Source organism: Sinohyriopsis cumingii, unplaced genomic scaffold (assembly GCF_028554795.1).
Source record: "Sinohyriopsis cumingii isolate HCF-2022 unplaced genomic scaffold, ASM2855479v2 utg001993l, whole genome shotgun sequence".
NCBI lineage: Eukaryota > Metazoa > Mollusca > Bivalvia > Unionida > Unionidae > Sinohyriopsis > Sinohyriopsis cumingii.
Window position 1 is genome coordinate 348,976 of NW_028316098.1, and position 144,179 is coordinate 493,154.

Sequence of the window (144,179 nt, forward strand, 5' to 3'; positions counted from 1 at the left end):
GGCTGATATGACGTAGAGACAGGAGATTCGTCACCAATCTCTAGAACCAATACAAAGAGTAGGATACGTTAGTTAAGAACCAGGGGCTGATAGGACGTAGAGACAGGCAGGGCTGCTTGTCATCACCCTTACTGTTTTCTACATATGAAAAAATGATGATGGTCGAGGCGATGGAAGAAGTAGAGGGAGTAAAATTTGGAGGACAACTGGTGAAGGGTGGAGATTTGCAAATTTCCAAGGTATGGTTACCAGGTCAGAAAATGGATTAAACAAGTGATGAACTCCTTAAACAGGAACTGTAAGCAGTATGATATCGAGATTAATGTGAATAAGACCAAAATCATGGGAGTATGTAGAGGGAAACAAGCTTATCAATATCGCAATTGATGGTGAACAAACAGAACAAGTGAGAAAGTCAGTTATTTGCGATCCCTTATTACAGAAGATGGAAGGTTTTAAAAAAGAGGTGTAAAAAGGAACAGGAATGGCGAAGAAATAATTATTAACATAGAAAATTAATAAAGATTTGAAAAAGGATATTGTTAAAACCCTGGTATGGAGTTTAGCATTATATGGACCAGACACTTTGACTTTTAGGAAGGAAGAAAGAAGGTTAGAAGCTTTTGAAACGTGGATTTGGAGACGCATCGAGAAAGTCAGCTGGAGTGATAGGACAACAAATGAATAGGTACCATGTTTAGTAGGTGAAAAAAGAAGATTGTTGGAAGTAATATTGGAGACGAAGAAAATATGGATAGGACATATCTTGAGAGGTGAAACACATACTTCACCTGGATTTCGGAGAATGAGCTGAACAGTGACAAATAACGGTACTCACCATTTCGTGTAGACTGGCGGCAAAGGACATCATTGCTTCGTAACCAAGAGTAGTAACCAGCCAAAACGTAAACACGGTTTTCGAAAGGATACCCTCTCCAAAATGCATGAGTGCATAGAGAATAAAACATGTTAGTGGTACGTTAACAGCGTACCATTTTGCATTCAGAATATTTATATTTTTGTCCAAAATCTCAATACAGATACGTGTTCAATGCGTTAATGGGTTGTTGTGGTTCTACCTTCAGGACTCTGGTTGTAGCGACTCCTCTCATTCCGTTGTACATCTCTCACTATTTTCATTATATCTAACTGTATTAGAAAGATAGGACAAGATGGAAATATATCGCCAGATAGTAGTAGCCTACATATGAAAATTTATCGCATGGCTCAGTGGCGGAGTGAGTGGGTGGATAGATTGCCCCGGGCAAAAATCATGGGGGGGGGGGGGGGGGGGGACCGGGGCCGAATAAGGAGCTTTTTAATTTTCGTAGCTAAAATGTTCATTGAATCTCAGCTTCACCTTGATATAAAGGACAATTTATCCAATATATATATATATATGTATATAGGTGGGGCGAAGGGACTCACATTCAATAACAGTTCTCGTGCAATGTAGTGGTTCCACTAAAGAACACTGTACCCTCAAACCCTCACACTGTCACTGGCATAACGTCATTTTAATAACATCGTAGATCAAGCTGAGTCATACATTTAAGAAAATTTAAGTCCTCAACGTTACATGGCAAAGAGTCTCTAACTTAAACCTATCAGACACGAAATTCGTGGAACCTGTTGAAAAAGGTATATGCACATTGCTGGCACCCGACTCATGGCATGTAATAGTATTCATTTATAAAATTTCATATTGAATTAACACACGTCTAAGGCACTCTGTGTATTGTATACTCATTAGAACAAATTTTATCTTCTATACATGTCGTCCATATTAGGATGTAACTGTCAAAAGGTTGCTTAAAATTCTGTATTCAGGAATGTATATTTCTTATATAATTATTATTTTGGGAAAGAAAAGGACGTTACGTGGTACATACGATACCAACATATTCAATTCGATAATACTTTCCATACAATTACATCTTAGAATGACGGATAAGCAAGGCTCTGTATCGATTAGTGTCAATATCCTTGCCTATTTTGGGACCTGAATTTTGTTGAAAGCAAACAGTTCTCATGGCTTCATCTAAAAATATCCTGGATGGGATGATATCCAAGTTACATTAAACCAGGAAAAGGCCTGTCAAAACCGAAAAAGATACTGTCGTGCAAAACATTGCCAGTAGCGCATGGAATCCCTATCTCAGAAACGTTATCAAACAAATAAAACTACTTTCGTGCAGACGTTTGGCCTGAAATGAGTTTGGAATAATGCCAACTCCAAACTACTTCCGGCGACATTTCACTACTAAAAAACAAACGCAAACGAATACGATGATGAATGGTTGTATTTGTCATATAGCTTCTGAAGAAAAGCTCGGACAGTCACTAATCTGAACTCTGTCACGCAGATTTTAGTACACAAAGTGACTCTTATTACAAGATAACGTACCTAAAGTAAAAGGAGTACCAGACATGGATAATCTTGTAATATGTGCCCCAAAATATCTTGTACTGCGTTTACATAATCTTTTGAAGATAAATTCTGAGACAGATTGTGGAATTCAATAACTTTACAATTTTCTTGCTTTATTCTCTCAGAAAATTACAAAATTGCAGAATTTGCAAGATGCATCACACTTCGAACAAGATGAACGTGTATGGTCGAAAAAGAACGTAAACTGAAAAATACCAGTAATGTTTTAATTTTAATTCTTTAAGACTGTTTAATACAATGTTCATAACTATGAAACGATGAATGTTACAATGTATAAACGTTTGATGTACTATCTGTTTATGATGCCAGTTATTGTAACATATGCCAAAATATTGTTAATTTTGCCGATATCAAACAGCATTTCCAAGTGCTAAATTTCAGCATTTGTATAGCCTGCCATTATATGTGGAATGGTGATGCATTAGATAAATGGAATATTCGTCAAATGTTCAAGATAATAACACATAAAAATAAACCCTCTGAGATAATGATATATCCATGGGCTTGAAGCCGTTGACCTTCACAAAGCTGGAACTTAGGTCGGGGAATGTAAAATGAGCCTGTGTTCCTGTTAGAAACAAACTATTATGTGTACGTAAGATGCACCAGGAAACGTCACTCTCCACGTCTTAGGGTTGAATACTGGAGTCGTGCGACAGTTACACGGTATAAATCGACCGGAACATAAGTAAGATGCACCAGGAAACGTCACTCTCCACGTCTATGGGTTGAATACTGGAGTCGTGCGACAGTTACACTGTATAAATCGACCGGAACATAAGTAAGATGCACCAGGAAACGTCACTCTCCACGTCCTAGGGCTAAATACTGGAGTCGTGCAACAGTTACACGGTATAAATTGACCGGAACATGATAGCTCTCAAAACTCAAGGAAATTGTTTCCGCTGTTTTTATCCTGTGCTGTACGGAAACTAAAAATATCTTTTTACAAAAATCATCTGAATCGTGTAAATGTTATTGACCTATAATATATCAGTCCAAGGTAAAAATATAGAAAATATATTTAACGTTCATCCTACACCCCTACACCAAACTTTATAACAAATATCATTCTCTTGCCGAAAAATTATCTTTCTCAAGCAAGGCGATGCATGACTCATACACTGTTCGATATTCGTAGCGACACTTGGTACAGAGTTCGAAGCATTATTCGTTAGAAGCTGATTTAAGACGAAGCGTCTAAACGACATTAAAAACAATGTAACATCAGTATACTTCATTTACTGTCATTATTTTGCACTGGAAACTCACTGATATCAAGCTATTTGCTTTATTACAAAGTAATATCATATTCAATGACATAATCAAATGAACACATCGATTAAATCGTATATCGAACTGAAGTGATACATGATTTTGCTAACAAGCATCAGTGTCTTTACATACCTAGTAATGTCCTTCATCAAGAATGCGGCCTTTAAATGTATTTTCAAACGTACAACATGACTTTCTAAGATATCAGCGAAATGTGGGATGAATATATATATATACTTATTTTTTTCTCCGTTAACTTACATTGTCAGATTGTCAGAATCGTGCAGTATTACCCGAGACTGAACTCGCATTCAAATACACATATTGCATTCACGTGTATAGATGAACTACTTTCTACTGTAAACTAGCAATGGACGCATACGCCAGCCCTTTTGATTTGTAAACAAATCATGTACACTCGCGTAGCAAGCGCTTTACGTTGAGGTTGTTTAAATTTGTTTCTGAATGAACTAAAGCAGCTGTTTCGTGGACTGCCACATACCAGCTGCTTTGGCACATTCCGCGTAACCTTTGTCGATACAATGTTTCGGATTTAGGCTAGGTATACAACAGGGCAAGAAAGGGTCCTTATAAATAACATACTAGTGACAAGTCATATACTGTCTTCTTTAGCTGGTGATAAGAATGTCAAAAAAATATACTTAGTTTTGCATCCTAATTTCCTCAAAATGTACTTTCTTAGTTCTGCAAATCCGAATTACATGAGCCACGTCATAGGTTCTCAATCTTGATTACACATGTCGAAATTGTACTGCAATTTCGAGTATAAGTGCAATTACATCCTCCTTACTGCACTCAAAATGAAATAAGCATTAAATTCCATAGCGTCTTTTTGACAGTTGCAATTGAAAGACTTCATATTTTTCCCACATTATAATGTCAAATATTCAATGACAGAAACAGAAACATTTGCAGATATCAACACGCTTCTCCCTCGTTTCTTCAATCCGATGTATTTCATGTGGAATTGTCACATATAAATCAAGTCCATAATCACAGAATTTTCGTAGAATCGAAAAAAATACAAAAATCTATTCATTCCAGATCAAATGGAAAAGTTGTTGCAATGCGCATTCATTCACAATATGTCTCTAAATTTCAAATTTAACTGGACACGCCATTTTCTTTCGAAAGTTATCTAGGCGGAGTTATTTGTGCAGTAATAATGTTGTTGTGTAATGATGAATCTGCGCTTGTGTATTTAGTTTGGAATACGGCATACATTCAGTTACTTTGTTTCTTGTAGTGTATTTTGTTAATATAGTTAAGCATTAGGTAGAATAAAAAAATTAGCATATAATAAAAAGGTTACTGTATTTGTATGGGAAAATATGAACTCGTTTTGTCGGATGGATATACTGCACTCCCAAGGTCGTGCAAAATTTCCAATTGAAAACCTCGTTCATATTTTCCCATGCAAATACAATAACCTATAAAGACACACACACACACACACACACACACACACACACACACATATATCTATATCTATAAAACCTTAATCCTCTAATTGTGTGGCCCACACGTGTTCCAGAAAATCGCGGCTCTCCATTTCCATGATTCGAGGATTTCGAAATATTATGTACTGAATTCTCATTGTACCAGTAAAAGGTGCTATAGTGAGTTCATTTTCAACTCGGATACATGTCTTTGCTTGCTTCTTTAAAAAATCTGGGCCAAATTATATAGTATATATTGTATCCGTGGTGGAAAAAATATCAGACAATTAAATCTGTAATTTATGCAATATACCTTGTCTTTATTCAATATACAAAAAGAATTACCATGGGTGTACAACCTATACATCATAGAAGCTAATTTAATTTTGATTGATTTCATTAAGTTTCTAAACCTGGACCCATAGCAATGTCTATTCCAGTATGAATACATTATGTTGCGAGATGATGGGCATGGATAACTATGGCTAATCTACAACAAAATGCAATAAAATCCATGTTCATATAATACTGGATAATAATACCAAGCTCATAAATGTTTATACTATCAAGTTTTAAGTATCAAGTATTGCTGTTTTTATGATCGAAGATAATACCATATTATATGGGGTGGGGTGGGTGTCATCTAGTTTACAATTTACGATTGACGGTGTTTCGAATGTAATTTATCATCAGGCAGATATTTCCATTATTGCAATTAATCTTTTTTAAAAACAGCTTGCAATTTACTTTATCCATTATTCTCTGAGTGTGGTTGGAAAGGACTACCAGTTGATGGAGCCAAATGAATGGAGGTTTTTCGTTCATGTGGTAGCGAAGCAAAAAATTGATTTAAAATAAAGAACCGGACAAATCAGACTGCTGAAGTCTAAATAAGAAAGAAAACTTTCGTTATTAACTTAAAATACATACAACTTCAAGTAACAGAGTAAACACATTTTGGTACCGCTCCGAAGTATTGCGCTTTTTGGAGAGGGTTAAAATATAAAGGAAAGTTGTTTCCGGAGTTTGCCATTGTAATTCCTTTTTATATAAAATGAATCTGTATATCTTATATAAACCCTCAATTTTCTCTATCCGAACTTCTGGATGATCGGGATTAATTTTGATTTCAAACTATATAGATAGGCCTTACTCTGGTGTGTCTCCCAGAAGATTGCTAGTTCTTGAGAAGTTCATTATTGAAAATCAAGTCGATAACGTTCTTTTTGGTTTTTGTGTGAAATTTTATATCCAATGCTATGCTGAAATATAGAAAATTGAAATTTGTAACAATTATACCTGAGCGATCACCAATAGATGCTACATTTACATTAGTTTTGCCCACGACATCAATATTACTGTACCATTTTATTCATATAAAGATACATTATGATATTTAATAGAGAAAAAAGGTTCTTCAAATATTCAAATGACGTAAAGTTCTACTCCGGAATTTCACACTTTTTGCACGGCAATAAAACTATGAACGAAACGTGTTCCCTTGATTTCCGCCTGTGATAATCCCTTGTATATAAAGAAATATGTGCATCTTAGAGTGTAAAGACTCAACACGTTTCTTTATATGGATATCTAAATGATAGGCAGTAATTCTGATTTCGAAGTACACTAGTATTTTACTCAGCTTTTGTGAGAAAATTCGTTTTCTAACCTTTGAGAACAGGCAAAGATAGTACAACGTGTGCTATTTCAATTTCATTGCCTGATCATACCGGCGCACTCATTTTTATTTGGCTTAATACTAAGAATAGTTTTCCTAATAATAATTGAATAAAAAAATAAATGTGTCCTGGTGCTGAGGAAATAACTGTAGAGAGAGTCCTTCTAATTTTGGGAACAAATATGCATTTTCTGCAACATTGTTTCAGAGAGTGATAGGTTTGGTAGAGAAGGTTTGGAGGATTATGAAAGCATGGAGGCCTAACAATAATTAAGACGCTGCTGAGATGTTAAAACATTGGCTTGCAACGAGTCTTCTTTCGGACAACGCAGCTGAAAGCACTGAGACTCTGTCAGGATGTGATGCCTTATTACGTTACACATTGAGAATATGATATCAAAATATCCCTCTCAGTGCCAGAAAAAAAAGAACACGAAGCCTCGAGAAATATTAAAAGAGGATGTAAAGAAACATCGTAAACAGTTGAAGTCACACGGTTTAACTATGGAGGAAAACAAACTAGAATGTCTTGCAATAACAAGATAAATGACAAATGGCTTATTTTTAAAGAATCAAGTTGGGCTCATAAGATACTGAAGTAGTAGCATCACCTACTTTAGTTTCGTATCTGAATACATTGTAATCGTTGTAAAAGTTTGCATCCTGTTGGCCCTGTGGTATACAGACCACATTTCAGAAATCCAGAGAGAGAGAGAGAGAGAGAGAGAGAGGGGACAGGAGAGAAGAGACGCTAGAACTACTGACGGCTACTCGGAATTATTGCAGAAATTAGAATGAAGCGAAGAAAACCAGTAATTTTGCAACGGTTATTCGGATTACTCTTAGGAGACTAGTGAGGCAGTCACGGAATGGCAGCAGTTTAATAGTTGAATCAACCTATATTATCAGTAACCCTCCCGTTTGTTTGTACCTCCGATCGATTTTTTTAAAAAAGCATTAAGGATATAAAATTGCATACAACTTAGACACTTGTTCATTGATTTTTAATTTCTATAAAGTCCCCAAGGAATTCCTATCACTAATTATTGGCGTTTCGGTGCAAACAGAAGACCCCGATGTAAACAAGCAAACGGCCTACTTGGTGTCTATTTCTGTTTTCTAGAATAGTCTATTTCAGTAACAACTGTGTCGTCTGCGTCCATTACTGGTTTTAAAATTTCTAAAGCAAATGGAACAAGGAAATAGGAGAAACTATTGAGTACAGTTGTTCAAAGAGATGTAAATCCAAAATTTATGGAATTATTGAGAGTTTCAAAGACGATAAACTACATCACATGTGTTCCTTGAAAATATAGACTGCTCAAGCGAATATAGTGACCGCGTTGATAAAGAAACTCCCGTTAGGTTCGAAACGCCAACAAGTTGACCTTTCTGAAAAAAAATATGGTACATCACAAATAAAGTTTCAAGATTTTGTGGCGATTGTAAACAAAGCCAGTTTTAATAACGTGCAAATGTGAGTTCGGTTGAGATTTAAAAAAAATTTAATTACGCAATGTATTCGTGTTCATTTTTTTACAGATATGTAAAGGCGGCAGTTTAGCAGAATCATGTATGTAGTAATGCGATCTTGTAATTAGTTAGATCATAATGAGTTGTCAGCATCAGAAACTTCGAGTAAGTACGAGACACGAAGCATCAACTCATCATCGGGATTTTCTGATGCAGTCAGCAAGACGTGATCCAGCAATCAAGATCGAAGTATTATGATAACAATATCTCTGATATATGACAATCAATTTTTAGATAATTGAATTAAATCACCATAATTAATTGAAAAACAAAAGAAATTACGTACTGTTTTAATGTTGTTAATACGAATTTCGTTCTTTATCATTAACCAAATTATTTAATGATCAACAGATTTATGCATAAATATCGCAGTTTAAATAAAGCGCGTGAACAGGTCTCATTTTCCCTACGATCACTGTTTGAAACACGAATTCTAAGATGCGTAGAAGCAGCAGGCCCATTATACGTGATTTACATTGATCGTGAAGTTCTCAAAGTTTGCGTCTGAAGATTTCAACAGCTTAACGAATCTGAAAGTTTCTTTCCGATGTCAGGCTAAAAGAGGTCTGAAAATCTCCGATGGGGATTTGGAGTGAGAAAGACAATATTAGTTTGACAGTTATTTTCAAGTGGATTGGAAGAGTTGTTTAAAACTTGACTGGAAACATTGTTGGAACTCGATGATACCAGTTTCTTGCAGAGAATGTTACTGTTTTCCATTTTAGACTCTGGTCTCCAGGTGACTGAGTGCCCCAATGCACATGCCTTTACATATCACTCTCACATCTCGCCTCTGTCCACACAAGTTCGAGTCTCAGCGTGATAAAACGACAGTGTGTGAGAAAGCTTGCTAGTAACTTCCCGTGGGTTGATGGTTCTTCCTCCACAAATTATTCTTGCCTTCGTGTACAGAACTGAAAACTGGCATTAAACCAGACAAAACGAAACCTTTTAAGACTTGTTCAATGACTTAAAATGTATCCACTGCTGTAGCAGCAACGTATTGAGAGAAGCAGTCGACAGGAAGTAATCACCGTACATAAAAAAGGTTAATTACAAGATGCTTCTAGATCCTCACTGGGCATACTAGACATACATATATGGGCGAGGAAACAACCATATGCCACATAAGTTGTTTATATAAGGAAGATCGAGAACTTGAAAAAAAAATTGAACTGAATGGAATGGAACAGACAAAAGAATGTAAATTATATTCATTGGCAAAATTTTAAGTGCCATGATTAATTATATCAGGTCAATTAATGTTTTCAATTAACAAAATTAATTTTAGCAGCGTAAAAAGTGTAAGAAATGGAATAAATAGACAAGACTTGAATCAGCAAGAACACGAATCTATCGAAGACACTGATGCCCTACTGGCCAAAAAAGAATTTCCAGGAAATCAAGAAAAGACCATTGCTTTCTATTTAACTTCATTACATTGAAACCATCTCCGATATTCTGAAGCAATAACAACATCTCCAAGATCCAGTATTGGCACCATTTCATCGAGGACAAACTATGTAAGAGGTATTTTGGTGGAAACCTATTAATACGACCATCCTTTCAGGAGGATTTGCAACAGCAATTTTTTCAAAATGGCCATGTAGTGACCATATTGAACGTGTAAAGAAGAGCACCAATTTCACCGGCATGACTTTTTGACTGGTTCATACATATTAGTACTCATGATATATTTTAACAACCCTTTCTTTACATATGCTTTTAAGACAGAACCAAAACATTTTTTTAAATACGCACAATAAACATTTCTATAAAACTGATACTTTTTCTTACCCTGGATCCCTTGGAGGTGTTTGGGTGAGTAGGTACAGGACAAAAATGATTCTTTCACAGTTTTTCACTACACTAGCAAGCACATGCATATTGCCAAATTTGGTCATATTATATCCTAGAATGGTGTTGGATAGGACATGAGGGACAGTGAATATCTTCAGTGGTGGTTTACTGAAACGACATTATATTCAGGGGGAATAGCATTGTCAAGATTTTCAAGATGGATGCCATGTTGACCTTCATATTAGCACCATGTTCATTTAGGGACAACTGTGTATACTATCAAGACTTTGAGTGAAAACGCCATGCTGATACGACAATCCATTCAGGAGTAGAAATACGATTTTCAAGATGACTGCCATGTTGTCCATATTGGATATTTGCATCATATCATTTTCATTCTGGGACCAACCAGATATTTCTTCTGTTAAAAACCAATGCTTATGTGACATACCATTCATCAGAAGCAGGGATAACAAGATTTTCAAATTGCTGAAATGATGGCCACACTAGACACATGATCAGCACCATTTTATTTAGGACCGTCTAGACATCATGTCATGTTTCTCTATATTTTTTTTTTACTCCTGGTACATGATTGTATTGTTCTGTAATTTTTATTCATGATTGTAAATTGTACAGAATATCTTTAGCTTATTTTGCCTACATTACCCAAGTATATTACATAGGATCTAAAAATTGATGCTGCCATGTGTTAACAATTTCTAATAATACTCTTAACAATATTTAATGACGCCTTTGGATTAATTTATCACTGACTGATTGTCACAGAATTAGGCAAAGAAATAACTTGGTTTTGTCTTAAAACAATTCGACTATTTCTCGTTGTACATGCGTACAACGTTATCTAGGGTGAATGTGTTTTTCCAGGTAAGCGACTGTATTAACATTTACCTAGCCACAGAGATTACTTTTGACGAGGTAACATGACTAACATGATATGCACGGGTATTCTACCCTGACTTGTACTCACTCTCCTATGGATTTAAGTAAGACCAATTTCTAAAACCACACTGGTCGTTTTTGGATCACGTCAAGGAGTATACACTCTCCATTGTTCTCCAGCCATAGGGGTAAGTGTTAAATTTACATTTTTATTTGATATGCGAAGCTTAATCGGTTTGTAATGTCTTATCGTGTAATAATGTATTTATTACAACGCAAATTTAAAGTATTATCATATATCTAGAGATTATACAGAAACTATTATGTCCAATTTGGTTTTATTGTAGCTGACTGTTATGGTAGCTGACTGTGTTTGTAGCTGACTGTGTTTGAAGCTGATTCTGACTGTTATTGTAGCTGATTGTGACTGTCGCTGTGATTGTGTCTATGAAGTGTGATTGTCAATGTGACTGTGAATATGACTAGAGCGGTCTGAAGCTGTCCGAAGCCGTCTAAAGTTGCTTAGAGCTCTCTGGAGTTTCCAGAACATTTAATGCTACGTGCTGTCGATACGTATGTACTTGTACGTATGTCTGTGCCACGGACGTATACGTAGCAAATTGAAAAAGGTGCTGTATGCTGTCTGTACGTGTAACGTATGACTGTACTCGTGGTGGATTCATAAAGGGTGCGAGCGGTCGATAAAAGTGTGGGCCAACCCAAGGAATCGCGCGACTGTACAAGGGGTCTAGAAGCATACGTTTGGATCAATTGTTGTTCCATTGCATTTTTTTTATATATATATTCATAAGATTATTTTGAATCTTAATAGAATTTTATGTTCGAGATTATGTGAATCTCTTATTGTGTAAAATACTGTTTGAGGAGTATGTGCAGTCCATGAGGTTTCTTTGATCTGTACTTCATTTTGATTTAATGTTTGGTTTATTTTCGATGTATGAATGTTGTGTAGAGTGATTTGAGTAAATCGTATGTTGAGAGCGTGAGAGAATCATTGTATTTTACATCATATATTTATCTTTATTAATTCATTCATAAATTTCCATCTTTCTCACATTGTTTGTCTTTTTCATTTAGTCCAAAGACCCACTCGGTTTTTATTCTGCGACACTGATGTGATGTGGACTATTCTAGAAGCATTCAGTAACTTCCTATTGGTTAGGCAAGATCACATGAATAGGCAATTTCGCAGCAAAATGGGTAGTAAGATCCATGACGTGGGGTATATTGTGAAATATAGTCGAAATAGACGTGGTTTATAAGGAAAGAACTGAGCAATCAGTTGCATTCCGATTTTGGAGTCATCCTAACTTCCTGTGTTCGTATTGCAAGTCTGCATGTGTTTCATGCTGTACTTAGATATTATTCAAGAAGAAAAAAACTTTTGTTGGGACTGTTCAGTGGAAATAGAAAGTGCTCATTATTTGGACTATACTATTCCTCTGGATCTGTTGTGAATTATTCCAAGTCGTTCTGGACAACGCAATCTAGACATCGTCACGATTCTTGGTTAGCCAGTACATTTCTGGTTTGAAATTTGTATGGAACGTTTCATTCTTTTGTACTTTCATTGAATTTTATCATGATTATTTCGGATTCGCTTTTTAATACCGTTAATTTCATTTCTAACTTTAATAATTAAAACAAACAATTTGTTAAAGCTTTACAAAGCTTGTTGTTTCTTTCTGTAACTTAGTTTATGACCATAGTCGTAACAAATTGGGGTCTCGTCCGGGATAAGAAATTTATAAAAATTTCAAGAAATTGAAATTGTTTTGAAATTTAAATTCTTTGGACATTTTTCAATTCCTGCTCTTTTGATTTTACATAGTGTCATCTGACATGGGGAACTTTTATTTTCAATCCTACCCAGGAACGGTTCGATTCCATGAAAAAGATGAATGCTTCAGCTTGCCAGACAATATTACATTTTGAAGTCAAAGCCTTCTTTGTTAAAACAAGAAATATAACTATTTTGAATTAGTATTTGGTAGAAAAGAATAGTTTGTGCTTTGGGTTTGATTAGTAAGTTTTCGTCTGACCCTAATTTCCAAGTTGTGGAATTGAAATTAAAAGACAACAATGAAATGAAGTTAAGAAAGCTTGAGCCTGAAAGAGGAAAATGAAAGAGTGACAAATTCAAAATGGAAGAGATGCAAATGAAATTGCAAATACAAAAGAGGAAGAGAAATAGAAATGCAATCAAAATTAAAAGAATTATAACAGGCAAGCAGAAAGCATTTCACTCACGAAAGTTCAAGGTTTGATTTTACAAAATATCAGATTAGTACCCTCTTTTAAAGAAAAAGATGAAGATCAATATTTTTCTCACTTTGAAAAAAAAAAATTCAAAATGGATTTTGTTGTTACAGAGTGTGCTTATTGGCAAAGCACGTGAATTTATACTTCAATGTCAGTGGAATCAAGTGCTGAACATAAACTGGTCAAGAAATGTATCTTGAAGGGTTATTAGTTGGTACCTGAGGCATATCGACAGATTTTAGAACTGCAAAAGAAAATAGCTACACCCATGTTGAATTCGCTTGGGAAAAAGAACAGCTATTTGACAGGTGGTGTGCATCTAAAAAGATTAATAAAAATTATGACAAAACTTCAACAACTACCTATTGGTCAAAGAGTTCAAGAACTGTGTTCATTGTGTCGTCATAATTTATCTTGATGAACAAAAGATACTTTAGAAAACTTTGTTTGCACAACTGATAAATATTCCTTGGATCACAAAGTTTCATTTTCTCAATACGTTTTCTTCTCAGCAGATGGTTAGTAAGAAACCAAATCTGTCTCAAGTTGAGTACTTCCAAATTTCAATATGGTACAACTGATATGACTGATCAGAAATCCTTACCTCTTACTACCTGTACTTACTGACAGAAAATAAGGCACGTTATTTCTGATTGCTTAAAGTTAAAAAAAGTAGGCAACAAAATAAAGGCAGAGAAATTCAAATGCTTTTGTTTCTCATATATCAAGGTCATGGTCATGAACTGGAAACAACACATTTGTGGGGTCAAACAAATTCCAGTCGGTTTTTATTATGGAGAATTATGAATCTTCAAGTTTGAAGGTTCTGTATCACTCATTGGTGATTTGGCAAATCCTATCCCTATTAAAAATATTAAGGGACATACAATCTTCTGAGTCTTGTATTATCAAGTACTTGGCCTTTGTCGGAGAAGTCATCTTCTTCTGAAAGTGTTTCTTCAAGGAGCAGAGTACAGTTTTACTCTCCATAATGTCAATTTGTCATCAGACTTAGTGTCTGGACCAGTGACTGTTGTTGCTGTTTTTTTCCCTTGAAGGTGTATATTTATTGCTGTGATGTGATTTTGAATTTTAACATAGCTTTAACAATTTTTCAGTCATATCGCTATGTTGTCTGCAATGTGGCAGTTTATAGTGATGTCTAGCACTGGGGCATCATGCCGCAGACATGTAGCATGATGTCCCACCCAGTCACATTATCCTGACACCAGGCCAACCAGTCCTAACACTAACCTCTTAATGGTGAATGCCAAGTGAGGCAGCTGTTAGTACCATTTTTGTAAGTCTTTGGTATGACTCGGCTCGGGATTGAACCCACGACCTCCCGCATCCGAGGTGGACGCTTTAACCAACAAGTCACTGGAGCGGTTATATATTTATTGCTAGTCAATGATTTAGCTGGAGACAAAGTTGCGGTTAATTCACCTGTAATTGACAGGCATTTAGATCAAGAGGTTGATCCTATTGAAAATGAAATCCATTAAGTTATACCCTACTTGTGCAGTTACTAGAGCTATAGCAAAAGTTAGCTCTTGCGAATGAAGTTGATCAGGAAATTATTCCTTTGGTTGACACATGTATTGGTCAGACTTTTGATGAGGTCACTTCTGCTCTCGTTACTGATCAATCAAAAAGGTACTGATCATTGTAAAGACATAAAATTCCTTATTTGGCACATGAAACCCCCTCGGCTGGTCATTTAAGAGTCTGTAGAACCTTTCACAAGATCTTACATCATTTTTATCAGCTGGAAAATAAGGGTGAGGTAGCTAAATACTGTAATCCTGTCACACTTGTGAAATGCAAGGGAAACCTAATCAAAAGATACCTAAAGCTCACTTACAATCATTTCCTGAATTTTACAAACAATTTAGTAGAATAATGGTAGACTGCGTAGGACCCTCATCAGAGATCAAGTCAAGCAACCAATACTTGCTTACCATGTGTGCATCAACAAGGTTTGCAGAGTCAATTCCTTTACAGAATATCAAGACTAAAACAATAATCAAATCCTTAACAAGCTTCTTTACACTTTTTGCCTTCCCATTCAAGCTGATCAAGGTTCTAATTTCATGTCAAGGATCTTCCAAGTATGGTATTCAATAATTCAAGTAACACCCTGAAAGCCAGGGGGTACTGGAAGGCAGGGGGTACTGAAAGCCAGGGGGTACTGAAAAGATTTTCATCAGTCTTTAAAGAATATGATATGGTCATATTGCTTTGATACCAGAAAAGATTGGGACAAAGGTATTCACTTATTGTTGTTTGCTGTTAGGAAGTCAGTTCAAGAGTCCCTTTGATTTAGTCCTTTTGAACTTGTTTTTGGATATACTGTTTGTGGACCATTCAAAGAAAAACTTTTTAACAGAAGAATCAGGGAACAGTTTAATTGTCTTATTTTAACTACAAAATATTGAAAGCTTGTGAAATAGCAAGAAATGGTTTTATCTAGCCAATCACAAATGAAGTCTGTAAAACAGCATCTGCAAAGGACTTGTCATCAAGCAGGACTGTTTGAAAATGGAAGTTGAATATTTGCTGTTGAGTGAATTTATTGAACCAGGCAAAAGTGATTGGAGTTTGCTGTGTATTCTTGTGCCGAAACCAGATCATTCTTTCTGTATGTGCATGGACTACAGAAAAGTGAAGTGTCACCAAAACAGACCCATTACCAATACTAAGAACTGATGACTGTGCTGAGCCCCTGACCACTTTATTAAGAGGACCAAATTGTATTGATCTGAAGGTGTGCAATAAATTTTTTCACCTCCAGATTTCAGTCAATTGTTTAAAGTGATGTAGGAGTTGGTGGCATATTAATTCAGGAAGACAAAACTGGCACGGACCATCCAGTGCATTATTTCTCAAAAAAGATTAAATAAGCACTAGAGAAATTATTCCACTATCGAGTGTTGGGATTCAATTTTAGCTTTACAACACTTTGAAGTGTTTATTAATTCTGCTGTTTCTCTGATTGTTGTATTCACTGACCACAACCCAAATACTTTCATCACCAAAATTAAAAATTAAAATATCAAAGATTATTGATATGGAGTTTAATGTTGCAAGAATAAAAAAATTGACATTCGCCACATCAAGGGAAAAGAAACATTAATGACAGTTGCACTTTCACATGTATAGGAGTTTTATATTGATTTAGTTTGTATACAATTTTCTATATTCACTTTACATCTTCATTATTATCATCATTTGTGTGTTTGATTAATATGGAAAAAGAAAGCTTTATTTCATAAATCTTTCTTTTCTTTAATGAGGGGAGACATTATGTATATCTATATTTGTTTTTACTCCTGGTACATGATTGTATTTAAATTTTGTTGTTGTTGTTGTAGGGTTTAATGCCATTTTTCAGCACATGATAAGACTATACATGGCGGCCAGTATTAATGGTGGAGGAAGAACCCGGGAAAACCCCGGAAAGAACCACCGACCCACGAGAAGCTATTAGCAAGCTTTCTCACATACCCACATTGGCTGAATCCGAGACTCGAACCTACACAGACAGAGGTGAGATGGCAGTGATCCGTAATTGACAGTGCTTTAGACCACTTGGCCACCCTTTTAAATTTTGTAATTTTTATTCATGGTTGTACATTGTACAGAATATCTTAGTTAGATTTTGCCAATGTGCCAAGAATCTGTAATGAGTGTAAAATTACACAGGATCTATGAAAAAATGTGACATACGTGTTGACAATTACAAATAATAATCTTAATAACAAGACTCATTTGCTGATGGGGTTTGGGCTTTTCTAGCAGAATTCAGTAACTTCCCATTCGTTGGGCATGGTCACATGAACAGGCAAAATGAGGAGCAAGATCCAAGATGGTGTACATAAGGAGAGAACTGAGCAATCAACAAATGGATAAAACCTGCTAGATATATAACAAAAGTTAACAATATCCCTTTTCATTTTAATTAAAAAATAAAATTGTTTCTTACATTTAATTATGCAATACACCTATGAAAATAATCATCCAATACTCTTGTACAGCCTCAATTACAGGAAATACAATTATCCAGTTTTGGTATCAAATCCTCTCCTCCTCCAAATACAAAATGATCCATGTTCCCAGAAAAATGAGTTCTGTTAGTTGAGATCCTACTGAAAATGTATTTATAGACTGTAAGCTTGTTATGTCTATCTCTAATATTCCAGCTGACCCTTTTTTTTTTACTTTGCATCCAATAAACTTTTACGTAACAAAATCATGTCGTTATAGGTATTCTATTCCATTTGTTTTTAATGGTTAACTTGTTTATGATGAGGGCAGAGGGGAATGATCTCTAATTTGATACAGCATTATAAAATTGTATTATGAATTCATAATATTTGGGGGTAATCATTTTCATGGATTTCACGTTTTTCATAAACCTCAAAATTTAAAGACAAAACAAAACAATAATCCTTCTATGTAAACAATAAGACTCCTTTCCAAATCTACAAATTCAAGGATCATACAAATATATGTTCCTCAAAACCACAAAAACTGATACCCACAAAAATAAATGAATTCATGGTATTCAATTTAAGTCACATATGAACTGTGTTTTCATATAACTGTACATACTCGCTATTAAGACGACTCCAACTGCAAACTCCACAGACCTACAGACATAAACAAATATTCTGGTGAAAGCACAACATCGATATGAATAGCCATCTGGGAGATGTAGCAATAATAAGATTGTCCTGCTGATTGTTGTGGTGGTCATACTGGATGTCATATTAATAACATTATCATTTATGATGGGGCCCCAAGTGGCCAAGTGGTCTACAGTGCTCACCGTTCCGGATCACTGCCATCTCACCTCTGTCTGTGTGGGTTTGAGTCCAAGGCTTGGCTAGCATGGGTACGTGGGAAAGCCTGCCAGTAGCTTCTCGTGGGTCGGTGGTTCTTCCCTGGGTTTTCCAGGGTTCTTCCTCCACCAGTTATACTGGCTGCCATGTATAGCCTATATTGTGCTGATAAATGGCATTAAACCCTAGAACAACAACAACAACAATCATTTATGACCAACTGGACATCACATGATGTCTTTCAGTGAACAGCACATACTGATATGACCATGCATTTAAGAACAGAGACAAGAATAGTTTCAAGATGGCCATTGCTATAATGGATACTGAGCTTCATCATACTAAATCTTTTAGTCAAAACCCCATGTTGGTATGATCATCCATTCAGGAGTAGCAATAACAAGATTCTCAAAATGGAAAGCAGTGGCAGCCACAGTGGAGGTGCAAGCAGTAACATTTTCATTTAGGACCAATTAGATATCATAAAAAGTCTTTTGGTAAAAACCCCATCTCAAAATTACTTTTTGTTATGGAAGAGTAGAGATAACAAGATTCTCAAGATGACTGCTGTGGTGGCCACATTGGATAGATCAGGTAGATACTGGATAGATCAGCATCATTTTCTGTTGGGACAAACTAGACATCACAAAAAGTCTTTCTATAAAAACTCCATGTTGATATCATTATCTATACAGGAAAAAAAGTAATAACATTTTAAAGATGGCTGCCATGGTGGCCATAGTAGATGTCAGATTGGTACCATTTTCATTTAGGATGAACTAGACATCATAATAAGGTTGTTAATTAAAGCTGTGTTGTTATATCATCATGATTATATCAGGAGCAGCCATAACAAGATTTTCAAGATGGCTCATGAGGTGACAATATTTAATGTTCGAGTGGCACCAGCTTCATTTAGGACCAACTGCTCCAAGGGATGAATGTGTGTGTAAAGTTTCACGGAAATCTTCCAAGTAGTGAAGTGATGATAAACTTGGATGGAAGGATGAGAGATTACAGACAGACAGACAAAATAACATCCCAAAAATCATTAAGCAGCATACTGCTGATGCATTTATTTTCAACAGCATTAATTTTGATAGTTTAAAAAAAAATGTAGTTTTGATTCCAGTATGTAACATCAACAATAAACATCTGAATGAAAAAAATATCAACAAAAAACAGACAGATGTTTTATGATAAGTTCCTGGTCTGTAGCAATAATTCAATAAAAAATAGTAAAGTACCAAATGGAAAAGAAAAAACAGTACCAGTCCTCTAAATAAAGAATAAGTATAGATTGCAATTTTATCCAATATGTGAAAGTGTTGCCGTATATAATAAAATGTATTTTTTAAACAATTGACAAATTTGATGAAACCTAAGCTGGCAATGTATATAATGTCAGGTTCTTGGCTTAAACAGTCTTCATATATATATATATATAATTTTACTAAGTATGGGAAAGTTTTCTTTAGAACAGTTAATCCTTACAAGACTGAGTCGGTGCCAGTTATACATACACAGTATGAGCGTAGAGATGAAGCCTATCTATCAAGAACATAGTGGAACCATAATGTCCATCATAAACTAGGTACATGATAAAAATATTAAGGAGATGTGCTATTAACACTAAACTGATGGGACTTTTTATGTAAGAGACTGGCTCTATTTAAACTATCACAGTTTGATCAGTGGAAATGTCTTGTGTAAACTGAAGTCATATTCTGGAGGTGCCTGAAAAATACAAACAAGGGAACAAAAATCAGTTTCCTCTATGTATACTGAATAATGTATTGCAAAAAAGAATATTCCTGTCCTGTGACGGATATAAAATGACCAACTGTTAATATAGTTTCCCTCATTATAACTCCATCTATGTAAGAATAAAAAGTGGAATAATAAGTGGTCACCTTATATCGAGGCATTTGTGTAATAATAGGAAATAAACAGGATCCAAGGCCATATCCATCTTATAAAAGGGACTGCCTTATATCGAAGTGCTTTATAATGAGGGAGTGCTGTGTTCATATCTAGACAGTCATTTTTTCCTAGCATGATCCCTTATATTAGTAAACACTGTTATATATCTGACATTACTGTTGATTGGTGATTGCTTGATCTAAAAGAAATATTGTAATATAGGTTGACAAAGCCTAATTAAGAGCAAAATGATATTCTAGACTTGATCACGTAATTCATTTTTACATCTTAGCATGGGCACAGAAATGGACATGGGTAATACTATATGCCTTCCATCTTAGCATGGGCACAGAAATGGACATGGGTAATACTATATGCCTTCCATCTTAGCATGGGCACAGAAATGGACATGGGTAATACTATATGCCTTCCATCTTAGCATGGGCACAGAAATGGACAAGGGTAATACTATATGCCTTCCATCTTAGCATGGGCACAGAAATGGACATGGTAATACTATATGCCTTCCATCTTAGCATGGGCACAGAAATGGACATGGGTAATACTATATGCCTTCCATCTTAGCATGGGCACAGAAATGGACATGGGTAATACTATATGCCTTCCATCTTAGCATGGGCATAGAAATGGACATGGGTAATACTATATGCCTTCCACCTTAGCATGGGCACAGAAATGGACATGGTAATACTATATGCCTTCCATCTTAGCATGGGCACAGAAATGGACATGGGTAATACTATATGCCTTCCATCTTAGCATGGGCATAGAAATGGACATGGGTAATACTATATGCCTTCCATCTTAGCATGGGCATAGAAATGGACATGGGTAATACTATATGCCTTCCATCTTAGCATGGGCACAGAAATGGACATGGGTAATACTATATGCCTTCCACCTTAGCATGGGCACAGAAATGGACATGGTAATACTATATGCCTTCCATCTTAGCATGGGCACAGAAATGGACATGGGTAATACTATATGCCTTCCATCTTAGCATGGGCATAGAAATGGACATGGGTAATACTATATGCCTTCCATCTTAGCATGGGCATAGAAATGGACATGGGTAATACTATATGCCTTCCATCTTAGCATGGGCATAGAAATGGACATGGGTAATACTATATGCCTTCCATCTTAGCATGGGCACAGAAATGGACACGGTAATACTATATGCCTTCCCTCTTAGCATGGGCATAGAAATGCTGACCTTAGAATCTTTTTTATGGCCTCCACTCAGCAACTTCATCATCACAAAGTTTGTCTTGGCAATCTTGATAATGGTCAAGGTCTAAAAGGAAAATGTTAGTTTGTTAATTGATCACATATCTAGTGGAAATGTATGCTAAATGAGTGTGCTGACAACTTACTGCTTATTACTATTATAAACACTAAGTACATTTTCTTCCTGAAAGACTGAATTAAATAAGGCTTGAGCATGTCATGCCATCAGGTGAGTCGTATTCATAATTGATATAAAACTACTTCTTATGCAAACAAAAGAAGCAAGTAGTTTTGTATTTAAAGCCAATTTTGTCTTCAAACTTTCCACACATTCCTAAATAAAGTGTAATTAACATTTAAAGCAAACTGGTTTATTAGATTCTGTGCATTTTAAAACATCCACACATGCAGTCACTGCAGCTTCATGATGTCTTGAAATGCAAAAACACTGTTGAAAATATTTACCAGTTACTCCCCCCCCAATTTTTTCTTAAACTACATAAAATAGCTTTGAAAGGAAATTATTAGTAAATAATTTTTCTTTGAGAATACTTACTTGATAACAATAACATTAGGAAAATAAATCCTGCTTCAACTGAATCCAGGCTCTACGGAAAGACTATAAAATGTCTTTCTGTCTATATATCATATAGACGAAAGAAGTAACTCTTACAGATAACCTTATCAGACTTGGTTGTTACCCATATCCTGGATGTTTAACAAAACCAATAACAGGATGCTCACACATAGCTGCCAACCCTCCAGGCTCACAATGAGTGAAAATAGGGATAAAAATTAGTGAATTTTGACATGAATTCTTGAAGCAATCTTCGAGTCCAGCATTATTTGTTGGAACAAATATTTAGCATGGTCTCCAGCTGATAAAAGTAGATTGTGTTCAACAAGAACAATGCTTCAGCATTGGTAGCTTGCAGGTCTTCTGTCGAGAGCTGAAATCTGCTGTGAGTTCTTAATTTTCCCAACCTCTATGTGCTTTTTCCTACCAATGTGCTTCCTCACATCGTCTCTGCCACCATGCCCAATGGTAAAATTTGTGGCACACGTGTGCAAAAAGCATGATGAATATCAGTATTTGATGGCTGAATGCACGGCCAATTTTTGGTATATTCCAAACTAAACTTCACTTTTTGTGCAATACATTTCTTTTTTCTTGTTGATGAAGACATTTTCATGATGCGGTGCTCAATAATAATTCAAATCAGTGTCTGTGGCACATGCGCAGAGCAAAATTCCAGTTAGGCCCCAGTTTCTCCCAAAAGCATTTGTAAAACTACTCTTATACACATAGATTAAAATACGCTAAAATGCCTGCTACCGGGACAACTGTACCAATCAGCTATAGTTCCACTAATATCGCAACTAGCAGTAATGGACCGTTTTGGCAACTGCTGATATCATGCCTAGCGCTTAACGGGAAATTGGCTATTTTACTAAAGACTTAAAATAATTGAGAATTGGGGAATTCGTGATTATTTTGCCTGCAGCATGAATCGCTGAAAAATTCATGAAATTCATGCCAAAATCATGAGGGTTGGCAGCCATGCTCACATTTGTGGGGAAATGCTGGATGACTCAAGTAATGTTTTTGAGTTTCATAAGTTCTCGCTTATAAGTTGAGTCAAAATGTAAACAAAGATCCTTATCTGCTGCAGCATAATGTGCCTGCAGATCTGGATCTATACTATTTGTTCAGCTGATTACTCCTAACAAACTGTACAGATCAATATCTGTCACTGCATTATGCAACAACAGATCTCGGTCTGTGCAGTTTGCAGTTGGAATTGACTTATGAGTGAGTTCATATGGCAAGTATTCTTGGAGAAATATAATTTACAAAAATAGTTCCATTCTCCATGAAATAAATTAAGCATCCAACCTCTACCTATGTCACCTCTAGGTCTGCTCTACCTATGTCACTCTACCTATGTCACCTCTAGGTCTGCTCTGCTTATGTCACTCTACCTATGTCACCTCTAGGTCTGCTCTACCTATGTCACCTCTAGGTCTGCCCTACCTATGTCACTCTAGGTCTGCTCTACCTATGTCACTCTAGGTCTGCTCCACCTACGTCACTCTAGGTCTGCTCTACTTATGTCACTCTAGGTCTGCTCTACTTATGTCACTCTAGGTCTGCTCTACCTATGTCACTCTAGGTCTACTCTACCTATGTCACTCTACCTATGTCACTCTGGGTCTGCTCTACCCATGTCACCTCTAGGTCTGCTCTGCTTATGTCACTCTAGGTCTGCTCTACCTATGTCACCTCTAGGTCTGCTCTACCTATGTCACCTCTAGGTCTACTCTACCTATGCCACCTCTAGGTCTGCTCTACCTATGTCACTCTACCTCTGTCACCTCTAGGTCTGCTCTACCTATGTCACCTCTAGGTCTACTCTACCTATGTCACTCTAGGTCTGCTCTACCTATGTCACCTCTAGGTCTGCTCTACCTATGTCACCTCTAGGTCTACTCTACCTATGTCACCTCTAGGTCTGCTCTATGTCACTCTACCTATGTCACTCTAGGTCTGCTCTACCTATGTCACCTCTAAGTCTGCTCTACCTATGTCACCTCTAGGTCTGCTCTACATATGTCACCTCTAGGTCTGCTCTACCTATGTCACTCTAGGTCTGCTCTACCTATGTCACTCTAGGTCTGCTCTACCTATGTCACCTCTAGGTCTGCTCTACCTATGTCACCTCTAGGTCTACTCTACCTATGTCACCTCTAGGTCTGCTCTACCTATGTCACCTCTAGGTCTACTCTACCTATGTCACTCTAGGTCTGCTCTACCTATGTCACCTCTAGGTCTGCTCTACCTATGTCACCTCTAGGTCTACTCTACCTATGTCACCTCTAGGTCTGCTCTACCTATGTCACCTCTAGGTCTGCTCTACCTATGTCACCTCTAGGTCTGCTCTACCTATGTCACTCTACCTATGTCACCTCTAGGTCTGCTCTACCTATGTCACTCTACCTATGTCACCTCTAGGTCTGCTCTACCTATGTCACCTCTAGGTCTACTCTACCTATGTCACTCTAGGTCTGCTCTACCTATGTCACCTCTAGGTCTGCTCTGCTTATGTCACTCTAGGTCTGCTCTACCTATGTCACCTCTAGGTCTGCTCTACCTATGTCACCTCTAGGTCTACTCTACCTATGTCACCTCTAGGTCTACTCTATCTATGTCACCTCTAGGTCTGCTCTACCTATGTCACTCTAGGTCTGCTCTACCTATGTCACCTCTACCTATGTCACCTCTAGGTCTGCTCTAACTATGTCACCTCTAGGTCTGCTCTACCTATGTCACCTCTAGGTCTACTCTACCTATGTCACCTCTAGGTCTGCTCTACCTATGTCACCTCTAGGTCTGCTCTAACTATGTCACCTCTAGGTCTACTCTACCTATGTCACTCTAGGTCTGCTCTACCTATGTCATCTCTAGGTCTGCTCTACCTATGTCACCTCTAGGTCTGCTCTACCTATGTCACTCTAGGTCTGCTCTACCTATGTCACCTCTAGGTCTGCTCTCCCTATGTCACCTCCAGGAGTATAATGACTGCCCTACTGAAAGGATCAGTTTCTCCAAACAAGAAGGTTGCATGACCAAAATTATGCATCTAAATTCGTGTTAAAGAGGCCCCTTGACTGTTTCCTTACCTGCAAAGCCAGTGAAAGCTACAAGATTATGCTGTCATGAACAGGGCATGGTAACTGTCTTGGCAGCTACTAGTAGCCTAATGAGATTCAGCTTTCTCCTATGTGAGGCAAGGTTCCAACAAAGAAGCTGGAAAGCTGGCCTCTCCTTGATCATGAATCAGAATGGATGCTGAGCTTGCCCAGATTCTCATACTGTTTGCATATGGTAAAACCCCCTTACCATAATGCAGATGTGGTCGTGGACACACCAATAGCAAAACCCCCCATACCATAATGCATATGTTGTCTTGGGCACACCAATAGCAAAAAATCCATACCATAATGCATATGTGGTATTGGGCACACCAACAGCAAACCCCCCTTACCATAATGCAGATGTGGTCTTGGGCACACCAATAGCAAAACCCCCCCATACCATAATGCATATGTGTTACTGGGGACACCAATAGCAAAAAACCCTTACCATAATGCGTATGTGGTCTTGGGCAAACCAATAGCAAAAAACCCATACCATAGTGCATATGTGGTATTGGGCAAATCAATAGCAAAAAACCCTTACCATAATGCATATGTGGTATTGGGCAAACCAATAGCAAAAATCCCTTACCATAATGCACATGTGGTATTGGGTACACCAATAGCAAAAACCCCTTACCATAATGCATATGTGGTATTGGCCACACAATAGCAAAAAACCCTTACCACTATGCATATGTGGTATTGAGCACACAATAGCAAAAAAACCTTACCACTATGCATATGTGGTATTGGGCACACCAATAACAAAAAAAAATCTTACCATAAAGCAGAGCTCCAATGATTGTGTCCTCTCCTGACTTGAACTGGCAGCTCACCACAACTGAATTGTCTGACAATATTAAACTGTCTTTCTTGTATGTGCTCTGTCCAAGCATGGAAGGTTTGGAGAATAGTCTTCATTTTCAGGAAAACAATGTATAAAGTCCACTTACCCCTTTTCATCAAGAAGGATGGTATCAGGTGTGTTCTACAACCTGTCGTACAGATTATGAATTATGGCTGGGGTACTTTCAAAGGTATTCCTTCAGCCAGACACTCTCTGTCTTGTCTATGAAGCAAGAAGTAGCACATTTCAGTTGAGATCATAATGTGCCTCATGTGTTTGTTTAGAACATAAACCAGATTAAGAGGAATTAGAAATTCCATATCTTGATGAATAAAATGCTATGAAGGGACAGAATCTAACTTTTCCTTACAGTTTTAATGTCTTGGTGAAGGTACACCACAATAGCATAAGTGAAGGACTTGTGAATGGATATATGCAAGTAAACATCAGGCAAAGTTGACACTGATAATGTATTCATTGCCTTGCACCAACATACACATCAATCTTGCCCTCTCCATTTTGAAGTTCAGGGTAGAAATAAACTGACTGGTTTCAATTTCCCTTTCATGACCAGAAGAGTCAGACTAAAAGTCTGCAGAGTCTGGTTTCCAGACTAAAACCACTGCACACTTTATGAACAAACAATATCACCTTCTTTAAAAGGTCCACCATTGTTGGATTGCTTGGGACATACATTATGAAGGGGTATGATCAACTCAGGTGGGGACCAGATAGACAAGATCCAAAGATCTGCAGCCTCTCCAAAACAACTTAGATCATCTTAACATTTATTGGAAAGAGGTTGATACAAGTCTGGTGAAACAGCAATCATTGTCAGTTGGCAGGAGGCTTGATGGAGAAGAAACTTTTTTCTGTCCCCTCCTGTCCTGCCTGCAAAAGTTTGAGGCATACAATCAGCTATAGTTCACTTGGCAACTGAGATGTACTCCTGTGGTCTTATTGTCCTTCTCTGATATGACCCCTGATGAAACCAAGATAAGGTAGGGTCTTGCAAAAAAAACAATAAAGTGGCAACACCTGTGGCACCTGCTTTCTAACCTCAATATGGTCCCCAAATAAACCAAAAGGGAGAAAACATAGTGTTGCTGCATAGTGATATTTGACTGATTAGGAGCATCTCCTCTTATCAAACTTAGATTGTAGGAAGTCATTAGGGTATTTGCCATTGTACAGTGGGCCATCATGATGACATCTATGTCAGTCTGACACAGTGATTCCACAGCTAGATGAAAGATGGTGACACTAGGTCAAGTACGGAGGAAGTAGACATGACAATCTCCACCAATGCTGATATGGCATCAACATATCTGTCAATCTTTTATAATATTTTGCCATGTCATCACTATGCATGGTCGGGTACCTACTTATTGGATATGCTAGTGAAGCTGGCAGTTGACTAACATGCGGTTTGACAGACTAAAATAAGTGAGTCTCACTTGCTAAACCTGTACACGGGTTGACTAGACCATTTGATGGCAGCTTGAATGGCTTTTGCATATGTTATTGGAAAAAGGTCTCGGTGTAACTAAGGCCATACACAGGATGCAGGAAACTTGTGCCCAGTGGGCTGTGAAAAGGGGAATATCTACCCCAGAATCCTCTAATTTGTGAGTTTGCTGTGTAAGACATTGCATATGCGACTCTAAGATAGCTTGTAACAGCTTCCACAGAAACTTATGCCACCAACACCGTCAGCACTATTTAGGGAATTAGGGGTGGGGTGGCACTGTCCTCCGTAACACTAACTATTAATTCTGAGGCTGGATATAGACTCAGAAAATTCTAGTCTGATAATCTGGAACACCACCTATTTTCATGGCCCTTAAGTTGTTGCTTCATAACAGGGGTTGGCAAACTACAGCCTTTGAGGCAAAATCCAGCCCGCTGCCTCTTTTTGTATGGCCCACGAGCTAAGAAATGATTTTACATTTCCAAATTCTTTAAAAGTATGCGCTATAATGGAACGGAAGACTGCCAAGTTTCGTGATGTTGTTGAGACTGAGGAGGTGCGAGAAAGGTCGTATGGAGCACTACTGTAACTTTGCATTCACACGCTGATTGGTGGCAGCCTCTGCTATGACATTATGACACCACGCAGTTATAATTTAGCAGTGTTTCCAGTGCCACGTGTTCGCTGTTCTGCGACACTATGTTCTCATTTTACTACCCGTGCATAGTAATCATATCACTTTCAAAACCAGAAAAGAAAAGTGGACTTTGAATGTCATGTTTGTATGGCAGAACGGAATGTGAATTACTTTGTTACAGAATCAGATGATAAAGCATTGTGTTTATTGTGCAATGACACTATAGCTGTACAAAAAGAGTACAATGTTCAGCGTCATTACAAGTCAATGCACTCAAAACAATATTCTCAACCCATAGGAAAGCAATGATCAGAAAAATTGGAAACTTTAAAACAGAATATTTCATCACAACACAATTTCTTCACGAAAATGAAAAATGAAAATGAGGCTGTAACTAAAGTAAGTTTACAAATAGCTCATTTGTTAGCTAAGGAAGGAAAACCATTTACTGATGGTGAGTTAATTAAAACATGTTTGATTGTAGCAGCCGAAGAAATGTGTCCAGGGAACGTGGATTTATTTAAATCTATCAGCCTTTCAGAGAGAACATTTGCTCAAAGAGCTGAGGAAATTGGGACCAACATCATTAGCCAATTAAATAGCAAGACAAATAATTTTGAGTGGTTTTCCTTGGCTCTTGATGAGTCAACAGATGTTACTGCTACTGCTCAGTTGTTGCTGTTTGTTTGAGGAATCAATGCTGAGTTTGATGTTACTGAAGAATTAGCTTCTATGAATAGTTTGAAAGGTGTTCAAAACCTATGATCATTCACTGTATTATTCACCAGCAGGTACTTTGTGGGAAATATTTGAATATATCATGTGTTCTTGAACCAGTTATGTCAATGGTGAACTTGTGCATGGGTTTGAGTCTCGGATTCAGCTGATATGGGTATGTGAGAAAGCTTGCCAGTAACTTCTCGTGGGTCAATGGTTCTTTCCGGGGTTTCCCGGGTTCTTCCTCAACCAATTATAATGGCTGCCATGTATAGCCTATCATGTGCTGAAAAATGGCGTTAAACCCTACAACAACAACAACAACAATCACTCCTGTGGACTTAACCATAGTCAGTTCTGTGATTTTTTGTCAGAAATGGAAGGTGAATATCCTGACTTGCCCTACCCTACCGCATTTTGATGGCTCAGCAGTGGTTAAGTTTTACTGAGATTTTTTTTAACTCAGAGGAGAGAATGAAATGTTTTTAAACAAGAAAAACAGCTCTAAACCACTATTATCAAACAATGAACGGCTTTGGAAATTAGCTTTTGCTGCAAATATCATAGGATTTCTTAATGCATTCAATTTAAAACTGTAAGGCGAAACAATGCTCATTTTGACAACTGACATTGATTGAGTCACAAATCACGTCAAGCTGCTTTGTGCATTTCCCATGCTGTCAAAAGTTAAAAGAGGTGAAATCTCCATTCCCACACAAATTTGCAGCGGATATATTTTCTGAGCTCAAACTACAGTTCCAGCAGCGTTTATTATATCTTGATGCAAACACAGTAAGCATTTCCATATTTCAAAATCCATTTGAATGTACAATTGAGGAGCTTCCACCTAACCTTCAATTGGACATGATTAATCTGCAGTGTGATGACAAGGCAAATTTCAAGAGAAGAGTCTAACAGACATCTATAAATGTCTTCCAAGCAATGAATATGGTCAATTAAGATCATATACTCGGGGATTTATATCTTTATTTGGCAGCACCTACCTGTGTGAAAAGACATTTTCAAAGCTGAAATACGAAAAATCTCAATACAGGTCAGCATTAACAGATGAACATTTACAATCAATTGTGATGATATGGAGTACTAACTTTTAACCCCCATTTGGTGAAATGCTATCTCAAAAAAAGCAATGGCATTCTTCTCAATAGCAGAGCTGTATTTCAAACAATTGTGTATTATTACGTTACATTTTGTTAAATAAATTTGTGAAAAATTGTTTTTTTTCTTGTTATTTATATAAGACAACTGACATAAAAATTCTTGAGTTTAACCCTTGGCCTGCGAATAATGTGGCCCCTTCTTTATAACATCCTCTTGGACTGCAAGCAAAATCACAGCATGGATGCAATTATCAGTGTTTCATCAATGTCAAACATCAAAGACAAAGTGCATACAAAATATAAACTAAGTATATCCAATCAAAACTTGCATACCAAGAACACCTATAATAGAAATCAATAACTGTACTGTAGTATTTGCACCACAATTTGAAGACACAATGGTGAATGCTGATATGTGAGCCTTACCGGTTGATACCACATGGACAATAACAACCAGCACAAAAAAATTAGAATAAATTCACTGAAAATATTGTTGAATACTCAGGGTATATCAACCTTACTAAAACAACCAAAGTTATTAATGGACGGTCTCAAAACCATTAGAAAAGAAACTGGATTCTGAAAACAATGTTTGTAGTTGTGATCACCAGCTTAAACTGATAAGCATCTAGGAAATGGGTATCTACTTAGCAGAGGAAGGGGAGGTAATCTGTAAGTTATTTCCCTTTGTCTACATGCTCTAAAGATGAAAAGTTTTCTTACAATTATTCAGAGGGCTCGATTTGATGATAGCAGTTTTGTTTCCTAATGTTAATGTGATCAAGTAATGTATTTGATTGAGAAACACTTGTGCATAATTCATTCTGTTTAAGTCATTATTAGATTCAGTGCATGCCTGTGGTAGATAAGTCCAGAATGAATACGTGTGATACAGATATTTGGGAATGCAATATGGAAATGTTGTTGTTGATTATTGAACAGCACATCAATAATGCATTAATGGGTAATATGATGATAAAAAGCACTTGCAAAAGTTCAACTAATGACGTGTACATATGAACTCACACAAATGTGGCCCAGATGTCCATACCATATTTACACTCAACTGCAAACAGCATAGACCCAGATCTGCCATCACATAATGTGCTAGTAGACCAGGGTCTGTGTTGTTCATTTGAAATATAGAATGCAAAATAAATTTCACAGAATTTGATCAGATGGTGCATTATGTAATGTAAGATGCTCATAGTTTGATGTTCCTTGTACATGAGCTAATATGGTAATCATTATCTCTGACCACCTGCATTGGCATGGTGGAACATGGGGGTAGCTTTCCCACCAATGCTTTCATTATCTCTGACCACCTGCATTGGCATGGTGGAACATAGGGGTAACTTTCCCACCAATGGCAAAACTTTCCCACCAATGGCACCATTGTCTTCAGGAATATGAAAATTCTGCATTAAAATTCTATGTTCAAATTTTCACATGTCGGATACAAGCAGGTAGATCAAGCAATGGATGCAGGTGGGACAATGAATTCAACAGAACACTTTATTACTTGCTGTTTTGTTAATATCTCTCATCATTGCTGCCATGGTTAATTAATTAATTAATTTCAAACATTTGTAACATGTGTAAAATATTGTTCCTAATTGATATTATATCTACATGTTCATTTACTGATTCAACGATTATTTAATTTTCAAAAGTCAAAAATAAGACTTAAAGCTAGTGAATACATGTACAAGACTAATACTCTGGATTTGTTCCAGTACTCAAATTCTGGGTGGAAAATCACATCACACCACCCACTGCAAAAAACAGAGAGAATATAGGTGGGAATTACTGAATATGATCAGCATTTTTGTGCACTCTGTTGATACTCTGGTAAGACTTTTAAAAGTTAGCATGAATTTCACAATCATATACCCTATAATATTACTTGTAACATTTTCTTTCATACATCAGAGCTGTTTTCATAATAGTTATTTGCTGGCAATATTTCTACACTAAAGATTGCCTTTTGGAAAAAATTTGTATGGATATACATTTTACATATACTTAAGATTTTTAAATATCCAAGTTCTGGGAGGTTTTATTCATTGACGCAATCCAAATTTTGATGTAATATTTACTACCTTGGAATGTTTGTGTAGTAAGCATAGATTAGATGGAAATTACTGAGATCAAAGTAAATATAATTCCTATGTAAAGATAATGAGATAACTTTCTTTAAGTATTACATCACATTTATAAGTGAGAGGTCTTAAGGAAATGAAAAAATGAAGACAAATGGTGTGTGTGTGTGTGTATGTCTGCACATGTATGTCTGTGTGTGTGTGATTAAATTACTTAATAAACATATTTTGCCTTACATGGAACTATATGTATATGCAAATGTAAACACTGTGAACATAAGCTGTTTGAATATGTTGATGACGAACCTCATTTGAAGGACTGGAGAGACTCTCATACAATGTTTTGGCTTGATGGAAACATTTACACGATGCAGTGTACAGATCTTCTGCTGTAGGTTCTGGTTCATATCTGCACAAATCAGTCATTTCCTGTCAAAAACAACAAACAGAAACCAGGTTATTAAAGCTACTTCCATTGCTCATCAAGGCAAATCACCTCTTTTTACAAACTTCCTCCTATCCATATTGCCAGATTGTTAAGTTAGGAATCAAAACCCCATACAAGTGAAATATACAATGGGTCCTCCTGCAATAAGTTTGGACATAAAATATTGAAAAATCTCATTGTGTTGGTAACTTTTGGATACTGGACTTCTAAACCTCCTCAATCTGAACTCTGGGAAGGGTTCCAAAACTCTTGCAGATTGCAATGGCAACCTATACATAAAGTTCAGTGAATTTCCACTGAGCAATTTTGAAGGAAACTGAGTTATAGGCAGATGGATGGTTAGATAAATAGAAAAAAAAGCATCCCAATGTCCTCTGCAAATATGAAATTTAAAATTGTACCTTTTTATTTCAAGCATCTGAAACTTGATAATGACAAAATATATTGTAATGAATGGTTATGATGGACTGATTACGTAGCGTAGTTACTTGTACATGAATAAATTTCAAATTTCCTCGTGTTTGTCTTCTCTTTTCTTGTTATCTTATTTACAATATAACCCCCATTTTGTTATATGCACATAACTGGTATATTACCATGTCAATTCTATTTAAAACTGTGATCATTTTAGTTTGTACAGCTATGAGTGAGTCGATTTTCTACAAATTTTTAAGTTTGCACACTTGCAAATGTTTTCGAGGATTTATTTCTCACAGAAATTGAAATTCCTTCATATGTAACTTTGTTTATGACTGCAAATAGAAGTATACAAAGAAAAGAAAAACATCTCATTGGCATGGCACATGAGCAACGGCATGCCAGTGCCTCTGGAAACTACTATTTTAGAATATAGGAGTTTTTCAAGAAATTCAAGAGCTTTTCATGGGAATGTTGTTGTTATTGGGTTTAATGCCATTTATCAGCCAGTTATAAATGGTGGTCAGTATAACTAGTGGAGGAAGAACTTGGGGAAAACCCCAGGAAGAACCAATGACCCAAAAGAAGCCACTGGCAAGATTTCTCATGCATTAACATTAGTTGAGCCCAGGACTTGAACCCACACAGACAGATGTGAGATGACAGTGATCTGTAATGGTGAGCACTTTAGATCACTCAGACACTCGGGGCCCCAGCTTTGCAAAGAAACCCTCACCACAACTTTTCAAGGTAACATGTCAAATTCAAGGAGTTTTTCAAGGTTGTATGAATCTTGGAACTTAATAGTATCATGTGGTAGTTTGTGGTATGGTTCTTCATCTCTCATATACACATCATTCATTCATATATATATATATATATATATATATATATATATATATATATATATATATATATATAAAAATTATTTTTAATGTATATTTTAAAAAAATAAACCTATAGAACTTGATTGAAGATACGTAACTGATGGACCATAGTCAGCTGGTTTGTTGTTAATGGACCATGGTCAGCTGGTTTGTTGTTAATGGACCACGGTCAGCTGGTTTGTTGTTAATGGACCATGGTCAGCTGGTTTGTTATTAATGGACCCATGTGCCTTTGCCAAGGACATACCATAGCATCCAACCCAAGCTGGCATGGGCAGTTGTGTCCAACATACCTTGTACTGCTGTGTGTAGGACACCATGGGTGGTGTAGCAACCAGTCTTAATAAGATATGTGTCAACCTACCTTGTACTGTGTGTAGGACACTGTAGGTGGTGTGGCAACCAGTCTTAATAAGATATGTGTCAACCTACCTTGTACTGTGTGTAGGACACCATAGGTGGTGTGGCAACCAGTCTTAATAAGATATGTGTCAACCTACCTTGTACTGTGTGTAGGACACTGTAGGTGGTACAGCAACCAGTCTTAATACAATATTTGTGTCCAACATACCCTGTACTGCTGTGAGTAGGACACCATGGGTGGTGCTGCAACCAGTCTTAATAAGATATTTGTGTTAACATACCTTGTACTGTATGTAGGACACCGTAGGTGGTACAGCAACCAGTCTTAATACAATATTTGTGTCCAACATACCCTGTACTGCTGTGAGTAGGACACCATGGGTGGTGCTGCAACCAGTCTTAATAAGATATTTGTGTTAACATACCTTGTACTGTATGTAGGACACCATAGGTGGTAGAGCAACCAGTCTTAATACAATATTTGTGTCCAACATACCTTGTACTGCTGTGTGTAGGACACCATGGGTGGTGTAGCAACCAGTCTTAATAAGATATTTGTGTCAACATACCTTGTACTGTGTGTAGTGCACAATGGGTGGTAAAGCAACCAGTCTTAATACAATATTTGTGTTTATTTACCTTGTACTGTATGTAGTGCACCATGGGGGGTGTAGCAATGTTGGAAAAGGGAACAAATCTGTGTGTATATCGCACTTCCTCACTGTCAAATTCAAAGTGGGGCTGCTTCATCTTGCTTGCAAGTTTTAATCCAAGCACTGCCTAGAAAAAGAAGTTCAAAATATTTTCATTTTTAGCTGCCATTAAATCTATTTAATTTCAGTTGTTTAATGTACAAGGATAAAAAAAATCAATCTTTTGGATAAGTTTAACATGCTGAAGTAATAAGATATATTAGCCATAACTAAAACACCTATACTTACATAGGATTCACATCCAACTGCAAGACAATGCAACAGCAAATCAGGGTCTATGTTGTTTATTATACTGATTACTCATAATAAAATACATGATACTACAAGGTTACTAAGGTAACCTGGTAAATGTTAAATATTCAGCCTTCCTCCTTATTTAAACAATCACAAAAAATCATATTACCTAAGAAGAAACAAAATGCAGCAGTCTTAAATAAAGATCTATTTCAGACTTAAATGTACAGAGGGCCCGAGTATAAATAGTTTCCTCCACCACCGACCCACCTTTTGATTGGACTGGTTATCATAAATCCCCTAGAACAATCTAGATAAGCACCAAACTAAAATTTAGCCTGACCCCCTAACACACACCTTTTATTCCTCAACAGCCATTAGCAGAATCTGCCCACATTTCTCCTGCTGATCATTTCAAAACTATTTATATTAATAACCTGACCCCTAACTCAAATCCTAAAACCATTTAATACATTCAACAACCTCCTGAAAATTATCTCTTAGTTATAATTAGGAGTAAAATCTACCAATAAGCATACACCTGTGCCTAATCAGCATCATGCAGTGTGTCTTACTGTCATGTAGTTTGTATTGTTGTCATGTAGTTTCTCATACGGACATGCAGTGTGTCTTACTGTCACAAAGCTTGTTTCATTGTCATGCTGTGTCTTATAAATAGTTTGTCTTATTGCCATGCTGCGTTTCATACTGTCATGTAGTGCCTTATTGTCATGTAGTTTGTTTTACTGTCATACAGAGTGTCACAAAGTTTGTATTATTGTTATGCAGTGCATCTTACTGTCATTTAGTTTATCTTATTGTCATCCTGTGTGTCTTATTGTCATGTAGTTTTATTGTCAAGCAGTGTATCTTACTGTCATGTAGTTTGTCTTGTTGTCATGCAGTGTGTTTTACTGTCATGAAGTTTGTTTTATTGTCATGCAGTGTATGTTAGTCATGTAGTTTCTTATTGTCAAATGGTGTGTGTTACTGGCATGTAGTCTGTCTTACTATCATGCAGCTTGTCTCACAGTCGTGTAGTGTCTATTTTCTAGAAATGCAAAGACATGCATTATAATGAGGGAAATCTTCAGTGTTTGGAGGTTAATTATTATCATTACCTTGTAATAGCCCCCAAACATCTGTTGCTGAGCCTGAGCAATGGTCATCTCCTTGTTCAGTGTTTTTGTTCTCTTTTTTTTCTTGCTTTTCTTACTGCTCCTGCCTTTCTGGTGATCTGCAAAACACAGTCAGGTCTACATGCATGGATATGAGTGAAATTGCTGACCACTCAATCTCAATTCCAGAAAACTTTTCAACCATGTTCTCCAACGTTTCTCTTCAAATTCATGGTATGAGATGGCAGCAAGTGGAGTCTATTTCTCTGCCAAATTCTCAGAAAATTATCTGGCTATACAAATCAGCTGGTGGAGTCTATTTCCCTGTGAAATTCTCAACTGATTTGACTGTACAAATCAGCTGGTGGAATAGACAAGGCTTGACTCATTTATTTAGGTGCTCGTGTTTATACTGCCAATGTGTCAAAAGATGGTTGGAGAATATTGCTGCAGATATACTTGCTCATATGTGTCAATGTAAGAAGTCTATTATATCAGAAATTTCCAGATCTGAGAATCCTGGAAGGTTTTGTAATATCACAAAGCTCAGCACTATCACCAAGCATCATAATTAGGAGGTCAAAGGTCAGAGCTAAGGCATTCTTAGTTGCACTTAACTGACAAACATCTCTCAGGAACAGGAGCTTTCAGGCCATATGAGATTCTCAGAGGATGCACCATTTCTCTGTCTAACGCATCCCTGTAACATGCTTAACTTTCCTTCCAAGATGATACCCATTTTTATACTTTTGGTCAGCCATGACCTAAATATGTAATAGCTATTGGCTAGTCTTAATTAAACAGTCATGTAACTAATTAGCAGTCATCCTTCTCAGATGAGATGATTACAAAGAAACAGATGTTCTATTAAATGTGTATGAAGCACCTGCAAACGTTTGGCAAATAAACAATGTCTTTTGTTGATATTAACAGTGTTTTGAAATAGGTAACACCACATATATAAATCACAAAAGTAATCCAAGCTTTCTCCAGGGTTAGAAGTGAAATTCAATATTAAAATTTGAGGATTTATTTTTTCCACAAGGTTTTAAAATGTGTTTTTTTTTTTGCTGTCCAAGACATAAACCAGTTACAAGATTATCTCCATGGTGAGGATAATATTTATTACAAATCTGGATAAAGTATGCTTTGATTTTATTTCTAAATAAAATGAAAATAAAGACAATGCGAAAATAAAGATAAAGTGAAAATAATTAATTAAAATACAAATACCTGCAAGTGCTAAGAAATTTGCTAGCTTTCTTAACCGCTAGGCTAGCCTAATGAAATACCGTGTCTAAAAAGCATTTTTGAGGTAGTTTGGGTACAGCCATTCATAAATTTTTTTCAAATTTATTTACTAAAATTTAGGTTTCCTACACTTTTTTAATGCTTGCTTTTGGTATCTAAATCAAAATGAAATTTTAGAATTCTTGAGGTTTTTGGAGATCCACTTCTAACTCTGTTTCTGAGTTTGAGTTTGACAATTCTGTCCATTTTATTAATATGCAATAATAATAATAATAATAATAATAATAATAATGTTACTAAACCCGTACACCACTTATCAAGAGCAAAATTTGCTTGTTTGCTTAACTAGCTGGTTAAGACACTTTAAGCGCATTACTGGCTGCATCATGCCAAGGAAACAGTAGTCAAACGCCCTTCACAAGGACACAACAAAGCATCCAACCAAGGTTACTTTGGGCTGGCAGTGAACACACTAAATCTGGATTACTAGTCAGGAAGAACCACCAGCCCACGACAAACTACTGGCAAGCTTTTTCACATACCCAAATTAGCCAAACCTGAGCTTCAATCCCATGCAGACAGATGTGAGATGGCAATGATCTGGAATGGTAAACACTTTAGACCACTAGGCCACTTGGCGCCCTGTCATAGTAACAAGTGCTAAAACATTTTCTGCTCTCCAAGGTGAAAGTTAGATGAAAGTGGTCTCTGCATGGATGGAGAGAATGTTGCCAAATCGCATTAATTCATCATTCACTACAGTAACTGTGGTTATTATTACTTATATTTAACATAGAACCTTATGTTATTGATAAAAATGCCACTGTTGCCACTTGATAACCCATTTGTGGAAATATTGTATATTTATCAAGATTTATTTTTCTGATGTCTGGACATAAATATTTTGCACAATTTCTATGCATTTAGGAGAACAATAAAAGAATAGTAAACACTACATTATGACAACAGTATTAGTTTTTGGGTATATTTATTTCAAGTGAGCCATAAAAACATACATGTTATAATCCTTGAATAGAAAATCTGGACTACTTGGTGAAAAAAAAAACATAATCCCTGCTCCATGTCTAACTTTTATTGACTTGTTGGCCTTCCTAATTTGTTTCCAGTGAATGTAAAAATGTTGATGTTCAATTTTCAACTGCATTGCTTTCATTAACATATACAATTACATATTTTTCTTATATCAAATGTATTATGCACTGGCATGCATATAATTAATTGGTTGAGATTATGTGGATGTGCCATAAACTAAATCTGTACATATTCTGCATTCTTTGCAGACAATCAAAACTTTGTGAATTTTTATAAAGTAAATGTTGCATCAAAGAAAAATATGGAACAAAAACTTAATTTCTTGAATAAAGCAGTCTATATTTAGGTGTACTATTCACTAAAGGGGTAGATTTGCATTTGCTCATGCACAGTTCATTTACATAAAAGTTTTACAGTTGTTGTATGCAATTTTTTTAAAATATTAATAATAATAATAATAATAATAAAATGTTCTTTTCTTTTTAAATAATACTTTCATCATTGTGTCAAATTTTACAAAGTGACTGAATTTATTCCCATGGGAAGTTAACTCAACATGAGGGTTATATCTTGGCAATGAGCAAAATGGCTGCTCTTATACACTGATTGAACTATGATATTATGTCATGAATAAATTGCAAAACTAAGTTGCCATCATTAATTTAAATATCCTGACATTAATAAAAATTAATTGTCTCTCTGTGTGGATAGTTTTTGTGCTAATTAATATTATCATATTTCCAGAATGTCTTGTCTGGAAAATGAATGACTCTACTGTCAGGATTGTGTATAGATGCATCATAAAGTTCAATGATAGTCAGAAAGAATTTATGCAAAATATCCTTGCTTGCAAATAGCATGATAATACACTGGTCACTGTTCTGATTATATTTTTCTATTTGTTTGAACAAAAATGCCACTCTGTGTGTACATGTACTGCTTTTGGTAACAAATGTACACAATAAAATAACCAGATATCCAAAGCAACTAGCCATAAATAATATAAATAATTTAATTTTTTAAGCTCTGGACGATATCATGCATCTTAATCTGTCTGAGTCAACATAAAGTATTAATTATAGCCCCCACCCCAACCCCGTCTCAATCATTGCAAACACTGATGACCATGACTTAGGGTGGTCATCGGTCTTACACCAGAGTCTGGTTTTCAGCTGGACTGTTTTAATGTGAGTATCCAGCATTCTTGAGTTCTGTCAGTAGCCACTCTATCTTGAACTATTCTGATAATGAAATGCATTGACCCTGGTAGTCATAATGGATGGACTGATGTCTTAATACACTCCAAACACAATGTCCAACAGGTCTGTTCAGCATTGGAGGCCAGTTTTTATGAATATCTAGCACAGAGGGTGGCCCATGCTGACATTATTGCATAACTTAGAGCTGAAATGCTTTTGACATTTTAAACTTACTATGATGCCTTTTCCCAACCCCAATCCCCATCTTTCTGTGTCGTCATCTTACAGTGTATGACTAAACATTGATACTGATTAAAATAATGACTACTGACTGGTGCAAGTTTTACAGAGAATTTTTTTTTAACTTAAAAGTTGACTGTGACAACAGAAAGCATTGCCAAAATCATATTCAAATTGTCTCACAACTCAAAATTTACCATATTACTTTAGAGTGAATCTGGAATTGAATCATGGAATAGAGTTATATTTGTAAGTAATTATAAGCATTTAGACTGAACTATGTCCAAAAGAAGGTTATCATGGGTAAATCTGCCAATGAATAAAACCAACATACAAGAATTTGTGACACTTACATAATAGGGAACTTTATGGTCATAAGTTATGGAATCCATCACCTGTTTTTATTATTACCCATAGACAACACCAAAAGCTAAATAACTTTGATATTAATTAAGGCAATTTGATGATCGTCGATACAATCATGTTTTTGAGTACGTTTTGAACATTCCTGTACTTTTCATTATTCCTTGGTTTTAAAAAATTCACTTGATATCTCAAAATGTTTACATACTATTGAAATTTAGTAAATATTTTGAAAGTTTAGTACCTAGAAACACAAAAGGTTTTAATATTTACATTAATGATGTTAACTGAACTACATGAAAACTGTATAAATTCGCCTCTGGATGAAGCAGTATTGCAACTCAAGTTAGTATTTCAACTGAGTTGTTAACCTTATCATAACCAGACTAGCTGTTGCTCTACAGTTTATGTACCTTGCATAAGGTTAGATTTTTAAGGCAAAAGAATTTCTCATTTTTTCCTTGCTGGTTATCCTGGCTATTTAAATAGGACCATGTATATCATTGGTTCTTAAAAGAACTTATTCTTCTTTATTTTGGTACATGACTGTTTGGTGTAACATTGGTTATATTGTCTACAGTTTAGCCTTACTTCGAATGTGCACCTATTAATAAATTGCTAGCTCTGCTTGGTCATTTTCAGAGTAACAGAGGTATATCAACATTCTCTCCACTGTGCATGTTGCAAATGTAAACAACTACACATTACACTTGTTGCTCTCTCAGAAGTACCTAATATCTCTAGAGTGCCTTTGATTCTAAGATACAATTAATATTTTATGAGTGTGATTTGAAAAATGCAAAATGTTCAATACTAAGACATGGCTTTCTTACATGTACAATCTAAGGCAGACAAAAAAGAAAACATGAATGCAAATGTTAATATGTCAAGAATATGAATGTTTTCCAGGAATTTCCCTGGAAATTGGCTATTATCACATTTATGGAAAGGAAAATATTGCCATGACAATAATACCAACCCATGTAAGCCTCATGCTCCATCAGGAAGTTGTCTGCTCTATGAAGTGTGGAGAGCAGCCAGGCATACAGCAGCTCATACAAGTACCTGCAAGAAAAAATGCACAAAACTATTCAAAGAGGGTGTATCCCCTGTAAATGTCCTCATGACATAGTATTCCACAGAACAAGGCATATCACCTCTGTAATGTATATCTGTTTTGTGTTTAATTTTTTTCATGATCGTAAGTTGTAGTTGAAGCTAATGATGATTGTAACAACATATTATAAGCTAATTTTTGTCCATGATTGTTGGTTTGTACTTTAAGATAATGTCATTTATGTTGTAAACATGTAATTAGGCCTTTTAAATAAAAAGTTCTAGAGAAGGTGTGCACGCTTGCTTGTAAGTTATAAACAGGTTATTTGCTATTGTTTGGATCAAGGTCTAGTTTTTTGTAATAGAAATCTAGAATGTTCAAGAAGCAAACAGGTTTACAATTTGATGGCAATGTTTTTGTGCCTTAGTTTTCTATATAAAATATTTTCATAAAAATTATTGAATCCTATTTTAACATCTCTCTAGTGGAATAAGACTTAGTGATTTTCAGTTATAATATATAAGGATTTATTTATTTAAATTATTCACTGGAGTTACAAAGTGCTTATTGACATTTGGACTATATCACTATTTTGGAATTATTGTGAAATCATTCAAGGACATTCCGGATTATATCACTGTGATACATCAACACTGTTAGCACATATTCCACAGAACAAGATGTATCACCTGTAAATGGCATTATGACATAGTATTCTGTAGAAAAAGGCATATCACCTTTGAATAGCCTTTTGATTTAGTATTCCACAGAGCACAATGTATCACCTGTAAATCACCCTATTAAAAACAGAGATGCAGCCAGATTTTATAAAAATGGTGGAGCTCCCTATCTCTTGTTAACAAAATAAGAGGAGCAGAAAAAATAATTTATAGGGGCAATGGGGTTCAACATTTACCAACCACTTAAATATCCAGCTTTCTTTCTTCCAGCTCCACTCTGTTATAGCACTAATGAAATAAAAATACTCAAAAGATGTCTCAAGTTGAATAAGCATTAATCTGTTGTTTGTTTCTGGTATGAATCTGTTCCTCACCTAACAGTTCCAGTAGCCTAAGTGGTTAGAGCATCTGCATTGGATGTGGGCGGTTGTGGGTTCGAGTCCCAGCTGAATCATACCAATGACTTACAACAATGGTACTATCAGCTGCCTCAATTGGCGCTCAGCATTAAGAGGTTAGTGTTAGGACTGGTTATTATCCTGATATGAGGCTGACCAGTCCTAATACAAGCCTCTTAATGCTGAGTGCCAATTGAGGCAGCTGTTAGTAACATTTTTAAAAGTCTTTGGTATGACTCAGCTGGGGTATAAACCCATGACCTCCCGCATCCGAGGTGGATGCTCTAACCAAAGGATTAAAAGAGAGATCAATACCTGAAATTTCTGGCAAAGTTATGCATAAATAGGAAGAAGTCAGTTATAGGTTAGAATTTGTAAATGCGAATTATGTTTGCCAACAACTAATGTTTTACATTAAATATATTAAAATACAAGCTAAAATAAATACATACTTTATTCAAGAAGGTTTCATAAGCATTACATTGTAACTCTGAAAATAAGTAAACCTTTCTGAAAATAGGTGACGAAAACTCAGAGGGCAAATCATTGCATTCCACTATATTTTGATGCAAAATATGCCACAATTCATTTCACCTCTTTACAGTGTTTGTCCAAAACTTGAATGATACAGTATTTGGTTCTGGGGAGTGTGGGATTAAGTTAAATATGCCCCAACTCCCATTTAAACAGAGTATGTAACTGGTACATCCATACAAGATTTTGGTATTCCACAGAAAAAGCTGTAAAGCTGAAAGGGGGATTTGGGGGTCCTCCCCCAACAGGGTCTCGAGGGGCAACGCCCCCGATTTGGGTGTCCAGGGTGCTGAAGGCCCCCAGCCAAAAAAGCATTTTACAGTCATAAAAAAAATCTCCTGGTGCAACTTATGATCATAATATATAACAAAATAATCATTTGAAAAACTAACAAACTTACCAAATATTTTCAACTTGACTAAATATTTCAAAATATATATTGTCATATGAATTTGATCTCCAATACTACTGGTGCTTAGGTTATTTCATGTGCATCTAAGAAGTTCAGATCATAATTAAGTCAAAATAATTTCTCAATTTTTGCAGCAAATATATTATACTTCTCTCTTTTCATAACAAATTTGCAAATAAACACCCAAGTACATCAACTTTATACAAATAATGCCATACATTCACTTTTTTTTTTCTCCAGTGGACACAACCTGTTGATATGCCAGTCGAGCTCTTTTTGCAGCTTTGGCAAACATTTCTTTAGCCTTCCTTTTTTGGCTTCCATGTGCAATCGTTTCTTTTCCTTCTCAATGAGAGCCTTTTTCCTTTCAAGCTGGTGCTTGTATTGGCGACATGCAGTGCGCATATTCTGACAGAGAACTACATCTGTTCTCTCATGCAAGAATCTTTCTTCTTACAGTAATTAACTGTTCTTTTTCCAGATGCCTTCTGAGCTTCAATTTCTCCATATGCAGCTTCTTTTGTAGGTGCTGTTCCAAACTCTTCCAACAGCAATTACCATAAAGCAGAGGTCTCAAAATGCCACTCCTCTAGCATCAGTTTTCTTATAAACTGACCAACTAAATTTCCGTCGACTTTTTGCTCCAGCCATTCCCATTTCCATACATTTTTTAAACCTTTATCTAAACTTCTCATGTCATGGTCTCTCTCAACAACTCAGGACGCGATTTTTTGCAAGCATGCTTCTTCTTTCCATTGTCATCAGTTTCCATTACATGAAGATTCATTGGATGAATTTAAACTTTTGACCAATCAGAATAATTTTTATGAGAATCATGGGCTAACTAAATAACGAATACGTTACATGGGTCATTGCAGAATAGGACCGACAGGCCGTTTTTAAAAAACCGGATTCAAGTCAGGAGGGAGCCCTGAGTGGTCGAGTGGTCTAAAGTGCTCTCTGTTACAGATCACTGCCATCTCACCTCTGTCTGCGTGGGTTTGAGTCTCGGATTCGGCTAATGTGGTTATGTGAAAAAGCTTGCCAGTAGCTTCTTGTGGGTCGGTGGTTCTTTTTTGGGGTTTTCCCTGGTTCTTCCTCCACTATTAATACTGGCCACCATGTATAGCCTATTGTGTGCTGAAAAATGGCGTTCAACCCTAGAACAAAAAGAAGTCTGGAGAAAAGCGGAATTCCACTTTAAAATGAAGAAAAATCATGTCTGTACATCTAAAAAAGTCCTCTATCTTTCCTATAAAAAGTGCTACTGGTGAGCTCTGTATCAAATTTAATAATTTCTATTACCTGATATTCAACACAACTGATGTTGTGGTCAGATAAATTAAAATGCTAAGACACAGGGTAATCTTTATGATTATGGATATCACTCAAGTGTTCTATTATGCTCACTTGGAATTCCCATTTAGTCTCTCCTATGTATTGTTTGCCACATTTAGTGCAGGTAAGTAAACAGATGACATTACATATGGTACAATGTCCTCTTAAATGTGCTTCAAAAGATTTTAGATTTATCAATTTTCCTGCAGAAACTGCAATTAATGGTCTTGCGATTAAATACTTTATAAATTTTTTCCTGGTTAGTTTCTTTTGAAGCTTCTTGAAGAATTTTGTTCCGAGCATGGACGAATTTAGGACAATCTGTGAATCTTGGGCATATGCTGATTTCTAATCCTTTAGCGATTTTAACTTTAAGGCCGCACTCTTGGAGGTAGTCACCCACCTTTTATAATTTCACCAATGTTTAAAGAAGTTTACTCGCTTTTTTGATCAAGCAGAATCGATTGGGAAGGTGGTACTAGATACTTCGCTTTTAGGCATTCTGTAACTGGTTCTTCCAGTTTTCTCTTTTGTTCAAAATCTGAATTCACATAGAACACGACAGCAAGCTTGGTGGAACAGTCACTGTTGGATGAAATTTAACACCAATTACATGACAACCCTACTGACAGTCTTATGATTCCACAGGGATCTAAAATCAATGATTAATTTGACACACCTGTGGGCTTTATTCAACTAGTACAGGGATCTCAAATCAACGATCAATTTGACACACCTGTGGACTTTATTCAACTAGTACAGGGATCTAAAATCAATGATCAATTTGACACACCTGTGGACTTTATTCAACTAGTAATCTGTACAACAGCATAGCAGTATTATGTTTGGCATAAATTAACTCTGTGGTTCTATATTATAAAGAACAAAGTGTCTGTAAATCGAAAATAAAAAATTTATAAGAGTTTTCTAGTCATTTCTTTTTTAAAAACCCTCTTCAAAATCATATTTCTCTATGTATCCAAAACCCAGCTACACGACAATGGTTTATTTTGAAACCTGGATGCTACAACAGTAAGTTGTGACAACTATGGTCACATGACCTTACAAGTAGCAATACTGACTTCACCAGCAACAAAGGGGTATATAAACATCTTACTGACAAAACAAAGTAATCAAATGAACATAAGAATCAACCCAAATTATTTCCTCTGATGAGTTACAATAGTAATGGAACCTGCCAGGGACTGGGGATGACTAGAACACCCCAGCTAATGGGAAGGAATGCCTCCATATCCAATCAATAAGCATTTTCCCTGAGGAATGTGGAGTTTACTCAACTCCTCTAGTTGGTAAAACTGTAATTTGATGCATATTTGAGGGACACAAGCAGCTAATGAATTAGAAAAAAGTCAATTGATTTTACTGTTTTATATCAGTAAACTTAAACATTAAAATAGAAATGCCTCACTGAACACGGATGTTCCTGCTTCCTCCTGCTGGCAGAATGAAAGAAATGAGCTGATAAATTCATCAGACTGTGACAAGAAAAATATATCTGCCTAGCATTAATCATGTCTGTTAAGTTTCAGGGCAATTAATCAAAAGCTGTGTGAGTAGCTGCACACACAGGAATTATCTTATATGGTACAAACATTTAAAATGAAAAGGGGACATAACTCTATAAAAAAACGAATCGATGCATGGCAAGAGAATGAGATGCATGTTTGCCTCATATTTATAAAATTTTAGGGCAATTCATCAATAGTTATGGAATTAGTTGTACACCCATGAATAATCCTATAAATATGATCTCATTAGTCAGACTCTTATGTGACTGAGAGATTTAAAATGAGGGTCAGTAATAATCAAAGATGTAAAGAAAACAGTAAAAATTGTGCTTTTACCCACTGATTTATAGAGATTACTTTCTAACTTGTGAACAAATCAACAAGTTTACCACATTTTTGCTACACCCTGTTTTGAAAATTACCATTGTTTGTATACAATTATACCAATCCTCATGTGGCAGACCTCATAGAGCCATGCAAGAAGTGTGGTGTGAATAAGACTACATGTATTGGATGCATATTTAATACCACAAATAAGTCTAAAATAGGTGTAATAAGTCTAAAAAGGTGTAACAAGTCTAAAAAAGGTGTATCAGAGTGTGGTAAAAGATTATATGTGTATGTTGACCTCTTGTCAATGTCTGCCATAGCAGGGTAATTCATCATCAGCCATGGATGCAACTTCACACGCAGAAGTTATATAAATGGTATTTAAGACCAAAAAAGGGCCATAACTCTGGAAAAACACATAAGAGCACAATGGCAACTCAATGTCAATATCTGAAAAGATTTAAACTTTTTAACTAATTTTAAGTCCATGAAATGATGTGTAAAAACATAGCAGGAATATATAAATATGGGACAGACAGAGAGGTCTAGTGCTATAAAGAATAAAATGAACATACATTTCACTATTTTTGAGCAGAATATCACTGAATTTAACAGGAGAAATTAGTGAGGTTGATACCGATTTGTGATAAGACAAAGTCAACTGTGCTTCCATGCTTGCTGAAGTGAAATTTCGTTAATGAAGGCAAATATTTTGCCTGAACAGAACCCTAGCATCAACCCTGTTATTGCTGAAACATGCTGAAATCACAAATGTGTGCACAGACAGACAGATGGACAAAATGAACCCTATGTATCTCTTGGTTTATGAAGAATGCTAAAGAAAAGTTGCTTACATGCAGAATGTGGAATGTAGTTCAAGTAATTATTTATGAAGAAAAGTAAATATTGCTTATTTTAAAACCTGACAAAAAGCTAGACTCTAAAACATGAATATCCAACTTGACATTTCAGATTATTTAAATTTCTCATTACCTGAATCATTACTATGTGCACTAATGGATTCAGATGACTACACTGCATTCTTACCAGAAAACATAGTGGTACTCATAGGAAGCATACAACTCCAGTTCAAATCCCAGCAGAATGTAGCTGATCATGGCATGCAGAGTGTGGTATAATACCCAGGTACCAAAACATGCCAGATGCTGTCGTCCAGGTTCCAACTTCATCAGTAACTTGTGCAGGTAAGCATCCACCTTGTCTGCCTGTAATGGAAGAGAACATTTTCCACATAAAATTAAGTTTTATCAAATAATTGATTTTCACATAATTCAGCATCTCAATATACAATTAGAGATTTAATATACAATTAGAGACCAGACCCCTGTTGAGGTGAATATTGAATTTTATAAACTAGTAAACCTCATAATGACCAATGTAAAATGCAAGTAAAACAAATGGGGTCCATTTACTGGTTCATAAAACTTCATATTCACCTCAACTGTTCTGTTATCTGATTAATATTTCAATATTTAAATGTTTCAGGTTCATGAAAATTGACAAGACGTTCCTGGCAATCTGAATCTTTATGGAAAATACAACTACACATGCTGTATTACATATCTAAGTAAATATTAGATAAAGGCCACTTCCCAAAAAACTTTGGCAAATGACGCCTGTGACCTTTACCATTCATTATATGACCTCTGAATTCTAAAAGAAATCAATTTTGTGGAAAGTTTTATGTGTTTTAGACACAATTTTGACAAAAATGATAATCTATACAAATTTTTCAATACAAAGATAGTGAAATACTCCTCCACAAATACTTACAAGCTCACATTAGGGGAAATAAAATTTGCTACTTCTAGAATTCAGCCCTTCCTGAGCAAAATTTTTTGTTGTCTACATATCATAAACTGTAGTATTATTATTTTCATGGGTATGAATTTTAATTGTTTTGAAAAGAAAGACATTTTTGTGGGTACATAAATTTGTTATTTTGTCTGTTAAAGTCTACATATTTTTAAGTATTTCATTTTGTCGATTAGCCCCAACAATTCCTCAAATAAAGAACATAAACGAACAAAACTAAAACAAGGGTTGCTTCAATGCTTAAAACAGTACTGTTTTGAAGACAAATCACTTGCATTCAACATCAAAGGAGCCATCACAGCCAACAACACCAACTTACTAATTGGTTATTAAAGTACAGTGTATGATCTCCTCCTTAAAACACTGTCCTTAAAACTGCACCATCAATTACTTTCTGACAACCATGGCATTAACATATTGGCTTAAGAGTGGTGGTGGTTGTTGTAGGGTTTAACGCCATTCTTCAGCACATGATACATGGTGGCCAGTATAAATGGTGGAGGAAGAACCAGTGAAAACCCCGGAAAGAAACACTGACCCACGAGAAGCAACTGGCAAGCTTTCTCACATACCCACATTGGCCAAACCCGAGACACGAACCCATGCAGACAGAGGTGAGATGGCAATGATCCGTAACAGTAAGTGCTTTAGACCAATAGGACACTTAAGAGTGGTAAATATCAACTTAGATCCACTTTGGTTTGGATAAAGTCATCATTTGTCTTGTGAACCAAACATGTGACTAGCTGTCCCTTACTCAATTCAATCAGCAAGCAGTGTGAATGTGTTCAGAGCCTACCAAAGCATAAACATGTTAACTGATTTGAAGAAATAAAACCCAGCAATGGAATCACCCCTTTGTTTGAGCCTGCCACATGTACAAACCAAATGCAACCACAGAATTTACTGAAAACATCGTCAATGAAGCCAATCGATGCTGAATGAATATTCGCCACTCACATAAAAATGGGTGAAGGATCAGACCTAATTATCCATGTCTTTGAGAATACAGGACCTGTTTAATTCAACAATTTCAGGATTATTTACCCAACAAACAACTGTGTGTAGCAGCCAACCTGAGTGACATGATGTTGATTCAGAGATTTATTTCTGAAAATCAGTGAAGTGTGAGCTTTAATAACTTGCCATAATTAATGTATATAGACACATTATTTTATTAGTAATTGTGCTTCAAGAAAAAGTTCAAGTATTATGCAGTCATGTTTTTCACTGGGATTAAACAAGCATGGATAAAGTTAGATATGCTTTCAGGAGGATTAAACTTTCCTGACAACAGTTTCACTGCAACGAAGAATCAATCTGAGTAAGTACTAAATCTTATTTTCACTTGCAGTATAATTTCCTAATCTTTCTTTTCATTTCAGTAAAAAACTGTTTGAATGCTTTGTCATTTTTCTTATTCTCTCTATGATTACTTGTCTCACAACATATAGATTTATGGCAGTGAGTGGAAATTACGGCTGCTGGATACATATGTGTGTATTGAAACAAAATAAACAGCTTTATATTTCCTTTATTTTTGAAAGGCTGAGATAAGAAACAGACATGTGTAAAAGCTAATATTTGTAGCCGGATTATGTTGATTTATTAAATAAAGTTAGAAATGTCTCCCATTTAAACAGAGATCTTGATCCCTACCGGCTGAAGAGTATATAATCAAATGAAGATTTCTATCAGAGTTAAGAGGTCATTGTTGTATTATAATGTTATTTACTTACTCTCTGAGACTAAAACTTAAGTTAAGTATCAGACAATAGAAATCCTTAAATCTGATCCTGAGCTCTCTAGTAGCAAGATTAACTGGAAAGATAGAGAACTTTATTGAATACACCAATTATATACTCTATAGCTGGTACTGGGATCAACATCTCTGTTCAAAGGGGAGTCCAGGCATTTTAAACTTAATTTATTATATTTCCTCTTATGAGAACATTGATGCACAGGCCCCAATGTCTTTTACTGGAACTGAAATCAACTCTTTTGAGGAAATACTTTCTTCCAATTACTGTCCTAGCATTGGAATGATTAAATCATAAACCATGACATGTTCTTTTTGTATCATGACCTCTACACATCAAATAAATCATCAAATTTTTCAGCAAGATTTAAACATCAACAATCCCCAGGGCAACACATAAATATTACACATATTGGTTTGAGTGTCATGCCATAAAGTAGGATTTTCCAAAGGAATGAAATTCTCAGGAAACACAACAAGAAACACCACAGTTCAATGGATGCCTCTTCAACTGGACCCAAAAATGGAGTTATTGGGGATACAGATACAATTTGTGATCCAATCCAATTACATCCAACTGTATCAGATATTCCAAACACTAAGGAAATCATCTTATATCAAAGATACTCTCTGAGGACATGAGTCCTAAAATATACAGGAACTTAATGGCAGTCAACTTAATGCCAGTCAACTTAATGCCAGTCAAGACAGTTTTATTCTACTCGGCCTGTGCTACCCTCAAACAGCTTCTGGAAACAGATATGCCATTCAAGGACCCATTTGACAATGTTATAAATCGTCCATTTATTAATTCTGTAGACAATCTTGTGATCCAACCAGGATTGGTATTACATAAACAATATGATACAGACACACAAAAAAATAAAAAAAATAATATAATACCATGGCAGTTTATGTTTAGTAATACAAGCATTAACTGTTTTTATCCATACAGTAGTACACACAGCACTTGTAATTATAAAATAAAAATTTTAAAAACAAATTTTCTAGCCACTTCTTTTTAAGCCATATTTTCACACATAAACATATTTTTGGTTTTTATGTTTAAAGCCAAATCCCCACTGCATGATAATTATGTTATTCCAAATCCAGCTGCATCAAAATAGTCCAAAAATAAGTACACTGGCTGTAACAATAGGTTGTGAAAGTATCAATAATTGTCACATGACCAAAAATGCGGCTGCACTGGTGGCAGCCAACGGTATATCAACTTTTCAATGACAAGACGTGGTAATCAGTTGAAAAAATAAAGCAACAAAACCATTTCCCTCTGACTAAGATAGCCAAACCATTAGGGACAAGGGATAACTAGACCATTTCAGTGGATGGGACAGAATGCCTCTGCATCAGAGAGCACCTATTTGTTGATCTCTATGAAAGAAACAGTAAAATAAAACAGATAGGGGGAGGGGTATTTATCATCTAATGTTTCACCGGGTCATTAAATTCATGGTTCAGGGCAAGGAGGAAATCAACGAAAACTGATACACTATGAAAATTAGTGATACTACATTATACCACAAAAACTAATACACTATGAAAATTAGTGACACTACAGTATACCATGAAAACTGATACACTATGAAAATTAGTGATACTACATTATACCATGAAAACTGATACACTATGAAAATTAGAGATACTACATTATACCATGAAAACTGATACACTATGAAAATTAGTGATACTACATTATACCATGAAAACTGATACACTATGAAAATTAGTGATACTACAGTATACCATGAAAACTGATACACTATGAAAATTAGTGATACTACATTATACCATGAAAACTGATACACTATGAAAATTAGTGACACTACAGTATACCATGAAAACTGATACACTATGAAAATTAGTGACACTACATTATACCACGAAAACTGATACACTATGAAAATTAGTGACACTACAATATACCACGAAAACTGATACACTATGAAAATTAGTGATACTACATTATACCACGAAAACTGATACACCATGAAAATTAGAGATACTACATTATACCATGAAAACTGATACACTATGAAAATTAGTGATCCTACATTATACCATGAAAACTGATACACTATGAAAATTAGTGATACTACATTATACCATGAAAACTGATACACTATGAAAATTAGTGATACTACAGTATACCATGAAAACTGATACACTATGAAAATTAGTGATACTACAGTATACCATGAAAACTGATACACTATGAAAATTAGTGATACTACATTATACCACGAAAACTGATACACTATGAAAATTAGTGATACTACATTATACCACGAAAACTGATACACTATGAAAATTAGTGATACTACATTATACCATGAAAACTGATACAATATGAAAATTAGTGATCCTACATTATACCACGAAAACTGATACACTATGAAAATTAGTGATACTACATTATACCATGAAAACTGATACACTATGAAAATTAGTGATACTACATTATACCATGAAAACTGATACACTATGAAAATTAGTGATACTACATTATACCATGAAAACTGATACACTATGAAAATTAGTGATACTACAGTATACCATGAAAACTGATACAGTATGAAAATTAGAGATACTACAGTATACCATGAAAACTGATACACTATGAAAATTAGTGATACTACAGTATACCATGAAAACTGATACACTATGAAAATTAGTGATACTACATTATACCATGAAAACTGATACACTATGAAAATTAGAGACACTACAGTATACCATGAAAACTGATACACTATGAAAATTAGTGACACTACATTATACCACGAAAACTGATACACTATGAAAATTAGTGACACTACAGTATGCCATGAAAACTGATACACTATGAAAATTAGTGATACTACATTATACCATGAAAACTGATACACTATGAAAATTAGTGATACTACAGTATACCATGAAAACTGATACACTATGAAAATTAGTGATACTACAGTATACCATGAAAACTGATACACTATGAAAATTAGTGATACTACATTATACCACGAAAACTGATACACTATGAAAATTAGTGATACTACATTATACCATGAAAACTGATACAGTATGAAAATTAGTGATCCTACATTATACCACGAAAACTGATACACTATGAAAATTAGTGATACTACATTATACCATGAAAACTGATACACTATGAAAATTAGTGATACTACATTATACCATGAAAACTGATACACTATGAAAATTAGTGATACTACATTATACCATGAAAACTGATACAGTATGAAAATTAGAGATACTACAGTATACCATGAAAACTGATACACTATGAAAATTAGTGATACTACAGTATACCATGAAAACAGCATCTACAAGATGAAATTCTACCAAGATACTATATAATTATTTCTTCTTGCCACTGCTAGATATTCAACTGATGTTCTTGTTTTAACTTCAGCAATACATCAATACGGATGCTCGCATTTGTGGGGAGGTGTGGGAGGTTTCATAGTACTAAGACTGAAGTATGTATCCTCAGAAAAACTGCACGCGAGTGTTTGGATTTTTAACGTAGCTTTAATAATTTTTCAGTCATTTTGCTATGATATCTGCAGTGTGACAGTTTATAGTAATGTCTAGCCCTGGGGCATCATGCCGCAGACATGTAACATCAAGTCCCACCCAGTCACATTATCCTTACACCAGGCTGACCAGTCCTAACAATAACCTCTTAATGCTGAGTGCTAAGCGAGGCAGCTGCTAGTACCATTTTTATAAGTCTCTGACATGACTCAGCTTGGGTTCAAACCTGCGACCTCATGCATCTAAGGCAGATGTTCGAACCACTAGGCCACTGGGGCAATCATATTCTCACTTGTATTGTGGCAAAACCTTACACTGCAGGATGTACAACCAGCAGTATTTATACAACATCTTGGAATACTTTTTGCCACAGATGCTATTTTCATCATCTAGAGGACATTTTTGTTGTGGATGGTAGAGTTGCTGGCAGTGTGTCTAATGGAGAGATGTAGATCTGGAATACTGTGTTAATTTGAAACCAAACACTTTGAGACAAACATACTGTGACTTCACTGTATTCATAAGGTATACATTTATGTTATTTCATAGCTGTTACAAACCAAGAATTTAAAAAACTAATAAACAATTGATCTTTCAATACAATGTGACATCTTTACTAACACTGTTGGCAAAATCTAAATATGTCATTTGACGGAAGTGCTAGTCTACTGGTCAAAAAGAATTTTAAGGAATCAAAGATAAACCCATGCATTATTTTTAACTTCTGAGTACTGACGTCATCACCGATATTCCTGCCAAACCCCAACATACCAAATTTGATAACAAAAATATTTTCTTACATGTTAACAAGTTTACAAGATCATTAAAAATGAATTCTTTGTAACTGCCACTGACCTTGAACCTAGCATCATGGAATTTTTTTTTTATTCAACTCGCCCCAGGCAATGTCAACCTATACCCATGTGCCAAGTTTGGCTAAATCTATAATTAGCATTCAAAAAGCCCCATAAAGCAAACAGCAAATTAAAAGCACCATTCATCAGATATACCCATTAACTGGATTTGACAAAACTCCATTCATGGTTGTGTTATGTATATCTGATTTATTATGTGTGCTTAACTTTTTTCCATGATTGTAAAATGTAAACAGAATGTTTACATAGCTAATTTTTGTCCATGACTTTAAGTTGTAAACATAACATTTACACATCATTTGAGCTCACGGCCAGACTTATTTACAAGCAGACTGGGTTCTTCCATTTGATTTCTTAATATTCTTTTCTGACAGGTCAAGTAAAAATGTGTATAAATAGGAATTTAATAAACAAACAATTCATCCCAGTTTTCAATCAGTCTCTGGGAATCTTTGTGTTCAGATATATTGAAGAGAAATTATTCAATTTCATTGGATTTACTAAAGGGCTCATTCACTTTTGGATTATTACGCTATTTTGACTATTCTGAACTCATTCAATGATATTCTGGATTGCATCATTGTCGTACATCAAGAAATTCAAGGCTATAGGAATTCATTTTGAACATTTATATTTCTGGACCTGTGATAGGAAATTTAGGATTATTTGGAATTTAATTTACAATATGTAAGTCTTTCTTGAATATTCACTTTGCATTTTAGAAAAATAAATTGTTGATTTTACATAAATTGTTGGTTTCACTTTCAGTGAAATATTTTCAGACCATGACCATAGTTATTGTTACACTCACAATAATAAGATTTTCAAAACAGAAAATGTTTGAACCATACTATATGTACTAGTACCATACTATAAGTATTATTACTATACTATATGTATTAGTACCATACTATAAGTATTAGTACCATACTGTAAGTATTACTACTATACTATATGTATTAGCACCATACTATAAGTATTAGTACCATACTATATGTATTACTACTATACTGTATGTATTAGCACCATACTATAAGTATTAGTACCATACTAAACGTACCATTACCATACTATAAGTATTAGTACTATACTATAAGTATTAGTGCCATACTAAATGTACCATTACCATACTATAAGTATTAGTACTATACTATAAGTATTAGTGCCATACTATATGTATTAGTACCATACTATACATATTAGTACCATACTACATGTACTATTACCATACTATATGTATTACTACCATACTATGTGTATTAGCACCATATTATATACATACAGATATTCAATTATGTTAAATGAAAGTCAGATACCTTTTTTCAAAAATCAGCAATCTGGCCAGTCTGATTTATCAAGCAGAGAGCACGTCAACGTGGAAATCACGTGATACAACAAAACTCGGAATATATAAATATGGAGAATTTTCTGTTCTTTCATTTTTTATGTATTTTTATTACAACCAGTATATGACTTTCATTTAATATTTTTTAAATTTTTTTCTCAACAACATTTGAAAATGTGAGTTGTTTGATTTGTGTACTCATGCGACTAGCAATGCAAATTGCAAGTACCAGGTAACATTTCATCAACGCCTTAGATTTATCTTGTCTTTCAGCAGATGAAAGACAAAGATTTTAATACTTACAATTTATGAGAAAATAAGTTAATTTTTTTATCGATTTCATGCATGCATCAATCAATCTAACGTTTAAGTTTGCTTGTCCATCCGGTAAGTGGCTATGCTTTGCCATGACCATGCTGACCTCGTGATGTTAGACTGGTTTTCATACCTTCTACATAACGAAAGATATGGATATCGAGCTGAGTTGAAAATAAAAATCTACTAGATGAATCTAATCCACTGAGCAATTAGACCAACTCAGCACATACGTTTATTGCAAGCACCCAAATGAACCATACTGCACCCTCTGAATATTCTGGTTAGAACTCGATAAATTTAACTCACGATCTGTTTAGTTATGACTCAATTACGTCATTGTTTCGGGTGTCAAGTGGTGGCGGAAAATTCCATGGTTATTCCCAACTTTCATCAATATTTGCAAATTTCAAGGACTTTTCATGGTTGGGAAAAAATGATCATTTCTCTTGGCTTTTTCCTGATTTCCTGGTAGCGTGGGAACCCTGGATAACAAACTTGTGTTACTGGATGGATGGATGTGCAGCAGCCAACAGGCCATCCATGTGACCAGTAGAACAAAAAAATAGTCACCTATAAAAAAATAAAAAAATTCATGGAAGGATAGATTTATTATGGTTACAGCTGTATTTGTAAGCCCTTTACCTCCTCCTGAAGGTTGCCCATTTCTTCCAGGATGTGTGCATACTTGTCCCTCTGACGTGCCCTGTTGTGCCCTGTGATTTGTACCAGGTTACACATGGGACGTACAGCCCTTGTCAAGAGGGCATCCACGTACTGCTTGGCTTCAGGGTTGTTATACAAGGGTGACCTGGAAGACAAAATTCAACTATGATTCATAAAAACATACACCATCAAACTCCCTTCTTCCAAGCAATGAAAATCCCTTATAAAAATAACTGTCCGCAAAATTGAGACACTAGAAACTTTAAATATAATTACAACCATGTGAGAAGATATAGGACAAATCAACACTAAAAGTATTGCTGTAAACCATGTGACCTCAAGACATTTGTGGCTTGAACATTTCATGAAAATATTGGTACTTCACAGAACAATGAACATTTTAAACCAGTAAAATTTTCAAAAACCTTACTGAATCAATTTAGCTGCAGCTAGGGCTGCAAAATTTAATAAAATTTATAAACAATATACAATAACTGAAAATATGTTGTTTAATCAAAATGATTTGAAACCCAGTTTTGTCGTTGATTTGCATGTGAGGCTTGCCATGGATGGCCATTTATATGCAAACCATTGAAAATGTCCGGGGCCCTGAGTGGCCGAGTGGTCTAAAGCGCTCTTCGTTACGGATCACTGCCATCTCACCTCTGTCTGAGGCGGTTCGAGTCTAAGATTCAGCCAATGTGGGCATGTGAGAAAGCTTGCTAGTAGCTTCTCGTGGGTCGGTGGTTCTTTCCGGGGTTTTCCGGGTTCTTCCTCCACCATTAATACTGGCCGCCATGTATAGCCTATCGTGCTGAAAAATGGCGTTAAACCCCACAACAACAACAACAACAACAACAACATTGAAAATGTCCATGTCTTATGAACTGTAATTATGATATGCAAGGATACAGTTCTTAAGACATGTCTTTGAACTGTAATTAAGATATGTAAGGATACAGTTCTTAAGACATGTCTGAACTGTAATTAAGATATGTAAGAATACAGTTCTTAAGACAATGTCTTTGTTGAATATATCTGACAATTTTGGTAAAATTTCCTTTGGATTATCATGATATTGTTATGCAGTGCTACATGTATTGCTACATGTTGAAAATAATCAACAATGCATCCATAAGCATGGACATGTGCATAGCTGCTTTTTTAAGATCTACAAGGACTAAGAAATTTAACAGTAGCTTACAAACTTTAAAACATAATCTTATTCATCAAAGGTTCTGTTCACAAACATGTTTTTCATTGGTAAAGAGCTTTAAAGAGCTCTTTTGAGATCAAGATTAGGAAATCAATCTGATGTATAATATCATGTAATGTTAAGTACAACCAACTAATTTGTATTTTTCTCAGTGATGCCATATTCAATGTGAAAATCCTCCACTTTAAGAAAAGAATTAACAGAACAATCTTATTAAGCAACTGTCTCTAGTGGAGATTTGGAAATATATAACTTAATTGAAACTGTTTGTTTCTGACAGCCATATGTAAGATTATTTCCATGTTTACCAACTGTAAATGTTTACAAGCAACAAACTTGACTATGAAGTTTGAACATTACTAGTTTCATCTGATAGGGTTGACATAAATTTAATACTTTTCTTTTGGGTCAAAACTACTGTTGTTGACCCAAATATTGGGACACTAAAAAATAATGACTTTTCTCAATGTCTGGATAATTCATGTACTAAGGAAAATGATGAAAAATAAAACCCCTAAATATTTGTGCAGAAAATTATTACATCTTTATAGTCATGAATTTGTATTCAACGGCATGGCAAGAACAATGTCTCAGTAGGTATATCATTAAATCCTTGCTTGCCAATGAAGAGCACTTCAATGATCTTCTACAAATAAAGATTGTAGTTGCATTACAGGTGTTTTTTTCTTATTCTCTGCAAAGATACGACTCTGTTAATTTTGTACGTGTACTGATCTTTGCAATATTTCTTCCTAGAATCTTGTCCATGAACAGTAGTTAGTTATAATAACAATATCATTTCATAATGTAAATTTTTTTTTACAAAAGTGTATCTCAAAAATAGTGTATATCGATTCAAATTATTATGTATATTTGATTTAATTTAGTTGTTTGTTAGTTTGACATTTTTTTAATTCTATTACATGCTATTGTAATGTAACCTTATTTACTGGATTTGATATTGTTCAGTTCTGACTGTTTTTTTAAAAAAAATTTTTGATGTAAACAACTTTATAGAGACATTGTATCTAATGCTGACCTAGTTCCTGATTTTGATTCAGAACTAGTGATAGTTTTTGGCAACAATTTTTTAAAAATTTCTTATAACTTTTTCTCAGAGTAAGATTCATAAAGTGGAATCAAGGCCATATTTGGAGTATGTGTCAAATAATATTTGTTTATTGTTACAAACTTCAGGTTTTCCCAGAAGGATGAACTCTTGACCTCCATCGGGGAATCTGTTTTGCATTGTAGTTACATTTATTACTAATGTTTTGAGAAAGAATTGTCATTAGTGCCTTAACACTAGTGGTGATCCTGGTGTTTTATGTTGTGTCCAGTTTTGGGCTAATTATTTTATTTTCTTCAAATTATTTTTAAGAAAAATGATTCTTTTCCCTGGAAATACTAGTGCTCTAAATTAATTCTTGGACAAGAACATTTATTGAAATTTATACAGAATTCAAAAACCGGAATAATATTTTCTGTGATTCAACAAGAGACTGTCGACACTGCAGCACTTCACAGGTTACAACTGATGCCATTGTCTTCCATTTTGTCTTTCATTGGGACTCGAACTCAGATTCATTTAGGACTTTTTAATAATAGGTCTTCTATTTTTTTAATTCTTGGATTAATTTTGGATTTGATTCGTAAAACCGTAAGTTCTTTTTTCCATTTTTACCTTGTGTTTCTAGGGAAATAAATTAATTGCTAACTTTGACAAAGCTTGTTCTCTTCACTTTTTTCTTGTTACTTTCTGTAAGAGCCTAGACTCATAACATTATCTTACCTCTTAAAGATAACCCATATGCTCCATGCAATTTCAACACTAACACTCAAAATACCCAATCATTCCCCTAAATATGTTACAGAGACAAATCACTTAGACCGCTTCACTTAATTTAACTGTGGAATATCATTACCTCCAATCCAATTATAGACACGAAGAACAAACATTCTACATCCAAAATGAGGTTATCAAGGGGAAATATTCCACTAAATAAAAGTGAAACAACAAGAACTTGTGAAACTCGCTTGTCAGAGATACTGACCACTTTATTAAAATAAAATAAAATTCAGTTTAGTATACTGGAATAGTGAAAACAAAGATGATAACCCACATACATACTGAAATATTTTACATCAGACAAGTTAATCCAGTTTAGTAAGAAAAGGAACCAATGTGCATAACCCTTTTTGCAATCTTCAACAGTAAATATAAAAGAGGCTGCAATCATGTCGACTCGTTGTAACCCTGATGATCAGTGATTTAAAAGTTATCAAAATAGTTCAATAATTAATTCCATCAACTGTCTCAAGATGAAAACTTTTTTTCCTTTGTCATCACCTTTAACGGCTGGCTTTGTTTAAGGATCTGCATGATCATGAATTGTGAAGCATGAAAGCTATTTTTATTTCTGCAGACTGACAACATCTTCAGTGAATCCATGTGATAATTAGGGTAATCAATGCAATTACTGACCACTCACCAGATTTTGAGTACAGGCAAAACAATGTAGATTATTTTCCAGCTTCAAATTTATTATATTTTTCTTTAGCTCCAAGAAAAACTGTCTGGTGTCCAAAAATGTGTTGTACTATACAAATTTATTGAAAATACTATCTTCAAAAAAAACTGGAGGTTCAGTTATTTAGGCTGCATATGGGAAGCACATGTATTCAATAGTAGTACTTTGCTTCATGCCTTGATGAGTTTTCACTTACAAAATTATTAAATATTACTCATGCAGCCCATATTCTTGAGTGGCACTATGATAAAAAGTTACATTTGACCATTTTATGCCACCTTGTAACAGTCCATGCCTTCCATGAAGCCTCCTATTCATTGCAGAAAGTGTGGTCTTATAAGAAGGGAACCATTACAAAATCAAAAGAATGCTCTTTTCAGACAGGATTAAAAATGACCAAGATTTCACTGGTATTATTATCTGCCATTTCAGAATCATCAGCAATGACTGGATTCTCTGACTTTCATATATAAACCAGCTTCTTGTAAGTATAAAAAACAATGGTCTGTTGAAGGGTACAGAACTCACGTATTCACATATCACATGACGGCAACTTTTAACTATGGAAAAGTTGACTCACTGGAAACTTGACTGGCTTTAAACATTCTTCTGACTATAGAGACATAGTGGCAGAGTGGTTAGCATGCATGACTTGTGACCAAAAGGATGCTGGTTTGACCAGGTTGGCTTGGCCACAATGATGTATTTCTCTGAGTCAGATACTTTACTCAAACAGCCTCAATGTGACATCAATTAAAATCTGCCTTTAAAAACAGTCAATTAATAATTACACTGTAGTAATATAAGTGTTATTCACATCATTTAACATATTCCCTTCTCTGTAATAATATAAGTGTATTGGTTTCCAATAAGGTAAGATATCGAAGATATTTATAGGAAATCATTTCTCTGTAAAATGTAGATGTTGATTGCAGGACATTAGCTGTCCAAATAGCTGATCTTTTACTAACTTCAGAGAAAAGCGGCTGGTTTGCATTCAATGATTCTGGCTGCTTGAACTATCATAATAGCTAGTATGAACCTGTCCAGAAAATAAATAAATTATCTAATAACAATGTTCTTTACAGTGGCAGCTTTCCTCTTAAACAACTGAAGCTTTGAAGCCATCCGTATGTTCAACCAGGCAGATATCATGACAAAAACTGTACTTACTTCAGTGCCAATGCAGGAGGTGCAATGAAGTTTCTGATGGAGTCTTTTAGGTAGTCCACAATGGAATGCTCACCAAATACTCTTCTGTTTAGAGGTAGGAAAGTCAACTACAAATAGACAGGAAGAAAATAAAAGAATAGCAGACCATTATTTTGTAGTTGTGGCCTGGAGATCGTAATGTTTTAATTTTCAACCAATCAAATGTGACATCACACATGTAAAGCAGTTTGTGATAGGCTGACATATAATCTTAAACTCAAGCTTAGAATATTTATGATGTCTAGGCCTGATGGTGGTGGCAGCAATTGTAGCAACAGCAACAACAGTAGTTGGGATGATGGTGATAATGACTGATGACAGTTGATACAATGGTGATTAGTGTATCATTAAAATAATAGCTGGGATGGTGGAGTGATTGATGATAGTCAATACAAATGGTGGTTAGCATGATAATTAGAGAAGTGGAGATGGTAGTTGTAGTTAAAGATGCCCATTAATAATAACCTGGGTTAAAAAATGAGCAACCGTGTACCTGTTAAAAAAAAGTATTTCAAGTTCAGATCGAGACAGAATAACGATGACAGTTTGCCACTCGTGTCATGTGCACATTTATTAATCATCACATGGGCTCATATGGCTGCTTACAATTTACATGTACAATATAAATAATACAAGAGAGGACACTTCTCTCCTTTCTCATGTGACCTATTTAAATATCAACACTGATATTTTTTTTAAAAGCTAGACCGTCCTAACTTCATGCCTGTCCATGGTTCATGCGCAATTTTGCAAGCAACTTAAACACGCTTGTTTTGAAATCCTGATGACATTAACTAGGTCAGTACCTTTTGTTAACAGCAACAGTAAGTACTGATTAAGAAATATTCAACAAAATAAAATTCAATGAGTACTACAATATAAAAGAAAGCACAATATAAATGTCCAGTTTAACTAATGCCATTTTTGCCTCAAATTTGTGGCCCTGGAGTGAGTATTAGTTGTTCAAGTCTGGGCCGCTGTTCACTGGACTATTTTTTATTAGCGGGAAACCCAAGGCAGCTATTTTGTCAGGGCAAAGAGAACACAAAAACTTGGTTACCATAACATGCACTTCCTGTACCATGTTAAGAAAAATGAACAAAATAGACAACTATAGAGAGTGAAATTTTTCACTGAAATATTTAAATACAAGGGAATTCTTTCTTATTTTTAATAACATTCAAAAAATCTAAAAATTGGCCACGTGTAAATATGGGAATTTTTGCATTAATTTTACTTGAAACAGATGGGATTTTTTTAATGTGAAACCACTTGTCATAGATTCATTATTTTTTGCTACTATACGATGCAGATGTCTAAATTGAAAAAAATGGCATCAGATATCATAAGAAAACGTGCTGTATCGATGAGACTGTTGGATGTTATGTGACTGAAATATTTTAGAGAAGAGTGATTTTGTTAAACTTAAAAACATGTTGCCCTGTACTATTGTTAAAGGACACACCAGGGCAGGTCGAGGATACTATGACAGTCATCATGTGTGGACTGTGGACTTGAGGACTTTTCGTGAAAGTTACTGTAGACATGCAGACTAGTTAAAATGAGTGTTATGCATAAACAATTTATCCATTTCTTTTATGTCTCTACTCTTGTATTAACTACTATGATTTATGATTTAGATTTTTAACGTAGCTTTAACAATTTTCCAGTCATCGCTATGATGTCTGCAGTGTGGCAGTTTAAAGTGATGTTTAGCACTGAGGCATCATGCCGCAGACATGTAGCACGAAGTCCCACCCAGTCACATTATCCTGACACCAGGCCGACCAGTCCTAATATTAACCTCTTAATGCTGAGTACCTAGTGAGGCAGCTGTTCGTACCATTTTTAGAAGTCTTTGGTATTACTCAGCCAGGGTTCGAACCCATGACCTCCCGCATCCAGGGCAGACACTCTAACCACTAGGCAACCAGAGCGGTCGTATTAACTACCAATCCACATGGATATAGCCGATTTGTGACAAATAAGTAGCAAAAATTAGTGTACGCTAAATAAAATAAATATGTATGTTTTTCATATAGTTTTCTGTAAGTATGGCATGTAATATATAGATTGCTCCTTGTATGTTCAGATTATGCTCTTTTGCCACTGATATTAGTAATAAATTACACTTATACCTCTCTTGGGTGTTGGCATGTCTGAACCTACACCTCTGATATCCTCAAGCAACAGATTTCAAGATTGCTTTAGACCATATTCATTTAGGACCAACTAGATATCATAAGAAGTTTTTTGGTGAAAACCTTATATCGATATGACTATCCATTCAAAAGAAGCAGCAATAACAACTTTTCCAAGCTAGCCATTTGACAGCCATATCTGTTGTAATAGCACCATTTTCACTTAAACCAATTAGAGATCATAATAAGTCTTGTAATGAAATCCCATGTTGATAAGATCATCCATTCAGGAGGAGTAGCTATAACAAGATACCCCATGTGGTGCCATACAAGATGTCCTTTTCATTAGGACCAAATACACCCTGGGATGAATATGTGTCAAGATTCATGGCAATCTTCTAATTTCTTTCAGAGAAGTAGCAATTAAAAACTTGAGCTAACAACTGGATGGATGTTTAAGAGACAACAGGACATTCCACAAGTTCTTAATGTCTATAGCCATAGTAAAACAGAATGAGGGACACCTAATGGTAACAATCAATCATACAGACTCTCACTATGTATAGATTTATTGGAGTTGTCGGAGTCTGCTTGAATGAGACTACAATTCATCACAACATCAGACTCTTGAGATTCACAGCCTGTAACATTGATACCTTGAATATTAAATATAGACTCTTGAGAGTCACATGTAAAAACAGCCTGTAACATTGATACTTTGAATATTAAATATAGACTCTTGAGATTCACATGTAAAAACAGCCTGTAACATTGATACCTTGAATATTAAATAGACTCTTGAGATTCACATGTAACAGCCTGTAACATTGATACCTTGAATATTAAATATAGACTCTTGAGATTCACATGTAACAGCCTGTAACATTGATACCTTGAATATTAAATATAGACTCTTGAGATTCACATGTAACAGCCTGTAACATTGACACCTTGAATATTAAATATAGACTCTTGAGATTCACATGTAACAGCCTGTAACATTGATACCTTGAATATTAAATACAGACTCTTGAGATTTACATGTAACAGCCTGTAACATTGATACCTTAAATATTAAATATAGACTCTTGAGATTCACATGTAACAGCCTGTAACATTGATACCCTGAACTGATATTTCTGTCAAATATTCATTAAACACTATCATGAAAAGCACATCACTTAAAAGCTCTGTGCTTTTATAAGTACAGTTTCAATTATAAAAGCTATAGTGATCAGAATATTTAATTTATCTGAAATATGATCCTACTAGCATTTTTTGCATGCATGAAATTTCTCTCTAATTCAATATCTTCCAAAAAGATAAGATTCTCCAGTTCTAATGTATTTCTATACCTGCAGAATGGACCTTGAAAGAACACATGGAGATGACTTGCTGAATTCTTTGAAGATCTCCTGTGGAAAGACAACAAAATACAGAAAATTTCATAATTTTAACTGAGGAAAAACAGCTGTTTGTTCCCCCTCACCTCCCAAACCTTTACATGTCAGAAATGGAAAGTTGCACTAAACATAAGTAGTCCACATGCCCTGACTGTGATGTTAGTTGGACTAGACATAAGTAGTCCACATGCCCTGACTGTGATGTTAGTTGGACTAGACATAAGAAGTCCACATGCCCTGACCATGATGTTAGTTGGACTAGACATAGGTAGTCCACATGACCGTGATGTTAGTTGGACCCCAAAAGCTTCAGTCCTTGTCGATAATCTCAGCTAAATGTAGATTTCCAACAAAATATATAATCCCAATAACTGTGATGGTCACATTTCTTGAGTTCACAGTGCATTGTAAATAACTAGTTTCCAATCTCATGCTTAATAAGACAAAATCTTTATATCTTCCCATTCTTTAAAATAAGTGGAACTCAGCATTTTTGGGCCACATCTACACTGCCTATTAGATATGGCAGGAAATTCGGTTACCTCCCTTTACATCTGTCCCACGTTTTTCCATTGAACATTTTCCCTTTTAAGATAAAACATAGCTTAAGATAACTCCACAAAACTAGAATATGTGATTCCACTTTATGGGCATACCTTTTTCTATATTTAGGATGTGCTAATCAAACATTCCCTACTAGTTGGTTACCATGACATCAAGAAATAATTTACAAGCTATTTATATGGCAGAGTTATTTTAAGTCCATTGTTTTGGTAAGACAAATGAATGGATAAAGGATACCATTGTTCTGATATATTCAACAACATGCATGATGCATTCTGTCATGTCAGAATGACTGATGCACTTCCATTTTGCTCAGGTACATTATAACAAAATTATTTCTTACCATGATTGTCTGGAAAGAATTGATGCCCACTATTGTAGTGGCAACGTGTAGTTTCTCTAACAGCGTCTCCATGTAAAGGACAGCATCACTTCGGCTTCGAATCACCGTGTATCGAGGAAAAGTTGGTGGCAGCAATCTTTGATTTATCAAAGGCTCAAACCCGGAAATTGTTGGATAATCTGCAAGGATGATTCAAAGAAAATGTAGCAGAGATCTAAAATTTAGCAGGCATTAGTGTTATGAGTAAATGTACTATTCAATCAGCAGCAGCTATAGTGTACCTCTTTCAAACCTAAATGTACAATCCATGTGACTTTTGTTGCCAATCTATAAAATATAGCACATTTCAATGGAAGCAGAATCCACAAAGCCCAAAACTGATCACAACGAATGAAAATATATACCTATATTAAAATAACTCATGGGTCTGCATGTGTGAACATTACCCATTGCTGCTAACGAGAAATGCTTTGTGTACTATACTACTAATTAACTTCCTTATTTACTTCATTTTTCTACATTTCTGATGAAATCTAGTGCATTAGTTGCGTTCTGATGCAACAATACTATCATATGTTAGGCATTAAACTGATCACAACAATATAAAACTTGGTATAGGTTACATTATATTTCCTAAAATAGTTAATTTGAATAAAATAACTGCAAATGTTAGTACAAGTGACCTTTCTGGATCACATGTCTGCACTGTCATCTTATGCCAGGGGTTGTCAACCTATTTTACATAGCATGCCACTTTTTTTGGATTAATTACAAAATGAATTAGTGTGTGCCACCAGTAAGAGAGTAACATTGTAAAAATCGAGATTTCTGGCCGTCCTTCGCATGCCACACAATACAAAACCTCTTGACGTGCCATCTTGTGGCATGCATGCCGCAGGTTGTGGACCCGGGTCTTATGCTTCACTTAATAAACATCTTATCTCCTTATCAGAATTTAATCCTGTTTTCTTTTTCATACAAGTAACATTCTTTACTGTTTAGCAGCTCTCCAGGAAAAATTGGAGAAAATAGGAATGATTTTCTTAGCTACAACAATAGATGCAGTAAACTCTGGCCCAAATACCATATATATGTACTTATAGGACTGTTGACTAGCAAGTCAACCCACCCACAACTTTGAGATAATAAAAAGCAACATTGTTCTTATGTTACGTGTTTAGGCTTGAATAAACAAGAAAGAGTGAAAACAACAAACTTTGAAAAATATGACAAATAATTTATTTATTTCCCTGGAAACATACTGTAAAAATGAAAAAATATGAACTTATGGTTTTAAGAATCAAATCCCAAAATAATCCAAGAATAATCGACAAATTTTTATATATAATTCCTAATAATAAAATGCTCAATAGATTTAAAGTTCAAGTCCCCCCAAAGAATTCAAGATGGAAGACAATGACTTATGCTGTAACCTGTAGTGTTGAAGTCTACAGTTCCTTGTAGAAACAAGAAATATCACTCCGGTTTTGGAAATCTGAATAAATTTTTATAAGAGACTTCTTTTTTCAAGAATTTCGTAGGAGAGTAAGACCATCCAGTTTGCTCCCAATCTGTGCTTACCATGACTCATTAAATCCTGGGCAGTTTTACATTTTTGTCTCTGAGGTAATTACTATGTAGAAAACCAGTTAGTTTATGGTAAAAAGAAGTTTTGAAAATGTGGTTTACCCCACAGCAGTGATAAGAGAAACCAATTTTTCTTAGTAAAATATGTTTCTTTGAAAATACTTACCCAATCATAATACTTTACATTAACTACCAGTACTTCCCAAATCCAGCCCTCCGAGACACTCCTTTTAGGTAAAGGGAGATAAAATTTGCCTGCCGACCTATTATTTAATAGGGAAAATTGGTTTCTTCTTTGAATATGTTACCCAATCATTATACCTTAGGAGAATAGGTAAGAGGTGGTGGGTGGTACATCCAATTACCCTGGAGAAACCATCTCTGGTCCTCCAAGGTACTGAGACAGCTTCTAGTTAACCTGACTGGAGGAGACTCCATCTATCAGGACACACCTTCAAAAAGGAAAACATTTTCCCCTGCAAAATCAGTGGAAGTTGCGAAACCACATCTTAGAAAGCAGTTGATCGATCTGGAAGGGAGACCTGTTGAGCTGTGGATATAGGTCCTACCAGATCAAACTGGCCTTTCTGGGATGACAGATCTCAGAAATAAAAGCCAGAGAATGTGGACTCTGATTTCCATCCCACAGCCTGACTGATGTTGATTAGTGAACAGTTCCAGTCTGATGCAGGTTGGCAACAACTGCTTGAACCTCTTCAGTCAAAGTATGTAAAAGTTCATTGAGCTGGGGTTATTTCCCTTTAAGCTGAGTGAATACCCCCTTACTCCAATATGTGATATTCTGTTCCAATCGATACTCCTATCCTTTTATACAAAGTAGAAAAAGACATGATCTCCCTCGATACGACTCTTTTCACATTTAAGAATCACCTGAAAGCCTGGACTGGGTCTTGTAGGTTGTCTTTGGTTGATGAGTATAGATGATACAGAGGGTTTGTGACAAAAGTTTAGCTACCCATGGAAGAGAGATGGTTTTTGGCAATGACAGAGGATGCTGTCACGAAAAAGGCTGACCAGTCTTGTTGGAACTTGCATGTAAATCAGGTCTGCTGATCAGGCATGTATTTCGAGAATTCTGCCTGCAGTTGCTAATGCTATGAGAAAGCAGGTCTTGTATGAAACGGAGCGCCAAAGATGCCACTGATAATGGTTCAGAAGATGTACTATCCAGCCCAGTTAATACCCAAAACTTCGGGCCTAGGGTTAATATTTCTGGTCATGTATACACAAAGTTGGTGAGAAGGTCAGATAAGTCCTGGACTGTCCAATATCCTCTCTCCAATGATGACAATGGTGTTGGCAATTGTGGAGCAATAACATTGGACTGTACTTGGCATTAACTTGTTCTTCAAAGAGCCAGAGGAGGAAGTTCGCTATAAGCAGTATCGATGCCTGGAGAGATAAAATATGTTTAACTGCACACCATTGGGTGAAAATGCCATTGACTTCATAAGCTTTTGTAGTGGAGGGCTGTCGCACCTGAGCGATTCTATCCACAACTGGTTGTGAGAATATTTAGTTCTGAGGGCCTGTTTGAGATGATCCAGACATGCAGGTTGGGGCTCCGGACAATGATGAAACAACTGCCATGAGTAGATGAAGAAAAACACTAATTCTGCGGGGTTTCCAAAGCAAGACTGACGAGGTAGTAATCCACAACTCCTCCCGATGGAGTGGTGTGATGAGAATGAGGCTACAGGCCAATTCCCTTGCTTTCTGTTTCACTTTGGAATCAGAGCTGTTTCACCTGAGCGATTCTCTCCACAACTGGTTGTGAGAATGTTTAGTTCTAAGGGCCTGTTTGAGATGACCCAGACATGCAGGTTGGGGCTCCAGACAATGATGAAACAACTGCCATCATGGTTATATGAGTAGATGAAGGAAAACCCTAATTCTGCCGGGTTTCCAAAGCAAGACTGATGAGGTAGTAATCCACAACTTCTCCCGATGGAGTGGTGTGATGAGGATGAGGCTACAGGCTGATTCCCTTGCTTTCTGTATCACTTTGGAATCAGAGGTGTTGCGGGGTTGGTTGTGAGTTCATGTTGGTCCAATCCAATGATAGGACATCCATTGCCCAAGCTGTTGTATCTGGGATGGAAGAGATATCATGCAAGTTGTTCATGGATATCACCAGGTCTTGATCAAGTGTCAGCATGGTGTCGGTCAAAAGAGCCTTGTAATCTTTAGGTTTAGTAGCATATTTCTTCTAAAATTTTCAAGGATTTTTTTCAAAATTATGTTTTTCAAGGTGCAATATTAATTTTAAAGGTTGCATAAATTAAATTATGTAAACACAAGTTAATACTTACTATCACTCCATATGAGGAATATTTCTTGCAAATTCATTTTTAAAAAAAACAAAAATAAAACATGAAGTCAATAGTGTGATCATTGATATCTTTCCCATTAATATTAAACAGCCTACATCTGGGCATTAGAATAATTTAGTTACTGAAAAAAGTTCATTTTACTGTCTATACTACACTGTTTACAAAGTCCAAAATATTTTACAGTGAATTTTTCAGTACTTGTAGCTTATCATTAAGCTGTTTTTCAAGGCCTCCGAGTTCAGAGATTTTGTCCTTTTCAATTTTCCTCAAATTATTTTGATGTGATAAAGAAAATTTTCCTATGGATCATTGCTTTCAATGCATAGTCATCAGCAGCAACTGTCATTGTCTCAATGTGTTTTTCAGTATCTTCCTTTCTTCTTCACTCATCCCCATAACCAAAAAAAGGTATTTTTTTTATAGTATCGCTTATTTGAATACAGCTTATGAATATTTGATACTATTTCATATTAGATATATTGAAATTTCTCTCAGCTTAGCTGTATTCTATATTTTTAGATTTATTGTGTTCATTGCAATTATTATTATCTATCCTATTTCCACTCAATCCCAAAATAAAATAGAACCGGATTGAACTAATCAAAAATGATTTCATGCTGAAGGCTTCTTATTTTGCCTGCTGGTGTCAGGATAATGTGATTGGTGGGACATCATGCTACATGTCTGCATCATGATGCCTCAGTGCTAGACATCACTATAAACTGTCACACTGCAGACATTGTAGCGATATGACTAAAAAATTGTTAAAGCTATGTTTACGTTAAAAATCCAAATCCAAATCTTATTTTGCCTGTATTAATCGCCATTACAAGAGCTTGGTTTTTTTTTTTTCCAGCTGCATGTGACCATGGAGCACTATCCCCCATTGGATGCAAATCAACATCCTTTTGGCATAATTTTCATTTTGCAAAGCTCTATTAGAAATATCTCATAATCCAAATTTTATATTCTTGTTGAAAGTTGGAATCAGCAGCCAGCCATGTCGAAGTGAATTATTCAAATTTAAACCACTGCTACATCCGGGCTTTGTATAATCGGAAGTTCAAAATGTATGACTGCGCAGTGGCCAGTTGTGAAAAAGTTTCTGTTCTGGCAAACTTAGCAAGAGATTGTGGTGTTTTTTTTTTTTTTTTTTCCCCCCTTTTCTTTTTATTTAATTCTTTAAAATGAAAACCATTTATTAATTACTTTTGGTTTCAAGAAAATCAAGGCTTTTCAATTTACCCAGACAATATTATGAATTTTCAAGGATTTTGAGGGAACAATATGTTTTTCATGGCTTTTCAAGGCATTTCACAGACCCCTCCAGACCCTGAGTCTTGTTAGTGTGAAATGTTTAATGTTATTTACAGCACTGGCACAGTTACAGTTTAAAGGAACCATTTCATTCAGGGTTTTTAAGATGGCATAAGTTTTCAGAATAGTCTTCGCTAATGAATTGTCTGAAAATATGTTAGACACTGAAATTTCTGGTCAGGCTGTGACCAATTTATCATTTTTCTTATAATGCTTGATACAGCTAATTTTTTGGGGTCAGTGAGTTACTGATTTATTTTGGCCAATGAGTTACTATATCATCTTCAAAACTGATATAACAGTGTGAGTTAAACCTAGAATGATAGCATCTCCATGTTTTCATTGTGCTCTCTCTAATAATAACATATACGGTACTTATTTAAATTTTACACTGTTTGATACTTATTTAAATTTTACACTGTTTGATTGTCATTAAAATCTCTTTTTTCATTCCCTAATGGAATACTTGCACGCCAATTCAAATCATAGTTTGCCGACATATTTCAGAATCAGTATTGTATCCCTAGTATCTTCCTGGATCATGTTACTAAAGAAACACATTAAATATATTTTCGGAGTAAGCACCTGTCAAATTTGACTTAGAGAGGGACTGAATCATTTATCCCATATCTTCCTTATTCAGTTTCCATATCTGACCCACACACAGAGGTTGGCTGCACTACTTCTTAAGTATACAGAAAGTAGCCACTTCCACAGAGATCATCAGCATCTTCCCAAGTGAAATGAAGAAAATTATATGAATTTCCAAAGGTCAAATCTAAGGATGAGGATGATACTGTGGCAGGATGTCAACAAGTGAACAACTTATCATGATCAAAAGAACTTTCATACCTCATATGTTTAAAATACTTACCATTCTTGGTCGGTTCCTTTTGCTCTGGCTGAATCCCCAAAGAAATTGAGGCAGTTATTGAAGGGGTTAACTCCTGTAGGTGAACTATCAGTTTCTGAGCTTGTTCTATACCTTCACACTGAAAAGGTGAAAGATGATATTCATGCTGATTCATTAATTAACCTGAGCCATCGTTCTTTCGAACTTTATTTTCACCTGTGTCGCATGATCAGTGTCATTGTTCAGGTGATTCTATATTTTTTTAAAAGATGGAGTTCCTTGAAAGATTACTTGATGAACTCTTTTACAAGCAAAATGCATTTTTCTGTCTGAGGACATTCCGAAAATTATGTTTCATTATCATTCAGTAATATAAACTGAACAAAAAAGACATTCAAAGAAGTCTCATAAAAATGCTTTTACATTTCTCACTAATGATGATGGCGACATGATTTTGGGTAGACATCAGGGACTTACAAATCTATTTGGTCAAGTTCAAATTAGGCTCAAGCAAGTTCAAGTGTCCAAGGTACTTTCCCATGGACAAGTAAAAAAAAAATCGAGAGAGAGAGAGGTCATGTTCCATTTTTAATGCTTAATGTTCTGCAAGTTTTATACCCTGCAATTTTGATCCAATATATATTTTAAATATTGTACATCATTTTCATTATGCAGATAATGTTAAAGTCAGTCTCACATTTCAGGCATAGATATGATCATGTGAATATTAACAACAAGTATGTCTTTACATGTAAGGAAAAAATATTTCTTTAAACTTATCATTTTACTAGTAATATCTGTATGTATCCAGAATTTGCTTTCTTACTTGTCCAAAATTTGCCTTGTTAAAACTTTCTTTAACAAGTGTGTTTGGAAATGTTTAACCACCAGGAGGAATTATTTTGTTCAAAGTGTAATTGATGTACCAAAAATGTACAAGGTGTTAATGATTTGTGTGTGTGTGTGTGATTTGGACTTTTAACAGCTTTACCAATTTTCAGTCATATCACTAGGATGTCTGCAGTGTGGCAGTTTATAGTAATGTCTAGCACTGATGCCACAGATATGCAGCATGATGTCCCACCCAGTCACATTATCCTGACACCAGGCCGACCAGTCACTAACCTCTTCACACATTAACCCCTGGTGACGAGTTTAAGTGGCAGGAGGTAGTAGCCAACTGCCGAACTCTGTAGCGTCAAGGTCATGTATGATACACTAAAATGGGTGGTATTAAAGAAAGGTAGACAGATGTAGCTCTACAATGATACCAAATAATCTGGAATTTCTAGTTGCACTACAAAATACAGAGGGAAAAAAACCTCATTTTTTGGACCTGATTTTTTTCTACCCAAAATTTCACCCATGGTCAGAATCCGATTTTGTGTCCGGATTTTAGACTTTTTGGTCTCAGATCTAACGCAAACTGGATGAACTGTAAACAGACAGATGAACCGTTGCAAAAAGTAGGATAAGATGAGCGTTTGGAATAATGAGTGGTCTCTATACAAAAATAATCGGTTAATTAAGCAAAAAAACAAAGAAAGAAACAAAAAAAAAAAAGAACTCAAGTTTTTACCCCTCTGTTCATGCACGAGCCAAATAGCCAATGAAAAACGATGATTCTAACACAATTAGGCACTATTTTATTTGAAGATCACCTGGAAGTTGGTGTTTTTGGATGTATTTAGAAAAAGCTTTCAAAATGTGTTTCCTACTCGAATTTCAGATGAAAACGACAAAAACCTCCAGGGGTTAATGTGTTAATGCTGAATGCCAAGCGAGGCAGCTATTAGCACTATTTTTGTAAGTCTTTGGTATAATTCAGCCAGGGATCGAACCCACGAACTCCCGCAGCCAAGACAGACGTTCTAACTACTAAGCCACCAGAGCGGTCTTAATGATTTGTTGATTACGTGATATTTACAGAAGACCAATAAAAACGTATTGCTTGGTTTACATTTAAGTGGATAAAAATAAGTGTTCTCAAAATACTGACTCATCAAATATCTGAGGCATGTTATCAATTTCAGAGTGACAAGATGATAATTGTAAAGTATATAGATAAAATAAGTGTTCACAAACTTAAAAAGAAGACAAAAGTTTAAATAAATACAATGCAATTTCCTTAAAATTCCCCTTATTTTATCTTATTCTACTCATGCTGGAATATTATGTTTGGGGCATGCTCATTTTTCCAATCTGTTTGCCCTGGGTAAGCTTAAGTTATATAAAATCTAATCAGGAATTGAAGTAGTGACTATTGCCATTTTTCCAGTACATAAAATCTTTTTTGATCAGAAATAAAATTAGTGACAATATTTAAGTCCATCAGCCATGATAATCACCTAGCTAAAATAATCTTAATAATAATCATGATAGACAACAATTTGATATTTAATTATTAATAAACAAAATATTTACTGCTGACATGAGTATACTGTTACTGGATGCCATTCTTCAGTGCCACCATTGATAGACTAGTTTCTTTAACATTAACTGACTGGATCTCTCACCAAAACTTGCAAAGACATAGGGAGGCAAAATTTATGGAACCAGTCAATAAAGGAAAAGAATTTTTAATTATCAGCTGAGCAAATCATTTACCTTATCTTTCCCAAAAGCCAACAGCATCATGAAGAATTGTTTGTAAAATTTCAATCTTGTGTATACAGCCATGGCTAATTCATGCTGAAAGTAGGATAGAGAAATAAATAAAAAAAAAAAAGGAGAAACATATATTTAACTGTATAATCACACAATGACATTATAAAACCTTTATATTATAAATATTCAATTTTTACCATATCTTCTAAACTACACCACCTTAAACAAAATAAAAGAAAAACAATTTCTGAAGGTTTAACCATAAATAAAACCATGTCAATAACCTGTGAAGACTTGAAAACACAATAATTAATTTTATCAAAAATAGACACAGGCATCCAACAACTCCAATGATTTCAACTCAAGCAAATTTCATGTGAACACAATTTCATATGAATTTTTAAAGCAACAAAATTTTTTTTTTAGGATTTCTAAATGTAAGTAAACTGAATTACAAATTTTTCAATGCAAATTCAAGATAGTGAAAACAAAAATATCGAACTAAGCAATTGCAAGTTACAGGACCACTCACGTGAATGAAGCTATTGCATAAGTTGGGGGTGCATGTTGTACGTGGTTTTTAAAAGGCATTTTGGACTAATGATTGGCTATATCATGCTGTGGAAATGGGAGCTAGGTACTTTTCCCAAGGACACTACAAAGCACTTGATCCTGCTACATGGCTCCCCTGATACCTCAAACAATCCTAATGTTTAAGGTCAGAAAATTGTTTCCCTGCCTTCTATTTATGCAATTTGAAACAACTCAAATTCTAAACGAAACGAATTCAACATACATGTCCACATCTCTCTCTCTTGGATGAAACGTACAAGAGTCTCTTGAAGGGACTGATAATCTACTGGCCAAAAAAGAACTTCCAGGAATTTGTGATAAAACCATTTCTTCTTTGTAACTGCTGGGTGATGAAACCATCTCTGATATTAATAATCATTAACAAGATTGGATTATTTCCATTTAGTACCACCTAAATTTCATAAGAAGTCATTTAGTGAAAATCCTATGTCAATACGATCATCCTTTCAGAAGAAGCAAACCAATTTTTGTTCAAGATGGCTCTCAGAGTGCCCAAAATGAATGTAATATCAGCATCATTTTCATTTTGGCCATATAAATATCATAAGAAGTTATCTGGTGAAAACCCCATATTGCTATGATCATTCATTGAGGAATTGAAGAACATTTTCGAGCTAACGACCACGGTGGCCATACCTTTTGAGGACCAATTAGACTGTAAGAAGTCTTCTGGTGAATAACTCATGGCCATCCGATTTTTCAATAAGGAGGAATTGTGATACAATTTTCAAGATAGTTTGTACATTAGCCATATTGGATGTCAGATCTTGACAGTTTTCATTCCAGACGTCATAAGAAATCATCTGGTGAAAACCCCATGTCAATGACTTTCTGTTTAGAAGAATTAGAAAGAACAAGATTTATATGATGCCTGCCATGGTGGTCATATCGGATGTCAGACTGGTACCATTTTCATGCAGAACAAAATACACACCATAAGAAGTCTTTTAGTGAAACCCCCATCCTGATATGACCATCCGCTCAGGTAAGTAGCAGTCAGATTTTCAACATACCATTATGGTTGCCAAACTGGATGCCAAGGCAACATGATTTTCATTTAGGAGAAACTAGAGGTTATGATGAAAGAGTGTGTAAGTCTCATGGATTTAGGAACAGTAATAACAAACCTGATGACATATAACATGCTGTTCTGGTCTATGAGTAAGTAGTACAGCTAAAAATTACATGTAAATTTAATTTTAAAAGAACAGACGAACCACACTTTCATATCATGTGATAAATCAGCAATTAATCACCTGAAATTGTTAAATATTCCCATGACCAAATTTTATCATTATCATTTTTTTTTCTGTGTAAAGTTGTAAATAAAAACTTCTGGTTGTCATGACTTACCTCCTTTTCTAAACTCTCATTCTTCTCCTCACCCTGTTTGCTCCTTGAGTTCTGAAGAAAATATCACAGAATATGTTTTATACATAAAACATTTCTTTCACAAATGGTCTAAAATATAATTAATCTGAGTGAAATAAGAAGCAATAATCTAAACAACAAAAAATAAAGTCAATAATAATAGCATTACGGAGTGAAATAAGAAGCAATAATCTAAGCAACAAAATAAAGTCAATAATAATAGCATTACGGAGTGAAATAAGAAGCAATAATCTAAACAACAAAATAAAGTCAATAATAATAGCATTACCGCCAACCATCCAGGCTCGCAATTAGTGAAAATAGGGATAAAAATTAGTGAATTCTGACATGAATTCATGAAGCGATCTTCGAGTCTGGGAATATTTGTCAGAACAAATGTTTAGCATGGTCTCCAGCTGATAAAGGTAGATTGTGTTCAACAAGAAAACTCACAAACAATGCTTCAGCATTGGTAGCTTGCAGGTCTTTCATTGATGGCTTAAAATATTCCAGAGCTGAAATCTGCTGCGAGTTCTTAATTTTCCCAACCTCTATGCTTTTTGTTACCTATGTGCTTCCTCACATCGTCTCTGCCACCATGCCCGATGCTAAAATTTGTGGCACACTGCATGCAAAAAGCATGATGTATATCGGTGTTTGATGGGTGAATGCATGGCCAATTCTTGGTATATTCCAAACTAAACTTCACTTTTTGCGCAATACATTTCTTTTTCCTTGTTGGTGAAGACATTTTCAAGATGTGATGCCGAATGGTAATTCAAATAAGTGTGTGTGGCGCATGTGTGAAGCAAAATTCTGTTTAGGACCCAGTTTCTCTCAAAAGCATTTGCAAAACTACTCTTACACATATAAATTAAAATACGCTAAAATGCTTGCTACCAGGCCAACTGTACCAATCGTACCGGCAGTACCGGACCATTTTGGCAACTGCTGATATCACAACAAGCACTTAACGGGAAATCAGTTATTTTATTAAAGATTTAAATTAATTGAGAATTGGGGAATTCGTCATTTTTTAGCATGCAGCATGAATTCATGAATCGCTGAAAAAGTCGTGAAATTCATGCCAAAATTGTGAGTGTTGGCAGCTATGCAGTAACAACTAAATATATTAGCAATGGATGCATCATAAAAAAGGATCCCAGTCACTACAGTTTGTTTGAAAGTACCTTAAACAGAAAAACTTGTTTCAAGAAACAAAGTTAGGGCCTTCAGGGATAATAGCTAATCTAAATTAAGATATGGAGTATTGGGAATCCATGTCTCTGAGGATCTAAAGCTGCATGCTAAATTTAGTCGAAATCCAGCTTTCTTGGCATCTGTCCGTCTACGAGAGACGATGGCATAGCTCCAAAGTATGCTTTTCCTTATCCTCCTTTTTAGCTCTCTTTTCAGCTTGCTTTATTCTTCTCTTTTCCTCTGCGTTTTGAACTCCCTGCCTGACAGCTAGACGCCAGCTGGAACGGTTGTTTGCACAGCTCTCCCAGTCGTTGACATTGATGTTTGCTGTCTTCATATCCTTCTTGCAAACATCTTTGTAGCGCAGATGTGGTCGTCCAGTTGGTCGTGCACCTTCTGCTAACTCCCCATATAACAGGTCCTTGGGAATGCGACCTGGGTCCATTCTCTTGACATGGCCGAGCCAGTGAAGGCGCCTCTCGCTGAGTATGGAGAACATGCTGTTCATGTTGGCGCGTTCTAGAACCTCTGTGTTGGGTACTTTGTCCTGCCACTGGATGTGCAGAATGCGCTGCAGACATCTCAGGTGGAAGCTGTTGAGTTTCCTCTCGTGTCTTGCATAGGTGGTCCATGTTTCGCTGCTGTAGAGAAGTGAGCTGAGCAGGCACGCTTGGTAGACACGCAGTTTGGTCTTCTCTGTGAGGTTGGGGTTGTTCCAGACCCTCTGGTTAAGTCTGGCCGTCACTGCTGCTGCCTTGGCAATCCTGCCGCCCACCTCAGAATCAATGGAGAGTGAGCTGGAGATGTTAGACCCGAGGTATGTGAAGTTCTCGACAACTTCCAAATTGTACCCATCGATGGAGACAGAGGGAGGGGAGTCTGTGTCCTGTGCCATGACATTTGTTTTCTTCAAACTGATGGTCAGTCCAAATTCCTTACATGCATGGGAGAGGCAGCATACCAGCTGCTGAAGTCCATCTTCCGTGTGTGATGTCAAGGCTGCATCGTCGGCAAAGAGCAATTCACGGATGAGTACCTCTGTGACTTTAGTCTTAGCACGGAGACGGGCGATGTTGAACAGCTTGCCGTCAGCCCTGGTATGGATGTACACTCCCTCGCTGCAGTCCTTGAATGCGTACTGGAGAAGCATGGAGAAGAAGATGGCAAAGAGCGTCGGTGCAAGGACACAGCCTTGTTTGACTCCGCTAACGACTGGGAATGCTTCAGATGTTGCGCCATTGAAGCACACTGTGCTGTGCATGTTCTCGTGGAACGACATAATGACAGCAAGCAGACGTGGGGGGCAGCCGATCTTCTGCAGGAGTCTGAAGAGTCCACTCCGACTAACCATGTCAAACGCCTTCGTTAGGTCTATGAAGGCAATGTAGAGGGGCATCCGCTGCTCGCGACACTTCTCCTGCAGCTGATGTAGTGAGAAGATCATGTCTACAGTTGACCTGCCGGCTCGAAATCCACACTGGGATTCTGGGTAGACGCGGGAGGCTAGGATCTGCAAGCGTGCCAAGGCAACACGGGCGAAGGCCTTTCCGACGATGCTGAGGAGGGAGATGCCCCGATAGTTGTTGCAGTCGCTACGGTCTCCTTTGTTTTTGTACAAAGTGACGATGTTGGCGTCACGCATGTCCTGTGGGATGTATCCCTGTTCCCAGCAAAGGCAGAGGAGTGTGTGTAGGGGCTGGAGCAGTGTTGGTTTTCCGCTCTTGAGGACTTCAGGCGGAATGCAGTCGCTTCCAGGAGCCTTCCCACAGGCAAGGCAATTGATGGCTTTTCTTTTGTCTAGCTCCTCCATGACAGGCAGGTCTGGAATGGCGTCCAGGGCAGTTCCAGTGACATTGTTTTGGGTTGCATATAGCTCGAGATAGTGCTCAACCCATCGCTGCAGTTGTTTCCCCTGGTCTGTGATGACTTCGCCCGTCTTGGACTTGAGTGGGGCGGTCTTGTAGCTGGGGGGGCCTGTCGCCTTTTTGATACCCTCGTACATTCCTCTTGTATCCCCGGTGTCAGCAGCTGTCTGTATACTGTTGCAAAGGTTCAGCCAGTAGGTGTTGGCACAGCGGCGAGCGGTCTTCTGCGCGTTATTCCTTGCAATCCTGAGGGCTTGTAGTGTTCTGGGGCTAGGTGCAGCCTTGTATGCCAGGAGGGCTTTCCTCTTTGCCTCAGTCACGGGCTCCATTTCCTCCCAGTTTGCCTCATACCAGTCAACATTCTTTCGCTCCCTCTTCCCGTAAGCTGTGATGGCTGAATTGTACACAGAGTCACGGATATGGGACCACTTGGAATCAATGGTGTCATCAGGTGTCACTTTGGTGAGGGCTTCCTTCAATTTGCTGATGAACTGCTGTGTTTTCTCTGGGTTGCTTGCACAGCAGGTGTTGATACGTGGGTGACCCTTCTTCTTGGCGTGGTGCAGCTTCTTGGGTAATATTTGCACCTTGCTGGCCACGAGGGAATGGTCCGTGTCACAATCGGCACTGTGGTAGCTGCGGGTAAGGAGGACACTGGCCAGTTCTGCACGCCTGGTGATGACGAGGTCTAGCTGGTGCCAGTGGCGTGAACGTGGGTGTCTCCACGACACCTGGTGGATCTCCTTGCATTTGAAGAAAGTGTTTGTCACACATAGGCTGTGGGAGCAGCACATCTCCAGCAGTCGCTGACCATTCTCGTTGATCTTGCACCTTCCGTAAAAGCCGAGACAGGTGGACCAGGCCTCATGGTCAGCTCCCACTCTAGCATTGAAGTCTCCTAGTAAGTAAAGGCTTTCATTGTTGGGGATACTGGATATTGCCTGATCCAGAGCCTCATAAAACTTGTCTTTCTCCTCGTAGGTGGAGTAGAGGGTTGGGGCGTACACACTGAAGATGTTAAATCCAGCAATAACTGCCAAAAGATTGCTAAGGAAACCAAATTCCGGAAGATGGCCAATCAAGGGCCTTAACTTCTAAATAAAATGAATCTTTGCATATTAAACTTATTGAAGGTCTTGTCAATAAAAAGCAGCATGTACATTTTGGTTGAATTCAAACAAACCCTGGTAAAGCAATGCTGCAGAAACCAAAGACAATACAGCTAGTAACTGGGGGACATAACTCTTGTAACTGATATCATGGAATGTTAGGAATAAAACTTCATTAAGGTCTTATCACCATAATGGTGCATACTAAATTTGGTGGGGCACTAAGTGGCAGAGTGGTCTAAGGTTTATATCATTATGGATCACTGCCATGTCACCAATGTCTACATGGGTTTGAGTCTCGGGCTCAGCCAATGTAGGTATGTGAGAAAGCTTGCCAGTAGCTTCCCCTGGGTCAGTTATACTTTCTGGGGTTTACCAGGTTCTTCCTCCACCTGTTGTGTTGGCCACCATGTATAGCCTATCTTGCACTGAGAAATGGATGTTAAACCCCATAACAACAATAACAGCAACAAGATTTGGCTAAAATATATTTAAAGTAATACTGTAGAATCCAGAATTAGGAGGATGGAAAATCTGTACCATTACTCCTCCAAATGAAGCATTTGAAAGATGTAAAATAAATGGATTTAGTGACAAATCAATATAAAGATACATGCCAAATTGAATGAAATCAAACAATCCTTTGTAAAGCCAAAGTTCAAAAACAAAGTCTGGAACAAAGACAATCAGGGGGAATAACTCCTGTAAATGATGTCATCAAATGCTGGAAATCAAACACATTCAAGGTCACATAAATATAAAACCACTGACAAAATTTAGATGAAATCCAAGAAACCAATGGTACGAGAATCGGCACTGAGGAAGTATAACTTGTGCACATGATATCATGAGAAGCTGAAAATCAATCCCAATCAAGTTCAATATAATGCTAAATTTGGTTAAATCAAGCAAGCCTTGGTAAGGCTATGCTGCAGAAACCAAATTCAGATGGAGGGACAGTTAATGACTGTATGACTATATGAATTCCTTGTATCCTACAGAACTATAGGAACTGATATACAGTGTTTCCCTTTACAAACATTTGTGCACCAGGCATGCACACTGGAGAAAACTGATGCACACATTTGGTTGCCATGTGTTTTTTTGATGCAAAGGATTTATTTAATATCCAATGCTTTGGATGATGGATGGTATCGTATATACTTCGAGCATAGGTATAGTCTGGTTCCCTGTTTCGTATGCTCCTTTGTTGCATTCTGCTCAATGAAGCAGAAAAAACAGGGAACCAGACTAGCATAGGCAATGCTATGACAGAGTAGCTTCCCTAATCTTGCGAGATGTTGTCCAGATGTTTAACCTCAATGCTTGTTGCGCTAAAATGTGACCTCAAGAATAAAACGGTGTGCACTAAGAATCATTAGCCAAGAAAGTGAAAGAAGCAGAACACAAAAGAGTAACTGTGGATCTAACTTTAATGAAAAATGGAGAAAATAATTCCCTTGACTGGAATACAGCATATCCATTGGGATTACCGGTGTCACTTCTGATTGCGTGATTTGGATTTTTAACATAACTTTAAAAAAATTCCAATCATATCGCAACAATGTCTTCAGTGTGGCAATTTATAGTAATGTCTAGCACTGGTACATCATGTTGCAGACATGTAGCATGATGTCCCATCCAGTCCTAATACTAACCTCTTAATGCTGAGTGCCAAGTGAGACAGATGTTAACACTATTTTTATAAGTCTTTGGTACGACTCAGCCAGGGTTCGAACTTGTGACCTTTCCCATCTGAGGCGGACACTCTAACCACTAGGCCAATGGAGCGACTCTTTCCTTGTATCCTTTATGTCAACATGAATTCATTGCATCCAATATAATTTTATGAATCCTTTGTATTGTATATGACTATATGAATCTATTATATCCAAATGACTAAATGAATCCATTATATCCAAATGACTAAATGAATCCATTGTGTCCTACATGACTATATGAATCCCTTGTTTCCTATATAACTATATGAAACACTTTTTATCCTATATGATAATGTTAATTCATTGCAGCAAATATGGCTACATTAATCTCAAGCACAGTATATGACTGTATTACTCCCTTGTATCCTAGATGATTATATTTATATCTTGTATCCTTGATGATTACACTAATCTCAAGTACAGTAATGACTGTATTACTCCCTTGTATCCTAGATGACTATATATCTTGTATCCTAGATGATTACATTAATGTTTTGTATCCAAGATGATTATATTAATCCCTTGTATCCGTGATGATAATATTAGCCCCTTGTATCCTAGATGAGTACATAAATCCTTTGTATCCTAGATGAGTACATTAATCCATTGTATCCTAGATGAGTACATTAATCACTTGTATCCTAGATGAGTACATTAATCACTTGTATCCTAGATGAGTACATAAATCCCTTGTATCCTAGATGAGTACATTAATCACTTGTATCCTAGATGATTATATTAATCCCTTGTATCCTAGAAAAATACATTAATCCCTTATATCCTGGATGATTATATTAATCCCTTGCATCTTAGATGAGTACATTAATCCCTTGTATCCTAGATGATTACATTAATTTCTTATATCATAGATGATTACATAATTCCTTATATCATAGATGATTATATTAATCCCTCGTACCCTTATGAGTTTACTGTACTCATCCTCAACTTCCTTCATCATCCCTGTGACTCGCATATCTGTGATCTCTCCAGCCATTTTGAAGCCATAGGTCATGGGCTGAAAATCCTCCTATACAAGAAGAGATCACTTTGTTAAAATATGAAGTTGTCTTATACTATTCAAGTGTCTTTATAGTGGAATATTCAATATGTAATGTAAAATTTGAAGTTGTCTTACATTATTCAAAGTGTCTTTATAGTGGAATATTCAATATGTAATGTAAAATTTGAAGTTGTCTTACACTATTCAAAGTGTCTTTATAGTGGACTATTTAATATCAATATGTAATGAAAAATTAGAAGTTGTCTTATACTATTCAAAGTGTCTTTATAGTGGAATATTCAATATCAATATGTAATGAAAAATTAGAAGTTGTCTTATACTATTCAAAGCGTCTTTATAGTGGAATATTCAATATCAATATGTAATGTAAAATTTGAAGTTGTCTTATACTATTCAAAGTGTCTCTACAGTGGAATATTCAATATGTAATGTAAAATTTGAAGTTGTCTTACATTATTCAAAGTGTCTTTATAGTGGAATATTCAATATGTAATGTAAAATTTGAAGTTGTCTTACACTATTCAAAGTGTCTTTACAGTGGAATATTCAATATGTAATGTAAAATTTGAAGTTGTCTTACATTATTCAAAGTGTCTTTATAGTGGAATATTCAATATGTAATGCAAAATTAGAAGCTGTCTTATACTATTCAAAGTGTCTTTATAGTGGAATATTCAATATCAATATGTAATGTAAAATTTGAAGTTGTCTTATAGAAAATGTTTCTTTTTAAAGTTATCTTTAAAATGGTATGTTATAAAATAACGGCTAAATTTGTAATGTCTTTTACATTTTAATACAAATAAAAATTCAATTAAATCATTACATTCATAACTAATATTCTTTTTTGATCAATTAAGGATGTCTATTTAAACATAAGTGGTACTCGAGTAAAGCATTAAAATACTTGCTAGGGTCATCTGATGACTTTCTTATGAAGATGAGGCAAAATTATAAATGACACGTACATCCGACTACTCCACACTGAAAGCAAATTTCCGGGGTCCCAAGAATGTTCTATTGAAACAGCACTAAAGAAACTACCATTTCTTAAATAAATTCTATAAATTTCTTTAATCATTTTTAAAAAGATAAAGATCCATACTGCTAAATGCTCTGAACTGTGTATCTAAAATAATGTGTATAAATATTACCATGGGAACAAAGTTGCTTAGAGTAGCACAGTACATTGATTAGGCATGGCTTGGGAAATTTAGTTCATTCAGTTGTATGGTCTTGTATTTCAATTTACCTCCTCAAAAACTGATGCCCTGTTGACTTTGTCTCGGATGAGATCCACAATCTTCAATATACACAGAGAGAAAGCCTTGAGACATCGGTCCTCTATCAAGTGGGGGTCATGAAAATATAAGTTGGTGAAAACTGTCTGGGCCAAGGAATGACCTTCTAGCCATGTCACCTGAAAATGAACGAAGTAAATACAATTAGACTATCTCTAATAGTCAAGAGATGGGGTAGTTTTTATCGTCAAGGTCTAATACCATTACTTTCAGATTTATTCTCATTCAGTAAATGGAAAGATGTACGCATCCATTTACACACAAATACACATATTTTTCTCTATCTCTACATTAAAGAATGGCAATCATTGTCTGAATGATCGAATGCCAAAAGGAAATATTACAACTACCAAAGGCAATGAGGGCCGTCACCATATTTTATGTAATCTTCATACACATTAATATTTCACATAGTTCATCCATAAATTTGTTTTATTATTAAAAATTTGTATTTTTTGTATAAAAGAAGTGTGAAATAATGATGCTGGATGCAATAAATTCTTCAGATGAAGCAAAAGTGGACAGGGAAATTTATCATTCAGATTTTAAAGGACTAACTGTAGATAAGAATACTGGAGCAACAGCTCAAAGTAAGTGTTTTGTCAGCAGAGTCAAACGATCCAATAAATCACAACTGTGTTGCTGTTTCCAAGGAAACGTTAGAGACAGCAGTGTCAGACATAATATAATTATTTTAACAGAAAGGAATGAATATGAATAGGACTTTGATAAGCTAGTGATGGCATGTCAATCATGAATGGTAAACAAAGTGGTGTTGAACACTGTTCATGGTTGATACAGGTGCATTCTCTAGTGCGCAGACTGGCAATGGCAGCAAGACAGGCATGTATATTTCCTTATTCAATGACTACAAGCTATCAGGCATGCATGTTTCCTTGACTACAAGCTAACAGAGATATTTTTGTTTCCTTGACTACAAACTAACATTAAAGAAAATTTATTAATTCTGCTGCAACTCGACCACATACCACAACAAAATGACACAGATGCAAATCGTTCTAGAAGATGAGGATATGCAGCATGTAATAATGATGAAACCAGCAAGTTTCAGGTGGCTTTCCTTAAAGGAAGCAGTCAGGATGGTGTCTGACATCTACTAAATTCCTCATGCTGTTGTGGAGAGTAATAACACATCAGAAGCAAAAGGGCTGTTAAAAACACTCTATACTAACCACAGCCTTCTTGTGGGTTATGTTGTATGCTGTTTGGAAGATGATTTGGATATTCCAGCTGGACAGTGTGAACATTTCTCCTGTAAATACCATGTTTCACGGTTCCAGAGCAAAGATGGAAAACTACAGGATGATATTGGAACAAAACTTACAAAGGAATATGAACTGTTTAACAATGGAAGTTAGCATGGTGTGAAAATTCAGGACAAACAGCAGTTAGAACTGATTACAAGGAAACTGGAACTTACCACCTGAATGCACTAACCTCAAAATGAGTCACATGACTATATGAATATTTTAGTATCCTCAACTCTGAGTTTATCCCCAATAGACAATCACGGAAATGATGCACTCACCAAACTTGCAGCACATTATGGTAAAGAGTCCGGTGTAGTTAAATGGGCAAGAATGGAGAAAGATTTATTCAAGACCAAGGGTGTAGTAAAATCAGGGATGGGTCTGCAGGGTGCTTATTTGGCAGTATGCATGAGGTAGTCAGTCTTGTTTTCAGGTTTTGCTATTTTAGTCAAAGTGTTGCTGATTTCACCTATTAATATCAGTGGCTTGTGAGTGAGGTTTCCCATCACATAATCATATCAAGACAAAGGGCTGTGGATGTTTGAAACAAGAAATTGATGATGGTGATAGAAGGTCCTGAACTTTGGGATTTTAATCCTCTACATACAGTAAAGGCTTTTATTAAAGTTTAAGAAAATTAGTGAATGCAAGATGGTTATATATTTCTTCTTTCAGTGCCTTGACACATTTATTGAAATTGAAGTACTAAAATAAAATAGTTCCTACTTCAAAATTCTATGGAGAACCCCATAATATGTAATGATTCTCAAAACAAAACTTGAAAAGCAATCAGTTGTAAAAATCAGAGCCATTTGTAAATGAACATGATCACAGAAAATAATCATGACTCAGAGGTCTCTCTAGGATTTTAAACCTTGGAGTCCAGGACTCCTATTTTGGTAAAAACACAAGTCCCACCAGAAAATGTTGCAGTCCCTTCAAAGAAAATGTGGAACTTTGTAGATTAGTGGAACCAGTGGTCACAGAGTTTAATTTTCTAAATTCTTTACACCACTAGCATATAACTCTGTCAGAGCCAGACTAAATTATATAAGTGCAAGCACTAAGCTAAGATTCACACTTTGTTACACTTCGCTTCTGTTCCACCCGATCTGTCAGTTCTAGCAACTTTAGCACTCTTCTCAATCTCATTACAATCATTATAAATTTGCTGCTTAAGCCTCAAAGTACTTAATATTCAAATCTGCAAACCGCATTTTATCTTGACATGTCTTGATTTTGAAGTCTCATGCACTAAACTCAGAAATGAACGTAATGATGAAAGCTCACGTTGTTCTTCTGATGTACTCTTATAATGACCATATGTACATCTCTGGATCTATTTGCCTCTGAATTCAGCTATTGTAAATGTCATGTTTACCCCGACCCAGAGTAGCCCAGTTGAAACATGTATAATCAAAGCAATTCTGACAGGCCATTGTTTGATGTCAAACATTGCCGAAGGCTAGCACTAATCCGTTACATAAGATTGTTGTGGCTAGAATTGAAGAGCCGTACATAGGAGTTGCGAGGCCGCCCGATAGCCAATTATCACCTAGGTGTCGAAATGTTTCCAAGATCAAAAGAAGTTGCCTGAAGAAGTGGGAGTGTCTTAACTTCTTTCCCTGCAGACAGACAGACAGGTTGAACTGGCCGCTAAGACAATTGGACAGGGGCACAGCGCCACCCAATCAGAATCGAGATAGGGGAGAGACCTTGATTTGGGTAGAATGATATCCCCGCGTCTTCCGGCAAGAGTTAGTTCGCTGAGAGAAATTACCCAGAGAAGATGTTAGCGTAACTCCGAATAGCCATTCGTTATTGGCGGGAAAATCTTAGAGCAGGAAATTCTAAGTAGAGAGCTTCAAATAAGGTCAGTTTGATATTTGTTCGGTCTTTGTGGAATGCGACTGCATTTTAATTGTAGGTCGTATGTATACTTTATTATTACTAGAATTGTAGTACGGAGAATTACTTTGTTTTGTTAATATGTTTGCATATTTTGAAGAAATGAGTTGATATTTGTAAAGAATTATATAGCTTGCTAGCCGTCGTAAGAGTTAATATTGTACTTTGCTATGTGGGTATTTTATAGTAGACTAACACATATGTTCATATGATTATAGATTTTGCCATTGTTGAATATTTGTAATGTACAGACATGCGTCTGATTGTAGTACGATGAGATTAAATATATATGTGTATATACTGACGTGACGCAATGTATTGATGTCTGTATAACAATTTGCTGATACCGTGTTATTACGCCATTGTTTACCCTGCAAGAAGTGTGTGGGAATTTCGATGTGTATGCATGCGTGACCGAAACAGTGATAGCTATCTGATGATTAATTGTCAATACAGTGTGAGGTGAGATTCGACAAAACATATGTTAACGCCTTGTGGTTTTTCACAGGAAGCTTTGAGGGACAGACCAGTTATAGTTTGGTCCCGTAGTCTCAAGTAGAGAGACGGAGGAAAAGAGAAGAAAGGAGAGAAGTCAGGAGAAGTTGAAGTCTAGGAGCGAAATTTTAGGAGGAGATAGCAGAGAGGGAAATGGAGACAAAGGAGGAGTTAGAGGAACGGGAAGAAGGAAGGAATCAGCGGGAAAGAAATAGATGAGTAGATGCAAGGACAGGGGGAAAATCAAACTCACACTGTAAATCACGGGATGAATTAGGCTGTCACTTGGTCGAGGGAAAGACGAGTGATTGGAAGTTATCGTTTTAAATTATCACATTTATTAAATTGTTATTGATTGAATTTCATCTTAGTGTTCTCTATAATTTAACCGTTGGCATTGCTGACTGGGGGCTCAGAGCTGTAAAACTACCTTGTCACTAATTTAACTTTCTAACCTCATGAGCCAGGGTGGAACTTGCATCATAATTTAATTAAATTATATTGGAAGAAACCCACCCCAATATGTGCAAACGTCACAGTAAATATCAACACCCATCTACTTCAGGTGTATGAAGGACTCATACGTAAGTGATATTCTGTGTCTCAGATAACAAATTCACATCCAAATATGCATGATTAAGCATATCAGAGACCTCTAGGACTTTATGAACAAGTCTGACTACTTCTTAATGATGTTACATTCACTAGATGATTTTTGAAGATTGGGGGTGACCATGAATTTGAAATATGTTATCATCAAGTTCTGATATGACTATAAATATAACATAGGATATAATACATTTTGAATGTTAGCATGTGTGATATGACCATAAATATAACATAGGATATAATGCATTTTGAATGTTACCATGTGTGATATGACCATAAATATAACATAGGATATAATGCATTTTGAATGTTACCATGTGTGATATGACCATAAATATAACATAGGATATAATACATTTTGAATGTTAGCATGTGTGATATGACCATAAATATAACATACAATATAATACATTTTGAATGTTACCATGTGTAATATGACCATAAATATAACATAGGATATAATGCATTTTGAATGTTAGCATGTGTGATATGACCATAAATATAACATAGGATATAATACATTTTGAATGTTAGCATGTGTGATATGACCATAAATATAACATAGGATATAATACATTTTGAATGTTACCATGTGTGATATGACCATAAATATAACATAGGATATAATGCATTTTGAATGTTACCATGTGTGATATGACCATAAATATAACATACAATATAATACATTTTGAATGTTACCATGTGTGATAAGAAAAAGTTTTGTGTTCCTAACAGTTAAGTATACTCCTTTATGTAGTATATTTCAATTAATGGGTTTTTATCATAATTTTTATAATTGTTATCTTTATATCACTAATTTAGCTGGAATAAAACAAAGACAATAATTATTTAACATAAAATAATGCATAAGGCATTTCTAAAAAATTCAGTCAAAAGGGTCTCAGTGGATTTGGCTGTAGTAAAAAAGGGTCCAAATGGCAACATAAATGAAACTCATCCATTAAGCTTGGCAAATTCAGTTGCAATTTGTTTTTGTCAAAGCCAAGTCTAACCTTGAATGGGACATGCAGAAAGTCTGTGTATTATCCAGAACTGACACAGTAAAACCCATTCAGTAGACTGTTACATTATAGCCTGTGTATTATCCAGATTTGACGGTAAAACCCATTCAGTAGACTGTTATATTATAGTCTTTTTAATATGCAGATTTGACAGCAAGACCCAAGGTGTAGATTTGACAAAATAAGACCCAAGGAGCAGACTGCTACATTAAAGTAATATCCAGAATTGACACTTTAAGACTGCTTCATTACAGACTGTGTATTTAGATTTGACACAGTAAGACACATGAAGTAGATTGCTTCATCATAGCATTTTACAACATTAAGTAAAAACCTTAGCAAATAACTGTAATAAGTGGCTCTACTTGAATTCACAACTCTTCATGCAAAAATGATCCCCTTTTCCTCAACTGGTGCAGATTAAGTTTAGCAGGATTCCATGTTACTATTATTATGTATTTTTAATTTAATTGTTTGTTTGTTAGATTTAAATTTTTGTATCCCATTACATGCTATTGTAATGTAACAATGTAACTAGTTGCTAACCTTCAAAATGAGTGACAGTTTTGGTAAACAACTTTTTATTATTTTTTGAAAATTATCTTTCTCTGGGTAAGAATCAGTAAGTTGAGTCAAAGTCATACCTGGACTACGTGTTATTAAGCATATGAGTCAACTGGTAAACAAACTTCCATTTTTTCCAGATGGATGAACTTCTGACCCCCATCCAGGAATCTGTTTTGCATCTCACTTAGGTGTATAAGTGATGTTCTGATAAAAGTTCTATCAGTCGTGCTTTAACATCTGACAAGTTAAGTTGTATTATGCTGTGACCAGCTTGGGCTGAATTTTATTTTCTTCAAATTATTGAATTCAAGTGATTATATTCTCTGGAAATACAAAAGTGCTCTGATATAATTCTTGGACAAAGACATTCACTGGAATTTAGACGGAATTCAAAACTGGAATAACATTTTCTGTGATTCAACAAGAGACTGGAGACACATCAGTACAATGCTGACTATTACAGACGTCATTGCCTTCCATCTATAATTTCATTGGGATTTGAACTGAGATTCACTTTGAACTTTTCATTGATAGGACTTGTGTTTTTTAATTCTTGGATTATTTTTGGATTTAATTCGTAAAACCGTAAGTTCTTTTTTCTCATTTTTCACTTTGTATTACAGGGAAATAAATTATTTGTTAAATTTTACAAAGCTTGTTGTCTTCACTCTTTTCTGTTACTTATTTTAGTGATATGGCATTGTTCTTGCTGATGCAGCCCAGAAATTTAAGCATTTTCTGTTTTGATTCCCAGCCAAAATCGGTTGGATGCCCTTGATTCAGAGTTTAGTTTACACTCGAGTGATGGATGAATGCATGGATGGACAGAGACTGAAATGATCACAATGTATGGGCACAAGTTTAGATATAATATGACAAGTTGAGCTACCGTTTACTACATGTCCCATGGGAACAGAGTCATGTAAATAATATAATCCACATTCTTGGCTGGTAGAACACAGAGTCTGCCCGTGATATTGAGTGTAGTTGAAAAATACATGTTAGTAAGATGAGTGTAGTTGAGGAATGCATGTTGGTGAGATGAGTGTAGTTGAGGAATGCATGTTGGTGAGATGAGTGTAGTTGAGGAATGCATGTTAGTGAGATGAGTGTAGTTGAGGAATGCATGTTGGTGAGATGAGTGTAGTTGAGGAATGCATGTTGGTGAGATGAGTGTAGTTGAGGAATACATGTTAGTGTTGTTGTTGTTGTTGTGGGGTTTAACGCCATTTTTCAGCACACGATAGGCTATACATGGCTGCCAGTATTAATGGTGGAGGAAGAACCCGGGAAAACCCCGGAAAGAACCACCGACCCACGAGAAGCTACTGGCAAGCTTTCTCACATACCCACATTGGTTGAATCTTAGACTCGAACTGCCGCAGACAGAGGTGAGATGGCAGTGATCCGTAACAAAGAACGCTTTAGACCACTCGGCCACTCGGGGCCCCTACATGTTAGTGAGATGAGTGTTGCAGAATCAGTGCCAGAATGAATATTATTGCAACATGTGCCTAAATTTCATTCATCAATGATTCACCACTAGAGGTGAAAGGTAGTCACTAACCATTTTATGTGTAATATTCATCATTAAAAATTTTACAATACTTACAACACATGATAATGTGGAATCCATGATTCCTATAAGTTCTTGATATGATAGATCCTTAAGTTTCACATCACCAGACTGAAACAAAGAACACTGAATAACAATGATTAGCAATCAAAAGTAGTATATGCACACATTCAATATTTAAACAGCAATGAGGGTGGTTAAAGTTCTGAACCATGATATAAAATTAAAGCCTGACCTATTATGAACCAATCATAATTTGTGGTGAAGCCACAATCATGACTTTCATTAGTGCCATACTTAGGATAAGCCATCTTGGGGGTTATTGTTTGATCTTATGTCACCCACTCATGATTAAGACAGGGATTTGTCACAATGTAAGGACTGTGGGCAATTTATGGTAGGCAAATGTTACCAGGCTGCAAACACTTTAGGCAAATGTCCCCAGGCTGCAAACACTTTAGGCAAATGTCCCCAGGCTGCAAACACTTTAGGCAAATGTCCTAAGGCTGCAAACGCTTTAGGCAAATGTCCTAAGGCTGCAAACGCTTTAGGCAAATGTCCCAAGGCTGCAAACACTTTAGGCAAACGTCCCCAGGCTGCAAATGCTTTAGGCAAATGTCCCCAGGCTGCAAACACTTTAGGCAAATGTCCCCAGGCTGCAAACACTTTAGGCAAATGTCCCAAGGCTGCAAACGCTTTAGGCAAATGTCCCAAGGCTGTAAACGCTTTAGGCAAATGTCCCCAGGCTGCAAACACTTTAGGCAAATGTCCCAAGGCTGCATGCACTTTAGGAGAGACAAATGTCCCCAGGCTGCATGCACTTTAGGAGAGACAAATGTCCCCAGGCTGCACTTTCAGGCATGTAAATGGTCCCTGGCTACAGGCACATTTGGGCAGGCAAATGTCCCCTGGGTGCAGGCACTTTAGTTTAAGAAAATCTCCCCAGGTTCAATCCCAATCAGAATGACTTCGGATTAGTACAAAGATGGCTGCCATTTATATTCCAATGGACTTTACTGGGGTTTGCTTAGGATTTTAGCGATAAAGAATGTTTCAGGTGATTCAGAATGGGATCAATCTTTATCAAAAATTCAGAAGAATAAAAAAAATATGAAACATCAGTGAATAGGTAGATGATATGTTTCATATTTCAACTGATTAATGATTGTTGTTTGCCAATGCAATGCAAATCCTGTAACTAGTAAATTAAGTACAATTTTAACACTATTTAGCAGACTCCTAAAAACGTATCTTTATTACCTACATTAAAGTTTAATATAGCTTGCAATCTTTTGATGTTCTTTATTTGGTTAAGTAAGAAAATTTTTGAACAATTTAACAAGCATAAAGTCTTTCAGCAAACTGGGCACAATAATTATCAGAAGGATAAGAAATTCAATTTTACAAAAGACTGTTTGGGGTTGTTTGGGGTTAACAAAGAAAACATTGTAATAAACAGATTTAGTAATTTCATGGAAAAGATAACTGAACAATACCATTTTAAGTGGACACTGAGAAAAATTAAAACTACCCTAAAGCCAGTTCATTTCCTACTTCACCAATTATCACAAAAATAAATTTTTAAATCAACAATTTAATCAAATCAAAGCATGACAGAAAAAAATCTAAAATTACTTAAAGGTCAAAGGATAATTATAGTTCAAATTATTTAGAATACCAAGTGACCATAAACTTACACACATAGCAATTATTTAGAATAGCAAGTGACAACAAAATTACACATCATAGCAATTATTTAGAATACCAAGTGACCGCATTTCATAACCTTACACATCACTGCAATTATTTAGAATGCCAAGTGACCACAGTTCATAAACTTACAGATCACAGTAATTATTTAGAATACCAAGTGACCACAGTTCTTACACATCATAGCAATTATTTAGAATAGCAAGTGAGCACAAACTTACACATCATATCAAATAGCAGTGTAACCAGTTTACATATATACATTTGATTTGTGGTCATACATGAACAAAACAGGTTGTACACACTTGTTTAATGTTCTGCAGGTGATTTATTTCATATTGCTGTTGCGTTTTATTCAGTCATGTATATTCTTTGTGTCTCTCTATAGGGTATACAAGTTTGATGTACACAGTAGGCATTCCTCGTAAAGCCTATTACTTCTAATTAGCAAGTGACATTTTTCTGGCAATGAAAATTGAGTTTATGTAATTAATCAAGGATTAAAAGCAATGAACCTTGCTGAATGCTGGATGAAAACTATAAATGAATCTTAGCAGCTAAATAAAGGGTGTGTAATTTGGATTTTTAATGTAGCTTTAACAATTTTTCAGCTATATTGCTATGATGTCTGCAGCGTGGCAGTTTATAGTGATGTTTAGAACTGGGGCATTATGCTGTAGACATGTTGCATCATGTCCCACCCAGTCATATTATTATGACACCAGGCTGACCGGTCCTAACACTAACCTCTTGATGCCGAGTGCCTAGCAAGGCAGCTGTTAGTACCATTTTCACAAGTCTACAGCTAAATAAAGATTTGAATAGCAGTCCATCAGTCCGAAAATAAATCAGCCACTCCCTTAAGACCAAAATCTATCCGAGCATTGTTAAGAGTTATATTCAATTTAACATCACAGTATTATCTTTACATCACTGTTAAAAAGCTAAAATGTTTCTAGTTTCACGTGTTTTCAGTGTGATAAATTCTCCTTATGAAGAGGAAAAAGATAAACTCTTATTGCATTCTATCAGATAATGCTTTTTCCTGCACATCGAGCATTTATTATTAGGGCTTTTAGTGATTTTAACTATTCGACCAAATATGAATAGAGACGCATAACTATTCAGTTGAATATGAATATGAATGCTCCAAAATAAAATAATTGTTTCAGCAGGTCTAATGACATTTTAAACAACAAACATGTAACAGTTTAAAGTAATTATGGGATTACCAAAATATCAAAATGCTATAGTTAAACGTCTTGATAATGCTTTATACATTAATTAATGAATGGCAAGATTCAAATTTTCAAATGCAGTCCAACAGCGCAAAGAATATGTCAGCTTTATATAAAAAACGAGTCTCTCGACAATGTCTGCTAGTAGACATCTGTCGACTGACTAAGTTTTGCCGGCAGCACTGAATATAAGTTCCTTTGGATTGCTTGTTGGAGGCACTGCTAGATAATGTTGGGTGCAAGAATGGGGTAAAGGAAACCTGTCAGCATTGGTCTGCCACCATGACACTAGATTAATGTCCCTTGGGATGCAAGGCTCATTCAGAAATTTGTTCATTGGTTGTCGATATGAATTGAGGTACATTTTTCTGATTATAATGAGTCTGCTATTCATGAAGGTTGACCTAACTGTACTATTTGTATTCAGCTGCATCATGCTGTTCAACCAAATACGAATACCTAATTAATAAACTATTCAATGCAAATATAAAGTGAATATTCAGTACAGGTCTATTTATTATAATCATGCAACGTTCAATGGCATCATGCCATAACACTGCCCTTCATGGCTATCAAATTTTGTGATTTTGTAGAACAAATACATTTTCACCTGCATTTGTACCAATGGTTCTATTGGATTCAACATAAAAATCAACAAATCATTTAGTTTTTAATTTTCTGATTGTAGCAACCACGAATGCATAAAAACATGTACACAATGGTTTGTAGCAACCACAAATCCACAAAAACTTATACCCAGAGGTTTGCAACAACCAGGAATTTACAAAAACCAAATGGAGTGTGTGTATGATTTAGATTTTTAACACAGCTTTAACAATGTCTCAGTCATATTGCTATGATGTCTGCAGTGTGACAGTTTATAGTGATGTCTAGCACTGGGGCATCATGCTGCAGACATGTAGCATGATGTCCCACACAGTCACATTATCCTGACACCAGGCCGACCAGTCCTAACACTAACCTCTTAATGCTGACCGCCAAGCGAGCAGCTGCTAGTACCATTTTTTTAAAAAGTCCTTGCTATGACACCGCCAGGATTGTAACCCGCGACCTCCCGTATCCGCTTCGGACACTGTAACCACTTTGGCCATCGGAATTGTCAGTTGATAATTCTAATAGTCTGGTTGTTAATGCTAAGCACCAAGCAAGACAGCTGTTAGTTCCATTTCTGTAAGTCTTTGGTATGACTGGGATCATATCCATGACCTCCCTTATTCAAGGTGGAAGCTCTAACCACCAGGCCACCGGAGCGGTCTGAACCAAATCGGAAAAAATCTTCTAGAGATAAAATATCCATCCAGTCTCCCTCTTATGTATAAACACCTACTGAAAGTATCAGTTCCCGCTTATGTATAAACACCTAGTGAAAGTATCAGTCTCTGCTTATATATAAACACCTAGTGAAAGTATCAGTCTCTGCTTATGTATAAACATCTAGTGAAAGTATCAGTCTCTGCTTATGTATAAACACCTAGTGAAAATATCAGTCTCTGCTTATGTATAAACACCTAGTGAAAATATCAGTCTCTGCTTCTATATAAACACCTAGTGAAAATATCAGTCTCTGCTTATGTATAAACACCTACTGAAAGTATCAGTTCCCGCTTATGTATAAACACCTTGTGAAAATATCAGTCTCTGGTTATATATAAACACCTAGTGAAAGTATCAGTCTCTGCTTAAGTATAAACACCTAGTGAAAGTATCAGTCTCTGCTTATGTATAAACACCTAGTGAAAATATCAGTCTCTGCTTATGTATAAACACCTAGTGAAAATATCAGTCTCTGCTTATATATAAACACCTAGTGAAAATATCAGTCTCTGCTTATGTATAAACACCTAGTGAAAATATCAGTCTCTGCTTATGTATAAACACCTAGTGAAAGTATTCTATGGTAGAGGACCATCGCTATATACATGTACTACACTTTATTTTTGTTTTGTCATAAAAAATACTGAAGACAGAAAATTCTAATCTTCAATGGAAACTCAATGCAACTTACCTGGCATGTGCACAAAGTTTGATTGAAATACGTTAACATGAAAATGCTATAGAAAAAGAGAGACAAACTGGACAGTCAAACAAACAAATATTCTAACAGCTATATCCCCCAACAATACATACTGTGGGAATACAAACCATGAATTTTTACATTATACTGTGACGAATTAGTTTCACACCTAAAAAAATCAATACGTTTAAGCACAAATAGATATTACAAATACTCTCCATAAAAAATAAGTGTCCTCACAGGGATTGACTCTCTACTATCCAAAAATATTCCACGAAATCCTCACAGGGACTGACTCTCTAGTATCCACAAATATTCCAAGAATTCCTCACAGGGACTGACCCTATTATCCACAAATATTCCACGAATTCCCCACAGGGACTGACTCTCTACTATCCACAAATATTCCACAAATTCAAGATAGACCAGGTCTTCTTTTTGACTGCAGAGTGACAAAACCATCTTTGATATTTTTGAGTGATAAGATCTTCAAATTAGTCACTGTAGCTGCCATAATGGATGTAAACTTGGCACCATTTTCATTTTTACCAGACACCATTAGAAGACTTCTGATGAAAATTCCACATGACCATCCATTCTGGAGAATTATGGACATAATTTTCAACATGTTCCTTGTGGCAGCCATAAATGAGTTCAGATTCAGGACCAGATGGATATCACAATTAATCTTTTTGCCCAAAACTGAAATATGATTTTCCATAGAAAAGATGTTGCAATGAAAATTTTCAAGATGGCTGCCAGAGTGATCATACAGAATGTCATATCGGCATAATTTTCATTACAGTACCAACTATGATATCATAAGAAGACTTCTGGTGAAAACCCATTGCTGACATGACTTTTTATTTAGGAAGTAGAGAGTTGATTTTCAAGATGGTTGCTGTCATGGCCCTATTAGATATCAGATCAGTACAATTATTATTTAAGACCAACCAGACACCATAAGAAGTCTCCTGGTGAAAACAAAAACCCTATGCAGTATATGTGATAGCAAGGTTTTCAAGATGTCAGCCGTGTTGGCTACTGGAAGTCAGACTGGCACCATTTTCATTCAAGACCAACTTGACATCATAAAAAAAATCTGTTATGAAACCCCCCCCCCCCCATTCAGGAGAAGTAGCAATACCAAGAATTACATGAAGGCCAATGAGATGGTCACATTTGTCATCCAGGCTGAACCATTTTTATTTAGGACCAACCAGAAATCATAAGAATTCTTCTGCTGAAAAACACATACTGAAAATGACTTTCCATTCATGAGAAGAGATAACAAGATTTTAAAGATGACTGCTGTGATATATTAGACAGGCACAATTTTCACTAAACATCAACAAGATATTATAAGACGTCTACAAGTAAACACCCCAAGCTGATATGACCATCCACTCAGGAGCAGTAACAAAAACAAGATTTTCAAGATGGCCACTGTGTTGGCCATACTGGATGTCTGAGCAGCACCATTTTCATTTAGGACAAACCAGACCTTGGAATGAGTATTTGGGTAAAGTTTCATGGTAATTGTCCAATTAGAGTACGGATAACAAACTTTTGATAATGGACAAATGGACATCCATAAACTCTTCACTGGTCAATAAATACTACATGTACCTCTATAGCCTGGTTGAGATTGAGAACTTTTCTTTTAATCTGGTTGCACATCATTCCGGCATCCATCTTAGAATCCATCATCTCTATTGCTGACATAGCCTCAAACAGGCCAAACCTGAAAAAAATGTAATGTTATTCAAGATACGGTAAAATATAAATTTATACAAGTTATAACATTATAAAGATTTGTGTTTTTAAATTTAAAATGCATTCATTGAAACAATGCAGTTAAACTAGGCTATCAAGTTGGTTTTTTTTTAGTAACCCATATGATTTTAAAATGCAAGAAGCTGGAGCCTTTAATGAGGGAGAAAAAAAAACATGTCATTCCACAAAAGTGATATAGCTGCAACATTTACTGCTTATAAATATATAGTCTCCAACCTAGATGGAATTTAGAACCTGTTATAGTGTTTTCATTATGAACCAAGGGTCACCAACAAACTGAGTGCACTTAAATTGATGGCAGGACAAACAGTTCCACATTGATAGCTGAGTGAACCCTGGTCAAACACGGAAGATGATATATTCATTGGAAATCACTTGCTGGGTCTACAGGTTGAAATGGCATATCTTGTCTCATTCAGCAATGAAGAACTGGAGCCTTCGCCCCAACTGGAACCTGTGATACGGGTAGAAAACAATCACCCTCTCTGTCTCATTTCCACTTTTGCTCATAAGAACTGTGGGTTTCAACAGTTTTAGATTCAAAAGGACTGCTTCTTCTCAGTGATTTGTGTCTTAAGCGCGTCCCTGCGATCATTTTGTTGATTGTTTTGAAATTCCCTCTGCTGTAGCTGACACCGTGAGGGAGGGAAAATATATCATTGGTGGCTTGTTTATCAGTTGTCAGCAACCTAACCATGACAGAAGACGTTTAGATGATAAAAGTTGAGAGCATTACAACAGTTCTAATAAATGTAGAGGTAGCGAGCAATGCATTTTGTTTCACTGGTCATAAAGTTCATAGCTGTGGTTATGGCACTGGCTAGAGAATGAAATAGAGTATGTTGGGCAACTGTCACGTTTGCTAAGCCCCAGCAATAGAGTCATGTATAAGCTATAATATTACTGCGGCGTTGTGTTCGATCTCTAAACATCGCTGCAAGGTTAGTGTTGAACTCTTATGCAAGGTTACCATCTGCATGTTAAAGACTAGTACAGGATCAAAAGGAAAGTCTGCCTGCTTTTAACGTGGTGTCCGGCATGGCTTCCAATTTTTTTCTAAAGAAAATATATTTTAAATATCTTTAAAATATGCTGAATGTGAAAAACTTACGATGAGAATTGATAAATTAAACCTTGATACATCACTCGTTTTATCATCGAAAATGGTGATTAATGTCCGTAAAGATAGAATCCATATTGTGAAATTTGCAAGTTCTAAATAAGATATCATATATTATATAAGTTTTTTTAAATGATAAATAGATGTCAATACACTTATAAATTGAGTATTCAACACTATAACCTGCCAACCCACCCACCCCCTTTTGCCGTTACGTCAATCCCTTTATTGATTTTGGTTTATTTAATAGGCCCCTTGATAACTCACGCCTCACTTATAGTGCGGTCAATGTTTTTGGACCTCGATGTGCGTGAGTTATCGAGGGAGAGGTGTAGGAGAGAACAGAATACAACAGATGAGTATAAATACAAGGACAGATGGAAATCAATCTCACACTACTAATCAAGTGAGGCAATAGACTATAAAAGGGTCGAGTGAAAAGAGTTTAATTGTAAACGTGAATCATTTGATTACTGAAATATTATTAAATTGTTATTCATTAATTTTCAACCTTTTTGTATATTTAACCATATAACTGTCAGCATTGCTGACTGGGGGGGGGGGGACTGGAGCTTTACATCTATCTTACACTAAATTTAACTTCCAACCAAAACAGACCCTGAGCGGGACTTATATAATAGTTTAAATAAAATATTGGGAGCACCCCATCCCAACCATAACAACATCACAGCAACTTTAAGATGTGGGCCATTCCTAGAAACAGACTCCCATAAATGACTGGTGGAATTCGGGGTGGGAGAAGATACACCATTTCACCTGTTGAGAGATCACTCTAGATACTAGATCCCACACAAAACCCATGATGCTGTGCACCAATTGATGCATCTCATTAAAAGACTTTCAATCTAAGTAGACAGAGGATGTCATTCCCAAAGCTGCAATATCTTGGTCAACTGCAAATTTAAGGTATTCAAACGGAAAACTAGTGTGTTGGACATACAGTATCATTAACTAAAGTTGAAGGGAAGGCATCTCTGTGACAAAATAAGAATCAGTTGTGACTTGTAATTGAAGATATAAACAAAAAGAATGTCTTAACACTGTTTAGTGTTAGACTGTAGAAGTAATGTGAATGTCTTAACACTGCTAGACTGTAGAAGTAATGTGAATGTCTTAACACTGCTAGACTGTAGAAGTAATGTGAATGTCTTAACACTGCTAGACTGTAGAAATATTATTAAATTGTTATTCATTGATTTTCAACCTTTTTGTATATTTAACCATATAACTGTCAGCATTGCTGACTGGGGGGGGGGGGGACTGGAGCTTTACATCTATCTTACACTAAATTTAACTTCCAACCAAAACAGACCCTGAGCGGGACTAATATAATAGTTTAAATAAAATATTGGGAGCACCCCATCCCAACCATAACAACGTCACAGCAACTTTAAAATGTGGGCCATTCCTAGAAACAGACTCCCATAAATGACTGGTGAAATTCGGGGTGGGAGAAGATACACCATTTCACCTGTTGAGAGATCACTATAGATACTAGATCCCACACAAAACCCATGATGCTGTGCACCAATTGATGCATCTCATTAAAAGACTTTCAATCTAAGTAGACAGAGGATGTCATTCCCAAAGCTGCAATATCTTGGTCAACTGCAAATTTAAGGTATTCAAACGGAAAACTAGTGTGTTGGACATACAGTATCATTAACTAAAGTTGAAGGGAAGGCATCTCTGTGACAAAATAAGAATCAGTTGTGACTTGTAATTGAAGATATAAACAAAAAGAATGTCTTAACACTGTTTAGTGTTAGACTGTAGAAGTAATGTGAATGTCTTAACACTGCTAGACTGTAGAAGTAATGTGAATGTCTTAACACTGCTAGACTGTAGAAGTAATGTGAATGTCTTAACACTGCTAGACTGTAGAAATAATGTGAATGTCTTAACACTGCTAGACTGTAGAAGTAATGTGAATGTCTTAACACTGCTAGACTGTAGAAGGTGAATGTCTTAACACTGCTAGACTGTAGAAGTAATGTGAATGTCTTAACACTGCTAGACTTTAAAATTATGTGAATGTCTTAACACTGCTAGACTGTAGAAGTAATGTGAATGTCTTAACACTGCTAGACTGTAGAAGTAATGTGAATGTCTTAACACTGCTAGACTGTAGAAGGTGAATGTGTTAACACTGCTAGACTGTAGAAGTAATGTGAATGTCTTAACACTGCTAGACTGTAGAAGCAATGTGAATGTCTTAACACTGCTAGACTTTAGAAGTAATGTGAATGTCTTAACACTGATAGACTGTAGAAGAAATGTGAATGTCTTAATACTGCTATGTTGTACAAGTAATGTGAATGTCTTAACACTGCTAGGCTGTACAAGTAATGTGAATGTAGAAGTAATGTGAATGTCTTAACACTGCTAGACTTTAGAAGTAATGTGAATGTCTTAACACTGCTAGACTGTAGAAGTAATGTGAATGTCTTAACACTGCTAGACTGTAGAAGTAATGTGAATGTCTTAACACTGCTAGACTGTAGAAATAATATGAATGTCCTAACACTGCTAGACTGTAGAAGTAATGTGAATGTCTTAACACTGCTAGACTGTAGAAGGTGAATGTGTTAACACTGCTAGACTGTAGAAGGTGAATGTGTTAACACTGCTAGACTGTAGAAGGTGAATGTGTTAACACTGCTAGACTGTAGAAGTAATGTGAACGTCTTAACACTGCTAGACTGTAGAAGCAATGTGAATGTCTTAACACTGATAGACTTTAGAAGTAATGTGAATGTCCTAACACTGATAGACTGTAGAAGTAATGTGAATGTCTTAATACTGCTATGCTGTACAAGTAATGTGAATGTCTTAACACTGCTAGGCTGTACAAGTAATGTGAATGTAGAAGTAATGTGAATGTCTTAACACTGCTAGACTTTAGAAGTAATGTGAATGTCTTAACACTGCTAGACTTTAGAAGTAATGTGAATGTCTTAACACTGCTAGACTGTAGAAGTAATGTGAATGTCTTAACACTGCTAGACTTTAGAAGTAATGTGAATGTCTTAACACTGCTAGACTGTAGAAGTAATGTGAATGTCTTAACACTGCTAGACTGCAGAAGTAATGTGAATGTGTTAACACTGCTAGACTGTAGAAGTAATGTGAATGTCTTAACACTGCTAGACTGTACAAGTAATGTGAATGTCTTAACACTGCTAGTCTGTAGAAGTAATGTGAATGTCTTAACACTGCTAGACTTTAGAAGTAATATGAATGTAGATTCATGCTTTTCAGTTAATAATCAACTAATGCTGGACCTTAGACAAGGCAGTTGTTGTAGGAGGATAAAACTCCAGTGGCAGCAGGCAGAAAACATCTTCATTCAGTGGTAGTAAAGCTGAGTCTTGTTGCATCAAATAATATCTAATAACAAAGAGGGGACTAGAGAGCAAGTTTCATCATCTTTGGCTAAAGTTGTCGAAGATGACAACTCTTGTGCTACCTACAAAGCAGCTGGAGAAGAACGCTGAGAAAGGTGGCTCACTCACTCACAAAATGTCCTGAGTTAGATACAATGACTTCAAAGCTGTCTCTATGTCCAGACTCATTTGAGTGGCAGTTATTGAGAACAATGTGAAGCAACATCTGTAGGATACTGAGGCACTAAGCTTGTAATAGTACACAGGAAGAACCTAGCAGCATTATTCAGCATACCTTAGTACTGAGGCACTAAGCTTGTAATAGTACACAGGAAGAACCTAGCAGCATTATTCAGCATACCTTAGTACTGAGGCACTAAGCTTGTAATAGCACACAGGAAGTACCTAGCAGCATTATTCAGCATACCTTAGTACTGAGGCACTAAGCTTGTAATAGTACACAGGAAGTACCTAGCAGCATTATTCAGCATACCTTAGTACTGGGGCACTAAGCTTGTAATAGTACACAGGAAGTACCTAGCAGCATTATTCAGCATACCTTAGTACTGAGGCACTAAGCTTGTAATAGTACACAGGAAGTACCTAGCAGCATTATTCAGCATACCTCAGTACTGAGGCACTAAGCTTGTAATAGTACACAGGAAGTACCTAGCAGCATTATTCAGTATACATCAGTACTGAGGCACTAAGCTGGTAATAGTACACAGGAAGTACCTAGCAGCATTATTCAGCATACTTCAGTACTGAGGCACTAAGCTGGTAATAGTACACAGGAAGTACCTAGCAGTATTATTCAGCATACCTCAGTACTGAGGCACTTAGCTTGTAATAGTACACAGGAAGTACCTAGCAGCATTATTCAGCATACCTCAATACTGAGGCACTAAGCTTGTAATAGTACACAGGAAGTACCTAGCAGTATTATCCAGCATACCTCAGTACTGAGGCACTTAGCTTGTAATAGTACACAGGAAGTACCTAGCAGCATTATTCAGCATACCTCAGACCCCAAAGAAACAGAAAGATAGCGTCAGCTCTGAGGAGAAGGAAAAGACTCAATCTCCAAAATTTGTTAGAAAATTTAAGGACAAGTGGAAAAGTGAAGTGAAAATTTTTTGATGTACATCCTTCATAAATGAATAATAAAAACCTTCAAAGTTGTATGGGTATATTTTTGCATCTAAAATTATTTAACCAGTTGATAACAGAATATGCTGAGAGATGAAAATATAATAAAATATAAAACAATCCTGTGTCTGTTTCATATACAAAATATACACACAGTAATAAATAATTAGAAAGAGAACCACTTTTATAAAAATGAGATTGTATGTTTCTTACAAAATACTGCACAAGTATTTCTCACTATTCAACATAAGACAAGAAATTATAAACATCATTCCTTTCCACCAATAACAAGAAATCACAGATATCGGCTCATAATTGTCAAAAAGAATTGATTCTCAAGATTTTTGGATGAAGAGTCAACTGACTCTTCAGTTTGGAAATCTACTGAGAACCCTGTTCATTCATTAGTTTGAACCATGACAAATTAACCGAAAAAGGCTCATGAAAAGTTTGTTTTAAGTAGACAAATGGAAATAGATCATTTAGTAAATTGTCCACACCTCATCTATTTTCAAGTTTTCCAATTTGAAAGCACCTCTATTAAAGAAATTTGATATAATTCAAATTGAATGAAACTGCCGTAGTGCCTAAATCAGAATAATCATAGTAATTCCTTGAGTCTGTATCAAGAAAAGTGTGGAGAAGTAATTCCCAGTCGAGTACTTACTGTGAATCATGTAGAAGCTGTCCTAATGTCAGCTGAGATGCCGACTCTCTGAATTCTTGTGTAACATCTTTCCAATTATAAACAGGCCTCTCCTTATCTTTTACTTCTTCTTCCATCCTAGAATAAAAGATGTATATTTTTTGTTTCATTCAAAGAACAGAAAAGACAAGGCCTAGTGACCGAAATTCTGGAATAAGGGCTGGGACATTAGACAGTGACTGAAATTCTGGAATAAGGGCTGGGGTATTAGACAGTGACTCAAATTCTGGAATAAGGGCTGGGGTATTAGACAGTGACTCAAATTCTGGAATAAGGGCTGGGGTATTAGACAGTGACTGAAATTCTGGAATAAGGGCTGGGGTATTAGACAGTGACTCAAATTCTGGAATAAGGGCTGGGGTATTAGACAGTGACTCAAATTCTGGAATAAGGGCTGGGACATTAGACAGTGACTGAAATTCTGGAATAAGGGCTGGGGTATTAGACAGTGACTCAAATTCTGGAATAAGGGCTGGGGTATTAGACAGTGACTCAAATTCTGGAATAAGGGCTGGGGTATTAGACAGTGACTCAAATTCTGGAATAAGGGCTGGGGTATTAGACAGTGACTCAAATTCTGGAATAAGGGCTGGGACATAAGGGCTGGAACATTAGACAATGAAGACATCTTTAAGACCACTGTTGGTTTGTCCCTTGATAATGATAACCAGTTTATGAAGTTGTTCATGGATATGAATAACAACAGGAAGGTTCAGCTATACCAGTGGACTGGATGGGATGGGAATGGGTTAACTCCATGAAAGAAAGTACAAAAAGTATGCTGACCATTTATGATGGGGTAGGGGGGTTAAAACAACAAGACTATATTAAGTGTTATTATAATAGATTTCATTAACATTTCCTTAACTGATTATATTAGTCCAAAGGTCCATAATCATATTAATCCATATATCCACAAATTATCACATTATGGTCCATATATCCACAAATTATCACATTATGGTCCATATATCCACAAATTATCACATTATGGTCCATATATCCACAAATTATCACATTATGGTCCATATATCCACAAATTATCACATTATGGTCCATATATCCACAAATCATCACATTATGGTCCATATATCCACAAATCATCACATTATGGTCCATATATCCACAAATTATCACATTATGGTCCATATATCCACAAATTATCACATTATGGTCCATATATCCACAAATTATCACATTATGGTCCATATATCCACAAATTATCACATTATGGTCCATATATCCACAGTTTATCACATTATGGTCCATATATCCATAATTTATCACATTATGGTCCATATATCCACAGTTTATCACATTATGGTCCATATATCCACAGTTTATCACATTATGGTCCATATATCCACAGTTTATCACATTATGGTCCATATATCCACAAATTATCACATTATGGTCCATATATCCACAGTTTATCACATTATGGTCCATATATCCACAGTTTATCACATTATGGTCCATATATCCATAATTTATCACATTATGGTCCATATATCCACAGTTTATCACATTATGGTCCATATATCCACAGTTTATCACATTATGGTCCATATATCCACAGTTTATCACATTATGGTCCATATATCCACAGTTTATCACATTATGGTCCATATATCCACAGTTTATCACATTATGGTCCATATATCCACAGTTTATCACATTATGGTCCATATATCCACAATTTATCACATTATGGTCCATATATCCACAATCTATCACATTATGGTCTATATATCCATAATTTATCTCATTATTGTCCATATATCCATAACCTATCACATTAGAATTATAATAATAATAATAATAATGAGGACTTTGTATAGCGCCTAATCTTTAGAAGCTCTAAGCGCTTTACAACATTAGACAACACCTATAAGATAAAAAACATATAATGATATGATTACAAAACCAAACACCATGAAATTAGAAAACATTACAAAAAAAACATGCTGAGAATATTTAAGGTAGGAAACATTATTAGGTCTTTAAGTTTGTTCTTGCAGTCGAAATAAGCGAGTTTTGAGAGCACTCTTGAATGTGATCACCGTGTCTTTGTGTCTAAGTTCAGTGGGCAATTCATTCCACGTTGCTGGGCCCTGGTATGCAAAAGAACGCTGTCCATATGACTTTGTTTTCATACTTGGAATAATGAGTATATGATTGTCAGAAGAGGATTGTAAGTATCTTGCTGGTGTGTACAAATGGGCGAGGTCAGATAGGTATGTTGGACTAGAGTCTGACAGTGAAACGTAGCACAGAGAACAAATTTTGTGTTTGATTCTGGATCGAATGGATAGCCAGTGTAGGGTACAGAGCAGCGGGGAGGTGTGCTCTGATTGTGGTACTCTAAGTATGATCCGAGCAGCTGTGTTTTGAACTTTTTGAAGTTTCTGGAGCAGATATTGAGATGAACCAGACAGAACTGAGTTACAATAGTCCAGTCTTGAAAGTACTAATGAACACACAAGTGTTTTAGTGGCATCAACTGAAAGATATTTGCGAATGGAGCTGATGCATCTCAGCTCAAGATATGCAGCCTTGCATGTATTCATGATATGTTGGTGCAATGTGAGAGTACTGTCCAGAGTAACACCTAGGTTTTGTACTGATTGTGTGAATTTAATGCTGGTGTTGCTGATATTTATTGTTTGAGGTAAAGGATGTGAATGAGAAAGTCTTTGTGTTGTGATCAGAATGGCCTCAGTTTTATCATCATTCATCTGCAGCTTGTTACATGTCATCCATGATTTCACATCAGAAATGCACCTCTCTACAATTTGGATGGTAGCATCAACTTCAGTTGGGTGGCTAGATTTGTATATTTGGGTGTCATCAGCGTACAATTGGTGAGACACTGGATGATGATCTATGACACCTGAGAGTGACTTAGTGTACAGAATGAAGAGAACAGGTCCAAGAACAGACCCCTGTGGAACACCACAACATAGATCAACTGGGCTGGAGTGTATTCCATTTGCAGATACAATTTGTGTCCAGTTGACCAAGTAGGACTTAAACCACAGTAAGGCTGTATCATGAATGCCAAATACATGCTGGAGACGGTGAAGTAATATATCATGGTCTATTGTGTCAAATGCTGCAGACAAATCAAGGAGGGTGAGGACTGTAATCTTTCCACTATCCAACGCAGATAGAATGTCAATAACTACTTTTAGAAGAGTAGTTTCAGAATTATACATCCATAATTTATCTCATTATAGTCCATTTGTCCATAATTGATCACAATATGGTCCGTATCCATCAGTTATCACCTTATGGTCCATATATCCACAATTAATCACATTACAGTCCATATATCCACAATTAATTACATTACAGTCCATATATCCACAATTAATTACATTACAGTCCATATATCCACAATTAATTACATTACAGTCCATATATCCACAATTAATCACATTACAGTCCATATATCCACAATTAATCACATTACAGTCCATATATCCACAATTAATCACATTACAGTCCATATATCCACAATTAATCACATTACAGTCCATATATCCACAATTAATTACATTATGGTCCATATATCCTTAATGTATCACTTTACAAACATCCATAATTTATCACATTATTATCCATACATTTATAATTTATCTCATATAGACGATGTATCCATAATTTACCACATTGGTCTAAATAGAGAATATTTGCTTGAAACAAGTGAATAAGGTTATATTTCATCGAGCAGGTGAAAAACATTCATTATTCACTCGTGGCAAGCAAACTGTCTTTGTTTTATGTTCAAATATGTTGGCTAGCAAGATGCACCATATAACAGATTTTTGTAGCAAATTTTTTTAGTAAATCTTGCACAATGTCTATGGTTTACTGTTTATTTTTAGCCATATTTTGTGATTATTTACACAGAAAATTATAAAGTTACATAATTTTCCTTCCCAATTCAAAATAAAATAACAAATTAAGCAAGAAATAATAATTCATGCCTTTTGGGATTTGAACCCATACCATCTTTAATGGAAGGCAGTGACTTTACCACTCAGCCAAATAATCATCTAAAATTAGCCTAGAATTTCATGGTCTTCATTTTATAGATGTTTCAGCGAAATTATTTATTGCAATTCACTCCAGTAAACTATCACAATTATTTTACTTGGAAAATCCAGTAATTCATAGCCTAGCATAAAATATCCATAATTTATCACACTGGTCCATACATCCACAATTTATCACATTGGTCCATACATCCATAATTTATCACATTGGTCCATATATCCACAATTTATCATATTAATCCATATTATATCAAATTCGTCATATATCCATAATTTATCGCATTGGTCCATACATGCATAATTTATCACATTGGTCCATATATCCATAATTTATCACATTGGTCCATATATGCATAATTTATCAATATCACACTGGTTTTCTTATAATCTGGTTTTAATTAAACTAAGGATGCATCACTTGAGAACTGCACAACTGACTTCAAAAAGCTGTTTATACAAGATTTGACTTCATCTTTATGAATGGAACACAACTGTTTTCTCCTTCAAGGATATGTTTGCAAACAAATCTATCCACAACATATCAGTGAACGTTTCAAACACTTACTGGTATTTTTCACATCTTTTGAGTTACCATTGGTTGAAGTGTCCCTTGACAATATGTATAAAATATTTCCAGATCAAAATCCATATTGGATGACTTGTAAATACATGTGGAATAACAAAACCTGATGTCCTGTGGCCATTTTGATTGTCATGCTAGATACAGCTGTTACCAGATAGTTGTGTCTACACACTAGGTAGTGTGTTCCATAATGATTTGCATGGAGCTGATATTGACCAAGAAATCCTTCAGTATCAATGCAGACTTGATGCATAGTTGTCAACCTTCCAGGCTCATAATTAGTGAAAATAGGGATAAAAAGCCGTGAATTTGGACATGAACTAGTAAAAAATATCATGACAATTACTCCATCCACTCTGACCATCAATACTACACTATATCAAGATTGCAATATAAAACTAAAACACTACATATATGCAGAAATATTTATTTATCAAGACATGGTACTGTGGCAGACTTGAACTTCCTCAACTGCTTTATCGTAAATCTGTTTTCTAAACAGTTCAGACTTCTTGCCTGCTGGTTGATCTTGGTGATAAATTTTCTGCAGCTAAGGAGGCCCTAAAGTCTGTCTTATTTTTCCACAGTAGAGAAAATACTCTTTCGCTGTCACTGTTGCTGTGAGAAATGCACAGGAGCTGCAGCACTTTTGGTTCTTCAACAGGAAAATTTGGAAGTGATTTTCGAGTTTGGGAACATTTGTCGGAACAAATGTTTAGCATGGTCTCCAGCTGATAAAGGTAGATTGTGTTCAACAAGAAAACTCACAAATAATGCTTTAGCATTGGTAGCTTGCAGGTCTTCCACCGATGGCTTAAAATATTCCAGAGCTGACATATGCGAATTCTTAATTTTCCCGACTTCTACGTGTTTTTTGTGCAACTGATATGCTTCCTCACATCGTCTTTGCAACCTTGCCAATACTACAATTTGTGGCACATTGAGTGCAAAAAGCATGATGTATATCAATGTTTAATGGCAGAATGTATGGCCAATTTTTGATATATTCCAAAATAAACTTCACTTTTTGAGCAATACATTTCTTTTTCCTTGGTGGTGAAGACATTTTCAAGATCTTACATGCGATGCTGAATGGTAACTCAAATCCGTGTTGATGACGCATGCACAGAGCAAAATTCCGGTTAGGCCCCAGTTTCTCTCAAAAGCTTTTTTAAAACTACTCTTATACATACAGATTAAAATAGGCTAAAATGCTTGCTACCGGGCCAACTGTACTAATCGGCTGTAGTTCTACTAATGTCGTGACCAGCAGTACTGGACCATTTCGGCAACTGCAAATATCACAACTAAGTGCCTAACAAAAAATCAGTTATTTTATTAAAGATTTACAATAATTGAGAGTTGAAGAATTCGTGAATTTCTGAAAAAGTTGTGAAATTCATGCCAAATTCGTAAGGGTTGGCAGCTATGTTGGTGGTTTAATTTATATATTTTATGGCACAAAGTACTCAGGGGTCAAAAGTTATTACTTACATCATGTAACAATTAAATAAACTTAATGGATTATAGTCATTATTTACTTCATTTTCAAAAATCAAAAAGGTATACATAACAATAATTTTTGTTAATTAATACAATGCTGTCTGGCATTTCTGCGCACCTAAGGTTTCCGTCTCTAATACTGAAGCAAAATGCATACTGAATTTGACTGATTGACGAAAATAAAATAAAGCAATGCTTACCATTTGAAATAGGCAATTGTCACCAGAATATTCTATTCAAAATAATAATAATTTTGGACACAGGGGATACCACCCCTGTGGTTTCCTGACTGGTGATATGTTGGCCTATTCTGCGCACAGCTTTGAAAAGATGTAATGTTTATCCATCGAGCTATAGAAATGAAATACATTACTGTGGACTGTTTCTGTCAGCATTTCATTTGAGTAATTAGGTCAGGTTTATAGCTAGTTTTACAAAATTCAACATAAGAATGCTGAGATATTAAGCAACCTAAGTGGATCTTGTAAAAAAAGTTAGTAAAGTTAACATTTTATAAAAAAATAAGCTATTACGTGGAAGAGAAACAACAATGAACAGGTAGCAATGTGTTTACGTCTTGTTGATAGGGAAAAATTACTACATTATTCAGAAACAGAGTAGTATACGCCAGGGAATTTCTTGAGAATTTATGTTCTAGTAGCAAGTTGACATGTTGGGTAACAGATGATGTTGTATGTGTGGGACAACTTCTTGCAACATTGGAAACTTGGTTTAAAATGCAATATTGTTTTAAGGTATACATTTCCATCTTTTATATAACGTATTTATTTGTATAATTCTAAAAGATGCATAGTTAATCGGAATTTCTGGGTTACATATTCAAGAAGGTCATGCAGTGGGTCTACATGTTGACATTTAGAAATCACATTTTCATGGGCATTTAGAGTCTAAATGTGGAATATTTTTGTACACTTTATGAATATCACTTTTCTTAATTAAAGTATGATCGTTCTTTCTCGATACAAAATGGATTTTTGAACCAAAATAACACGTGATCCAATGATTACAAAAATGACATAATGTTGCGCAGAATTACCTGACATGCAGAAATGTCTGTCATGGTGGTATATCAGTGTTTCCCTTTACCCTTGTCTGTGCTTCAGAGACCCCCCAAATCTGGAATTTGACCCCCAATTTTGATACCAAAGTTTTTTTTTTACTCAGCCTGACCCCAGTTTTGACACCAAGGAGATTTTTTACTCTCAGACTTGCATCCCTAGGGAATGCGCTGTCTATTACACTGTAGCTTGTGCATATCACTGTACATGCCGGCAAATTTTAAGTGAGCATAACTTTGTCGGGCTAATGACTATTCGCTCAATTCTTACGTTTCGGGGCCAGTAACTTCAGTTTAGTGCAACGACAACAGGTCAACGATGGTTTGATGAACAGAAAAACGTATCACGAGTAAAATGAACCATCGATTACCGCGGAGTGCCTTCTTAGGAAAAGAAGACCGAGAGCGAGGGTTGTGTTTAAGTTACTTACGTTGTCTCTCATAGTAAGCCATACATGGTCCAGTGTCAGAAAGTACAATATATGTAATTTTAGGAACTCTTTTCACTTGGTATATTTTTTTGTTTCTTCAGAATATTGATTTTGTTCAACATTTAGCTTGCATCTGCCACCACCCACGATACTGAAATTCACACTTGCTAACTTGCGAAGCCAATACTGCGTTACAAACGCTGTGTTTTAAAATTCAAAAAAAAAAGATAGATAACGAAATCCAATGTCACATTTAGAACGAATCAATGTGAAATGATAAATAATATTTGAGCTTACTCCGAGAAACCCAAAACCGATGGATCGGTAGCAACGTCGCCCGTCAAATGTTTCACGGACGCCGCCATTACTAATTACGGAACTTAGTGAAAAGTCGTCGTTGATTGGCTAAAATTAGCACTCAAATGCCTGCAGAATGCTGGTCGATTCGAATCGTGGCTATTATTCTCCTGGTTCGGACCATGTGAGAAAAGCCACAAATACACATATCGGATTTATAGTAAGAGATTGTAAAATATTGATTTTCAGACCTTACATTTACATAAAAAGATATTATCAAATTTCTAGCCGAAATCAGAGCAAATTAAATAACGCTGTAACATTTAGATTTAATAAAAACCAAAATAACTTTTCAATGTTTACATTAAAGAAATATAAAGTTATTATTTGAATTAGTATGTCTGAGAAACATGTTGAAACTTTTTATAAATCAGGCCAATATGGCTGACTTTCAAAACTATCAAATAACAATTCATATACATTTATTCATAGCTTCCATTGATTTCTCATGCAAATCGTGCTTTCTTCGTGATGTAGTTACCATATAAAAAAGAAAGAAAGAAAAAAGAGTTATTGCTGACTAACATCGCAGAGAAACGTACACGTTGCTGTACTGTTATCGTTCATAGAATATGTTAGAATTTTAGGGATGAAGCGTTACTGTACTGTTATCGTTCATATAATATGTTAGAATTTTTAAGGATAACGCATGACTGTACTGTTATCGTTCAGTTTGTATATTTTGAGTAAATTCTATTTATTTGTGGACACACCGCAACACCTTCCCAGTACATATAATATGTTAGATTTTAGGGATGACACCTTAGTGATCTAAATACAATGACTTGTATGTGTTATTATTCGTGTCCTCCCTTTTTTCTGGTGTTTTTGTATCTACCATTTAAAATACAACGAATTTTGAGAAAAGGATTTGGAACTGAGTCTTTTCTTTCGTTTTAGATATTTTTTTTCCTGCAAAAATTATCCAATATTGGTTTTTAGGTGCGTACTTCCTTAGCAGCAGAGAGGGTGAACAGACCTTTTGCGGAAACGTCATTTTGAACACTAAGACCTCATATGAAAAAATAAAATAAGCGTAATAACACCAAACCAAAATCTTTAACTTTACCGAGTGTTTCTTTAATTGGGTTATTTTTTATTTTTTACTTTGTCTTTCGTCGTCTGTGTTTTTCTAAATTTGTGTGTTTTCGTTTACCGCGGGACGTTTCTTTGAGGTCGCACCCTCTCTGCTGCTGTAATTAAATCATTATTATCTCAATAGTGAAAACGGGTACGGAATCTTATACAACTAGATTAGCTAGAGAAAGATTGGAAGCAATCAAAAAGTGTTTGATTGTTCGTGATTCTCTTATACAAAACTAAAAGAACGTCAAGAATCAAAAGTTAAATATGCAGAAGGTACAGAAAAAATATTTAATCCTATTACAAAGGTTACTGAAAGAGTTGCACAAGCTACTGAAGGCATTCTTCCAGCAGTAAAACAAACTGCTGAGCAAACTGAAAAAAAATAGCAAAAAGAACAGTAGTTAAGGGGGATATTATAGGGTCTATGGGACTTATCATTAAAAATACCCTTGGGACAATATAGGGTCTATGTAAATTTAACATGGAGAAAAATCGTGGGACAATATAGGGTCTATGGGAATTAACATGGCCAAAAACCTAAGAATAAGAAGTGGGACAATATAGGGTCTATGTAAATTTAACATGGTCAAAAACCCCTGGGACTGTATAGGGTCTATGTAAAATTGAAACAGGGAGGGTCTCTATTTTTTTTAATAAAAAATAAAATAAAAAAAGGGGTAGGCAATGGAAAGGCTATCTCTTTTCGAGATATATGGCTGGCCCTGAAAAGGGCCTTTGGGTTTTCTTCTTCTTCTAATTTCTTCTTTTCCTCCACCAATTTCTTATTTTATCTCCTACACTCTTCTTCTCTTTCTTTTTTTTCTTCTCCTCCTCTTCTTTCTTCTTCTCTTCCTCCTCATCTTTCTTCCTCTTTTCATTTTCTTCTTCTTTTTCAATTTTTTCGTTCCATTTGCGTATTCTTATTCTTTCCTCTTCATCCTCCTTCTCCTCCTTTATCTCTTTCATTACACCACTAATCTTGTCCTTTGCTTTTCTTAAGTTATTAATTTCCATCTTTACACGATGGGGACTATAGGAATAATGGTCTTCAACCAGTCTTATTAGCATCTGTTCCATTATTCCTAAATTGTCTAGAACCTCTTGCAAGGTTTGCATCTTGTCCATTTGGTTACAAGCCATCTTCTTTGTAGAATGGTTCCAACGAAGAACGTGGTGGGTTCTTATACTGAAAGCGCGGACGTGATGGAAAACATCCCCCTAAAAAACATAAAATTGATCTTACCTAGATCATGACCCAACAACGCGCGGACGTGAAGGAAAACATCCCCACTTTTCTCATTTCATATAATATAACCCTAACTATACTCTCCACATACGCTAAGAAACAATAAAGAAACCCACTATTATTCTATTCACACTAACTTACTTTATTAGTTACAAACACAAACACAAACACACAATCACATACACTTCCACTATTAATAAAGAGTTAGTGTTTATATTCACACTACTCTACCTACACACATTGGCTAATCGATCGTTATTTCTTTTCTAGAGTATTGGGTAGCCCTGAAAAGGGCTGTTTTTTTGGAACTTCATGGACACCTGGTTAATGGTGGCACCTTCCAGGCCTGGCGCCACATACACATCTTATCCCCCAGTTACTTTTTACCTTTTGGGGGGAGAGAGCAGAGGCAGGATATGTCGCTTCAGAATCCCAATTTTCGCTCTCTGGGATTTTGAAATTTCTTCTCTCCTTTTCCTCCTCCTCTTCTTTGTTTCTTCTTTCCTCTTTATATCTTCTTTCTTCTTCTTCTTCTTTATATCTTCTCTCCTCCTCTTCTTTGTTTCTTCTTTCCTCCTCTCTTATCCTTCCCTCCTCGACAATGGCTTCCGCGGCCAGTTCATTTAATATGCGCCTGGCATATTCCAGATGCACATGAAGCTCCAACAGTTTCTGAAGTCTCGTGTTCATTTTTTGGTGTTGATCAATCAACAAGGGTAGCTGGACTGCCGAGCGAGTTTCAATTTATAGTGAAAGCGCGGACGTGAAGGAAAACATCCCCCTAATAACATAAAATTTATCTTACCTAGATCATAACCAAAAAAAAACAACTACGCGCGGACCTAAAAGAAACACTCACTCACTTTTTATGCTACCCATCACTATTTTAAAATTTTTGTATAAATCACTTCAATAGACTATCCACATACGCAAATCAATCCAATCTAACTCCAAATATACACCTCAAACACTAATAAAAGATATCATTTTAATCTACTATCCATACCAACTTACTTAATCACTTACTAACACAAACACACAAACACATACCCTCACAATTTTTAAAGCAAGAGTTAGTGTTTATTTTCACATTACTCTACCTACACACATTGGCAAATTAATCGTTATTTCTTTTCTAGAGTATTGGGGTAGCCCTGAAAAGGGCTGTTTTTTTCTGTTTGCTATGGCATTCTTTTTTTAGTTTCTAAGAATGTGATGTCCTCTGAGGATAGACTTTCTGGCGATAGGTCTGCTTCTTCGGAAAGAGAAGAAGAACTCTTTGGTGTCGATACGACAATCGACAAAGCCTCTGTCAGCTTCAGGTTGCTTCTGCTGCTGTTGCTGCTGTCTCTGAAGTCTGTACTTCTCTGTCCATTCTTCTTTCTCCCTGTTCATTTCTTCTCTGAAGAGCTCTTCTATCAGGTCTTCAGTGATTTTTAACATTCTCACATTCTCTATTTCTTCTGGCTTCGGTATCAGACTGTGTCTGACCCTATGCAAATTCACGTAGGCTTCGTTGAGCTTAGCTTGTTTGGAGCACATCTTCTTAGGAGGATGAGTCGACAATGGATGGTTAGACTGGAAACAACCCCGGTTCTTAAAGTCAAAGCGCGGACGTGAAGGAAAACATCCCCCACACGGTTTTCGAGTCGCAACGTTCAGTGAGTGTCATGCGAGGGATAGTAAGAAATGAAAGAGCATCAATCCAACATTCTTATAGCTAAACAAAAGACAAAGGCATTTTTTTCAAAACACAACATTTTTTATTAAAAAATCACTTAACACTAAACAACAACTCTAACATTTTTTAACAATAATCCAACACTATAACATCAAACAATTTTTTTTCAAATCACAAACATTTTTTTCTTCAAATACAATCTACCTTGAACAGGGCTGACAACGTTGTGAATGAAATTGTGATTTCCACTTTTGGAAATCATTAGGCCATTGATGGACACTACGTTTCCTAGCTTGAGACAAAAGATAAGCATAATGGTCACAAAACCATCGATCTACTTTCACATCGTTTCTAGCAGAAGAACGAGGATCAAAATGAGTCACTAAATGTTCTAAGGAATAGCCCAGGCTGCGATGATGCAGAAAATACACACAGTATTGTCCACACACCAAGGAATCTGTGCCTTGTAATTTCACATTATTGAATCGGGTGGTTTGAGCATTTCTTCTCATAAAATCGATGATATCGTCTTCCAAAGGGGGCAATCCGTACGAATCGAAATATTCCACACATCCTTCTTGAGGAAAGTAGACGGCTACCCAGTGGGTTCCTGGGAGATGACTGTCGTCCGTGTTGATCACGTAAGCTTGATGGTCTTTAGGTTTGCGATGAGGGAGTTCATCTTTAGCACAGACGACAGGATTCCAAGAAGCCGTATACGAACTGTGTGGTTCAAAAGGTAATAAAGTTCCCAGGTATCCATTGTTTTCTGTGTTGTTTTTTTCTTCTTCTTCACAGGTAATAATAAGTCGTCAATTCGATCCTGACTTTTTGCTTGAAAATGTCTGACGAATAAACGGTTATTCGTTCTGTTTCCTCACTCTGATTCAGGAGAGCTTCGATACGATGGATCTCTTGAGTGGTTAATGGTGGACAAGAATGTTCACGCAAGTCTTTATACCACTGATGCAACACGTCTTTGTTCGAGATGAGACTCCAAGCTTCGTCCAGATACTCGTCCAATTTTTCTTCTTGACTTAACATTAGGCATTTATCGTGTTGAATTTGACTGGGATGATCGTTTTGGCATCCATAACAATTTTTCTTGATCAATTCCGTTATTTTGTCGACCAAGTGTTTGGCAAAACAGGAGACTAAATGGGTTTCTTGTTCTGGCCATCTAGACTTCATCATGATCACTTCTTCTTCTTTTTCCACGGTCTCCTCACATTCCATCTTTAAAGTTTCTCCACTAGGTAAAGAGGGATAACAGTCTTCCATGGCTTCTAGTAATCTAGAATGACTTCTCTCAAACTGTTGATTTCTATGGTATTATCGAATTCTGCATACAGGATGACGTTCAACGTTGGATTAATAATAACGGGGTCTCCTCGGATTGCAAACTGAAGTTCCACACGAATCTGGCCAGATTTTATAGGGTGGAAATGTCCCTCGTCGCTGCCTTGGTCTGGAGTGAAATCGAAACCCCACAAAGCATAGCCTCCTGCATAATCCTCGTACGTAATACCGTGACTGGTGTTGGTTCCTAACTGTCCGGTGGCTTCGTACAGGGACAAGTACGACCTCAAGTAATTGTTCTGGGCAAAGTTAGGTTCGAAAGGTCGGGTACACAAGGTCTTGCCGTCGCGACTGACTTCGATCTTGGACACGCCAAAGTGTTGAAACTCAAAAGGATTTTCGTTGTGGACTCCATTGAAAGATGAATTCCTGACGATACCAACAATCAAACGTTTGGGTAACTGTCCTTGGAACAGATGATCTTCGATCATAGATCGCTGTCCAGCAGGAATGGTGAACGTTTTCACTTCCACGCGTCGAATCGGATACTTGGCAGTCGTTCTGCTCAACGTCTGACTGACGTCGTTTCCTACTTTAGGTAACACTTCCACACGACGCACGTAAAGTCGGGCTTCTTGGATAACAGTTTTGTAAGTGGCATCATGAGACATCAAATGGAAAGCAGCAGTGCTACGATTCAATCTCAGACGGACATCCACTCCGTTCAGCAAATACTTTTCTTGTAACCACATGTCCAAATGCAAACGATCCATCAGTTCTAAACTTCGCCCTTGCAGAATTTTCTTACGACGGTCGTTAAACCCCACATTGTGAAGATTGTCATCTACTGTCAGGACTGTGTCGTTAAACGTGGTTGCACCAGCCGTGTCAGGTTTCCATACCACGCAAGCATCCAGATGACTATTCTTGGCTTCTTTTCCGTACGTCAAGAGATTTTCCAAGTAGGCACGATATGGGTAAGTATCCATGCTGCTGCTGACCAGTTTGTTATTCAAGTACAAGTCCACTTCGCTGAACAAGGAATGCATGAAATTGTTAACAGGAGCTACCCTATCATCGGCTCCAGGATTGGTGTTGTCCGTTTTGTTCACTTTCACTTTCAAATACAGGTAACTGCTATTCAGATCGATGTAATCTTCGGGTTGTCCTTTGATTTCAAACTCGATGGGAGCGGAATCGGTCAATGAGGAGACCGGGTGAAATTCCACCCACTAGGATTCTTGCATCGTCATCATCGTGGGGGGCATGGCAAACAGATCCAGTTCCGTCTTGGAACAAGCGCAAGACTCTCGGTGCATCATTTTTTTTCTGTGTTTCAATAATCGAAAACGTCTAAGTCTCGAACGGTTCTTCTTCTTTTCTTGATCTTTCTCGCTTGAAGTCTGGTGAAAGGGTGTTTTCTTCGTCGTCTCTTTCTGCCTTGTCCTTGCTGAATGCCAGACTCGGTAGCGTGCAGGGCATTTATAGGTGTGTCTCGTCGGCCCAAAATGTCTTTACCCGTTTGCAGCAAGACATTTTTGCCTGCCCTCATGAAGGCTTCTTTAGGGTTTTGTTTGTCGATGATGACATTTTGGAGAAATTCTTTGCCTTGCGTCAGTGCCGCATCTTTCAAGGCGTGCAATCCGCGTGTCACCATCGGTTTTAACACCGGGGCCAACGAACGAAAGGCTGATTTTAACATGTCTCCTAAACCGTGTCCTCGCTGTCGTGCAACCCCTTGGTACACTGGATACATGACTTACTTACGAATCGTGAGAGAACCGTTTTCGAAAATGGAGTTTCACCGTGACTTTTCCTTTGGTGAATGGAATATTTTGTCCCAGATCTCCTTTTATAGTAATGTTGACCGTGTCCAAATACGACTTGCTGACAGGTAAATAGTGAGGATGGACAAATTCGCGGTGGACGTGATAAGTGTTTCCACCTTCCTCGTCAGCGTTCGTGGCAGAATCCACTTTGAAAGGAATGACACGCAGTAACGGTACGGAGGTGTGTCCCACCACGTTGTATTCCACCACATCGGAGTACACAAAGATCAAATTCAGTCCTTGGTTCAGTTCTACCGGGGTGCGAAAATACTTGACAAAAGAATCGTTGTCGTAAATGACTGATAATTCGGGTTTTGGTTTTTGTTCTCCTCTCTTCCTCAGCTCCATGTCACCGCCCAATATCTCAAACAATTCAGGACAACATAAGAAAGACATGGTTTTGGACCCCTCAGGAAATTTCATCAGAAAGCGACGAGCTATTTTGTGGTACTCCAGGGTGACACTTTTTTGGACATTCCCCAAAGCTTTATGGAACACGCCATTAAACCTGGTGGCTATGGTGCTGACCAAATGTTGACCGCTAAAATAATAGCCTGCGGGAATCATCAAGTTGTAGGTCCACGTTTTAGTTCTGTCATCACAGGTTTTATTGGTATATGTGCCAATCTTATCCAACTCCTGTTGCAAATGTGAGTCATGAATTTCCACCTTAAAATAATTTTGATTGGGAAGGACATTGAGGACTTGGGTCGGGTGAATCATTTCTACTAAAGCCACTTCCCAATGGGCTTCGTGATCTAAGGGGATGGCTTGAGGTAATTTGGCCGTGTAACAGCACAACGTGTTATTGGGAAACACTTCCATGGAACTGTCACTGGGCAAGGTTAAGTAAAATTGGTTTTCGTGACTCATAATTCCAGAGTTCTGTGGCTGTCCGAGGGGTTATTACTGGACGTCAGAGGCGTGTCTCCGCCCAAAATGGGGTTCTGGTTGTGGTTGGACTGGTGACTGACACTGGCACTGGACACAACGTTCCCGTTCGAGGAGAATTTCAGGGAAGGATTAGGAAGCAGGTAACCGATGCAACTGCTCAATAAAATGGTCCACAATTGTTTGTCTCCTTGTTGCAAACTCAAATTGGCGATGGCTGCCCCGATGACACAATACACCACGAAGATTTGGCAGAAAAAGACGATTTGCGTTTTAGGCACACGTTCTCCACACCACACCCACAAGGATTGTTTTTGTAAATCTTGCACAGAAGAACTAGGGGAAGAAGGAGTGGTCGACGTAGCTGCGTCTGATGTGTGAAAGGGCATGATGGTCACTTCTTCTTTTTATAGTCGATGACTTGCGAAGCGTCGATCCAAGAATCGAAACTGGGTGGATATCCTTTCCAACGTACTTTGACTTCTTTGACACGTCGTTTGCCCACTTTACGGGTTCTGCGTTCGAGAATGCTTTCGATGTCGTACACGTCGTCTTCTTTTTTGGTGACACGTTGTAACTCGGGTAAATAAAACGTTCCTTTGAGCACTTCTCCGTTCATGTCTTCCAATTTATAGACGGCAGGATGACGGCCATGCACTCGTCCAGTGACGCGAAACAGTTCGGTCGTCCAGTTAGGTAAGTAACCTTTGTCAAAAGTGCGTTTGGTTTTGCCAATGCGCACCCAATCTCCTACGGCCAACTCTCCACTTTTCTTGGGGACAGCCCTCGTCGGGGACGTACCGAACAGACGCTCAAACACCAGCACTTCGTTGTCGGGAGTCACGTCTTGCGGGGCACGTCCGATGCTTCGATGGTAAGATTGGTTGTACGCTTGCACCAGGTGTGGTAAGATGTCGATGTACTTCAGAGTGTGGTGATGCGTAAAATATTTCCACATGCGTTCTTTCAAAGTGCGTTGAAAACGTTCCACGACGCTGGCTTTGGTTTCGGGATTCTCGGTGGTAAAAAAATGAATGTCACGTTTCTTTAATTCTTTTTGGAAAGCTTGGTTTAGAAATTCGGTCCCTTTGTCCGTTTGCCATCGAAGAGGGTGACGACCGCTTTGTTTCAACACCCGTTGTAAGGCTCGCACTAACTCGCTGCTCGATTTGGAAGTCAAGGGCACGACCCAGGCAAATTTGGAAAAGACGTCGATGACACAAAACAAATATTTGTAGCCACGATTGTAGCTGGCCAAATGAGAGACATCGGCTAAATCGGCTTGCCATTGACGATCGATGCCTTCCACTCGGGTGCGACTTCTGGCAAACTTGCGTCGAATGGGTTTGTGTAAAGTGTAGGTAGCTTGTTCTTGTAACCATCGTTGCACTTGAGGTAAACGGAGACTTTTCAGTCGAGTTTTGGCAGCACGATACAATTTTTGAACTCCTGCGTAACCTGCAGGATGTGAGGGATCGTAGTAAATGCTGGCTAAGACTTTTTCCATTTTTTATTTTATGTTGGCGTGTTAATAAGTCACCCACTCTTCGGTGATGCTACTTTGGGTGGGTCGAAAGGGTGGTTTGGAAACGGATTTACGTGTCCGATGGGCTACGGGAGTAGAAGTCGAAGGTAGTGGTGGTGGTGGTGGTGGCAATGGAATGGCTTTGGTCTTCTTTTCTTTTTTCGCTTCTGGTTTCCCTTCTTTCTTTTTCACTTCTGTCGAAGGAGGCGTGGACATCATCTTTTTAACCCAAGCTTTCATTTCTTCTCGTTGGGGTGTAGGGGACGGGGACAACAAGGATGCTGCAATCTTACTCGAAATGGGAGCTGCTGACGGTGTTTGAAACACTTCGCGCATCTCTTCTTCCTCAGGTCTTTGTGGGGTAGCATCTCTGGTGACCCTTGGGGATGGTAGTGGTGGTGGTGGTAATGATGATGATGGTGCTGGACTTTTCATCAAGGTCTTAAAATCTTTTAGAGTGGGTAAAGCTGTTTCGTCTAAAGCTTTCTGGTGAAAGAGTTGCAGTCGTTGCAAAAGTTGACCGTACTTTTGCGATTTTTCTGTTTCGGACAAATCTTGGCGATCCATCAAGGACTGCAATTCGTGTTGTAACTGGGACATCTCGCTCAAATTGGGATTGGGAGGTAAATGCGGGGTGCGTTGTTCTTGCCACCGATGGTATTCCATCCATCGTTTGTAAGGCACTAAAGCTAGTTTTCGTCCTTCCATGGGGTTGTCAGGGGTCGATTCTGAGATCTTGGGACTTTCGAAGGCCTTTTTATCTTGCTCCCACCAGTCCTCCCAACATGGTTCCCAAGACTCCTTTCAGTATGGGGCCTAACAAGAGAGGCAAAATGCCTCCACGTTGGACCAACATCTTCTTTTTTTGACGAATGGGAATTTTCTTTTGAACCATTTGGCGAAGAACGTGACGATGCTTGCTTAAGCATTGTTTCTGGTGTTTGGACAAAGGGATCGTGCCTTTCAAAACGTTCAAACAACATTCGCACACGGTATCGATGACCTCTTTGGAGGCCGTTTGAATGAGTTTTTTTTCGTAGGGGTGGAGAAGCTTTGGACAGGACAGATAACAGGTCCCCATGTTTGGCTAAACGTGGTGGCAGTCCTTTCCTTTTCTTTCCTTGGGGTTTTTTGGAGGGTGACATCTTTGAGTCTTTAGGAGCACCAAAAAAAACACTGATACCCTACTCGGTCACAGGCCTTTTTTATACTGGAACGCGTCGCCACTGATTGTCTTTACGGCGTATCAGTTTGAGGACAGGCATGACACGTCGTGCAGGGGTACGTAACAGACTAAATCGAGTCAGTTCTTGCTTGGACAAATCCAGTAAACTTTGTAACATGCCGGATCTTTCATGGACTTTGATTTTGGGAGAAGGTAATTTGTGAGCAGCAGCCATTGCCGCTAAATTGGAAGGTCCTGCCACTGGGGAAGTTCTTTTGGGGGTCATCAACGGAGAAGTTCTTGGTGTGATCAACGTCTCCAAGTACTCTTCAGTTCCTGGTGACATCAACGGAGAAGTGGATAAACGTGAGGCTGCCGGAGACGCAGTCACCGCCGTGGCAGATCGTGGTTTGCGAGTGTAAGGTTGCGTCCTGGCCGAAGTGCCTCTCTTGCGACTAGTTTTCTTCTGTGGACTTTTCTTTTTCTGAGGACTTTTTCTCTGTTTCTTTTTCTGAGGGCTTCTTTTCTTTTTTCGGGGTGGTGTCTGGTAAGAGGAGGGTCCTGCCACTGGAGAAGTTCTCCTTGGGGACCTGGTCTTTTTCTTTTTCTTCTTGGGGCTTCGTTGAACTTTTGTCTTGGGGATAACTTTGGGGGCATTAGGATCCCATGTTAAGAGTGAGCGAATGATGACCCCTCCTAGAGTACCGCTCCCTCCAGGTTTCAAAATGATTTGTTTTTTGGTTTGAGTGTCGATGCGGGGATCGGCCAGTTGGACCAAAGCGACTTTGTTTCGATCGAGAAAGCGTTTGGTTTGATGAGGAATCTGAATGATTCCTTGGAGTAATTGACGTGCCGTCACCGTAAACCATCGTAAGACTTCTTTGATACTAGCTTCTAAGACACGAGCTCGTGTTTGTGGATCTTTTTCTCGACTGATGCCATACAAGGCACGAATCAATTTGACGGGAAGATGCGACTGAAGGGACGTCATGTTCACACTGTGTGAGACAGACGAAAAAGGGTCTGAGGTTTTTATAGATTTTTTGATGGGGAGTGAAATGAAGTCGAGGACGGAGACGTGTACAGGACAGGCCCTCCGTCTTGGCACCAGTGGTGAAACAAGTGGGTACGAAATCGCAAATCCTCGGGAGTGGTAGGTTTCAAATCGACGAGTAAATAGGCGTGTGGCGTTTGAGTGGCATCGTCGTACGCCTGAGTCAGCCAAGGCGTTCCTAACTGTTTGGCTAAGACTTGCACTTGCGATTTATCTCGAGGGCTTTTAAACAAGACCACGTAATGTGCATTGAGACTGATGGTGCGATGGGCTTTACTTTGTTGAAACAAATTTTGGGTGATGTAAATGACACTGGCATTACGGTGATGCCCTTTGCGCGTGAACCACAATTTAATTTCTTCTTCGTCTTCTCCTAACATGTCGTCGAAAATGACCAAATGGGTTTGACGGGAGTCAGAGACGATGCCGTCGTCTTCTTTAGGAATGCCTTCCACAAACACGATGGAATCGCCTTGACTTTCTCGCAAGAGGTTGTACGCCGATTGCCACTCTTTGTAACACCACACGATTCGTTGAGGGGGTCGATCGATCAAATGATGTTTATGTTCGATCAAACGTTTGACGAATTCGGTTTTGCCTGAACCGCTAGGTCCAGCAATGAGCATGTTAAAGGGATGGCGAAGATACAAAGCCTCCCAACTGGCACGATCTAAGTGTTCGTCGATGACTTTGACAGTAGAGGAAGAGGGAGCAGAGACAGCAGAGGTAGTCATGGTGTGAGAAATGTCACTTGTGACACGAAAAACAAACAAGACAAGAGTTTATATACTTTTTCAGAACACGTTTATTGAATGTTTTTTTTCAAACATGAATACGAAAGACAAAAATACATAAAAGCCAAAGGCTTAAGTACAAGGATAAAAGGCACATGATAACTATGAACGTGGAATAAACACAAGTGTCCGTACAACAACATGTTTTGGGTAATGTTCTAACCAGTTCTATAGTAGGGGGTAAGGTCACACAAGTGTCCTCCCGAAAGGGTCTTTCAGGCCTGTCCACGACAGTCCTGTCCTGGGTGACGGGTTCTTCTGGCTCCGTCACTAACACGGGTTGAAAAGTAACTTTTTTCCTTGAACAACTCTCGTGCATACTGGGCCACTTCTTGGGTCCAAGCCTCAAAACCCCATTCTTTCCAGGCACGGACATCTGTCCAATGGGGATGTAAGTCACAAGCTACACACACATCGTCATACACGTCTTGGGTAGCTAAAAGTTGACGAATCTTTTTTTCCTGTTGAGGTCGAGAAGTATCCAGATGAAACCGCACGGCTTTGAGCAAAAGGAGTTTTTCGTGACCATTTAAGGCCATGGAGGTGGTAAGTACTGATCGTAAAGAGTCCACAAAGAATCGGCTGGTAAACGAAATCCCAGAAAACAAGTCACTAAGACACACACCACTTGTCGTCCCAAATTGAATGGATACAGTTCTTGTAATAATTGATGGTAATGATCCACAGTTTGAATATGGTCATTGAGTTCCTTCCACGGAATCTGTTGGATGACATACGACATAAGTCGTGGCATAGCAGCCTGTTTTTATAGTCTCTTTGTTTCGAAAAGAATACACGTACTTTCTAGCCAGTGATGTTCGTTTTCCAGTGGGGAATGTAAATCTTGCATACTGTAACCGAAACTTCAGAGTTCGATTAGAAGTTTCCTCTTGCGCTAAGTAGATTCCACGGAAAATATGTTGGTAATCCTTTACCTCGTCTTCCTCAATGGGTTGCTCTAGGTGAATCTCGAAGTAGTCAAAATGATCAACACGTGAATCATCGGGGGCCTGGAAGTATTGAACAAGGTCTGACCATTGAAACAATTTCTGACGAATCAGTTCTCTTATGCCATTCAGGTACCAGTGGTTAAAGATCTGGTGACGTAACGGATGCAATTGTTCTTTACGTTTCACTTGTATTTTGACCAGCTCTCGGTAAATGCGTTCTCTCAACTCCACAGGCAAAGCACGAATGTTCTCTAGCAAAGTATCCATGAATAGGTCATACTAAATCCTCTTTGGTCTGACACAAGAAATGTACTCTTTGCACAAACATGGTTTTACTTCAGTGTCGAATTTAAATCGTTGAGTCACTAATCTACACATTACAATTCGTTCAGAAGTTTCCTCTTTCACTAAGTTGACATTGTGTTCAAGATGTTGGTAATTCGTTAACTCTTCCTCTGGAATTCGATGCAGTAAGTTTACAGTGATGTAGTAGATAGAATCGTCCATACCAAACCAATCCTTTTTAAAACTAGAGGATCGTTGATCAATGTCCGTCCGATGGAACACTTTCAATTGAATCAGTCCTTGTATAGCCTTCAGGTACCAGTGGTTCAAACACCGGTGACGTAACGGATGCAATTGTTCTTTACGTTTCACTTGTATTTTGACCAGCTCTCGGTAAATGCGTTCTCTCAACTCCACAGGCAAAGCACAAATGTTCTCTTGTAAAGTATCCATGAACAGATTATTATGGTAAGAAGTTACTTCAATGTCTCGGTCCCACTAAGGGTAAGTAATGACAATTCGGTGACCATCGAGCATGTTCTACGTAGGCCGAATCTTGCGGTTCCCAGTGGTGAAGTGACACACCGCAACTGAAGCACTTGACTTTATCTCCTTCGCCCAAGTAGAAAAATCCGGCTCTGGCTAATTCTTCGGGGGTCGGTCCTCCCAGATACTTAGGCCATTTTCCTTTGAACGATTGAAGACGATTTTCAAAGTCGCAGTATTCCGACAAACGCACAGGGAACGAATATTCGTCTTTCACAGGTTCGTTTCGATGAGGATTGAGTGACATGGGCAGGAGTTTGCTCAGGGCTGGGTGACATCCGTAGGGGGGTAGACGTGAAGGTGAACATTCCCCTTTAAAACGAAACCCAGTAAAATGTCCAAGAGGACGAGCGGCATCACTTTCGCATCCCACAGGTTTGACACGCACAGCATCGCTTTCCATGATAGGGGTAGGGACACTAAAGTTCCCATGATGCTTTACGGCATCGCTCAGGTCACAAAGTACAGCATCGTACACATCGCAAGGCTCACAATCGCATTCCACTTCCGAAGCCTCACACTTGAATTGTGCCTTTCGAAACAACTTGTTCTGTGTTTCTCTGAAAGTATTCATCTTGTTCGCTCGGTCTTGGTAGTCCCAATGAACTATCGATCTTGCCTAGGGTTCCTTTTTTATATACAGACCAATACCAACGTGACCGTACGGTAAGGTAAAGTGATTGGGAAGTCGCACTCGCTTCTGGTACACAATTTGATAGACTTTTTCCAAGGGTCGACTGACGATGTGGTGAGTGGGTAAACGTACAATCTTGTTCGGTTGATAGGTGGTCACTTTAAAGTTTCCATCCTCTCCCGATTGCAAGGCTTCTTTCAATACACCAAAGTTGACCACTCGACTGGTACGATGATTCAGAGTCAGTCCTTTCACTTTGCACGTCGTGTGCACTTCTCCTTGTTTGTCCCGGTATTCGTAGCCGTAATTTTTGGGACCGCCACTGACGAAACTTAGAATCTTGTCGTCGGGATGCTCGTCTGTCCAGGCTCCTAAACGGTCTCCTTCGATGTCAGGGTGATGTTGAATCGGGTGATGGATGTAAATACAACTGTCCGTGTCAAAGTACAGGACACGTTCCCCTAACAGTTCTAAAGCTTCGTACAATTTTAAGCGAGCATGAGCTGTCACGTAAGCCGCAATGATGACATTTCCAAAAGAGTCGTCTTGTACAAAGTCCAGATCTTCTTCGTAATTGACCAAGATCAAATTCTCTCGAACGACGTCCACGTGTTTCATGTATTTGGTTTTGTCGTGAATCATGTGGAAGTAGCGGGAAGGTTCTGTCAAATATTCCGTCTTGGGTAAACACGGTCGTTGTGCCATTTTACCCCACAAGCAATTTAACATCACTTTGGCAAACGATCGCCTGCCTTCGTTTTTCTCGATGTGGTCTAAAGAGATGCCTTCTTGTTCGTAGTATTTCTCTTTGAATTTTATTTGGTCTTCGGGAGTGTGACACCAGGAAGGATAGCCGCTGGCTTCTTGCTTCAGTTTCAAAAAGGCATCCACGTAGTCGGCGAAAATGCCTTTCTGAGTAGGGTCACCCTTGTGGTATTGTTGTGTCTTGGGAAAGTGGCAAATTTCGTACACTTCTAACAGTTGGTATCCCATGTCCAGAGCTTTGAACAATTCCACGCTGACCCAGGTTCCCGTCAAGGCACGTTCTTCCTGGCTGTGATGGCAAGGTTGGTCCTGGTTGCACGTTTCGGCACAAGTACGGCACAAGGGAAACATCAGTTTGCCTTGACAATGGTGAGGTAAGACGGGATGGTATAGGTTCGTGGGAGGCAAAACTTTACACTTGATCAAGCCTTCGTATTGTCGAATGTTTTTCAGGTCGATGTGTTCCGTGAACAATTGCGGGTGCCCTACAGGAAAGCGACAATATTTGCACACGTAGGGATACAGCGAACACACGTCCAAATATTTGATTTCTTCTCCTTTCTCTTCGTCGGCTTGGTACAGCAAACAGGTGGCATTGGTCCTTCCTCCGTACAAACTATCCCTCGGGTTCAGCGGGTCCATGAACTGGTAACTTTCCACGAGGTGTTTAAACTCGGGATCGGTTTTCAAACGGTGATCGTATTCGTGTTCCCACATTTCCACCACTTGGTATCCTTGCTGTTCTAACTTCAAGCGTCGCTGACAAGTGTCCTGGTACAAGTGTTCCATGGTTCGTTGCAAAAACTGATTTTTAGTGCCACGGTCAGGGTAACAGACAGGACATCCGTGAAATAAGCAACCGTTAAACTCGTACACGATCTTGGGGTTTTCTAAGTCCCAGCCATCTACCGAATACGTTCCGATGGTCTTTTCGCCTCCTCCGTTGCGGGCATGCTGAATCCATTTGTCTTCCTTGTCGCACAAGTAATGTAACCAACGTAGGGCTTTGACCGAGTATTGACGCTTGACATAGTGGGTCGTTTGAGGACTGATGACAGCCACGGTGTTTTCAGGCATGAATCGTTGGCGGTACACTAAGGAACACGCTTTGGCAATGGTGCAAGCTTCTTTCAAAGGATCGACCCCTCCGTGTTCCATGAACAGTTCTCGAAATTTTCCACAGCAACGTCGTGAAATGTCCACGTCGGAACGACAATACTTTAGCATTTCTTCCTGAAAGTCGAAAGGGTCCGAAGCATGAGCCTGGAACCAAGCGTAGAAAGCTTCTCGTTGTTCGGTACGCATGTTGTCGGGGTCGTAATAGTGAGCCTCAGGTAAATGGGGTAGAACGGCGTGTTGATTGGCTTCCGTATTGAAAAAGTGTGGAAAGTACCCTTTAGCCATTTCTGTCATTCCAATCGTTTTAGGCATTCGACTCAAAGGCATGGCCAAATAGCTCATCGAATCTTTAAACTGTACTTGTCCCACTTGCATGAAAATGATTTTGGCTCCGTTCAAAGTCACTTTAGGACGTTCGGTGCCTTGTTCCGTATAGTGCCTCAAAAGAAACTGTCCATCGTATCCGGAGAAATTGTGAGCCATCACTGTGGCATGGCAATGACAATCTCCGTAACGTTCGATGTCCACTTGGCTCCACGTCTTGTCGACGGGGTCTAAGACCCATTGGGCAAAATCGGCTAACGTGTTCGGTCCTCGAAAGATTTTTTCACGCCCTCCGGGAATCTTGCTGCAGTGAGGGCAATGACTGAAGATAGGTTCTTGAATGCACTTCTCGCACGCTCGATGAGCCACGCAGAAATTAGGAATGTGAATGCCAGTCTCTTGCATGCATTCGAAATCGAAAAAGATGAAATTGCCTTTCTTCTTGTGACCGTCCTCTTTCTCTGGTGGGGGTTGGTATTTTTGCACGTAACATTGGTGTTCCAAGTCCACGATGTGGTGACAAATGTGACATTTTTTCTTTCCTGAACATACGTGTGCCTTGGTATTATTGGTACGTATGACTTGTTCACACGTAGGGCAGAATCTCAGCAGTTGACAAGCACATTTCTTCTGTGAACCTTGCCTTTTCAGATGTTGTTGGTAACAGGTAGGGCTGACAAACGTGCGCAGACAAGTCGAACAAGGCACTGGTTCTTCGCTCAGACAGGGTGAAGTGGCCAAACATCCTGAGCATTTCCATCCACAATGCTTGTGTTGCTCTCGATTATTATAACCATGGTCACATTTCTCACAGTAATAACCGTATCCCAGGAATCCGGTGATACTGGTAATGGTATCGAAATGGTCATCGTGATGATAAACGTGAATGTATTTTCCGTCCTTAAAATCTTGCCCTCGAAACAACAGAGACCCGCGCACTTCTTGAGGGTGCACTTTCAAAGTGTATCGTGGAGCTAGGGCATCTTGCAATTTTTGCATCTCAGGAATGCCACAGGGTGTGTCTTTGGACATGCCAGCTTGTCGTAACAGGAGTTCTGCTTCACTTCGTTGTTTGGCTCGGTCCGATTGTCGAATGTTCTCCCAGTCTCTTTTCCATTCTGCCGTGTCGTTCTTGTTGGCATAGGTTCGTCCCACCACGATGGCACGGGCTAAACACATCTGGTCTTGAGGATTGTGAATTTGGACAAGGCTACGCTTAATGCTGCGAAGGTCGTTCACCAATAACATCTTTTTGCGTCCGGTCCCTTGAGGAGGAGAGACGTGGGTCATGTCCAATGTGGCTTTTCCATCGGTGATGTCAAACTGGTCATTAGATTGTTGCACGTGTTGAATCTTGTCCATGACTTTGGAAGCGGTCAATTCTGCAGGGGTGCTAAACTCGATCCAAACAGGGGATTTCAAACCGTCGTGTTGTATGGAAAGTCTCAAGTGATCGTCTTCTTTGGGTTGACATTGTCGCTTGAGTGAAGTGAGCAGAGAATCCCACACTCCGGTGATGAACCCTTCTGCTTTCTCTAACGGTACTTCGGACCTGAAATCTTTAAACTTCACCGTGTATTTGTAAGCCGTGGTTCTAAATTTTCTAGAGGAGCGCTTTTCCGTCTCTCGAATGGAATAGTATTTTTCAGGGTTGACTAAGGGTGGTGAAATTGGTTTAGAGGTATCAAATTCTGGTTCACTCATGTCCTCTTCAAAATCACTGGCATGAATTTGTGCCAAGATTTCAGTCCTGGTTCGAGGCGATAGATCACGTTTCTGCCTCTTACTTTCTTCTTCTTTCTTCTCGAATGAATTAGATCGTTTCATCTTGAAAGCAAAAAGTCAAATGACTCAAGTTCAAACACCATGAGCTTCTTTATAGTCATAGCAGACCAGCGTATATAAAAGGGTGTGTGTCTTGTCCTTTCACTATTCATTTCACTCTCAAGCCGAGCACAACGATAGAAGAGACTAACCAGATGGAACGTTTCGTCAGAGCTTTGCGAGGGGTCATTAGAAAATTCTCTTCAGACCAGCCTACGGACTACTCTCCTTCCTTTAAAGATAAAAGTCAAGATACTTGCTATATCTGTCAGAAGAAAGGGCATTGGTCTTCAGAGTGTCCAGACCGTCAATAAAGAACAAAAACAGGGACTAAAAAAGACAAAAGTCAAGATACCTGTTATTATTGTAAAGAAAAAGGACATTGGTCTCCAGATTGCCCAAAAAAGAAACAAGAGGAGTCAGAAGAAAAGAGGGATTCTTCAGAAGAAGAGAGGGATTCTTCGAAAGAAGAGAGGGATTCTTTAGAGGAAGAAGAGGAAGAAAAAAGACAATTCCATTTACAAGAGGCAAAGAAACAGGAGAAGAAGAAAAGAAGAAGGTAAGAAAATGAGGAAAAAACGGTGAAGAAATTCAAAAAACAGAGAGACTAAACAAGGAGAAAGAAGAAGTCAATGAACTTTTTATTAAAGTGTTGTGTTGTGAATTGTGAATTGGATTGTAAAAAATGGATAAAAGAATAAATTAATGATATAAGGTAAGTGTCTTTGAGTTGTGATTTTAAAATAAGAACGTACACTCACGCACTCATACACAGACACGTACTATAAGGGTAAAATGGGTGGGGTTTATTTTTTTTGAGTTATTGGCAAATTGAAATTGTATTTCTTTTCGAGAAATGTGGGTGGCCCTGAAAAGGGCCTTTTTCTTCATGGTGAAAGGGTGAGTTTAAGCAATCAACTTTAACTGCCTTATGCCTTTGCCACGGCCAAGGCCTACTTCTGGACTGCGTAATGTTGATGATGATGATAATGATTGGGTTGAAATCACTAAGGGTGGTACGGTAGGCTTAGTCACAGGGTTGACGTGTTTAGCTCGGGAAGGTCGTATTCTCTTCGGTCGTGATAAAGAAGTCTGATACATTTGTTTCAGACTTCTTAACTCCGCTAAAATGTCCAACAGTACCGTGACCGTTTGATTTTCACCCTCTTGTTTCTTTGCTGCTACTTCTTCTTGCTGTTGTTGCTGTTGTTTTTTTCTTACCTCTTCTTCTTGTTGCTGTTGCTGTAGGAGAAAAGCCTGTTCCGCTTCCTTTTGTCGTTGTATAAATTTCTCCAATTCTTCTTTCTGTCTCTGTCTAAAATTCTCCACTTGCGGTAATGAAGAAGGTAACGAAGGTTCCGGAACAAATTCTTGCGAGGAAAGAAAATCCACAAAATCCCAATTCACCTCTTCTGAAAGTAAGTCCGGGTTCCCTTGGGCGGTCTCCGCTGCTGGTGCACCCCATTGGATCGTTTTCTGAGTTTCCGTCATGTTGAATCACTGTCGCATAGATTGACTGCACACAAGCGCTAGCAGATCTATATTGACTACGTGACGTCACAGACTGCTCTCTTCGGATTGGATGCGGCTGGCTGAATTTTGTAACGCGTGTTCGGATTGGTGAATGAACTCAATCCGTTTCAATCCTACCTGTACCTATAAATAAGCGCAGTTCAGTGCATTGATTCACCTGTTTCTAGTAGCCTCAAGATGTGGACCGACGTTCAATCTTCAACCCTTGTGTCAACAATGATGTTCAGAACGGACATGCTCATGTATGTCCGGTCCAAGTGGACTGTTGTTGATAGGACAGATACAAGTCTATGGATGAGGAGAGTTTATATAGAAAGACAAGGATGTCTCAAGAGGGTACTTGTGTATGGACCGGCAGTTAGAAGGAGTTTAAGAAGAAGAAGAAGATGTAACAGATGCCATCTATGTTAATATTAATATTAACATAAACCCAAAGGCCCTTTTCAGGGCCATCCATATTTCTCGAAAAGAGATAGCCTTTCCATTGCCTACCCCTTTTTTTTATTTTATTTTTTATAAAAAAAATAGAGACCCTCCCTGTTTCAATTTTACATAGACCCTATACAGACCCAGGGGTTTTTGACCATGTTAAATTTACATAGACCCTATATTGTCCCACTTCTTATTCTTAGGTTTTTGGCCATGTTAATTCCCATAGACCCTATATTGTCCCACGATATTTCTCCATGTTAAATTTACATAGACCCTATATTGTCCCAAGGGTATTTTTAATGATAAGTCCCATAGACCCTATAATATCCCCCTTAACTACTAAGAACTAAACAAACAAAAAGGATTTTAAGAGATCTTCCAGCTGGAATAGCTGCTGCTCAACCTCTCCCCAGGGAGAAAGAAATACTTGAAGGTATTGGCAAAGTTCGTACTGAAATAGCCAATGTAAAAATAGATCTTGTACCTAAACCTAAAGTAAGAAAAGAAAATGTTAAATTGATTAAAAAATTTAGAGAAGGTATTGATAAAGAACTTAAAGAAAAAGTTAAAGAGGAAGAGTTGCCTCGTATTGCAGCGATGGGTTTTCTTCAAAAGTCGGAACGTTTAAAGCCTGAGTATGAAAGCATAAACATTGATAATTTTCTTAAATGGATATATCGTGTGTATTATAACAAACGCCAGGTTAGAAGTAATGATGAAGTATATACTAAATATATTGAAGAAATAAATAAATTTTATTTAAAGTCACAACTTCAACAACAACAACAACCACAACCTCTCCAGCAAGAACCTTCCTATCAACTTCCTCCACCGCTGCAATAGATATAACTACAAGAACAATCTCCCAGGTCACGAATTCCTCGACCACAACAAAAAAACAAGACATCCTCCCCAAGAACAGCAACCACAACCTCCTGAGCAAGAAGAAGAAGATCCAGAACTAACTAAATTTAGGAATTGATTTTCATCTAAAAGTATTAAGAAAATTACTAAATTGCAAATTGAAAAATTAGTAAGTACTGCTGCACGTAAATCAAAATCAATAAACTTTATGAAAAGTGAATATAATATAAAAGGTAAAAGGACTGGGTTAAGGATTTACTTTCTATATATGCTAATAATATTACCAGTGATTACGACCAGAGTTTTATCAATTTTAAACCTGATGTAGAATTTTTTAAAAGAGGAGAAGAGGAACGAGAAGTGAGAACGACACAATCGAGAAAAACTAGATGCACAAGCAAGACTTTATGCTCCTCCAGGAAGATGGAAAAAGGATTCTGGCGATGACACACCTCCTAGCGCCACAGGAAGTGGTTTTTACTCGACCACACCAGGAGGATGTGGTATAGGAACTAGTCTTGATAGCGTTCTTGCGGACGTTGACCGACTTGAAATTCTGATCGGAGGGAAACGCGCAAAAAATAATTCTCCAGAAATTATTAATGAAATATTTGATATTTGTCGAAGAATATTTACAGGCGGTGTTATGGATTAATTAATAAGCATGTAATTTAAAAATGATTATACACAATGCTCAACGTGGGCCTGTAATTGTCAGAGTAGTAAACTCACGATTGCCAACTTACAATGCGATTTACGGAGATGGACTTGGTGATGTTGTTCAAGGTTTATTCAGAAGAATGGCTCCAAAAGCAATACCGATTGAAAAACTGGCCGAGTTAGCCACAACTGCAAATCCTGAAAGGTTGCCTCCAGTAAATACAAGTTTTATTTCAGGAAGTGATCTTCGTGCTAGACGAAGATAGTTATAATAAGATGTTTAATCGTATATCCGATCCAGCGTTCGATATGGATGCACCAATTACTCAAGATGAATCTATACGCGATTATTAGTTCTATTCTTACGACGCACCTGTACCAGATCAGCGTGGTCGAATCGAATTACAAGTTCAAAATGCAGTCAGATATTTCTTACCTGCTGAAGCATTTATTGAGGTAGAAGGAGAACTTGTAACGGTTGTTATCGCTAATACGCCATACGGAGGTAACGCCATAGTTGGTTTTGTTAATAATGGTATTATGGCGTTGTTTGATAGCGATACATACATGATTGATTAGAAAGAAAACATTGAAACAATTCAAAAAGATGTTGATGTTGCTACAACAATATTAAATTTAGCAAGATATTCAGATGATTATACAAGATCAGCTAGCCCGTCAATGATGTTCGCCAGAGATAACACTTTTTATCCTGACATCTTGCCGTATGAATAGAGACGAGCAAGAGACTTTGCATACGCCAATGGTGTTGACGTATGGCCCGGTGGTTCATGGAAGCAATCCAAATTACAAGTTAGGATTTTTCTACACGTAAATTAATGCTGAAGAGAGATCGTAGAAGATTTTCATGCGCAATTCTGTTATCCCATATTTTTGGATTATGCAGAAATGTCAGAAAAGTTCTCTTTGGAGCGAAACATACAGTTGTGCTTGTGAGTAAGGATAATGATAATGACGCTATTTGGCGACCAAACGCTGTTGCTGCGGGTAAAGTACTACTATTTAAACTTTCACTGTATATGCCAGTAATGACTCCATCGATTGCTGAAGAAAGAAAATGACTTTCTTTTATGGATTAAGGTGGTATATCATTGTTATCATGGTTGACAGTAACCACAGATAGCATTCAAAGTGTTATTGTTGGATTATTTACATGGCATATTGGATCACAACAAGGAGGTTCTGCGCCAAGAAATATATTTATCGCTTTACAAGATGCTGCACGTTTAAATAATCAAGAACGCGGTCATATGATATTTGACACACTTGCAGTTAGTGAAGTTTCCTTACGGATAAATGGACATCAAGAACCATCTGAAGATATAACTTTGAATTTTGAAAACAACTTCATAAAACGTGCATATCATCGGTTAATGATATTTATTGGACGTGATCAAAATATAGATACTGGTTTGCAGATATCTCAGAATTATTTTACAACACTGTATCCGACTTATTACTTTTCATTGGAACATCTTGATTTATCTAGACAATCTGTTGTTGATATTCATTTTCGAGCTCGAGTATCCCCAGTTGGTGATGCTAATTACAGAGCAATCGCTGTTATATTCAGCGAAAAATCAATGTTACTTGAAGGCCTAGTGGACGACTGAGATTCGTTGATGCCCCCGAAGAAAACATGTTGTTGTTGTTGTAGGATTTAACGCCATTTTCAGCACACGATAGGCTATACACGGCGGCCAGTATTAATGGTGGAGGAAGAACCCGGGAAAATGCCCGGAAAGAACCACCGACCCACGAGAAGCTACTGGCAAGCTTTCTCACATACCCACAATAGCCGAATCCGATACTCGAACCCACGCAGACAGAGGTGAGATGGCAGTGATCCGTAACGGAGAGCGCTTTAAACCACTCGGCAAGCAAACCTGTACTATCACTTACGATATTTATAATGTCATATCATTATATTAGTATCAGTATGACTGCTGGTCAGATTAAAAAGATTCAATCAAGTTCAGAGAACAACTGCGCAATAAACTGTCACTAAAAAAAATCAGATCACAGATGGTCAAAATAAAAAATCATTGTCAGAACGTCAATTTATACATTTGAGTAGCGCCAAACAATCAAAAACAGGCGTTAAACTCAATCTTTCTGCTGGTACGGTTAAAGATTATATTAAAACAGGAGGTGCAATTCCACTTCTTCCAGTGTTAACAGCGTTAACAGCCGCTGAAGCTCCAGCTGTAGCAAAAGCAGCTGCACTTATTGCTGTGGGAACTGCTGCTGGAATGGCGTTAAAGAAAGGAACAGGAAAAGGATTTAAAAAAGAGGAAGAGGCCTGAAACTTCCAAGAACTCCTTATCCATACGGAAAAGATCTGAAACTTCCAGGAACACTTCGTCAATTTTTCCAATGTCTAATTACGATTTAATCGTTTTAGCTAATAAACTGAAAATAATGAATTTTAGAGGAGTTTTTATGCGTGATCAATTACCAAATTAACCAAACAATATTGAAACAGGAATTATTAATCTTGATAATAATTCTGGTCCTGGTGGACATTGGGATGCATACCCATCTGATCCACGCGGATAGATTTATTTTGACTCATGCGGGCTTCCTCCACCAATAAAATTTTTAAAATACACCAAAAACATTCCATTTTGATATTCAACATTATCAACACAAACACTAACTGATCCGCCAATATGTGGTCGTGAAGTAATTAATGTACTCAACGTTATATCTTCATCAACATTACCACCTCATAAAGTCGTGCACGTTGATCGTTTTAAACAGATCTTAAAGTATAATAGTTGATATTTACGGAAGATTTTCTTCTACCAAAGACAAGAAAAAAAAGATAATATTGATTTATCCAATTACGCGACTAAAGATGAACATGCCGATATTATGAACCCCTCTGGAGTTGACCGAGATGAAGTTGCAATTTTTCGGGATAAATGCGGTGTTTTTAAGACGAGTAATATCAAATGGAATGACATAATTCGTAGAGTTCTCGGTGCTACTGAGGATAACATTCCAGTATTTACTGTCAGTGATAGAATCAGAGACTCGAGTATGTCAATCGCAGCTATTACAATAAAATTGAAAAAAGTGTTGCTAATCGTATAGGATCTACCGGTGATATAATTACAGGTGAACTCATCATGAATGGAAATAAAATAGTTGGTTTAAGAGATCCAACATCTGATGAAAACTCCGCAATAAAACAATTTGTAGACAATAACTATAATACAGTAGATACTAAATTATCCACGCTACGAGCTGAATATGACTGTCACATAAATATGTTCTCAAATCTTCGTAGAAACTTTCAAAGACTCAATAAAATCGCAGATGATTTCTTTGGAAGTCCGTTGACTGCCGACGTAAAACTCGTTCAAATTTACAAAGAACTCGTCAATATTTAAACAGCTATGTTAGACATTGAAACGATTAATAAACGATTAGGTGTTATCAGAGATCCTAAATAATATTACCCATAATTTTTCAGATTATCAAACATTTTCTTTAAACTGATGGATATTACCCATAAATGTTCGGATTATCAAACAATTTCTTTAAATTGAAGGGTATATTACCCAAATTACATCAGATTATCAAACAATCTCATTATATTGATGGGGTAAGTGATACTGAAATAATGAAAATCAGTTAGATTTTATAATTTTGATGGGGCAAATAGTACTAAAAATAGTGAAAATCTCATCAAAAACAGAAAAATAAATTTTTTAATATTAATCCTTGATAAAGTCAAAGCAAATAACAAACAAATATATTATAACAGAATTTTTGAAAGTATTTCTCTGGTAGAATAAGTCAGAGAATAATTGACCACAACATTGCCGTAACTTTCATTTTCAGCAGTAACGTTGTCAATACTGTCAAAGCCCTATTTACTATTTTCACTTTCGTCATTACTTTCACTAATAACTTTGTCGTTGTTTTCATTTTCACGATTTGACATAATCTTTCTTAATTGTCTCACGCGCGTGTTAATATTCGTATTCGTGTTCGTATTCTTGTGCTAATTCTTATCTAATTTTTTCGATCACGCTTGAGAGGGATACGAATTTTTTATCTTCTGTATATTTTGCAGTAGCCAAAGATTAGAACATAACTTGTTGGATGAGTTTTATAAATCTATACTCTGCTGGTAGTACATATCTTTTCTTCAGAAATACGCGTTTGCAGTGAATCGAAATCACAAATAATTTTTTTCTGGATCAAGTTGAATTTTTATGCCGCCTTAGTAATTTTTGTTTGTTGCAGAAATAATATTAATAACATTTTCGTAAATCATTTTATAGTATACATATGTATTTAGATAAACCGTAGCATGATGAGCAGTTATAATTCATGGTATCCCTTCACTGGCCTTTGTGCCTTTCATGGAGTCTTTTCGTGAGATCTTTCTTATGATCTTCTCGGCACCGCACGAGGGTTTTCTTTTTGGCCTGCGTGATTTTCTCACACTCTAGTTCATTCCGACCTCAATTGAAAATTACTGGCAATGGTTACTGTCCATTGTGAGCTCAATGGAAAATTACTGGCAATGGTTACTGTCCATTTAGACCTCGATGGAAAATTACTGGATAGTACATTGTGCACTTGAAATTATATACATGTCATCCGCTGTGCAGGCAGTCTGTGCTGAATGTGTCACGGTATCGAATACAAAACATAAATAAATTACAGCAACGACCACAAACAATTTTACCAGTATAGAAATATTATTTTGTCGGCACAAAACCCTGGTTTCGAACGCCGACCCCCAAGTATGGGAGTCGTTCGCTCTACCACTGTGCTACATTCCAATCTTATAGATTTGTTTCAGAAATTATTATAAAGTTACATATGCTGTATTTTCCTACAAATAACCACTGTGTGAATTTATTTTACACATCGTATTAAAATAATCGTATATCGTATATATTTCAGCCATTGACAAAGTCAGATTTAAAATATTGCTGTATAATAGAAGGATTTAGAAATAAAAAAAACTGTATTGTACATGTAACGGCGTATGTGACCTCTTTTCTGCCTTAAGTTAGAAAGTACAAACACCCTTCTACTAATTTGAACTATTATAAAATTATGTTACTCAGCTGATATTAATTATAACACAGTTAATAATTAAGATCATAAAAATTTAAGCTCTACCGGAGAAAGATATGCTACAGACTTATCTCCCTTCTTGAGTTCATTACATAGCAACAAGTGAGGTAACTATTGAATAGCTCTGCCCGGAGAGAATTTTAGCTTGACAGAGTTATCTCTCTTCAATAATACTGAAATTTTATACCAACGATAGAGGTATCACAATAAATAAATAATTATTCCATCTAGATATTCTTGTGATTGTTGAAACTTCGAAAATTACTGTATGTATGTATGTATGTATGTATGTATGTATGTATATATATATATATATATATATATATATATATATATATATATATATATATATATATATATATATATATATATATATATATATATATATATATATATATATATATATATATATATATATATATATATTCCAAAGTTTCAACAAAACAATAGAAGCCTCAAATTAATAAAATAACCGTTCTATCATGCTTAATTAACTATTAAGTGATAACAAAAATTAAATGTAGTAATATAATATTAGAGCAAACGGCATAACTACTTAATTATTCTACCGAAGAGAGACAGAGTTACCCCCCTTAAATAATACTGAAATGTAATTTTTTTGTTTTTATTTCTCGGACATAGTGGGTCTGGCTATATTATTTGGGACAGAATGTATTGAACTCTTGTAAATATCAAAATATTTGCCGGCTGTAAATATAGATGGAAATATTATTTCTTCGGAGTAACTGTATTTACAGCTACAACTGATGTTGCGCTCTTATGATGATAACCTGTATTCCCAAATCTGCAATCTGACTTTGTGGAACAGCTTCCAAATTGCACAAATTATTATTTTTTGGATTTGAATCAATATGATCGATTACAAGAACTTTTTCGATTAATCCGTTGAAACATTAGAAAATAAATTTATGAGAGTAATGCGTTTTCTTTCCATTAACACCAAACATTGATAATTGATAACCAATATTAGTAACAAAACCGACTGGTGTTTTTAGTCGACAATAGCTAATTACGCCATCACGGGATGCTTCATAATTTTTATTGATAGGATGTCTCGCAAATTCTTTTTGTTCCATTTGTATATAGTAATACCATTTGTTTAAATGACTATTTGTCTAAAATAATATTTGAAAATCTTGTCAGATAGTCTTTAGCATTTCTTATAATTTTATGATTATTATCAGTGCTTTTTAAACATAATATATTTTGAGCTCTTTGTATTTTTACCACCACACTGCACACATAACTGCCTGTTTCCTCTAACTCCAATACCATACTTCAAACACGGTTTAGGTCCAAAACTCTCCCTCCGTATACTTTGTAAATGATATCCTTAGAATTCTTTTTCACAAGCTTTGTCACAAGGAGTTATAGAGCCTATCATAAGCCACATGCATTTGTTCTTTGTTTGAATCATTGCATATAAATAATATATAAATTTAAATATATATTCGTCTTAATTATGATATGAACGAATTGACAGAGATTAAAATTAAGCCTTCCCAATATAAATTTAATCTTGACAGAATATCCCCCTACTAACCGATGCGAGCTCTGGTTGATCCCACGAATAAAGGTTTGATTAATACTATTCATGACGCCAAGAAAGAAGTTAATAAAGATGGAGCATTTCATGTGTGGTCGACGTTCAAAATTATATGCAAAACTTATGGTGTCGATAAAGTCGTCGATGCTACAATGAACGACAAACGGACGGCAACGATTATTAATTATCTCGACGGTCAAAGATAATTTTTCAGAGTAAAGTTTATTGTGTTAGCAGAAACAAACAATACTTGGATTATCATTGACAAACGTGACCCTGTTCTTCATAATGAAAAATTTCCGCATTAAGTAAAAATTCCAAACCAGGAATGTTGATTGGTATTGACAAACCATATTATGAAAGAACGCTTCCTGTAATCATGGTTATTTATGGAATTTATCCAATAAATGATAAACCCAGCGTCAATTATCTAAAACCGATAAAATGTTCAAAATAAATTGTGTAGCCGAACGAGTAACGGAACATTTTTACAAACACGATACGTGGAAATTGTTTAACGGATAAAATACGTAAAATAATAAACGAGTGGGGAGAAATAGTTAAAGATACCGGAGCATCTGTCAAAGATGTCGCTGAATTAGGAAAGAAATTAAAATTTCCGATAATGGTTGGTAAGAACGATAACTGGAGAGATTCTGTACGAATCAAAGTATAAATCGAAAGGAGATTCGAGTGAAATTATTGATGATAATGAGTATGCGAGGAATAATGCAGAAACAATATTTCCACGAAATCGAACTATTAAATTTTATCAAGGAGATATATTTGATTTTATTAACGAAGTCAGGAAGAACGATCCTGTATCAGTGTGGTTATTTCAAAGTTCAGATAATGGAAATTATGATCAGTTTGTACGGCCTAATGGAGATATTCATCGTACAGAATGTCTCCACGAAGAAATGAAAAATCTTGCTTTGAAATATACCCATGACGATGCTGAACAATTACTGAGTACTTGTTCCGACAGTTGCTGCTCATTTCGCTAGAGAGAAAAATTCGTGGAAACCAACACGATTGGATTTTCTTGAAGAAATACAATGCAGCTGTGTCGAATATGGACCCGATGCATTATGGAATAATAAATACGATTATAGAG

General features: G+C 36.7%; 1 protein-coding gene and 1 pseudogene across 1 annotated transcript; one reads left to right on the plus strand and one right to left on the minus strand.

Annotated features, from left to right (window-relative positions):
- Positions 1-17,327: 17,327 nt before the first annotated feature.
- On the minus strand, positions 17,328-113,885 carry LOC149771293 (N-alpha-acetyltransferase 35, NatC auxiliary subunit-like). Its single transcript, XM_089948662.1, has 20 exons — positions 113,803-113,885; positions 105,811-105,927; positions 99,300-99,414; positions 92,724-92,798; positions 85,191-85,358; positions 83,834-83,944; positions 77,002-77,052; positions 75,055-75,138; positions 72,469-72,586; positions 66,337-66,515; positions 65,382-65,441; positions 61,847-61,953; positions 56,906-57,071; positions 47,611-47,789; positions 41,265-41,350; positions 36,183-36,298; positions 34,754-34,894; positions 32,306-32,428; positions 21,392-21,472; positions 17,328-19,965 (listed from the first exon to the last, which is right to left on the minus strand). The coding sequence occupies exons 1-20, from the start codon at positions 113,868-113,870 to the stop codon at positions 19,909-19,911; spliced, it is 2,202 nt and encodes a 733-aa protein (XP_089804788.1). The 5' UTR covers positions 113,871-113,885; the 3' UTR covers positions 17,328-19,908.
- On the plus strand, positions 52,751-53,419 carry LOC149771294 (uncharacterized; annotated as a pseudogene).
- Positions 113,886-144,179: the final 30,294 nt, after the last annotated feature.

Bases quoted from the DNA above. Each gene is read 5' to 3' on its own strand.
- LOC149771293 (XM_089948662.1), bottom strand. From the start codon at position 113,870: ATGGCGGCGTCCGTGAAACATTTGACGGGCGACGTTGCTACCGATCCA. The intron at 99,415-105,810 runs GTAAGTACTCGA...CATTTTTTTCAG, and splicing joins CAGCTTCTACATGATTCACA to GTTTGGCCTGTTTGAGGCTA. The intron at 83,945-85,190 runs GTAAATTGAAAT...CTTCTTGTATAG, and splicing joins GGGCATCAGTTTTTGAGGAG to GAGGATTTTCAGCCCATGAC.